The sequence below is a fragment of the Parus major genome, chromosome 1A (genome assembly GCF_001522545.3).
Source record: "Parus major isolate Abel chromosome 1A, Parus_major1.1, whole genome shotgun sequence".
In the NCBI taxonomy this organism is placed as follows: Eukaryota; Metazoa; Chordata; class Aves; order Passeriformes; family Paridae; genus Parus; species Parus major.
The window spans coordinates 51,648,160-51,775,434 of record NC_031773.1 but is presented as its reverse complement, the minus strand read 5'-3'; the positions used below and the strand labels follow the sequence as shown (position 1 = coordinate 51,775,434).

At 40.4% G+C, this 127,275-nt stretch overlaps 3 protein-coding genes across 13 annotated transcripts; 2 read left to right on the top strand and 1 right to left on the bottom strand.

Annotated features, from left to right (window-relative positions):
* Positions 1–19,266: 19,266 nt before the first annotated feature.
* Positions 19,267–26,971, bottom strand: CKAP4 (cytoskeleton associated protein 4). Its single transcript, XM_015629357.3, has 2 exons — positions 26,522–26,971; positions 19,267–22,318 (listed from the first exon to the last, which is right to left on the bottom strand). The coding sequence occupies exons 1-2, from the start codon at positions 26,861–26,863 to the stop codon at positions 20,987–20,989; spliced, it is 1,674 nt and encodes a 557-aa protein (XP_015484843.1). The 5' UTR covers positions 26,864–26,971; the 3' UTR covers positions 19,267–20,986.
* A 5,117-nt stretch (positions 26,972–32,088) lies between these two features.
* On the top strand, positions 32,089–47,918 carry TCP11L2 (t-complex 11 like 2). Of its 11 annotated transcripts, none has more exons than XM_019006760.2 (10): positions 32,089–32,401; positions 37,156–37,546; positions 38,558–38,693; positions 38,931–39,051; positions 39,768–39,988; positions 40,879–41,015; positions 42,002–42,189; positions 43,564–43,745; positions 44,490–44,659; positions 45,240–47,918. In XM_019006760.2, exons 2-10 carry the CDS (start codon positions 37,204–37,206, stop codon positions 45,482–45,484), a joined length of 1,743 nt encoding a protein of 580 aa, XP_018862305.1. In that variant the 5' UTR covers positions 32,089–32,401; positions 37,156–37,203; the 3' UTR covers positions 45,485–47,918. The 11 variants fall into 11 exon arrangements, with proteins under 11 accessions (XP_018862305.1, XP_018862304.1, XP_015484280.1 ...); XM_019006759.2 differs by having other exon boundaries at positions 32,091–32,401; positions 38,561–38,693; positions 44,487–44,659; XM_015628794.3 differs by having other exon boundaries at positions 32,091–32,401; positions 44,487–44,659.
* Positions 47,919–49,012: 1,094 nt separating this feature from the next.
* POLR3B (RNA polymerase III subunit B) lies at positions 49,013–121,748 on the top strand. Its single transcript, XM_015628557.2, has 28 exons — positions 49,013–49,078; positions 50,457–50,489; positions 51,020–51,076; positions 51,158–51,222; positions 51,579–51,654; positions 54,764–54,864; positions 57,064–57,155; positions 57,790–57,907; positions 58,936–59,044; positions 65,985–66,107; positions 67,600–67,716; positions 68,207–68,341; positions 73,333–73,494; positions 76,775–76,975; positions 78,011–78,173; positions 80,156–80,309; positions 81,582–81,656; positions 82,434–82,532; positions 86,085–86,212; positions 93,028–93,237; positions 95,040–95,198; positions 96,630–96,747; positions 97,192–97,334; positions 107,142–107,245; positions 108,101–108,267; positions 110,554–110,667; positions 115,719–115,892; positions 120,026–121,748. Exons 1-28 carry the CDS (start codon positions 49,013–49,015, stop codon positions 120,153–120,155), a joined length of 3,393 nt encoding a protein of 1,130 aa, XP_015484043.1. The 3' UTR covers positions 120,156–121,748.
* Positions 121,749–127,275: the final 5,527 nt, after the last annotated feature.

Below are 127,275 nucleotides of genomic sequence, written 5' to 3'. Positions count from 1 at the left end.
ACTGGCAGGTGAAACTGGAGGACATTCTCTCAGTGGAACTGTCTTTTCTGTGTTAAGTACCTGCTGAGAGACAGAAGCAGGTTTCAGATCTGATGAAGTGAAAGCATGTTAATGTATTCCACTCAAGGATAGGAATTGTCCTTTAGAAAGCAGTGCTGGCAGAGACAGCTGGCATCCATCTGGTTGCTGTGGCAGGTATCTGTATATTATCTACCCTGGCAGATCACATCCAATCCTAGTAATTGCATGCTTTATGACAATTGCAGTTATCAAGAAAGTTTAGGATTAAGACTGTAAAACTTCTGATTTTCTCTGTAGTGAGCCATATAAAAAAACTTTGCCTTGACAAGTAGTGGTCTTTTGAGGTGTGTCTTGTTTGCATCCAGAGATGTCCATTCACTATTAAAACTATACTTCAGTCAAGTAATGATCACTGACAGGGCCCACATTAGGAGGTCATAACGTCCATCTAAGTTCATGTGTCTCCTCTTGTTCTTTGATTGATGCTAGGACTCTCTGAGATGTCCATGCAGTAGGAAGAATAAAGACTTAGGTGAAATTAAGCCCTCTGAATCTGGATCCTGGACCCATTATAGAGCTTTATGAGCAGTGAAGAAACTGAGGAATACTTGTAATGCCCTTTTGGAGAGGACTCTGGAATTGAGACTGGGGTTCTTCATAAGACTATAAGACTTTGAATAGGAGAGGAGCTGTATGTCCATAAAATACCTTTTAAAATTCCATTTCCAAGCCTCAAGCTTTTGTTTTTCTGGCTTTCCCTGAGCACTTAGACAATTAATGTGTTATAATTTTTACCTGTTATACTGTTCCATTTCTTCTGCTGCTTGATATGTTTTATTGGGATATCCATAGCACATAGGATAGCAGTCACCTGCTCAATTTACATCTCCAGATTACATGTGCACATGTGTGCCTGTATGCTTATGTCACATGATTTTACCCATAAAAAAACTGCTTTTCTACACTCAACATTTCCTCAAAACTCCCCACTGTTATTGCTAAACTGGGGCCCTCAAAACCAGAGAAGTGAGAAGAAACAACCCAAACTGCACAGAAGACAAAACTGAAATGTAGTAGTTGAGGCTCAGCATCTTTTCTGTTGCACAGCTTTGAGAAGGATTGAGCACACACAATACTTTCTTCTGTTGCTTTCCTATTTCTCATTTAGTTTAAATGTTCTTTCAGTAAAACTCTGTGGTGCTGCTTTATATTAATTGTATTAAATATATTAGCAATACAATCCAAATTAACAGCTCCCTCCCTCTCCCTGCACATTAATCCTTTCAGGATTAAAATTCACATACAAGTTGCAGCACTGGAGCAGAGAATTGCATTGGGTAATCGCCAGTGGATTGCACATTCCAACAACACAAACTGCAAAAAAAGACATTTAAAACATATCTTAGTCATTCAGCAGCACACTTCCCTCCTCTCATCACTTCCCTTCGTTGCCCTCAGTTCCATCCCTTCCGCTGTTTCTGGTTTTTTGCCCTTATTTTGAGAGACTGACTGAGGGCATCACTTTCCACCATCAGCCCTTTAGGCTGTGTGCAGGCAGCCAGATCTGCACCCAGCCTCTTTTGCCCACCACCAGCTCCCACACTGGGAACATCTGCTCTGGGCAAAGCTCGTACACACCAGCTGCTCCAAAGCATCACCACGAGTGGTCATTCCCAGCCACTATCACTCAATTCCTCCAGCCCCACCTCGCCCGATACAACGGTGCAGGCGGGTGAGGTGTCTTCCTGTTGGGTTTTGGGGGTGAAGCCACAGGCCCTTATCCTGTAAACATAGGTGGTGTTCGGTGGTGCTTGTGGGTTGTGGCGGAAAAGGGTGGAGCCGTGCAGTCACTGCTGGTTTGGGGTGGTTTGGGGCAGAGAGAGGGGAGGGAAATGCAGCCAAGGTGGTGATGGAATGGGTGTGATCCTGCTGGGGGCTGCGCCGGGGAGCTGCGTGCCTCAGGGCCTTCGCTCAGAGATGTTTGTGTGGGAACATAATGGGTAAGCATGAACTTTTGCCATTGTGACCCCTTCATCCTGGATGACTCATGGATGAGATGGGGCAGATACATCACTCCAGGACTCTGGGATTTCCTGCCCAGTCTGATTGAATGGAGATATCACAGCCACTGGGTAGCTCCTACAAGGAGAGAGGCATTAGCCTGAGTTGTGGCTTTTGTGTAGAAAACCAAGAGTATGTTTTGCACATGATTTTTGTTTTGATGTTGAGGTCTGTTGATCTGTGTCTAGATTGTATTGCTCTTTTCATGCTGCTATTTGATGCATAATCAGTTTTCTTGGAAACATAAGGTTATGGCTGCTCTAATAATATAGGAAATAAAAAAGACATAGATAAAAGTTGGGGGTTTTTTCTTAAATATACATCATTTTTTGAGCGAAGAAGATAAAGTGTGAGATGTTTTGCTAAAAGTCACTTTGGATATAACACCAGTGAGTTACTGGGTGTTCCTATATTTGGATACACCTGAACAAACCTTTCCATAAGACTATCACTGACTGGCAGATATCAGGGATAATGACAGCAAATGCTGCCCAGTTTCCAAAAACAGACCCCATGACATTAGCATGTTATGACATACAATGTACCCCATCAGACAGAACATCCTTTGTTATATTTAACTTATAACAGGCATCTTCCCTTGGCAGTGTGGGTGTGAGGTTCAAATCGAGTGGGCAAATGAGCGCTGTTTGTCACCCGAGTCCTGTTGGGAGACAAATCTGTAGGGAATAGACAGCAACATGGTTCTCTATACCCTCTTTGCCTACAGGTGCTACAGGTTGGCTGGTAACCTCCTTTTCCTTCACAGATCAAGGGGAGAAAGGACTGAATTATGCCTTCTCCAAAGGCAGTGCTTTCCCCCACTGGAGGTGTTCTAGAAGACAGGGGATAACTCCACACCCTTGCCACAGGCCCCATGCTAGGGATACAACCTGACATGGAGAAATCATCTCGTCCTCCCCACCTCCCTTTAAATTCCCACTGAAATACTGGAATTCATAGCTGTAAGATTGTCTGTATTTTTCCTTCACTGATCATTAATTTGTCAAAGTCAAAACAATACTAAATTAGAAAATAGATTCAGCACAGAGACTGCCAGCTTCCTTTAGCTTTATTTTGTTTACTTTTCATTTGTCTGCAGCCACTTCCTGGCTTTAGAAAATAGTGTTTTCTATGACTTGTAAAAAAAACTAGGTCAAATAATAAAAAAAAAATGTTAATGGCAAGATCATAATTTTATGGCAAGTGATTAGAAAGACGTAAACAGAATATTATGCCTTTAGGATGTGTACCAACCATCCAGAATGACTTTCACAGGAAAAAGACATACCCAGAATTCTCAGGCAGCAAACTACAAAGGATAGTTAAATGGAAAATGAATCTGTTTGTGTATAGTTGCCCAAGAACCAAATATAATTTTCTATTAGATCTTTTAAAAATCACATTTTTTCATGCCTGTTTGCTTGCAGAGAGGACTCTTTAAATCAGTAGCAAATTGGTTAAGTGACAAACTTGATCAAAGCCTCATTATGCATGAAAATTTCATTTTGCTGGCTAGGGAATTGTGACAGGGAAGGTTTTGTGACTCTCTGAGTTTTCTTTGTGCTTTTCATGCAGCATAAAGGGAATTGCAAATTTCTAAAACCCCCATAGTGGGTATAGGGGAGCAGAGGATGCCAGCACCCTCGTGCATTGTCATCCAAGAGTGACAGCCCCTCTGACTCCAGTACTGTCCTCATTGCTGGGCCCACAGCAGGGTGAGTGTCAGGCCTGGGGTGGAGGGCTTTAAGGGTGGGAGAACATGTTTTTGCTGTGCTGACAGGTCATTTTCTTTGGAGCTGATGCTAGCTGGTCCACATGACAGCCACCCCCTGGCTTCTCCAATCTGTACTGAAGCCAGAGAGAGTCACAGTTCAACAACCCCAAAAAGATAACACGTAAGCTTAAGATTCAGTCCCAACTCCCCAGGGAGAAGCAAGGCAACACATTGATGCCACCAGCTTTTCTGTGTCAATGCAAAGTGCACAACATTTTGGGCAATGTTAGCAGTAGGAAAGAGCCACCCTCCCCAGCAAATCCACAGAGCTTTGAGATGCCTCCATCTCCCCCTTGATCTATGGCCAATCAGAAAATCTGGCCCAGGGCCTAAAAACACTTTTAAACTTGTGTCTCCTTATCTCTCCTAAAGAACTAGAATACTCTTTCCTGCCTCCCAAGAATTATGCAGAAATAAATCTTCTTGGATCTGCAGAATGCTTTGCTGACACTAATTGTATTATAAGAAAGAAACATTTATTTTTAATGGAACAGGACAGTTATTTTCAAAGAGCATGTTTGAAGGTCTGTTACTAAGATGAAAAAAGTACTCAAATTCAGTAAGAGGAGCAACGTGACCTCTGCATACTTACCATTGCTTTAGCAAGACCAAATCCTTCTCACTTTACTTCAGCTCATGCTAATCTCTGTGAGGGCTGCCTTTGCCAGCACTGAAGCTTATGAAGATGAGACCAGTTACACTGCCTAGAATAAACCAGATGCTGCTGCAAAACAGCTGGAAATTACTCATCTTCTCCCTCCATATCCATCCCCCCTCATCATGATACTCTCTGATGTCTTCTGTCCCATCCTTCTGTTCCCTGCCCTCAGTCCCCAGCCCACTGTCACTTGTTGGGACAGATGCAGAAGAGGACATTTCCTCCCTTAGAACCTAGACACAAAGCTCAATACCTTTGTTCCATCGGGGTTTTCATCACCTGGCTTGATAAAAAATAAGGGTATCACCTTTCATCCCTGTGTACCAGCTGGCACCTACAAGTATGGCTGGGGTATTCCAAGGAGATGAAGGCATTGCCCAGCTCTCTCTGGTTTTACACCAAGTGACACACATCCTCTGCTCTGTGGCACTGTTGCACTGTGAGTTCTTGGACGTGCAATCTGCTTGATTCCTGCCAGCGTTCGTGACAGAGAAAAAGAAAAATTAGAACTGGATGATCAAGAAAAGCGAGCGTAGTGTGGGGCACATTCATTTTTAAATGGGTGAATTCTCCCAGGACACCAACTCTGCGCAATTTTCAGCTCCATTGGAAATACGTAGATCAAATGTCCAACAGAGGGAAATGAATTGGCTGAGGTTGTAACTTTACACACACATTCTCTAGAGAAATACAATAGCTAGATTTCTAAGATTTCAACCTGACCATTGCAATGACAGTACTCAAATGAGAAAACAGAAAGGAAGAAAGGTGCTTCTTGCCACAGCTTTATCTCATGTGATCTCTGGTTACTGCTGATGAAAGAGAAGAAACCTGCTTTGCTTTAGAAAGCAAAGCAGACCCTTTCTGTAGCACCACCAAGTGGTTGAGCATCACTGGAAAAAAATCTGTCTGCAAAACCAGCCTCAGCAGTGCCTCACAGCAACATTTTCCAACTACTTTACGGTCTTGTAAGTGGTAAATACTATTTTCTGTCTGTAAAGCTGGATGTAAACTGGGATTGGCATCACTGAAGCTAGCCAGAGTGTGTGTGAAGATGGTATTAGGTGTGTTGAACTCAAAGTTGTCAGAAGACTGAGAAAACCTTAATGCTTATCTGGTTTTTGTGTGAGTGAGCAGATGTCTTGAGCTGTGAAAACCAGGACTGGGATGTATTAGGAGTGCTACAGACACAGAGTGAGAGATGAGTCTTTCTTTGTGAGGTTTTTTTCCCACTGGGAAATGGTATCAGGAATCAGTGGTAGGCAAGATCGTGCAACATCTTTTTTTAGCAGAGTTTACTTTTCTTCTCCTGGGGGAAAAAAAAAAAATCTCTGTGAATTTATAAATCAGATTTGAACAATTATGAAGGGTGTGTGATCACAAATAAATATGGGGGCTGATTCCTGCTGCCATGAAAGACTCCTGATATAAAATTGCCCTTTGCCAGTGATAAGTTATCAGAGAAACTCTTTCGTATGTCATAAGCTGTTGCTGCTCTACCTTTAGGGTTGCTACTAAAGGAGGGTTCCTTTGCCTTGAGTCTTCTTATGATGGAAAGAGGCCTATAACAGCTTAGTTGCTCAGGCTCACCCCCACTACAAAGAGACTTCCAGGGAAAGGGGTTTCCTGGGATGTCCCTTGTAAAACCTGACTCCAAACACAGTCCTCAGGAGCAAAGCATTTGCCCTAGGAGCCCAAGCCACTGGCATTGTCCCGGTCACAATTTTTTTTTGAACCCACAAATCTGACTCATGGAAAGACTAAAAGTACTGCTCCTGGGTTTACAGATTATCAGGCTGTATCTGTGTAAAACAGATTTCAGCAGGTTTGAATGCAGGAGCAAAACCATTGTGTCTCTGGTGATTAGCCTTAGAAAGGCACATGGTGTAATTCTCCTATCAGCTATCATGTCCCCCTTTAATTGCTGTGTTCATCAGCTGTGGGTGTCAGTAGGTCTCAGTCCATGATCCCCACTCATTTTCTGGCCAGAAAGCAGGACACTGAGGCTTGTGTTCATCGCTGACCTTTTGCAGTGCCGCAGCAGCATTAGCTGCTTCTGTCTCCAGGAATGGCAGGGACCAAAGGTATCTCTGCCCTTCACAGGGACTGCCCAAGTGAAAAGAGCTCCAGGAGGAATAAAAAGCAACTTTCTTCTGTACCAGCTAATCCTTCTGTAATTAAAAAAGCAGGTGCTCAGTGGCCATTCAGTTTGCCTGCCTGCAAACTTGCAACACAGCCAGAGATGCCTGAGGTGCCGCTGTTTGGAAAAGCAGCAGAAGGACTCAGCATTCCTAATGACAGAGATATGTTTTCAAAAATACATTTCTTAGCATGACAGGATAAGATGAAAGGGACCTGAGGTGAAGCTTTGCACAGCTCCATTTCAGAAACAGCAGCTGCCAGTGGTATGTTATTGGACTCATCCTCCAGTACAATACTGCAGACAAATAATGGGAATATCTTTATTTGAAGAGAAGCACCAACAGACCAGGACCCATCATAAGCAGGCTTGTGAGAGCTCAGTATGGTTTTCAGAGGAGGTGATTATGCATGGCTGCCAGTGTTCAGGAGCAGTGGCTGTTCAGCACTCCTGAAAAGAAGGGCAGATTGATCCTGAGGGAAGATAGATAAATTGAGGCAAAACACATGGCAGAATCTAATTTCCGAGGGATTATTATAATCATTAATTACTCTTTGCATTTGTGCATGTGTGTCCATGATACACCTAACAGCAGCATTCATATAGGAATGTATATAAACAATATCTACATACCCATCTGTATGTACAAATGCATGCTCACATTGCTTTTACAGCTATAGTAGGGATCCTGTCAACACTAGCCATCAATATTAAAAGCCTTTTTATGTTTATCTTGATGCTTGAGGATTTAAAAGTCAAAGTTCACAAGGAGTTGAAATATTGTTCCCGTATAACTTTAAAAATATAATCACAGCAGAGCACAGCATTATGTTCAAGCTGAAGTCAAGCTGACAGTTTTAGTACAGAGCTGGACACCCCATTGTAGCTCAAGCCATCTGCATGCACACTACACTTAAAATGGAAAAAGGCCTCTGGGGAAAATGGACCAAATTCACTGTGTGTACAAGCAGGCATGATCCTTTGAGGTCTGTGGAATGCATTTGTTTACACCAGTAATGGATTTAATCCAGAGACTGTTGTTCCTTATGAGAGCTCACTTTTCTTTGTTTTTATGCCAGTGTAATTCCACTTTGGTAGGAATAATACTAATTTTTATACGTGGTGAAAATTTTTATTTTTGCTTTTCAGCACAGATGGTGGATGACAACTTTCACAGCCTGTTTCCTTTCCTAGCCTACTGTAATTTTTCTGCAGGTGCTGTTCCTCCAATTTTTTACATGTACTTCAGATTTGCATAGTCTCAAACAGAAGGCAACCAGGTGTTCAGTGCCCACATCCAGTACCTGCTGCTTAGAGTGATTGGTTTTCCCCAGTGTATATCCTGTTCCTGATGCTAATGATTGCCATGTTGCCCTCACCAGAATTTCCCTCCTGCCTCTGTCACAGCCACCACCATTCCAGACAGGAAGGGCTGCCTCCCCCAGAAGTTTATTAATGCTGCTTGTTAATTGCCTGAAGACTGGAGACAGAGGGGTTTCACATGCATGAGGCATCTCTTCCTTGTGGGTTGGCTGGATAACCTGATTTTCCCTGGAGAAACAGCTTGCAGTTAATAACGTGGGCCATGTCAATAAAACTAGGCACAAAACAAAAGAATGCAGGGAGCAGACAGCATTGTAGAGCATCAGAACCAAAGTAAAGGGCTTGATATTTAGCAGCCAGCAGTGTAGACCAGAATGAAAATAATCTGGACTCTCCCTATGATGCAGTTAGCAAAAGTACTCATCTCTCCCTGCCTCTTTTACTGTCAGACTTTGTGTCTCTGGACTTAACTTTGCACCAAGTGCCACCAAAAGCAATTTCCTCTTCTAAAGTTTTTTAGCTTTTGCATTCCTGAGGATCAGTGGCAGAATAGGTGAACAGATCTGCACTGTTTTCTTTATACAGGCTACTTTAAAGAGACCAGGGCAGAAAAGGCTACCTAAGCATCACACCGAGGGTGTGGTAGGAGAGGTTAAAGTACAAGCTGCCTTTCCTAAAAGCCTGTCCTGTCACCAACTGATGTAATTTCCCCTGATAGCTCGAGCATTAGCCCTCTCCTCGGTTTAAAAACGAGTCCCCGAGGAGCCTAAATGAAAGATGCCGGTACAAAAGTGCAGGGCCTGACCTCTCGCAGCTGCACCGGGGCTAATACTGATTCATTGTGCTGCTCCGTGTTACAGTCCAAGGGCAGAACAAGGGCCAGGGGAGGGCTACGGAGGCATTTCAGGCTCCTGCTTAGCTCATTCATAGACACCTGGTGTCCCGCCTCCTACTCACGCTTCGGTGCATCCCACCCCTATTGTGTAGAAAATCCACTCCTTTAGAGATCTGAGCTGCTTGGGCTGGACAAAGACCAAAATGAAATCCACAGCTGCCCAGGAAGAGGCTTTCTCTGTCAGGGGTTATTATCGAGGATATGTGATGAGAGAGCAGAGCGGGGAACTCCCTCCGCCTCTGTCAGTTCCAGTTACAGGTTTGGATGGGTGCGTTTGTACATGTTTTTCTTGCTTCACATAAACGACACAGGCCCCTCTGTAGCTGGTGTGGACTGTCGTGCCTCCACTGACCCAGTTTAGCTCCAGAGCTTTAGAAGAGGTGTGTGACCTGCTGCACTCACCACGTTTGGCTGGACAGCACTCCGTTTGCTGCCTGCAGGAAACACTCAGTGTCATGGAGCAGTGAGGCCAAAATACCCTCATGGCAGCTCCTTCACCCTCAATGAAGTTGCATCAAGGGTAAATTTGAATTGACAAAAGCCAGCTCCTATTCTCACTTACCCTAGACAGAACCTGGAATGGCACCATTAGTGCCCAGGGAGTTATTTTGAATCTACGAGGGCACAAGCATGAGCAGAATCTGGCACCGAGTTTAAAAGAGCAAAACAAAGAGAGGTTTGTGTCAAACAGGAATGGCAGCAGGTGGCACATATAGGCTATATAGTCCCAAGTTCTGGAATTAAAAGAAATATAATAAAAAACCTTTGTGGTTACTAAATATGTTTTATTCTTGAATCCCCTGTAGAAGTGATCCGTCCCACAGCTTATAAAAATAGATGCAACAGGTGTTAGTTTGAAGACTTCTGTGCTTCATATTAAGGGCACTCATGAAAAGTTTATGTTCAGTTTATGAAACTTGGAGGAGAATTACTGTGGAGGAGAATTACTGTGGAGGGGGATTACTGTGGAAAAAATTCTGCCCTGCTACACTGAGAACATCTGGAGCCGTTGACCAGGGGAATTTAAATCTACATCTCAAAAGCTTTGCATATCTGATCACCATTCCTGCTATCTCTGTCTAAATAGCCTCATGCTGGCAACCTGACCTATTTAGTTAGTGGCTGCTCCTTCTGTTTTCTCCATCTCATTTCCTTCTGTTCTCTGTCTCATTTCTTTCAGGGGATGGGGATGAGTGTTGCTACCTGATTTTTCTCCCAATTTCCCTCTTTAATCTGATGTGTTTCCTGTGTTTTCTCTGGGCACATCAACCTACATTGCAGACCTGTAAGACAACTAACGATAAGGTGCTGCCTTGGGACTGATTAGCTAGGCTGCAGCATGGGGCTGTGAACATTATGCAAAGAACAAGGTATGGAGCTGAGAGTGGGATTTCACAGCTGCTGTGAGGAATTGGGTGACTGAATCCCATTAAGGTTGCAGTGAGGTTGGGCAACCTTGCTCTTCCTGGCCACCTTTGAAGAAGGCTCAGCAGAAAGCTGAAGCCTAAATCTTGCATGAAGCAAGAGACAAGGTTACTCCCACAGGAGTTGTGTTCATTGCTATTGCAGTTGCTGAGCTGCATGCTGTGGAAGGATCCCCTGGCACAACTCTTGTTATCCTATATAAGGATATGAGGGAATGTAAGGAAAAATTAGAGCATTTTAGGCATTGTCAGAAGGTATTTTCAAAATGTTAAAGATCTGTCCAAATCTGTACAGGCAAATAGCTAGAAAGGTAACTGGACTTGGGAAGGCTAGTATCAATACAAGACTTTGTATTGACATTTATAGAGAAAGTTTGGTAGACAGAAGCTAGCTTCCCTATGTATTGCTAGGGCAGCAAACAGGAAATTCTACCCCACTTTGAGAATACTATGGCATTTAGGAAGCAAGAGGGAGTTAATCAATATGTCCAGCTCAAAGACAGGCACTGCCACACCTGTTCAACCCAACATCTTCAGCAATAGTTCTTGACTTATTATGGAATTGTTTTACCTTTAAAGTCCATTTACATGTCAGAGTGATGAGAGAGGGCTCTGATCTCAACAAAACAAGCTGCAGAATTAGGGGCTTCAGCGATATACATTGTCCTAAGGGTGCCAGAGTTTTCCTTTGCCATCTGCTGCAAAAGCAGTGCAGGAGGGTGAGCAGGCACTGATGAAGCTCTGCACTCTGCTGTAACCAAGGGCCCTGGGAAGGAGTCCCACACAGCTTTTTACTCACAGGCATTTAACATCCTGACACAATAACAGCATCGTAACAATGTGCTGCTTTCTTCTTGTTTGTAAGTATGCAAGAGTTGCTTTGGTTAGTAAAAACCCTACTTTAAAATGGTTTCATTTTGACTTTGAAAAGAGTAAGTGGAGTTGAACTGCCTTGAAATACAGAATTTCTTTTTGTCAAAAGCTCCTATTGAAAGGAGCGGGAGAAGGCTGGGAAAGAACAAACAGACCCCACAGATCCCTACCTGGAGTTATTACAAGGCAGAGCAGTATTAAGATTCCCCACAAGCCCAGGACTCATATTAAAGAAAACGTTTTAAATAAACTTACTGATAGAACCTACATTAAAGATACACCAAAACACCCAACCTTTTCCTTGATAACTGCACAGGAGACACAAAAATACAGCCAGACAGAGGTTTCATTGTCAGAAATGTGCAAATAAGATCAAAATGTACAGGAAGAATTTCAGCTACACCTAAAATGTTGCTGTTATTTTTGAAAGCAGGTTAATTGGTGGTCTTGAGCCTTTCACTGCACTTTGGATCTTTCCCCGGAGGGAATTTTCTTTAACTGCAAGGATTCACTCTACCACATATACTGGAAACAATGTGAGAAAAGGATTTATTCCAGCAGTAAAAACATTTCAGCAAGCACACTGATGAGGAATGTCTGGGATTCAAATACAGGGAAACCCATAGCTGATAGCCTGGAACTGAGGGAGATGTAACAAGGCAACTTAAAAAAAAAAAAAAAGAAAGAAAAAAGAAAGTTAATTACAAACATGTGTAAAGCATAAGGCAAGAAAAAGAAAACAGAGAAAGAATGGCAGGGATCCCATGGCAAAGTGACCGGTGGTGAGCTGTCATGCCCAAAGCCACAGGATGAGGCCCACAGCATTTATTGCTCACTGGAAGTAATTTTTCAAGTCAAGGAGCAATACTTCTCCAACATAAATGAAAAATTCCAGTCAGCAGAGGGTAACTGAAGCCCTCTTAAAACAAAAGTATCATTGAAGAGAGACTAATAAATCACCCAGTGACTAGATTTTTTCATTTGTACTGAAGACCTCCCCTCTCAAATCTGGTCCCTGTGTCAAGCCCTTCCCTGTGATATTAACAAAACACTTCAGGATGTGTTTATCTTTACTCAGTACAAACTTCAGAGGGACCTAAGCACTTTGAATTGAGAATCAGCACTTTGGCTAGGAGTTTTGACTTGCTGCTGGGAGACTTAGCTGCTAGCCTGAGCCCTCAAGCCTCCCTTTGCCTGTATGAACCCACAGTAATTCCCTGTTTCTGCTTTCTGAAATGCAGACTGGGAGAGAGGGAAAGAAAGAAAGAAGCTCCTCTGGGTTTATCTGCACAAATCTGTAGTTAACCTCACTCCTAAAGCACAGGCTTTTGCCCAAATGCTTTAGAGAATAAAGGAAGTTTGGGCTCACACTCAAGGTACAGTGTAGCTGCACCCTCCAAAATTCTCTTCCCTTTTGCAGGCAGCAGTACTGTGGTGAGCAGGATTCACCTGGTGATGGACATTTCCATGTTGTGCTCTTGATTCCTTTTTGCAGGAATCAAGTGCTGATCTCTAGATTCAGCCATCATCCCAATACAAATTTATCTCCAGATTTTGTCCAGGAAATGTTGAAATTAGTGCTGTCTTCAAATAGTTCAGGCAAAAATACAAACACTGAACTTCACTCACTACACTACATCTTTTCTCAATTCTCTTTTGCCAATGCAAGAAAGCACACTTAGTCCTGAATGTGGATTGTGCTGTGAAGTCTGTAAGAACTTAGATTTATTTCACTGCTCTTCAGGAGGAGGAGAACTTTTTGTTAAGGTGACATGAAAAAAAATTTGAAAGGAAAAATAAACAGCACTCCAAAAACTCTTTTTAATAGATGTGCTTCTTTTTATAGTTCAAATACTTTCACAAACAGGGATTTTGCTCTGTGCAACCATTTGAAACAGAAGCTCTGTTACTGAATTAATTTTATAGGTAAAGTAGTAAATTATACCAGTTCTAATGAATGTGAAACATTAAACCTAAGGAAACTGAAGACCTTTGTGAAGGCAAGTGAAAGCAAATCAGGATCTGAACAAAGGACAAAGTGGTAGGGCTCTTGGATAGATTCAGCCTTTACTCCATCTGTTTGAGGTTTGGGGCAGACCTGGCTCATAAGCAAGAGAATCAGTACATGTGCTGCAAGGGGCAGGTCCCAAAGATGTCATATGAGACCCATAATTCTCTGCTAAAAGTACTTGCAGATCATCCACAACAACAGCAAAATTACATGTCAGTAGTAATTGCCCAAACCAGAAGAGAATGCAGCTCCTCACCCTACCCTTGGTTGTTCCTGTGGACCTTGGGGAAAATACATTAATTCTAGGCAGTTCTAACATGGGATTCCTGTTTTGGATTTATGGAGCTACCAGCACTTCTGGAGCACTTAGTTGCAAAGCTTAAAGTCCTTGATCTTACTCCTTGACCTGAATCAAAAACTATTTTTGAGGGTTATATTTAACAAATAACACCACTATCTATTGCCAACTTCATTATAAGTATTCCTTACATACTAAAAGAATGCAGAGAAGAAAGAGAAGATTCTTTGCATTGGGAAGATTTATAAACTAATAAAGCTTCCCAAACACTGGAAAATATATAATGGGAGGCTGGAAAGCAGCAGGCATCTATTCTGTTTGGTACTTCTTCACCTTCTCCTCTCCCTGTGCCACACACACACTACTCCAATGACCACAGAAGTCAACAGAGAAGGATCTATCTATGTCCATTGGCCTTGAATCATGTCCCAGGAAAAATTCTACAAGAGACAGGAGAGGAAGCAGAAACACCTGAAAGTTATAAAAATGTCACAGGTGCCATGGTTGCCACCAGCCACGTGGACTGGTGTCTGTCTCTGCTGTGTGCCTCACTGCTTTAGCACACCTCCTCTGTCCCTCTCTGTTCTTTGGTTGCTCAGCTCCTTTGGTCAGTCTGCTGTCTGATTGCACAGTGGATGGAAGGAGCAGTGACACAAAGGACAACTGGAGCCTGCACCCTCACTTCCTACAGCACCACAGCTTCTTTTTACCCCCTGTTGTTACCAGCTAACCCAAATGTCCTTGTGTGATAATACACTCTGAAAGGTCTACAATGTCTCTCAGCCTGACTTAATCAAAGGAGGTTCTTCTGAACGCAAAGGAGGCCAGGAGGAGTCACCCTGCTATCTCTACAGCTGCTGTGGCTTTAAAACTACAGTGACTTAGGGGGTACCCGGCTTCCTCCAGTAGGGTCCCCAAACTGCAGTCACTGAGAGGCTGTGACATTCTTTTGGGATACTGTAATGCAGTTTGATCCATGAATGCATTCAGCTACAGAGGTATTTTGCATGCCTCTAAGAGGTTATTATCACCTCAGTTAATTATACACAAGGATTCAGACTCTGGCAAACCTTAATTATCCTTCCATCAATCTCAAGGTCACAAAAGCTTAGAAGGGCTATTATTAGCAGTACAAATATCTCCTTTCTGAATGGAAAAGCTGCTCTTTTTCATGCATATCTAATTTTAAAATGCTAAGCACATTGGATAGAACCAAGAAACCACCTTGGGGATGTGCAATACTCAATGGATGTGCTAAGACCAATACCATTTTTAGACGTGAATGTACAATATTAAAGATCTGGTATAGGGATGAGGCAAAAATTATCAGAATGGGGTGCTTGAAACCCGCATTTAATCCTAAAAAATATGCCCTTGGGAGAGTGGTTTGGTGCCTGGAGCATTCCAGTGGACAGGTGCCTAAATAAATCTTCTCATCCAGCACCTGTTTGAACCTCTGGGCCCTGGTGTTATATGCATGATGTAGAAATAACAACAGTTGCATTCACTCAGGGCACACATTCAGATCAATCAATGTCCCTTTTGTTTCTATCTGTGAGGGCTGTGATGGCATCTCTGAAGGCATCAGCTGAACATGTACCAGGTAGCTGCTCTGTCTGAAACTCCAGGCAGCTGGAAACAACAGCATGGAGAAGGCTGTCCCTCAGTGAAGAGCCTACTGGTGAGCATTGGGCCATCTGCATTGTTAATCTTTTTGAACAGAAATAGTTAATAAACATGCCCTGAGGCCCAGCCTGCTTGCCCAGCACCACAAACCATATTTCTTTAATCCATATACCACATAAGACAGTACTAGCTCCTCTGATAATGTTCCTACAGTGCTTTGTCTAGACTCTGAGAAGGAATCTTGAAAAAGGAGATCCTCGCTTCAGGATGGGAAGATTTGTTAGCTATTAGGTATTCTGGTAAGTAACTCTGATGCACTCATAGGAAAGATTTTTTTTAACTTGAGGTGCTGGAAATTATTGTTGGGCATATTACACATTTACAATGTGGCTTTGGGTGAAGTGTTTTGGCCTAAATCTTGTACCAGGAAAGAAAAGGGGAATGTAGCTACTGAGTAGGATCTGGATCAGGACCCTTGTCACTCTGTATAAGTTTTCCAGCGGGGTGGAAATTTTCTTTTGACCATACTGTTTCAATTTACAGACTTTGCACACTGGCTGAACAGACTAGAGGTAGTCTGCTGCCCTTCCCAGGTCTCTGGCTCACAGGCACACCACCTTGCAGTTGGATCTCACTCCCTTGCAAAAGCATTTTGAGTTTCCAGGGCAGGGAATTATTTGGTTCACTAAGGGTTTTTTTGGCCTGAGTGACACCAAAGCGTGAACTATTCAAACACACTCTGGGAACCGCAAAGTTTTTGTTTTACCTGCCACTGACAAGGATATAAATTCCTATGTTTAGATCATATCTCTTGCAGTGCTCTCTCTAAACAAGTAGCTCTTCAGTGGCTCTCATCTTAAGGCATGGTTTTGCTTGTGACTTCAGATTTTTACTGTAAATCAATTAAAATCTAAGCATAATAGTCTGTATCCCCCTACTATGTATATACAGTTGAGAAGTTTGGTGAAAAGGGAGAAATGAGAGCAAAAGAAAAAATTGTCAGAACTTCAGAAGTCAGAGCAACAAAAAAATTCAGAAGTTTCAAGGTAACCCTGATTATTTCTCCACTTGTTATGTTTTCCATCCTTACTCATAACTCTAGGATTCTATCCCAACCCCAACCTAAGCAGTATTGACAGGAAAGGATTATGCACTGGAATTTGACATATTTACATCTAGAGAGTGCCAAAGCAAAATCTTTCTGAGTGGAACAAAGCCGCTCTTATTTGAACTAGCTTCTTCCTCTAGAATTGCAGATGAACACCAGGGTGAAGCACAGGAGGAGTTAATTGTGTAATAAGTGTTTCCTCAAAACTATTTTTTTTTTCAAAACAGGATACACAGTAAAATGAGAAATTGTTTCTTTGGCTTTTATTTCTCTCACAGTGAAACAGGAATCACTTGAGAAGAGCTTTGCCCCCTTGATGCTAAGCAGACCATCTAGTAGCATCATCTTGGAAAAGATTTTGAGATGTACTATTTGCAAATTTGTGGCAACCAAGGGAACACCTGCTCCATAAGCAAAAAAAATCAGAGTTCAGGGATGTCTTTGTCTGAGGTCTAGCAGGCTACAACTGTGATGCTGTCTTAACTCTGAATAGCTCTGGGGTTTAGTATTTGCATTATAAATGCAGGAATTATTGAGCTCTGCTCACATAAAAAGATTTCCAAGTTCTTTCACTTTCCAAGTGCATGAGCAAGCACTGACTCTGGAGAAATTACATTATATTGGGAGCTTGCAATTGATTGTACACTAGAGACTCTGCTTTTGTGAGCAAGGACAAAATACACTTTTTGTTTGGGTGTCCAAGGCAGAATTTTCCTTTGAGCATCCTTGGTCAGCATTAGACTAAATGGGTTCTTGGCAAGGGAATCCCTTTTTTTGCTGTTTGACCTCGTGCCAAGATTTACAAATAGCTGTTCAAAAAGTCCTGAATGTAAATATTCTGAACAAGCATGTCTGACATTGGTGAATATCTGCACTTGGCTAGTGGAGGATGACAATGACCAAAATGCATGCAGGAAGGTCAGGGTAGCAGTAATGTACGAGTACTCAGAGGAGCAACAGGGATTAGCATCTCACAGTGCTAAGTATCACATAGCGCTGATATTAAACCCAAAAGAGCTACAGCTTCCCCCTCCCTAAACAGGTATAAACCAAGCAAGTGATGGCACGACAAATAGGCCAGGGACCAGTTATTAGCAAAATGACAAAACTGGGCAGAACAAGCGGCAGTTACTTCTCGAATCAGCTCCGCAGTGGATGAAGGATTTTTCGGGGCGGTGGAGAGCATTCAACAGGGCACACGGGCCGGGTGCCGCGGCGGGACCCGGGGAGGGGAAGCGGGGGAGGAACCTGGCGCCTGTCCTTTGCCAGCTGGATGTGCCAGCGCGGACATGTTCCCGGCCCCTGTCCCCGGAGGGAACCCCTGCGGGCAGGGCAGACGGACAGACAGACGGACGGACGGACGGGCTGGCGCAGAGCCCGTGCCGCTGCCGCGCCGCCGCCACCGGGGGGCGCCCGGCGCCGCCGCCCCGCTCCGCGCCCTCAGCCCCGGGGAGCGGGGAGCGCTCGTCCTTTCCTGCAGGGCTCCAAACTGCACAGAGAGCACCCTCGGCAAGCGCAAGGGCCTCGCTGGATGTTTTCTGCCTGCTGGGGTGTTTGTACATCTCAGACAGACTTTTTTCCCGCAGTCTAATCTCTCTGCAGCTTTGTTTAAGGTACCAGTTGAGCCATGTCAAAAAAAGGTAGTAAAAACACTAAATCACTAATCCATGCTTTAATGAAACTTCCAACACACACATTTAGACCACCAGATGCCCTTCTCAGTAATTTAGCTCAAGGCAGTGGTTGAATTCCCGCTGGGAGAAGTTCCTGCAGCAGCCCAAGATTTATCTCCATCACATTTGCCAGCGTGGCCCTTTCAAGAGTGATCAAGTCCACAGTGCCTCAGTGAAATGGTTTCTCCATTTATGAGAGCCGAAAATGAAAGCAAGAGTTAATGAACAGGCCCGATCAATACCACATCAATCAGGTAAGACAATTTATGTTGAAATTTGTTACTGTAACAGCATGTTACTGATGAACTCCCAGTAGTATAAAGGAACACTGGCAACACACTCAGTCTTGCTAAAGACCTTCTCCACTGCTTCATTACAAAGTTGAAGAATGACAGTAAAGAGCAGCATTAGGTCTGTGAGCATTTATGAGGAAATTAGGAAATGTTTTTATTGGATGAAAATGTCAAACAAGACATAAAAGCTGAGCCACCAGCCTGCCAAGGAATCCTTGTCTCTGTGCCTGCCTCCAGACATGTTATTATTTACAGAGAATTATTATTCTCATTTAGTGAAATAAATAATTTCAATAACTTGCCATAAAAATTCAGTTACTAGAAGTGTAATTAGTAATTCTTTGTTTAATTTTTGATATCAAATACAGCCCAGCTGCACTGCTGGCTTTAACAGCCCAAGTTCCAACATCATGCAGCTACTATAAAGTCACTGCATGCTGTCAGCCAGCTTGCTGCCAACAGGTTATCTCAAATATCTTTACACAGAAGAGCTTGGGTGCTCACCTGCTTTGTCAAGCACGTGTAGTTTAATTAAAGAGTTATGACCCATTTCTGTGACTTTGGCCTCAAGAATTGCCAGGATCTGATGATGCCCATATTCCTGAAATTACCCTTTCCCAAACTTCTGAAAGGCAGATATCCATCATGAGAATAAGTATCAGTTGATGGGCCTAACAATCCAGCATTCCAAGCTAAGCAAAAGGAGCAGCCACTGTGGAAATATCACACAGGTTCTTTCTGCACGTTATTTCTGTCCTACAAGCTTTGGGCACTGAGGAAGTCTTACAGAGGCCTTGCTGGCAGTGTCTGGCACAGAACTCACTCATGGCACAGACCAGGTATTTCACACTTTATGATCACCTTCTCGGGCTCCAGTCTGCTGGTCAACAGCAACACCTTGATGAGACTCAAACCCTGCTTCCAAGACTTGGTTTGTAACCACAGCAGGCTAAAATGCCTCGACATTTCCCCATGGAAACCGAGAACAAGTACAGGGCTGCAGCACATCTGCTGTGTTTCCCCAAGCCCTCCCCTGTACCTCACTGGAAGCACCCTGGGAAATACAATAAGCAAGCAGCAACCAAAAAAAAGGTGCAAAGAATATTCCAAATGTTTATTATGTATTAAAAATACTGCAAATAAGCCATACAGTTCATTTCACAGTAACCTAAACAACATTGTTCAAGAACTTGAGAAGTCAACAAAGAACAGTGCAGTTCCAACAGTGACAACAGTTACCTTAATGCCATGGCTCCCTCTTTCTCTGACAGCAATTCTTTCCCGTTTACAGCAGGAACAACACTGGATATGGTTCAGTATCCTATTTACCTAGGAGAACTCCTTTTCACTTGTGCTGTTCCCATTTCTGGGAGATGCTATTTCTAGGAATTTTTCATCTAACACAGTCAAGGATCTGTCTGGTCCAGGCTGAAGTGGGCATGATGCCCATGGCCTATTTCCAAGGTATCCGTGTGCAGACTTCTTTACCAATTATTTGGATAAAGTTGAAAAGTAAACTCGAAAAGGAGGGATATTAGAAATCCTTTCCAAAAAGACAGAAAACCAAAGAAGCTTCACAAGAAAGCAGGTTTTAGAAGACCATCTACAGAATTATGACACCTTTTCCTCACTCTCCTAGAAGGTTCCTTTGCTACCAATGCCCCAGCCAGACACCTGGTGACAAAAATAGTGACAAGAATCAGGTGCCAAGTCCTGAATACGTAACAAGAGTTCAGGTCACTGTCAGCTGTGTGAAAACTTGGAAATGTATATGCCATAGAAGCAATTCTGCTGATTTCATGGTGATTTTCCCTCTTGTGTGTTTTGGAGTGTATTATTGCTGTTGATAGCATGCTTGTTATACATGGAACACAACAGGTACAATTTTGGTCCTTCTCTTTCCTCAAATTTGTGGTGATTTTTACAGAAAAACCCCTTATCAAAGACCAAATTTTAGATCTTTCCAAGGAAGACACAGCCTAATCATGTAAACAGTCTAAAAATATGGCAAAAATATTACTGTACCCTCTTGAAATTAATCCAGTCCTTCAGATGTCCCTTCTAAGCACTGATCTTCTGCACCAGCAGCTGAAGAGGCTGGCAAAGAAGCATGTGATCATGAAGAATGAATCTCCTAGGCCTTAGCCCCAGGCAGTGCCACTTACCTCAGACCTTGTTAGTTCCTTGGTACAGATTAAGGTCTCAGAAATACACTACAGCTCAGCTGACCCTTGGTAAACTGACCACACATCTGAGTCCCAAACTGCAGAAACAGATGAGGTGCTCCACGCTTGCACCACTCAAGTTCACTGCAGCAAACAGTTTAAGATAGTTTGTTTCTTAAACCCAAATATACCAGTAAACTCCTCGGTGAGTGCAGCAGTATGCTTTGGGTACCAGAAGAGCTGTAGCCCTTCTCCCTTCTGTGTGGGATTTCTAGTGTCAGTGTGAAACACCTTCATGCCATTCAATATGTGCCCATGCTAACGAGGCTGTAGTGCCTCAGTTACACCACTACACTTAACAGTGGTACAACTTCATAGAGAAGATGAGCCCTTAACAAACTCAACCCCCAAAACTAAACTCGTGTTTTCTTAAAACAAAACTTAAGGGAAAGAAAAATCCAAACAACAAAAACTCCAAAAACACTACACGGAAATGAAATAAAGGAAATAAGCAGAACTGTCTCTATTATTAAAGTATTCTTATTCTCTTTGGAGGTATCAAATTGCTTTTAAAAAGAGTAAAAAACGGGGCATACAAAAGCTATTTTCCTTAACCCATTATTTGCCCAAGGAGCACCACTGCCTAAACTTTTTCATGTATTTTTTCTACTTTCACAAACAACCTTTCCAGATCATTCCTCAGGTCATCTATTGAGCTCTTCACAGACTCCAAGTTGTTCTCATTATTTTCAATTTTCACCGAATAGGCAACTAAACTATCCACTGCAGTTCTTATCATTTTCAAATCAGAATCAACCTGGCTAACAGAAGATCTCAGTTCATCTACAGAGCCTTCCATAGAAGAAAATTTTTCAAGGTAGCCTTGAGAATGTGCTTGACCTGCCTGATGATTGCCTTGATCCAACAAAGTACTAATTTGTTTCTGGATATCCTGGAGAGCACCAGAGGATGGCAAGCCACTGATGCTTCTCCTTAAGTTTTCCATGTCGTTGTACAGTGAAGTCTGTGCTTCACCTAGATTTTTCAGAGCATCTGTGACTGAAGTTACGTCTGTATTTGAGAGTCCCTGAAGAGTGGTAATGCTTTGTTCTAGGCTCTTGAGCTTATTCTCATACTCTGCCTCCTTAGAAAGGAAAGAGTCCAACTTTTCACTGTTTTGAGCAGCAACAGACGCTAGAGACTCTAGGCTGTCTTCTATGTGCCTCAATCGAGATTCCAGTCCTCCATTGCTCTTCCCAAAGGTTTCTAATGCTTTTCTGAAGAGTTCATTATCTTCCCATTTGTTGAGGTTGGCTTTAACTTGCAGTAAATCTTCATCAAGTCTTTTAATGTCACTAGGGAGCTGCATAATAGAACCCTCAGCTCTCAGAACTTTCTCTTGTAAAGCTTTTAATGAAAGGTGTTCAGTGTCTGCAGCCTCTTTGAACTTCTCATGTTCTTGTTTGAGGTTGACTAACTCTTTCACTTCAGTGTACACATCAGACTCCATGGAGTCTATTGTACTCTTCAAGGTCTCTATGTCCTTTTCTTTCATTTTCATGGATGCTTGCATTTCATCAAAAGCATCTTTTAGCACCTTAATTTCATGTTTATACACATCTGCCTGTTCTAGTGAACCAACCTTTGCTTTCATATTATTGATTTCATCTTGGCTCCTTTGCTGGACTTCAGTGAACACAGCAATGTTATCATTTATAGACTTGGTCAACTCTGTTAGTCTCTCTTCCACTGTGTTTTCCAGAGATGTGAAGTCTCGTTCCCTTGCATCCTTCACCATGTGAATGCCATCAGACAAGTCTTTCAAAATTTCATTTTGCAGCTTCTGAAGCACTTCACTGATCCGGTTTATTTCACTCTCCCCTTGTTTAACAGCCTTCTCGCTCACCTCCTGCTTCTGCTGAACAATTTTCATCATGGATTCAAATTCTCCAAATGTGGTTTGAAGAGAACGTACCTAGGCCAGAAACACACATGGTTAATACCAGTTATTTCATCCTTTTTTGTCCAAGATCCTTATAGCCCTTGTTACCAGACGAAACGATTACCTTGCAATCCTTCATGTCCCATACCTGAAGTGACACAGTGGCACACAGATATAGGAGGCACAAAAGCCCCAGCATCCTGAGCCTTTCAGCTCTATAGTACCTACACCTTCTGTTAAGGGTCCTTGGCCTCACTGACCTGCCACTCATGACCCAGGAAATCTGTGGCAGTGAAAAAGGATCCCTGGTCTCCAGAATTTGCATGCAGACCCCCAAACCATCCCTCCCCTACAGGATTCCTGGTTCTAAAGACCACAAGTCTTTAGAAAAAGGAGGGAGAGGGGAAAAAACCAAACCAAAAGAATATCTGGCATCAACTTCTGAATATAGAAAAGCTGGGATTAGATTTTATCAGTCAAGAATACCAAAGAGCAATTCCTGATGATGAAAAAGAAGTTTCACAGTAGACAACAAAGAGCAACAGGAAAAATTAGGGGGAGAGGAGAGCTGGGATGGGCCAAGGAATGGAAATAGTAATCATGACATTTTGCTGCTCCTAAGGACCAAGAGAAACACAAGAGATTCGGGTTTTTTTGTTAACTATTTTTTAAGATTAGAAAAAATTAGCAAGTCTTTAATGTTCTAAATAGTTAGCAGCTTGTGTTTTCCCACTCCTGCATACACCCACACAGTCGCAGTGAGCAGAGCGCATGTATGTACACACAGAGAACAAAAGCACAGCAGCTGCCAAGGGCCTGCCTTGCATCTAGCTCAGGTTAACAGAAAGTTCCTACCACTGCATCAGGTAGGCTATTAAACCTCCCAATTACAAAAACTATCTTTACAACTGGTTTTAGTAGTAGCCAGAGGGAAAAGGTCAAGGGGTGAGGGGCTGTCACGTTCATTTACTCTCACATTTATAGGTAAGATCCAAGCCAGGGAAGCACACATTACTTAATTTTGAGGCCAAGCAGAGCATCAGTCTTAAGACTGTGGAGAAATCTTTTTGTGCATGTGTGGGTTGTACTTTCTTAAACTTAGTAAAGCAATGTAAAAACTCCCACTGGCTGCAAGAGGAATCCATCAAACAGAAAATACCTCAAGGCTTTGGCAGGACGGCAAGTGCTGAGTAATGCATGTTGCCTTGCCTCACACTACTCCCTGTGTCTGAGGGGTACATTAATCAGCCATGCCACATGGGCTGCCATGTTTACTGATTAGATACACAGCTGGAGGGGTGGTTTTTTCTATAAATAGAAAGAAATATATTTTATATGGTTTTAGAAAGAAATGCACAGAGCTGCTTTTTTTTTTTATTCTTTTCAACTGAAGCAGGCCCCAGCAGTTCCCTGACTGACTCTGAACCTAGACATTATTTTCAAAATACCTAACAGACACCCTAATTAGAAATTAAGTTATTTCTATGCATTTTTGCAGATCCCTGGCCAATCCTCCTTAGTTTTGAAAGTATACACAGTACAAGGATTGTAGAGTTTGGCCATGAGACTTGCCCTTGCTTTGACAGATCCCTGCAGTTTGAAGAATACCCATTAAGATGACTTCTTTTCTTCCTCTTCAGCAAAAAGGTTTCTAATGTTTTTACTTTCCCTACACTTGTATTCTCTAGAGCTCCCATAGGAAATTAGGAATGACCTAAGGGGAAGGGGTGGAGAAGGTAATACTGCCATACACATTGCAGCTGGGCACCCATCATTAGACTGACTTACCAACCTCATTTTCATTACATCTTAGCTGTCATTCATTCTGATTATTTCCACAGAGAGCAGAGAGCTTTTTCTGTATCACTATAAATGGAGGTCAGAAATCTAACAGGATAACACAGGAAAATTCTCCTCCCCCTCCTTTTACAGTGACACATTTCAACCAAACCACCAAATTCATATTTGCAAGTAACTATCTTTTTAGTCTAAGCAATCAGAAATAGCCACAACTCTCCAGAGGGCTGAGCCTCTGCAACTGTATGACTCATAGAGATGGATCCCACCTCACTCCACTGCATTCAGGCAATGTTCATGGTGTAAGTTGAAGCTATTCCCCATCTGGGCCAGTCACTTGAAGATCGGAGAGCTCTGATATAATAAAATGGACTGGGGTCTTCAAATTATACCAGCTTCTAATCTGATTTGTCCTAACCAAAAGCCACCAGGACTCAAAGCACTACCCTTGCACAAATGACCTTGGCCTCTCTGAGAACGGTGCTATGTAAAAGACTAAACCTCCACATAATTTCCTTTCTCTTCAATGTGTAAAGCAGATGGGTTTATATAATGCTTACTCCTGACAGAAGCTCTCTGCAGTCAGACGAAGGGCAAAGCAACACAGCAGCCTCTGCTAAGAGCACAGCACAGGATCCTGCACCTTTGTAAAGCAATGAAATACAGCCTGCTCTCCTCTCTCTCAAGTACCTTTCTGTGCCACCAAACCAGAGCAACTGAAATTTCCAAGGGTTACATCGAAACCCTGTGATCTTTCCCCCGCCTTTAACAGCCATCTGCTATCACAGGCAAGTAAGTTTCAGTGGTCTTTGAAACCAATTATTTATAAACTTCTGTTATATACTCCTCTCCTAGAATACGTAACACATACTTCCGATTTTCTGCAATGACATGAGGATGGGAGGCAGTAAATTGTCCCCATCCTTTGATTAGAAGGGCTTATACATTGAATGTACATCTGAGTTCTATACTCATGTACTGTAGTTTTACATCTTGCCATTGCAATTTCTTCTTTCTTATAAGCAGTCTACAAAAATGGCTTAAAACCCAGTAAAAAGCAACAACTTTTGCTAGTTCAAATCACTGTCCTGTCATCAGTGAGTAAAGCCCTCAGGATTTAAAATTAGCTTCAGACACAGCCCTATAGCCCTGAAGTTTATAACTCTTCTCCCTCACTGACATGAATTTTCCTTTTCCTCCTTGTTGTATGGGACAGGAAACACCAAGAGTGACAATATAATCTCCACATGTTCAGGCCACTGTGTTTCTGGAAGCACCACTGAACAGCCAGGAGATCTCTGCCAGTGCCTGTCCCCCACCGCCAGCCCAGCTCCAAGCTCGCGGGGAATACAGGGAATCTGAATGGTCTGCCATGCAGAAAGCAGTCAAGCTGAGACAAGAATTTCCTTTTCTTTGATCTGACTCACTCTTAACTTTACATACTGTCTTCCAACCAATTAACCTACTCCTGGGAAACGAGTTTAATTGTATGTTGATGATATGCCATCACAGATGCCATTTTTAAAGGTTTCAGGCACCCTAGGACGTATCCAAGTGGATACTGCTATTTGTAAAACTATAGCTGGGAGGCTAATAAGGGTCAGAGTGAAAAAAAGAAATGAGAGAAATGAGCATTTATTTAATTTCATTTGAGCCACATTCTGTACCAGCAACTTCACAGTTTTTCCATGATCCTGGACTATCTTAGACACTGCCTTGGACACTGCGAGCCTCACTCCCTTGGCCAGAGACTGCGGCAGGAACGTGGGAGGCAGGGTACTGCAGCAGTGTTTCTGGCACAGGCACTGTTGTTCGGCGAAGCTCACATGGGTTTTGTTTTCTAGAGCGTGGGGACGCTGTGGCAGGATCCTGCCCCATTCCGACGGCGCTGCCACCCCATGTCCCTTGGCGTGCACACCTACTCAGGCAGCGACGAGCGGCTCGTTCGCCCCGCTAGGTTAAGTGATTTGAAGATGCAGAACCAGAGGCAGCAGCTCCTTCGGAACGGCACCGCTGCCGACACGGAACGCAGCGCTTCCCATAAAATGGCTTCAGGCACAGGCCCTGGAAAAGCCAGCTGGGGGCTGCGGCCACCGCCGCGGGGTCCCGGCCCGCCCCGTCCCGCCCAGCTCTGCGCTGCCTGGCAGGGATTTCTCGCAGCCCTGGGGCCACGTTTGCAGGCACGGGGAATACCGCGGCCCTGACTCCATCCGCCCCTATAATGCCATGGAAGCATCTTTGAGGGAGCGCGGAAGAGGAGGGGAAGCCAACGGGACACGTTCGCTTTTCCGCAAGCCAGGCCACCCGAGAGCTGCACAGCTCCTTATTTAAGGGGCGAACCCCCGCGCCCGCTCCCCTAGACGGGCGGCTGCTGCCCCCCGGCCCGCCGAGCAGCACCGAGCGCCCCGACGGTCCCCAACCCGCCCGGCGCCGCGCTACCTTCTGCACCACGGTGTCCAGGGTGGCGGCCAGCTCCTGCCGCTGCCGGCCCGAGGCCTCCACCTCCCGGACGCTCCGCCCGACCTCCTCCTGCAGCTGCAGCATGTACCAGCCGGCGGGCAGCGCGGCGCCCAGCACCACCGCGGCGCTCAGCAGCATCGCCCAGCTACGGCGGGGGCCGGCGCCGGAGCGGCCCCCCCCGCCGGCCCTGCCGCCCCGGCCGTGCCCCCCCGCCGCCGGCTTCTTTACCGGCAGCTCCTCGGCGCCGCCGGGCTGCGCGCCCTTCTCGTTGGCGGCGGGCGGGCTGCCCCCCTTAGTGCCCCGGTGCTTGGCGGCCGACATGGCGGGACGCCGCCGCCGTACGCAGAGCGGGAGCAGCGGGAGTAGGCGAAGGAGAGAGACAGAGAGGATGGAGGGAAGGCGGAGGCGCCGGCCTGGGCCGCGCCACGCTCCCCGCCCCGCCCCGGCGCCCGCCCCGGGGAGCCGCCACGCACACGGGGATGGGCCGCGTCCCTGCCGGGGGGCAGACGTGGCGCGCAGGGCCCAGCCCCATCCCCAGGGGAGCGATGGGACCGGGAAGCGGCGGGCGGGGCGGGGAGGGGAGGAAGCGTCGGCCCAGCTCCGCGATTAGAGACCTTGTCCCGACCCTGTGTGGGGGTCTCGGAGCGGGGAGCGCTCTCCAGCCTCCGGCGCAGGGCGTCCCCCGATCCAGACAAGTCCCTTTGCCAGCTTTTGGCCCCGCGCGTAAAGTTTTGGTTGTTTCTGGATTCTGCCTCACGCACCTTCTGTTTTGCTTGGTTGTGATTTAGGCTGGAATAGCTGCAGCAAGCTCCGGAATGAGTGAGAGAAAGGCGTGGAGAGAAAGTTATTTTCTCCATCCGCAACCCCTCTCCCCAACCCATTTCTAGTGCCTGCAGAGCAGAGACTTGGCATCGGGCTGGTCCCTGGGGACCCGGCAGCTGCTGCCCTGGCTGGCAGGAGCGCACCAGGCCCCAGGCAAGCTCCTCTGAGATCACGGACGGCTTTGTCCGAGATGGAGAGGCCAGGAGCTCAGCACCGAGTGTGCCCACAGAGCCTTTCCGCTCCGAGCATGCTTCTTTGCCTCCCCATGCCGACATGAGCCTGCTGCCTTCATCTTCCCCACGGAGCTGGCACAAGACGGGAAAGGAAAGGCTGTGGAGGCCTTCCTTCCCCTGTGCGGCGGGCTCCAGCTGGAGCTTGAGGCACTGAATGTATCTGTTTCTCTATTCGATTACAGCAAGAAATTTTGTCTTGGAAGACCTTGTCTTTTTGTCTTTCCTTTGGTTACAGTATATTCTTCCTTTACAAATATATATACATAAAAAATAAAGTTTATGTTGAGTATTACATAGAAACAGTGAATCGTAAAGTCAGCAGGATCACAGCCTCTGATGTCAGCCTGTCAAATACAGTTCCACCTCTGCCAAGGCTTAGGATGAACTGAACTGTTAAGTCTATACATGATGTTCTAGTAACTACTAGAATAGGTGATAAGAGGAGAATTTATAGTGAATTGTCTCAGGCATTTTGTTAGGACAATCCTATCAAACGCACAGACCTGAGAAGATGTTGGAGTGACTGCAGGTTATGGGCACCACAACAGAACTTACTGACCCTAGCAAGTAACAGAGAGCTTGCATAGGGTCAGGAGGTTGTCTTAAATATATCCCAGAGGTGGCTGAAGATGGTATGAGGGGGCTTGCACTAAAGCAGATGAGGAACTTGCAGAATAATATGTTTTTCTCAATACAATGAGAGTAGAAATCTTCAGCAGCAAACAAAGCACCCTGGGAAAGCTACAACAGCAGTTTCCACTGTGAGCATCTAGCCACAGCCTCACACTTGATGAGAAGGGGATATCAGGTTTCCATTTAGGAAGGGCCTAGAAAGGCTAGGATTTGTAGCAGTACCCTAAGACCCAGGATTTTAGCTCTGAAGCTGTTTATTTCAGAGTTTACTATAAGAACTGAGCCATATGGACTTCACCAGAGAGAATAATCAAGAGGATCATTAATGTTAAGTATCAAGGGATGTAAATCTGTTTCAGGGGGTAAGGCAGTAAGGTAACTGTCACTATTTCTCCTTCTCTCGCTTGGTACTGACAAGGAAAATGTTAGCAATGTACTACCTAAAGATATTTCTCACCATGGAACCAATTCAAGATATTTCTGACCAAGAATACCATTCTACAAATAGCTTTTTGTTGTATTTGACACTGGTGGGTCAAACTCTATTTCCTTTGTAAAGGAAAGGAAAGACCAGCTACTAGTGCTGAGGAGACTAATTAGGAATTTGCTGAGGTGGTAAAGTTGCTAGACAATGCAGACTGGTGTGTTGGGGAAGCTACTGATGTATCCTTTTCTCTCAGAAGTGTCAATATCCTGCTTTGCCTTTGTGTGAATTTGAAGACAAATACTTCAGTGGGGAGAAGTAGCAACCCTGTTTACCTCTCACAAGACTTATTTCCCCTTGGAACACAGGAAACTCCACAGAAGAACAAGCTGAGAAAGCATCCTTACACCTGCATTGTAGTCTTTCTGTCTTGACCTTGAGCCTATTATCAAATCTGGGCCTGATGATCTCAGTCAACCCAGAGTCTTAACATCCATCTGCTAGCACTAAAGCCAGTCTGCCTCAGTTATTAGGATTAGGGAAAAATGTCTTGTGACTTTATGTTCTCAACTGAGTTGTCATGGGCCCTGGCATAAACTATGGCATGCCTTGCCCTTTCCCTCTCCTCCCACGCTAACCATGAGTAAGCCACATACTGGGACATTTCTGATCTGTGGGGCCAAATGCAGCTGCAATCCTATCCATTCCATAGCTGCTCTGCTGTTTGCTGGATAAAGCAGAGCACTAATTGAAGGCTTTACTGTCTTTGACAGTTTTACTGGTAACAGTAAGGAAGGTTATGAGCCAACTTGCTGCAATGAGTGAGCACAAACTAGTCCTTCATTTCAATTAACAGTGCTTCTGTAGTGAAAGGCCAAGAGTTAAAGTCAATTAGAGACACTAGTCAAAATTCCAAATGTGTACCTTTATTGTGGTTTAACTCCATCCAGGAAATAAGCACCACAGTTGCTCTCTCTCACCCCACATGTCCCCAGTGGGATGAGGGAGAGAATCAAAAGGGTAAAAGTAAGAAACCTTGTGGGTTGAGATAAAAGAAGTTCAATAATTGAAAAAAAATTAAAATAATATTAAATTGTAATAAAAATGAAAATAACAAAGAGGTAAATAAAAGCCAATAAAGACAAGTGATGCAAATGAAAACAATTTCTCACCAGCAACTGGCTGGTGACCAGTCAGTCCCCAGGCTGTGCCCTGCGCCAACCTTTCCACAGTTTTATTGCTGTCCACGATGCCATATGGTATGGAATATCCCTTGGGTCAGTGTGCTCAGCTGTCCTGGCTGTGTCCTCTCCCAACTTCTTGTGCACCCTCCTTCTGGCTGCTGAGGTGGGGTGAGAGGCAGAAAAGGCCTTGACCCAGAGTAAGCACCTAAAGTATCCCAGTGTTATCAACACTGTTTTCAAAACAAATCCAAAATACAGCCCTTGGAAGCTACTAGGAAGAAAATTAACTCTATCCCTGGCAAATCCAGGACATACATGCATGTGCTTTATAGGGCACAAGGATATTGATCTTGTTAATTGAGCAGAACAAATGTAAAGGCTCTACAATTATTTTTCTGGCTGACATTGGGGACACCAGAAAATGAGAAATGAGCAGCATTTCTCTGGGGAGAAGATCTCTCTAGTAAGTAATCTACTTCAAGATCCATATAGTGGCCTGCATCTTCAGTGCCTCTGGATCAGAAAGAATTGATACCACAAAGAAGGTGAAGTTCTGAGTACTGCAGTGTCTTATTCTTGGCTTTTGGACCAAAATCTCAAAGCATGTCCTTGGTGCCTCAGCTATACATACAGATGTACATCTCTGATATGGTAGATAGATAGATAGATAGATAGATAGATAGATAGAGCAAGCTATTCACTTAAGAATGGGCTCCAAAACAGCTGGTGTGCTTATGAGAGATGGACATTGCTATAACTTGGGGGGGAAAAATTGTTTTAAAGCCATCCCTTTCTGGAATCCCATCCCTTACTCCATGATTTAGGTGGCATCCCTAAGATATTTTTCCCCCTGGAGTTATCTTTCATACCAGTATTTAGAAGGTACTTCACTTGGTGAGGCTGACCCCTTTCCCTCCCTGTGCAAGCTAAGCCACTGAGCAGCACAGGTTTCCACAGCCACCAGTCCACAGAGACATAAAATGGACCCTGAATCACTGGCCCTGGTGTTTTTGCAACCTTTGTGCAGTTTTAGTGTGTTAATAAAAAGTGCCAGCAGTGATCACAGCAAAAACTTGTGTTTTCCCCATATTTCAGATTGTGTCTAAGCAAAAATGGATGCAAAAAAAATAATAATAAATGATGACCTCGGAAGTTGCAACAGTTCTGTACAAAGCAGTCCATTTGCATACCATCACAGTCTTCTCCGAAATCCTTTGGAGCCTCTTTCAGACTTGTCATTGCCATGTGACATGCACAAAGTGGGGCAAAGTAGTGCAAATACAATTATTTAAAACATCGTCTTCTTTGTAGAAGCTATCGGATTAGACTGTTGGACTTAATCCCATTTAATGTCTCTGAAGGCCGGGCTGACAGGTGCTCTGCATCGCTGCAAGCAAGCGCTCCCTCTCCAGCCGAGCACTCGGCACTTGCATAGCCAAACTCGGTTCCCTGCTTCGAGACCCTCATTTTATAGCAGAGGTTACTGGGACCTACAGAGGGCTTTGGTCTACCCGAATACAACACCTATTCTGTGTAGTTCACCACGTGTGCGAAAGGTTATCAGCAGAAGGGGAGCTCTGTCTTCATGATCGGCAAGGCTGGCGTTAGCGAGCTCTTGCCTCAGAGATGACTGCCGGTGTTTTGCCCTCCGTGCTTCCTGGTGGGTGAGGCACTGGTGGCACGTAGCTCCTGTGACAGAAGTGGTGATGACCCTGACAGGTACTGCTGGCCCAGCGGGTGCGTGAAGCTGCCAATGCATGAGGTCAATACAGCAATAAGCAAAGCATTTATAATGATAGTGCTGTACGGCCCCATGCTGCGTTCCTCAGTGGGCGCTCAGCTGGCCTCCGGACACCACAGCCATGAGCGAGACGGGTGATTAAACTCAGCAAGGTCCCGAGTGGCTGCCCTGAAGCTGCGGTGGCAGGGGTGGCGGTGGAGGGCCAAGATGGCGCGTGGAGGGGCGCCTCACTACCCCCACCATCGACAGAGTAAGGAAACCAGAGCAGGAACAGTTAAAGCTCCCTTTGCAGCGCAGTGCACAGATGAGGGCACACACGGCCTGAGGTGCTACCCCGTCCCCTGTGGAACACAGCCCCTTTCCCCCCCCAACACCCGGGCTCTGCGGGGTCGGTGTTCCCGTCCCTGAGGCAGCCCGGGGGCGGGGCGGGGGCGGTGCCGGCCCGGACGGACGGGCCCTTCCGTAAACACCACCCGGCCCGGCCCCCGGCCTACCCCCGGCACGCCGGCACGGCCCATTGCCAACGCGGGGGAGTCCGCCGAAATATTTTCCCGTGTCGCCTCATATTTTTCCACGCTTAGTACCCGGTCGCGGGCAGAATGAAGAGATACGGGCAGTTTCTACGGACATAAGCGGAGGCTGGCCCAAGCGCCTCGGATAACTCGCCGCTGGCAGGCAGGAAGGGATGACGCACCTCCCCCCTTCCATCGCCAGAGATGGACGTGCCCGAGGAAGACACTAATAGTCCGGGCTGGGTCTTTAAATCTGAGGGGGGGCTGTATTAGCCCTGGCGAGCGCCGCGCAGGACGCCCAGGGGCAGCGGTGAGTGACCGGCTGGCGACAGCGGGGTAGGGCAGGGCTGCTCTGGCCGGCCGGCGGAGCTGACACGCGGCGGGGTGTCCGGGCACACTAGGCAATGAGCCGCGGGGTGAGTCCGGGTCAGCGCTGGCTCGGGGGCTGCCACCCTCCTGTGCGGTGTGGGTGGCAGGGAGGTGGTGGACTGGCCCGTCGCTCTGCTGCCCCGGTGGGGCACTCGCTGCAGCAGGTGGGTTTCGCAGTTCCTGCGCTGAGTCTGTAGTTTTCCCCTTGCCTTGTGTCTCTTGGGCTTTCGCCATCCCTTCGTGTCCGCCGGGATGATCCCCCCCGACAGCCGCAGCCCCTGGTCCCCCCCTGCAGCCCCGGTCAGCAGGGCGGGGGCACCCCGCGACCTCTCCGGGGCACGGGGGCTGGGGCCCTTAGGGGCGGGTGCCCGGACTCGCCTTCTGTGGGGCTAACGGGGAGCGTTCCTTCCTTGCTTCTCCCCCGGACTCCCTCCCCCCGGGCCTGTCCTTGGAAACGCTGTTTGTTTTGGTCGGCGAGTGCCAAACTCCTGCCTTTGCTAACTGTTAAAAACATGGGGCCGGGGGTGGAGACAGGCAGCGAAACAGATGGAGGAAGAGGAGGAGCCGCCGGCTCCCCTCGCTGTCGCTCCCCCTGCGGGGGAGGGGAGCGGGCAGGACGTCCCCGGGCTCCCCTCGGGAGCCGCGGTCCCTCGTCCCATCACCGACCTGTCCGGGCGGAGGTAACTCCCGCGGGCAACGCTCGGGACACTCGGCCACATCTCACTCTGGCCGGTAGAGTTTTTTAAGCCTTCACGAAGTGTCTCTTCAAAGGGAAGAGCTGTGGAAGTAGAAAGCTAAAGGGGAGAAGTGACGGCTGTAAACTGTGAAAAATGAGGCGGGAGGAAATGCAAGTAACTCTTAACAAAGGCTCTTTTCTGCTCTCGTGTCTTGGGTGCTGACAGAGGTGGAGTCAGTGAAAGGGAAACTCGAGACCAAATGAGATTCAGTCGGTGCCAGCTTGAAGATAGTAAGAATGTGAGCCCAGCAGAATAAACAAAGTTAAGACCTTCATAGTGGTAGAACTGGACAGAGCACTCATAAGTTTCTGTGTCCATGTGCACTTCGGCTGAACAAAGCAGGGCTGTGGAAAACCTTTCCTTCAAGATGGTATCTGAGGAAGAAACCCAACGAATGGTGAAACCATCTTCCTCCTTCCTCCCCCCAGGTGTTTCATAAAACAACTTCTAAAGCAAACCTTCCTGAATAAAAAGTGTGTTTGTGTCTTCTAAAACTAACCTGATATTGCAGTCTTGATAAGTTCTAAATGAAGAATCGAGTTGGGTGATGCAGTAACCAATTAGGAGCAAGATGCCTCTAAGCATTTTGTATTCCTTTTCTTTTTACTAAAAAGAATTTATTTATTCATTGTTAAATTAGCTAGAATCTCGGTACATGTAGAACTTGGGGTTGGTACACGTAGGTACTTTTAGCTTGGTCTCCCAAAGAGTTTAGTCCTTAAAAAACCTTACAGTATGGTACTGATTGAAAGAAAGCAAATGGTGTGATGAAGCCCACTGTGAAGGTGTCTAACCTGATATAAATATAAAGGTAGGTAGTCTTTAATGCAGCAGAATAAAGCAGGTTGTAAGCTCAGGCTGACCCTTCAATAGAATAGGTGGGTTATTAACATGTATATTAAAACAACAGCCTAATTATGTAATAATTAATGAACAAAAAATATAACAAGATGGTGTTGTTTATCCAAGATGGTGAATTACAAAGAGAACTTGCAAGGCTGAAGGGCTTTCTGAAATATTTTTATGTGACCATTATGCTAATTGAAACTTAAAGTTCCAAATTAACTTGGCCATTAGTTATTAATGAGAACTTCTGTGCTATCTACAAAAACGTAAGGAAAATCAGCTCTTCCAGTGTATGCTATAAAGCAAAGACTAAGTGACTCAGTTGTCTATTGTTGTAACTAATTAGAAATGCCATTTTTGGTTTGAACTTACCTTTCATATGCTCAATGACTGTATTTTTGCCTAAGTGTTTTAGATGGCCCTGAGGTTCTGCTTGTATATTCATGTATGTTCAGTTTGATCTGTTTGTCTCTTAAACTTAGAATTTAGCAATAATGTTCTGAATCTGCAGAGTACACCCATTCTTGCTTCCTGCTGTGTTTGAAGCATTCTACTAGGAGATGTATTTAGTGTGGCAAAAGATTGCAGTGGTTTTTTGTGTATCACCTTCTGTTGCAGTGTTGAAACTTCTTACTTAAATTAATCCGTCTGAAGCACTCCGCTGACAACTCTGCTGTCTGTATGTGTGCATATATTGTAGGAGTAGGTCTTGATTCATCAAAATGCCATGGGCCTCTTTGAAATGCAACTATTTGTTGCCAAAAGATCCTTTGCTAGGACTAGTGCTTAAGGACTTAATGTAGACTTCCAGTTCTACCTTAACTACTTGATCTTCTTGGAAATCAAGATGGGGTGGAAAATGGCAGTGCTGACTCTTCTTCATGGCTGATGTAGTGCTTCTCTCAAAAGCACCTTGCAAAGCTGAATTTTTATTAACACTGTCATACCTAGAGGTAAGAGGAAGTTCATGAAATGATGATGTGTAAATTGTGTGAGAGTATTTGGGGTTTTAATGGTCATTTACCTTCTTCCATGTTCTTTACACCTGAACTGCACTGAAGTGCTCATACTTGGCAAGTGATTTTGAAGACTTTGGGCCCCTACACTGCAAATGACATTAATCAAATATTTTGATGAACCACGTGCTTCAACATTAATCTTTCGGAGTTTAGTTATTTGTATGGAAATAAAGGGGTGTTATATAAGATTAAATCTTGGAAATGGTGTTCTTAATTGATCAAAAAATTAGTTGGAAGGTAGTAAAAGCTCTGCAGGCTCTGTACAGTGTTACTGTATTTAAGTGAGAAGTTCAACATGAAGAACCTCAAGTATGTTCTGTTGTTTGTCACAACTGGTTTGTGGTCAGCACTAACTTTGAGTTAGTAACACAGATTTTAACTGAAGAAATAATTTGTTTCTTCTCTAGCATTAATTAGTGACCCATTTCTTAACTTGTAACTAAAATACAATTTCCAAGCCAAAATATCTCTGCGTTTTGGGATTTTCGGGTTCTCTTGCAGCTCTGTCTTGCTTAGCCAATATTGTTTTAAATATTTGCTTGTTAGAAGTGACAAAATTGCTATTCTAATAAGAGTTTTGATGATTAGGATCACAGGTAATGCTGCAAGTTCTGAATGCATGACCTCTATGTTCTAGTCAAGTGTCTCTTACTGGCTCCTCCAGTACAATGCTAAATGGATTGATGTGTTCTTGCTAATGAGACCAGTTCTTTTCACAAAAAATCCCAGCGCAAAGTATGACATAAATAAGGTGCTCAAGTGCATCCTCTTTCCTCTTGGGAGAGGAAGAAGAGTAAACATACACTTAAGAAATGTTAATCATCTTAATTAACAGAGGGGTGCTCATTGGTGTAGTAGCTCATCAAGTTATAAAGGCCTATTCAGGATGAGTTGGTACCCAAGCTGTAACTAGGTGCCAGCATTAAGAAATATTCATTTTCACTACCTTCTGTCTATCCTAGGACCCCGCAATATGTTGATTCAATAAGTGCTCACCGACCAAAACAAGACAAAGATCATCCTTTTATTGCCAAAAGTGTCTTTTTTTCCAAGTTCAACAGTTGCAAAGTGTGGTATCCCCTGCCTACTGAAGTTGATGTGGTTTAATAATAAATGAAATTATATATTAGTTAAATTTGCTGATGGAAACCATTGCTGGTTATGCCTCTTCAGAAAGTCCACTACAGAATGCTTCATGGCCATAATCAGAGATGGACAGCTGCTTTTGGTATCTGGGCCAAATTCCTTTGGTAGTAATTACAGCTGACTTCCAGCTCCTCATTTTAATATTATTAACATATTTTTCACTTCCTGTCATGCAGTTGTTAATCATCTGTATCACACTGTGCAGCTGTCCACATTTTCTGCAACTGCAGATTATCTGCCTGGGAGGCAGTTTCTTTACATAGGCGGAAAGACTATGAAGCACAACACTTCTCAGAGGAGGTTGTCTGTGCTAAATAGAATGTTAGAGGCTCAGAGTTGACATTTGACTTAAACTAGAAAACCTATCCACCTCTACTCCTAGGAACAGTGTTTTTTGGGTCTGGGCCATTGTTGATCTGAGTACAGACCCACCTAAAGCAGCAGGCCAGACTTTCAGCTACACCCTGTTAGAAATGTTACATTCTGAATTACTTGCTTGTTCTTCCCCTGCAGCTTCTGTGTTTGCATCACAGTCCTTACACTCAGTACAGCTTGTTAGTGGAAGGAAACTCATTGCTAAACACCTCTTCATAATGAAGTCAGATGGGGGATGGTAACATCACAAGATGCTTTTATGTACATTGAAAACTACCAGAAGTCTTGCAGCAAGCAGCTTCAGGGGTTCCTGTGGGTAGTCTTTCATTTTTTAAAATATAAGCAGTTTAGGAATATCTCCAACATAATTGCTAAAGTATGAAACAGCTGAAGTTACAAAGCTCATTGATAACTACATAATTCTGCATGTCAAGCCAGACAATTTCCTTTACTTTTCCTGTTTAGGAAAGGCAACCACTTGATCTTCATTCACAATATAATGATCAGTAGCATGTTTGAGAAGCAAACAAAAGTAACTGCTGGTTTCATGGGAATTGCGTTTGTCTTCCCAGGTCTTGTTTACTGTGTAGATAAGGTAAAGGGAATCAGAATGCCTCTCAATGATGACCAGAACAGTGACTCAGATTCTTCACGCCTCTCAGAAAGCACAGCCTCTTCCAGCGACTCGGAATATTCCAGGCAGAGCTTTAACAGTGATTCTTCAAGCAAACCCAGCTCCCCAGCGTGTAAGCCTATTTCAGCCTTACCTGCCTTGTGCATGGACCAATAAGGCTAACTTACCTTGTTTCTCTTTGCTGTCGTGGGTAGAACCTGGGATTCTGAATCTGTTTAAGAGTATTATGAGAGAGGCATGGCTTTCTCTCTGCTGTGAAGCAGTGCATCTCCTGTGTGTGGAACACCACCAGCAGCTGTATCCATGGGCACTCCTTCCCTTCAGAAAGTGTAAGAAAAGTGTGTCACCATGGTCTTCCTAACCTTGACATTGGTAACAGTCTCCCACTCAATCAGATATGCCTTGTGCAAAGGGTGGGTTTCTTCTGTTTGATCCCTGCACTTAAAAATTAATGCTGTAGCTTTCAGGTCTGTAATACCATATCAAGTTACATGTAATTAATCTTGAATTCACATTTTTCTTTCATAAATATTAGAATCAAACAGAAAACACGCATTTGCACAAGGAAGATAATTTGGGTAATAGTAAAGAAAGCCTTGGTTAAGATGTGGTTCATGTCAGCATTTGCAGACCGTGCTCTATACATCTACGTAAATAGTCTTACATTATAACAAGCTTGTTAGTGGAGCTGCAGTTGGCACCTGGCTCTTTATCTTTCTTTGTTACCAGTCTTCCAAATACTAAATTAAATTACAGAATTTGAGGATTTAAAAATTTGGGGAATTTGCTCTTGTTTTCCAATGTAGAGTTTGTTTTGTCATTGCTGCTAACTCCTGAAAAAATGAATGTAACTTACGGTCCACAGCAGATAAAAAATGCTGATCTTAAGTGGGGGTGTTTGCAAATCAATAACTTCAGAACCTTTTCAACAGGCCATATAGCTATCATGTGCTCATAATTATAGTGGACATCTGGTATCTCTCACTGCCCATGCTTTTGGTTGGGTGGCTTTGACAGAACAGTTAGTAGGAAATCTGTGGAATGCCAGATCCCATCTTAAAGGAAAGAAGATATCTTAGTTCAGATGTGGAAATACGAAAATGCTCCTCAAAATGTTTTGAGGCTTGTGTGGTATTTCCCCACAAACACACACACCCCTGATAAGCTGGGAGTTTCCTGAGTTAGTGTTTTAGGAAGATATAAAGACTTGGTAATCTTGGGTTGCTTCTTCCAGAGTACTGAAGTCCAACTAGCAAGCAGTAAAATTTCTAGGTTTTAGTATATTCCATTGCACTTACCAGCTATAGCTATTTGGCTTGAATTGATCTCATTTGTTCCAGCAGCAAGCCCTCCCAAGGTTATCACATTTGATGAACTGATGGCAGCTACAAGAAATCTGTCAAACTGGACTCTAGCTCATGAAATTGCTGTAAATGCAAATTTTTGCATAAAACATGAAGACTACCCACAAAACAGGTAAGAGCCTGAATTTTGCAAAAAGCAGTGCTGGTGTTGGAAAGAGAGGAGAAATGAATGGAGCAGTCCAAACCATGTTTTGCGAGCTGATGATCCACCACCCAAGAATGATGTGGTTGCAGGGCATAATATCTGGGGAGGTGTGTTTCCCAACAAGTGATCAGTTCCATCTAAAACTGTTACAAGGATGAAAGCTAGTTGGGAGTTTTTTCCATAACTAATTGACTTATTCCACAGCTTTGCAGGCACAGTGAAACAAATTGTACACAAGGCATTTTGGGATCATTTGGAATCAGAACTGAATGAAGATCCTCCAGAATATGAACATGCTATCAAGCTCTTTGAGGAAATTAAGGAGGTAATGTTCTTCCTTCTTTGTATTGTTTTGTCATCTTAGCTCCCTTAGTTCACTGAAGGGTCTCCTTAACTTAGTTGAACCAACATCTTCTGGTTCTTCCTTTTATAGTATGAAGCCATGACTATTCAGAACTGAAAATAGATGTCTCTTTGTAGTATATTTATATCAACCAGGAATATGGCCACAAACAAACAGGGGCATGTTCACTCAACTTTCACTGCACAGTTACTGGATGAAAGTCATCTCTTTTCCCTTAGCTTGACATCTCTACTAGCCTGTTTCCAGAATCATAGTATGAGCTTAGGGCATGAACAAGAGCATAAACATGACTGCACATGCCCACTTAGACCTCATTGTTTGATTATCGCACAGGTGAGCATACAAACCTTCAATCCTGGCACAATACTAAGTCTTTCAAAATTTTAAGTTAGTAAATGTTTGTTTTACAGGGTAGCCTCCCAGCTTTTGAACAAGTCTAGTTGTTGACTTGCTTTTTGTTTTATTAGCTTTGAGAATTTTTGCAGAACTGTACTGTTTTTTTTCAAACAGTCCTTTTTTCTCCACTACCTTTGATAATGTTCAGTCTTAAAATGTCTGCTTATAATCTGTCAGCTACATGCACCTGTCATGAATATTAAAATTTCACTGAAATGTGTTTACTAAATGCTTTGGTTTTTTATTAATAAGCTTTTCCTGTTTTTCCCCCTCTAATTTAGATTCTTCTTTCCTTCCTGACTCCTGGAGCAAACAGGATTCACAATCAAATTTGTGAAGTTCTAGATACGGATCTTATAAGACAGCAGGCAGAACACAATGCTGTTGATATTCCTGGCCTAGCTAACTATATCATCAACACTATGGGAAAGTTATGTGCTCCAATAAGAGACAACGACATAAAACAGTTAAAAGCAACTGACAATATTGTAGAGTTACTGAGGTTGGTATTTGAGTGTCGTTTTTGGAGGAAAAAAACTCCTCTCTGAAAGGGTAGTAAACAGTGGAAGGCAGGGTGGTTGGGTAAAGGAAGTCTAAAATTGTCAGTTTGCATAACACCTGTTCTCAAACTATAGGAAAACTTCCTGAAGTGTTAAAGGGGAAGAGCTCTGACACATTGACCAGATTGTCTATCTTACTTTGTAATGAAATGGGTAGGATACCTACATGAAACCAGGCAGTTCCGAATATCTAAGCTAACAACTCTTGCAATAATCTGTTTCAGAAACTCTATTTTTGTTCAGTCTTAAAAAAATGTAAGCAGCGCGCTTGTACTGTTTCTCCTTGAAGTGTTAATTGCATGCTTCTTCTGGAAGGCCAAACTTTGGATTTAAAAGCTCTTTAGTTAAGATTTTATTAATTGAACTTTAGTAAAACATTTGCATAACAGGGCAGAAAACAGTGCCCCTTAGGTACACTGAAATATTAAGAGTAAATGGTAATGTAATATATACACATTCCACTGTGTATATATAGGGATCAAAGCAACTGGGTCAGAAGGTTTGTTTCTCTTAATGCAATCAGAGACCAAAACGTTAAAATCTGTTAATTTAGGCTACAATACACCAATTAATGTAGTTTTTGAAAAACTTACAGGGCTGTAGCATTTAGTGATGCTACATTAGTCCTGTTCTCCTTAACTTAGACCAAGCCTTAAATATACTACTTCTTCAAGAATTCCAGATGATAGGTAACAATATCCGTTACTCTGAAATGCCAATGAAGGAGTTCACTTCTCCCAGGATTGAAATTAAAGTGATAATGTACATGTGCTTAGATGTGCTGCTGAAAATCAATAGACTAAAGTGTGAAAATTTAAATTCCTCTTTTCAGACAAATATTCCGTGTTTTGGACCTGATGAAAATGGATATGGCAAATTACACAATTAAAAGCCTTAGACCATACCTCTGGCATAACTTGGTGGACTACGAAAGAACAAAATTCCAGGAAATTCTTGAAGAAACACCAAGTATGTATCATGCTATATTTAAACTTTTCTTTGAAAAGAAGATTATTTAAATATATGCTGTGAAAACTCTATAAGTTGCAGTTAACGTAGAGGAAAACTTCAATTTCTTGTCTGTATCTGCATAATGGGAAAAATTTTTCATAAGGGAGCTAACACTGGATGATTGCTTAACTTGCTGTCAAGTTTGTCTGTCTGCAACCTGGGGCAGTTACTGACAAGCTTACATTTGCCAAATCAGTTGGTATCTGAAAAATAAGTGGTGACTCTTGCTGTCTAGATGCAAAAGCCCTACATAAGATGAGACTTCTGTCTTTTGTGTGCAAAGTTCTGTTAGTATGAAGTAAACATGTAAAACCAGTTTGTGTGCCTGAAAGCTGGAAGGGGTAAGATCAATTTTTTAATAAACAAAAGGCAGGCTCTGAACAAAATTTCTTAGATGATGCAAAGTCAACTTGATCCACTATTACATGTTTTGTGCAATTTGGTTAAACAGTGTTCAGAAATATATCCTCCAAGAAGAGTAAGTAAGCTTGCTAACATCTGGAGCTGGGCCTCCTAAAATGGGAGCCCTGAGCCACTGGTAGGACCTGCAGTCTGAGAAAATCTCTACCACAACAAATCAAATGTTTTAATCTTCCTTCACCTCTACTTCTCTCCTTATGCCCTATCTGATAAGTGGCCTCTGTGAAAAAGGGAAAGCAATCCTTTTTGGGAACTCCAACTTTTGAGTTCTCAAATAGAGACTTCTGTTAAGTAAAAATCTTGACTGAAGTCTTAACAAGCTGTGGCTGGGTTTGTACAAACCAGGTAAAAAGGTGACCAGTGGAAGAGAGTGAGAGAATTATCATGTATGAAGACTGAACTGTCCGCTATGTTTAAGTCTTCAGAAGTTGAATTCTCTTATATATACAGCTCATGTTTTTCTCAAGGTAGTGCTTTATTTTGATGAAGGCATGCAGTAAATATGTGCTATTTGCAATGCTTAGGTGCCCTGAATCTCACAACAGAATGGATAAAGGAATCAATAGAAGATGAATTGTCATCTATTTCTGATGGGTCTTCATCATCCCCTGGTGCTGATTGTAGTTCAAAACCAATTATTAGTCCTACACTGGTGCTAAACAATGGCTACTTGAAATTGTTACAGTGGGATTATTGCAAAACAATTCCGGAGGTAAGAAATATATTTCGATGTTTTCAGATTACCAGCTATATGAAATCATTGGTGTGATATAATAATCCTGCTACTGATAACAGTAAGTGAATATTGTCTTGCACTCCTTAAATTTCTGCACAGTAAATTTGAAATTTGGAGATTATATTCTAGGCCAGTTTTTGAAATTCAAGATGGGCAAGTCTTCAACCAGAAAAGAACAAGGTAAAGGTTGTTCTCCCTCTTTCCAATCATAGCTCACCAGCTCCACCCCAAGAGCAATCTTTACAGTGGTCAGGTACAAGGCTGGCCCTTGTATTGACAGTACTTGGCTTTCTCTATCTTTAAAAGAACTGACTGTAGCACCCTGTTTTCCTAACAGCACCAGGAATTGGTGGGATCGCTCTGTAGAACAGAATCAGTAAAAACTTGAGGCCTCTAAAGTAGGTATTTACCCTTTCTCAGTGCATGTAAACTATTAGTTCAAGACTCAATGTTCAGTTTTTCCTTCAAGTTCCTGATTACTGACCTCTGCAACTTCCCATAAAGCCAGTGTGAAATTTGCCATCTGTCAGGGCTAAAATTTGCATTTCAAGGGAGGGCCTTAGCTACATGTAGGGTGGCCTGGCAGAGAACTTGCTAAATACATGGGGATGCTCTTGGTGTTCTCAGTCAGTGGACAGAAGTGAAACCACTTTCTTACTTTGCTGTGAACAGTTTTGAGTAAGAACTACATACAGATGTCCTCTGGTGGATCTTGCTTGCCATACTATTAAATTTGAAATTGCTACCAAGTACAATTGGATGTTAATGCCCCTGTGCTGCTCAGGATGAACTCTTTGTAACCTAAAATTAACTCCAGCTACATCTTGCTGTAGGGATTACTTATGTTCTTGGTATGATCAGCTGGCTTTTTGCCTGGAATAGGTTATGTATCACTTGTAGAACCTGCTCTGGTGGTTGAATTGGTGGTTGTCAAGCACAGTTATCCATTATTATCCATCAGTTACAAATCTTGGCAATTTTTCAAAAGACACCCGAATACAGAAGACTATTACGTCTGTAACTTGGTTATTACAATGTCCTCTGGATCCTCTGAGCATTCCATGTCATGGGCTGGATTGGTTGCAGATTTGTCAGCAGTGATGAGGAATAAGGTGCTATGTCCTCATTTGCCTCATTACTTTTCTTCCCACCACAGGTTTACTTCTGGTACTTGTACATAATGCCACTTCATGCTATACTACATATTTAGGGTATTTCAGTTGCTGTATCCTCTGGGTTTATGTATTTGTGATTAAAAATAGCAGTGCTTCATGACTATATCCTGGATCTGTCCTTCTCCTGTCTCTCTCCCTCCTTATTCCTAAATTAGTATTGTTGTTTCAATTCTAGACTCTAATAACAGATGAAGTTCGTCTTCAGGAGTTGAGAGAAAAGCTCAATCAATTAAAAGTCATAGCTTGTGTTTCTCTCATAACAAACAACATGGTGGGTGCAGCAATTGTAGATGTGCCTGATTTTGCTGACCAGCTGAAAAGGATCTCCTTTCCTCTTCTTGAAGGCATGAACAAGAAGTAAGGCCTTTTCTTTGCTCCTTTTTTAACTTCTATTTTTTTTACAGGAAACAATTGGAAAAAATTCTGCTGTCATAACTGGTGCTTGTTATTAATAAGAAGATACCAAATTTTAAATTTTAATCATTTATATATTCCCTTTATGATACAAGGCCACTATATGTTAGACACATGTTTTCAAAGGTAGATTTTAATGAAATCCTGGTTTTGATGTTAATGTACAGATTTTGGAACCTAGTAGTAAAGTTCATTCATATACTCCTAATACTGGAGAGACTGTGGCAATGCATTCATTAAATCTTCTTGGGAGTTGTTTCAAACTTGTTGTAGGTAGTTCAAGTTACTTGGCTGCCTATGTCTTTGTCTGCTTGTACTACAATCAAGTCTGATGTATGTGACTGTCTTTTTAAAGAGTTTTCCACTCTGTTTTCTCATTAAATGCTATGTACATGATCCAGAAAAACACCTAGCCACAATGATAAAGTGAAGAAGTGGTGTCACTGCTGAGCACTTGAAATTACTTTTTCCATTTGAATCACATCTAGGTTCTTATTTTATCTTCCACACAGAGATTTTCCTGTATATCTAGATTTACATAAATCTGCAGCAAAAGATGAAAGCTTTTCAAAATTCTCATTGCAGAGACCAGGTTGAAAATAAAAGGGAAAGGAGACAAATGAGGACTCTTTACAACGTATGGTATAGAAACTGCAGAATTTAATGCTTTTCTGTTTCTTCCAGAAGTTTTGACCTGAAGGAGGCTCTGAATGCTATTGGTGTCCAGATTTGCAGCACAGTGAATAAGTCTCTAAGTGAAAGAGGTCTTCCCACTCTTAGTGAAGAAATGCAGAGTAATTTAATGGGTCAAATTGCTCATATTGTTGAGAAGAATAATCCTGTCTGTTCCTTGATTGGTTAGTAAGATACTACCTAATAGTCATGTTGTATGTGTCTGTTTATAAACTTACCCCAGCAAGCTTAATCAGCTGTCTAATTATCTTCTAAAAGCATTTTCTTGCTGCAGTAAAATACTGGCTCAACTAAGACTACAGAAATGTTGTTTACTTAGAGATGGCGTTCTTGGTATGCTGCAGAGCGTGATTAGTCACAGCTAGAAAGAATTGTAAAAGTGCATGTAGGGACAAGCCTAGGCAGCCTAGTATTCTGGAGAAGAATTGAGAAAAAATGAGTGTTATTTAGTCTTCTTTCTGTCCATTCTGGGTTAAAATCTAGTGGGTTTGTTCTTTTTCCTTTGTGTCTACTTCATGTTAATTAATGTAACTTGTTGCAGTAGGTTTATGCTGTGTCCACCTTGCAGTAGCTAAATGTAAGAAGCTTTACAGTATTGCTCCCCACCCCAACATGATCCTGGGAAAGACTTGTTGCTTAGACTGTTGGATTTTTAGCTGTGCTGATGTGCAGGGTGCTTACAAAGTGACTAAGCATCATCTTGGGTTTACATTTGTTCTGAGCATACTTTACATTCCATTTCAGACAAACGAATCCAGCTCTTCATGAGAAGCTTGCTTGCTCTTCCGAGTTTTCAGAAGTGTATGCCTACGATGCCAGGAGGCCTTTCTGTGATTCAGACAGAGATGGAGTTCCTGGGATCTCAGTATGCAAGCATTGTAAACTTCAATAAAAAGGTGTATGGACCATTCTATGCAAACATACTTAGAAAACTGCTTTTTCCTGAGGCAGCAATGGAGAAAACAGAAGCAGAAACACCTAGCAATTAAAACGTGGACCCTTTTTTTTAATCTTCCAAGACAGTGGAGAAGTCACATCTCTAAGAACAGCCTACTCTAGTGACTGTTGATGGGAAAAAGTCTTGTAAAATGTATACAGATAGTTTCTGAAATTCACTGTAAAGAAAGTCAAGGTCATATATATATATATATATTTTAATAGAAAAATATTTGTTTAATGGATTGCCACTTGTAATAGCCAGTGAATTATTAATTTCCATAGCAAGCATTTATTATGACTCACTGTGGGAAAGAGCTGGCAATGTACTTACTGTTTTGCCACCATCAAAACAATGTTTCAGCTGAAATACATTTACATACAATGCATATTAGGAAATGATGAAACAACTGTAAATAAAATGTACTATGCTTACAGTGTATTTTTGTAGAGTAACATCTCAGATGACAATTATGTTTTTGACAATACTTTGAAGAAGAAAGTTACGGCATAACTGATTTAGTAACCAAACCCAGGTTCATACTAGGCCAAGTTCAGGTACTGCTGCAGTTACTGGACCCAGAACTTTGCCTCTGTTACATTAAGGAATGCCAGTGTTACAAGCTGTTTGAAGGATAGCAGTTACAGAAGCGGCATTCACTGCTTACAAGCAAGAATCATTCAGAACTTCTCAACTCTTAATTAAGATTAATGATAAACACCTAAGAAACATGATTTGGGGGGGGTAAATTTCTGTATATAGTCTTTATAAGCATTTTGTTTATTCAGTGGAGGTCATACAGATGTTTAATACATGTATGTACTGATCTTTGATCTTAATGAATGGGTATTAAGTATTTTTAAGTTAGGTCCTCCTAACCTTTATTCCCAAAACCACTTAAGACTGACCTTACAGTGCACCACAGAAGAACTACCCCTTTCATGCCCTTATCCAACAGAATGTAAGTTTTTCACAAGATATTCTTAGGCTTGAAAGCAAGAACCCAAGTAATTAGTAATTTTAAAAAATATTATTAGATTCACTTCTTTATGGGGTGTGTGAGAAATGCTCTGATTTTCCTCAAATTTCTTTGGACTGGGCTGCAATACTTAGTTCCCATTTAAGGCATTGGGAGTCCTGCATACAGAAAATGAAATGGACTGAAATTGAGAAATGTGGAAGTGAACTTGTTTAAATTTACACAGGCTTTATTTTGCATATTTCAGATTACTGGGATTAGGTAGTGCTGGAATACATATTATGGACATGTTCTTGTCTATAAAATTGAATAATTTTACTTGAAAATTATATTTTAATATATTACCATATAATACTCCTTCTAAGATGTCATATATGGAAGACCTCAGTGTGGTACAAGTTAGAGTTTGTTTTTAATATTTTATATTATAATCTATTTTTTATGAAGAGACAAAACCTGTAAAAGTGTAATGTCTCACACTAATTGTTTATGCATATTGTGTCTATTATAAAGGTCTGAAAAAACCTGGGCATTTATTAGCACTGTGGTTTTGTAGTCCATTTCTACAGGAATGTATACTCTTTATAGCAAAGGAAATTACTTCTATTCAGTTGCTCTTCAGTGTCCAAGGACTTTGGTCACATGTACATTTAGGGTACATGTATGTGTTACTTTGGTTCATGTACATGTTACTTTATTCAAAATGCCTTTTTAGGGTAATTCTCTAGTGCACTTCTGTTCTATCCCTTGTAAAAACATTGCACAAAAAAAAGATGAACACATATTTTAAAGGGAACTGTTTTCTGGAAAACCTGAGAGAAAGGAACTCTTAGACTATAACTGTGCCACTAGGTAAGCCAGGCTTGCTCAGATGAATACAAAATTTTGGTAGGCAATTCAAAATCATTAAGAGAATGCATTTCAGAAGCAGCTAGGGGGAATGAATCTTAGTGATTTGCTACAACTTTAGAAATACCTACATGATTTTGAGCTTCAGCCAAAAGAGGATTTTATGAACATGTGAAGGTGATTGCTAATATGATTATGAACTTTTTATTTTAATATTTTGTATGCATTCTATTTTACAAACAAGTATCAAACTATAGCTCTTTAATGAACTGGGGAAACTGTCATACTAGTTTTTACCAGTAAGTACTCAAAAGATAGCATTTATTGGGGGGTTTGGTAATTAAGGTGACTTGTAAAGGGCATTTTATAGCATGGCCTGTGTTTCCAGTGATTGTTTAATGTGTTTTAATTTAATGTTTCAAACATGGACATTGCATCTGGTTAATGTCATGTGTTGCATGCTGTTTATGCTACTGTGGCTGCAAAGAACTTGCCTCTACTCTAAAGTTGTCCTTGTGAAACAAGATGCCATTCTGTAGTAGCTTTGTTTAAAAAACAAGTATTTCAGGGTTTGTATGCATTAAATTTTGTTTGTGATACCATCAGTTGTGAAAAGTCATTTATACAAACGTTATTAAATGCAACAGATTGTTAAATGCCAAAGATAAATGACTCCACTAATATTCTGTTGTGACCATTTTTTCTGTTACTTCTCAGGAGCAGCTCCAGTGTAGACTAGTGACTTTAACCCAGCTGTACAAATACTATTCAAAACAGTTGCCTGCTTAAATCTGACTCCTTGGACCACGATGTATTGGGTTTGCACGGTGGAGTTGGAGGTGGAGTGGACTTCAGGGGTGGCTTCTGTGAGAAGCTGCTCCAAGCTTCCCCCCGTGTCCGACAGAGGCCTTGCATGGATTAAACATGGATTGCCACGTATTAAACCAAGTCTCCACTGACTGTGCGCTTTAGGCAGGAAACCAAATGGAAGGAGTTTGAAATGTTACTCCTCTTCAGGGTAGGGGCCTTAATGCTCAGGATGGGTGGAGCCCGGACGCAACCCCATGAACGCTACTCATGTGGAACCCGAGCCAGAGCAGACGTGTATGTGTGCTATTTTCACTCCCTGCTCTTACAACTTGTTTACCAGTTATTACATTTACATATATATATATATATATATATTTATATATATGTGTTTCTTCAAACCTTACTACCAGAGGAATCTGCAGAGATCACTAGTGCTTTTTGTTTCATCTTGAACCGGGCCAGATGAGTAGCTCTGCATTTGACTGCAATTTTGGTGTCTCCATAGCACAGGCCCTTCCAAAGGAGAACAAGTAAATTTGTAAGTGATTCAGCAAGAGGATGAAAGAAGAATAAACGCTACAAGCTGATGCCTTACGTTGCTTTACATGCTAAAAACTACAGGAAAGACGTTTCAAGCCCAACTCCTCTTGGCCGCCTCCCGGGATTCAGGCGGGACCCCCAGGCGCTGCCAGGTCCGCAGTGCCTCGGGAGGGGCCCGGCACCGTGAGGGGCGGGCTGCAGTGCCCCGGGAGGGGCCCGGCACCGTGAGGGGCGGGCTGCAGTGCCTCGGGAGGGGCCCGGCACCGTGAGGGGCGGGCTGCAGGGCCGTGGCCGTGCTCAGCGCTCGGCGGCGCCCCGGCTGCGCGGGGCCGGAACCTTCGGGCGCCGCGCCGGAGCGCGGGGGGACGCGCTGCGCTGCAGCGCCGCGGTGCGCGGGTGGCGATGGAGGCGCTGGGTCTGGGTGCTCTCACCCCGGAGCAGGCGGCGGCCCCGGTCAACACGGTGGAGGTCAGCGGGGCAAGGGGCGAGCGGCCGGGCGCGCCTCGGGCTTTCCCGGAACGCGGCCGGGCTGAGCTGGGCTGGGCTGGGCTGGAAGGAGTCGCCTGCCGGCGCACACGTGGAGTCCCCCGGCCCGTGCTGCACCGCTCGGTGTGCGGGGGGAGGGTTTGTGTGTTCTGAGCTGCCCCCCCGCAGCTCCTCAGGAACCCGGGCTCGGCCTCCTGAGGTGCCGGCCTGTCCCCAGTCTGTGCCCGACCTGTGTCCCTCCCGCACGCAGTCACAGGGCGGTCTGGGGTGGAAGGGATCTTACAGCTCTTGTCCTTACACCAGGCTGCCCAGTGCCCCTTCCAGCCTGGCCTTGAAATATTTATTTAAGATTAAAATCATTAGTCTCATCCCTAGGTCATCAGTTTAATTGCGTTACTATTTAACAGATTAAACCCCTTTTTTTAGACATGACATTTAAATCATGAAAGCATGAAATCAACTGCATATAGACCACAAGGGACTAGTAGTAAAAGCCAAACCATACTGCATGTGTCTCTTTTTACTGCATTAGTTTTGCCATTATCAGATGTTAAAATGGAATCACAAGCAAGATTAGTAGATTAACAAACAACAGGCTGAAAGCCAAGAGCACCATCAGCGTTTCTGTGGATATAAGAAAGCTAACAACTTTCTACGGCGTTTTTTTTGTTATTAATTTTGTAGTATTTTTAAATAGTAGTAGATGGAGAAGCATATGGGGTCTGGGAACACTCCTAAATAAAAGGATTTTGTCTCCTGCCATGGTGGGAAAAAAGTGGGGCTGATGGAAAGAGATCTTCCCTGTGATCATCAAAGATTAGAAATTGGGGAAAGTTTGTAGGAACCTTGATATACTTAGCACTTGTCAGTACTTTTGCTAAATCTTTGTAGGATTTAGGGTCCTGGTAAGTGTTACAGAGACTTGTTTCTACAAGTGCTGGTCCTAGGTCTGAGGTTTTTTGTGTGTATTTTGTAAAGTAAAAGTTGTAGGAAATCTTCCCTTTCTAGGAATATAATCTAGAGTGTTAACAGAACAAAACCAAAAAAAGGTTAGTAGATCTTAAATGAGGACATGGTGCTAAGGAATTTCTAAGAAAAATATATTTTCACATCAGTTGCTGTTAGGAAAGACACTGTGTCATTGCATCCTGAGTAAATACTGTATAAACATGTGGTTTACTCAAATGATCCAGCTCATTTTTATCCATCTCTATTTGCTTTAGAGAGTATTTTTTTTCTTTTTTTCTCTAAATAGATCTGATTTTAAATAATATTACTGATCAAAAAATAACAAACATGCAGACAAAAAGGCTCAGGCATGTTCCTTGGAAAGATGTTTCAAACTGTTTTTTGTTTTCAGGAAAAATGGAGACTTCTTCCAGCATTTCTGAAGGTTAGTGCTGCACGCTCATTTCATGGTGTGAATACTTCATCTTCTTTCTCTACATTCCCTTCTCTAGCTTTTACTGTTTCCCAGAATACCTGTCCTCACTTTCCTGTGGATTTTGCCTTTCTTTTTAATTCCTTGCAGTTATAAATAGACTCATTCCCTAGATTGTTTTCTTGATTATTCTTGTTATTTCTTGATTCAGATTATTTTGTGGAGACATCCTCCTAGAGGTTTGCATTTTGGTGTGGCTATTCTCAATCCATACTGTATATATGTAAGGTTTTCAGATGATTTTCCTGTTTTACTGGCTCTCAGAGACCCTGTCCATGCTCTTTATATGACAGCTCCAGTGTAAGCTTGGAATTGTGTAGAACCAGAGAGTGAGCATCCAGCCACTTCCCAGGAGTTTGTCAGACGAAAGAATTTAGCACAGTTATCCAAAACGAATTATAATTGCTTATATCTTAATTTCCGCCTTGTGTGATTAACGTTATTGAAGCTGATTTTACTTGCTGTGTCCATGTATTTTTCAGGTGAAAGGACTGGTGAAGCAGCACATAGACTCATTCAACTATTTCATCAATGTTGAGGTTGGTTCTCCTGGTGGGTGGGGAGTGGCTCTTAGTACTCAGGAAAGGCTGTGGTTCCATTTTGTTCTTTTTCTCCTCCAGATAAAGAAAATCATGAAGGCCAATGAAAAAGTGACAAGTGATGCTGACCCAATGTGGTACCTGAAGTAAGCATGAGATGATTTCCATATTGGTATAGCAGCATGAGTGCTATCTCATATGTTTGTTATCAGCTAGAAATGTTTATAAGCCCTTGTGCAGGTCTAAATCAAGAGGATGTTTTCCATGACTTATCTCTTACTTTATGCAATAAAAGATGGGAAGATTAAAAGGTTTACTGCACATGCAGGCTAAATTTTAACTAATTTGACCACAACTCAAATTAGTTACTTTGGGCAGAATCATTGCTTATTATTAACCAACTTGTGTTCATCAAAGTAATTTCATTTTTCATTGTGTGTAAAATTTTGCTTCCTTCAGGTTGCATGAAAAATATTTACCTCATTTTGAAACTGTATTACAGGTACCTCAATATCTATGTGGGTACTCCAGATGTGGAAGAAAGCTTCAATGTGACACGACCTGTATCACCTCATGAGGTATTAATGTTTGCATCTGTTCTATTTGGGTTTTTTTTTATCTTAGGAATATCTTGGATAATAGCTGTGTGTAATTTTGAGTACATGCATGCTACATTAGGTAGTGCAATGCATTGCACTCTCTGTAAAAAGAAGCCTCAGAGCTTTAAGCATCATGGAATAAAGCTTTTTAATTTTATTTTAATTTTATTTTTTTTCTCTATTCAGTGTTTTTTGCTAGCTGAATTTGAGTAGGTTTCCTTGAAAGTAGTGAAAGTTCTTCTCTTGCTTAATCTTGTGGCTCTCCGTATGACAGAGCTGAACCTCATGCTATAATGCATAAAGTTCTTTCATATTTTTATTAACTTCTTTTTAATATTAGCCTTGCTACTGTCTGTGCCATACATCATTTCAGTCTCATTTTCCCTTCCAGTCTTTGGGAACTTGTATTTGATTTTTTGTTCATATTTTTAAAGTCTGATTCAGAAAGCAAACATGGAAACTTTAAGCAGAAACAGCCAGAAACTGTTTAAATTAGAAGAAGCTGCAGAAGAACATCAGCCTTCTGAAGAGTATATTTAATTTCATGGTAGTGCTGTAGGCATGTAGCTTAACGGATGGACTGTGTACTTCTGGAATAAAGATGCATGTTGGAGGACATGCTGCTGTGACTGAAATCAGAAGGTCTCTTGGTTTTGACCAGCAGGATGTAAGGTGGCTTCCATATGTATGAGAAAGCCATAAGCTGACATATCTTTGAACTTTATAGGATTGCTTTCATGTATCTAGAGCCATTCAGTTCTCTTCAAAGTGCTCAAGAACACAGTATTTCTCTCCTGCTACCCTACTTTGAGATTTATACCACTGCAACAGAGGGAGCGACCTCTTTTTGGTCTCTGAAGGGGGAACTGAACTTGGAACTTGTAGTCATTTACCTACATGCAGCCTGTTGTCAACCTCATAACTCAGTTCATGTATCAGATGCTTTCTTCCTTGCTTATCCATTTGATATTGAAATGTATTTTTTATCATCTAATCTAGGCAATAATGAAATGCATTATATGCTTTGGAAAAATACTGTAAGAATCAGCCATCCAGTGACTGCCACTTGGACGTAGCCACTTTCTGTCTTGAGTGACCTGACTCAAATCTCATTTGGTTGGATGGAAAGCTTTGAAATAAAGCAAATAACTTAGCCAGATGTAATACATGATAGTTGCTGCACCTCACAAATGTGTAGATAATACTCAATCAGTAGATGTGAACATGCACAAAATGCAAAAGGAAGCATTTCTTTCTTATGAATGAAATAATGAAATTGCATGCAAAAAATTGTTTGTGGCAAACAACTCATACTCAAGAATTCAGGTATTAATATGCTTGCTTACTGTATAATTCAAGTGACTATACATGCAGAAGGCAGCAAAATAAATGCTTATAGACCATACTGACCTTGAGTTTAGAATAAGATACTCTTATATCTTGAGTATATTCTCATTGATGCTTAATGTTATTGCATTATTTCTCTTTGTTTTCAGTGTGTTGTACACACATGGAGGCCACAGTTATTCCCTTAAATAGGATGGTGCTCAGGTCAAGCCTGGGTGCCTTGAGGAAAAAAAAAATGGTTGGATAGTTAGGAGTCTGCTGTTATATTTCTCTGTTGAAGGCTTATAAAATTCCTTCCCAAAATCACCTAAAATCATTAGATTTTTATGAGGGTCTGAGTGTAGATCAAGTCATGCCTTTCTTTTACTTTCAGGTGTTTATAGTAAGAAGTTAACTCAAGGAAGGTGATAAAAAATTACACATGCTGGAATATTACACTGTAATTTGTATTTTTTATCTGTGTCTTGTGTTAAAAAAAGCACACACAGAGAATCCCAAGGCATTTTTTTCCCGAAGTAGTATTAAAGAAGCCATCTAACTCCCTTTTTCCTCCAGTCCTTATGGGAGTTTATTGAACTCTTACAGATGATGATATTCATACAGAAGAATTTAAAGTAATTAGAATATGGAAATATTCTCAGTTACTTTTAAATTGGATGTAGTCTCTGGGAGCAGAATGGCACCTAGTTTCTTGCAAAGCATGGCTTGAAAGCTGCTGGTGTATATCAGTATTTTATTATTACAGAATAGGTTTACTTTGTAGTGTGGAGAGGAGAAGCATCCAGTTTGTGATGATTCTTGAGGCATATTTTTCCATAGAGCTGCATCTTCAATACACAGTATAATCTTAATTGCCTTTCATTTGCACATAAGCAATACACTGAAAGACTGCAGAATCATAGATGTGCAAGTCTGACTACTGTTAAACCTGTAATCCTGGAGCTGAAAGGTAAAAGCATGCACAGTGAGGTCACGAATGACCTGCTGTGAGTTGCTCTCTTGTGTTCAGCAGATGCAGTAAGGCCTGTCTTGCATGAAAAGGCACAGTACCTCGAGGGCTGGCAACATCTTAGAGTGAGGCTGGGGAGAGCAGACTAGAAAGATTGGATTAGAAATGTTTGAACCTTGAGGTATCTAATGTCCTAGTTATGTTTATTTTGCTTCTCTCCATCTCCAAGCAATTTGCAGAAAAATTCAGGGAATCTTTGCAAGAAGTGATTTTCTAGTGAGCCTTCTGTAAGTCATCTTTAGAAATGGTACCATACATGAGGTTTGCTCATTCTGCTGATAAGGTAGCATGGTGTCTCTCTTAATCTTCTGCCTTTCCATGCTGTCAGACTTCATATGGCAGCACAGGTCTTCAGCTGTTGAGAGTCTGCATATAGAAATGTCCCTGAGCTGAGCACTGCTCAGACACTGTGGTCTTTATGCCAGCTCTGCTGATTAGAACTGTTTGTTTAATTAGAGATTTTAGAAGCTAAGCTCTGCAGTGCTGTCTTCTGAAGGCACAGATCTGCTGTCTGCTTTTGAAAATCAGAGCAATTGTGTTTGGATTTTCTTGGATTTTATTTTAAGCAGGAGAGTCTGTCCAACATACTTCACTATCATGAAGATGTTGCTGAAGCTTTGCTTTGCTTGATTTCTTTGTGAGGATTTACAGGACAGGGCAAATACAGGCTGTTTTAAGAGAGATTCTTCAGCTTGAAGTCAACAGCTGACCGTGTGCCTGTTGTCCTTTCAGTGCCGCCTGAGGGACATGACCTATTCTGCGCCGATTACCGTGGATATTGAATATACGCGGGGCAGCCAGAGGATCATCCGCAATGCGTTACCCATTGGCAGGTGAGACACCACGTGCTGAGCTTCTGCTGTCATTTTTCCTTTGCTGCCATGTTGGGAAGAGTTTTTACTGCAAAACACATGTAGGCCAACCTTGCTTCCTTGTTAAAAGAAACAATGAGCAGGCAAATCTTCATGAACAGCTGTACATGATTTTTAGGGTCTAAGATACTGTTTTGCAAAAGCTTCTGATAATGTCTCCTTCCAGAGAAGGATACATATAAGGATGAATGTTGTCTCTGATTCTGTTGGTATAAAACCACAGAAGTAAATGCATGCATGGAGCTGCAAGTTGCATTATTGTAAAATTAAATCAGGCATATTTGCTTTGTAGCCAAATTACTCAGTCTTTCATACATTGTATGTAGAGTAGCATCTGTGGAAGGTGCATGGTAAAACCAGTAAAGCAAGGATTAGTTCTGCTGCACAAGGTAAGGTTTCATTTAAAATTACTTGAATTACATTTTTAGACTAGCTTTAAAAGCATACGTGCAAAAAGTTTTTTGCTGTTAAAAACTGTTCATATCCAGTTATGATTTCCATTGGAAATAATTTTCCTCATCTGTCTGTATTATATGTGTTTCCTTTGGCCAGTGCTCTTATTTGACATGCAGTTTGGACTGGGACAGGTGTTTCACTGGAGTTTGCAGTAATGGCATTGAAGTATTCCATTTTACCTTATGCCAGCTGCTTCCTGTTTCTGATATAAACAGCCAATGCATTAAGCTTATATTATATAACCCTAAAAGATTTTACTTGTCATATGAAGCTTCTTGTCTCTAGAAAGCACTTTCTCAGTGAAATATAGTGACAAGATAGCTTTTTTTTAATCTGCAGAAGTACAGAATGTGAGTTCATCAGTTTTCTTTTAAGATACATGAATATGAGAACAGCAGAGAAATAAAAATAATTTATAATATTTGAATACAGGAAATATAGTCTAATCTTGTTTTTTATTGAAGTGAAATTGAATGAATAGTCTTAGAGGTTGAAAATATTTATGTAATAGAACTCATAAATAATTACTGTTAACGTGTGTTTTAGAAAACACTTGGAACACAGTTCTTACAAAGGCTGTCCACCAAGGAGTGGAATTCTATAAGCTGGATCAAAAATCAACTTTTTGGTGGAAGAGGCTAAAGGACATGGAGGTCTTTTGGTAGATGTAGTGGTAAACTTTTTGTGTTTCGTGAAATACAGCTTTCTCTTTGGAAGCAATCTGTGCTCTCTTTCCAAAGTTTTAATGAGAAATCTGTGAGTGAAAAGGTATGTTATGAAGCTGACTATAAAATACACTTTTCAATAATAACTGCAAAATCATTGCTGGTTTGTTGTTGAATATTGAAATTGTAGAAGTGACTATTCCATGATTTATCATGGGGCGACAGAATAATTCAGGTTGAAAGAGTACAGTCTCCTGCTCAGCCTCTTGCACAGCCTCCTGCTCAAAATGGGTCAGCTCAGTGCTTCATCCTGTCAGGTCCTGAAGACCTCCGTGAGTGGAGACTGCCCAACTTCCCTGTGTAGCTCTTCCACTGTTTGACTGTCCTCATGGTGAAGAAGTTTTGCCTTATATGCAGTCTGTGAATCTTTAGTTTCTCTTTTATTTACTTAATTAAGCACTGAATTTGTTTTTAATTTCTTGGAATATCTTTCCACCACATGTTGCTTCACAAAATGTTTGCTTGCAGGCTTCTCTGCTAGGACACCAGGGAAATCAGAGCTACTACTGGGGCAGCTTCTTGCTTAGGTTATGAATTAGAGGCACTATCTCTCTGCAGCCAGAAGGTGTCATTCCTGTGTGGGAAATGAGATAGGAACTAACTTTATCTAAGGAAAACTGGTAACAGTGGATCTGCAGTGACATGTCCTTCTCTGCAGACTGTTTTGGGGACCAGGAGTCTCTGCACTAATCACTGGCCTTGGTGACCCTGCTTGTCACGATCCCTGATAGCTGCATAACAATTTATTAGGAAGTTTTTGGTTTCTGCTTGTAGGTGTCCAGTTTCAGGTCTCTTTTCAGTTACATGTTCAATGAAATAAGGTGGGCTTAAATGAAAACTTGTTGGTTACAGCATGTATGAGTTCTGATCACCTTAAATGTGTATCTCCAGTTTGTTCAGCATGGTTTTTGTTCTGAATTTGACTATTCATATTTTTCTCTCTGAGTCTGAAGTAAAATTGTAACTGGTTTTCTTGCAGAATGCCTATAATGCTGCGTAGCTCCAATTGTGTACTTACTGGGAAAACTCCTGCAGAATTTGCCAAACTAAATGAGTGTCCATTAGATCCAGGTACATTTTCACTCATGTTCTTTTATTTTTCCCTATCTGTGCTTTGAGTTTTAAGTCTTTTTCAGCAAAGAAATACCCCTTTGGTGTGTTTTCTGCCACCATTAAGTCTTTGTGGGAACTTCTGAAGTGTGTGCTTGCAACTAAAAGAAATTGTCAGGCTTTTGGATGAGATCATGAGTAGCTGGTATTTGCAGACTAAGTTTTCAACCACAAAAAACAACACACGAAAATTTTGAATATTTTATTTTGAATTTTGTATATAGTGTTATACAGTGATGTGTTGTATGAGAAAAAAACCTGAGTTCATTCATTGAAAATTAAATAGATTAGGGAAGAGTGGAGCATGATGTCTTCCAGGGTGGGAACTCTCATTTGTCATTGCCCTTTGTAAAGCAAGAATAAAGTGTTAAAAATTACATGGTATTATTTGATATGTAGGGAGGAGTTGGAGGGTTATAACAAGCAACTTCTTTGATTTTTGTCTGTCAAGTCTGTTCATTACTCTTTTAAGGGAGAATTTACTCTCCCATTGTGTACTTATGATTTACTTTCTAATAAGTTATATTCAAAGGCATATTGGATGAGACAAGGTGCAAGGGTACTGACATACAAAATATTTTTTTCTGTTAACTAGGTGGCTATTTCATTGTTAAAGGTGTAGAGAAAGTCATTCTTATTCAAGAGCAGTTATCCAAAAACAGAATTATTGTTGAAGCTGACAGAAAAGGCACAGTTGGCGCTTCTGTTACCAGGTATAGTAAATTCCTAGCATTACATAAAGGAGATAAACCCAAAGCTTTAGAACTTCATTGCTGTGGTTGAAATGGCTGTGGAGGTTTCTTCCTAGTATAGTTTAACCAGAAAAAGCTGTAGACATTCAGTGCTCCTGTTTTGCTACTGTCATTTTGTATGCTAAAACTTCAGTCCCTAAATAGTGTAGTATTCCCACAAAAATTAGTGAGAGTGGCTCATATATTTCAGGATTCATCCTGAAATATAGGAAGAGCAAGCTCTAATGTAACAAAATGCACTTCCTAATTGATGGTGCTTGATCTCAGTTTGCAGCAAGTAACATGAAGTTACTGCAGTGGAAATTTGATGAAACCTTTTTTCTGCCTCTCTATATAAAATTGGCATAAAACCTTTTAAAGGTAAAGGCAGCTGAGGAGGAAAGAAATATTTTTGTGCAATGCAAATTACTGAAAATGGTAAAGTAGTCTAAATTTGGCCTTTCCTCCTTGATCAAGTTTTGTTTCAATTTTGTTCAGCTTTTGGTTGGTTGTTTTTTATTTTTTTAAGCTGCATGCTGGTCTGCTTTATGGTGCTTGTGACTGTTCAGTGTGAGGGCTGCTTTTTCTTCTCCAGAGGTCTCTCATGTCTCTCCTAGCTACTCTGTGGTCCCTCAGTAAGTCTGGATGAGGTTAATGTGCCACCAAGTACTGTTATGTTGTTACCACTGTTGCTGCAGTACTGGTTCACAGTTTGACCTTGCTGGTTATATCAAAATTGATTATCAAAGCATGTAAAGATGATTTTAAAAAATACCGACTTTTTTTTGCTTAAGTCAAATATTCCAAGTAGTCCCCAGCACAGGTGATAATTCCCTATTACCTTGAAGTTACAGGCTGATCCCTGACTGGTTTGATGAAATCTTTAAAAGAGGAGAAAATGGGATTAATTCAGCTGAAAGATTGTTCAAGCTTGCTAAATCCTATATAAAAGATTCTAGGAGTCAGTGCAAACACTGTTGGACATGATATTCTTTTTATTTTAACTTCAGTTCCACTCATGAGAAGAAGAGCAGAACAAATATAGTTGTGAAACAAGGAAGATTTTACCTGAGGCACAACACTTTGTCAGAAGATATTCCCATTGCTATTATATTTAAGGTAATACAGCTGTTTGTTCGGGGAAGAAGAAAAAAAGGGGGAAAATGCTCTGCTGTAGCTCCAGAATGAAGATCGACAGCAGCTCTCAAGTTCATATGTAGAGAAGGACTTGGCAGGGCTCAGAAACTGTGAGCTTTTTTCCCTTGGGAAGTTATCTTTATTGTACAGCAAAAAGGAGAATAAGTGCTGTATTTTTCTTCAAGGAGAGCATTGCTGGGCCAAGAGAAATATCTGCTGCCCCCTTACTCTGCCCTCTGAGGTTGCTACAGTTCAGAAGAATTTTGGTTTGTTACGAGCTGTGTTACAAGTTGTGTTAAGGGTCATTGTTTCTGGTTTTCTGTCTGTGGAATCAAATGCATGGACTAAAGCCAGGAAAGATGGTGGGTGGACATGCTCTGTCCAGCTGCTGGAAACGACAGTAGGGCATGGCCAGGCCTTAGGGTGGGACCTGTCCTGCCAACAGCTGGGAGTTCCTTCCTGTCCTGTAATGCTTTGCTGCTGCCTGTGAATTTACAGACTGTTACGCTGTGTGTGCAGAAGGAAGTTGGGCTGCATTCTTGGAGGCACAAAAAAGCCTCTGACTGGATGGATCTAGGCAAAACTCTGTTTTTGTGTTCTCTGTAGCAGGTTACAGCACGGAAGGTTTGGAGAGGTGGTCACAGGAAATGATGTGCCAGGAGAGGGCAGCACGAGGTTGCAGCATCCGAGCTGGTCGTGCCTGAAGCGCAAATGTTATTTATGGTTTTTCCGTATTACCGCACTGCTTGGTGTGCCTTGGTACTAGAAAATAGTTTCATCATTGGGTTTAGAGTTGAGAGGTAAATAAATGGATATTAGCTCTGATTAAGAAAATCTCTTCAAATAAGGGAGGAGATCATCTGTTTTTAGTGAGCAGGGTTAACAGAGTTTGAGAAGGTATTTATGGACAGAAATGCACATAAAAGTGCCAGGATTAAGTTCACAATTCTTGTGTTGCAGGAAAGTGTAATATGGTTCTTAATCCATTTGCTCTAGTACCAAACTGCTGGATTCCACCTTGCCTTATAGACTTTTATTACTTTTTGTCACCCTGTGCTGGTACAGATAAATACCTGCTCATGTAAACTAACTGCTCTGGGTTGTTGTCTGAGGAGATGGTTGTTGGCTTGTTGTTCTAAGTAAAGTTGTACTGACTATTTTATTACCTTCTGACAATGCTATAGTTATATCCCTTGTCATAAGTATCTTTTATATTTTAGATAATATTTCTTAATTTTTCATTAATTAATTGAATAAGGGGTTGCAGCTGTTAGAAGTTCTAGGCTGTAGTGCTTTTCAATTATTCATTTTGATTTAATACGGTAGAAAATTAGCTACGCCCACTTTAACTATTGTGAATGTTCCATTCTAGCAGTTCTCATGAGTGGTCATTTCCTATAATGACATGAAGTTCAGGGATCTTCTGCCTGCTTCTGACGAGTCTCCAGCTGGAAATGAAAGCAGTCACCAGTCTGCTATTTTCCTTTCTTGGGCATTGCTCTAATGTGCTATTGCTTTGTTCTGTTTAACTGCTGGGAGCAAGATTACAAATGCAATAGCCCTCAGCCTGGACAATCCCAAACTCAGGAATGCCTGTCTAACTTCAGCTCTCTCATACAGCAGTATTATACACAGGAAATTTGTTGGAAAAGCAAGGAGAATAATTCCGTTCTGCCAACACTCAGGCTTTGGGCATGAAGTATGTGTCTTCCTTGTTACTAGCAGCTGTTCTGCTTCTTGTGGTGTAGAGATCCACATAGTAAATAAAGCTGTATAGACAATCTGAGGTCTGAAGTTTTGACTGCCTTTGAATCCTTCACTTGTACTGAAACAGCCTCATGTATAATTTCTAATTAAAAACTAAAATGAGAAAGCAATGGCAAAAATCCATTGCTCTGCATTTCGTCTCAGACTGGCATCCAGGCTACAACCAAGTTCCAAAGACCTCTGTGTTTTGACTAAGAAACAAAAAAAATAGGAATTGGTAGAAGGCTGCCATTCAGTGCATTGGCCAGCTAGAGGGGGCAGTTTGTCAGGGACTATATGAGAGACGGGGAGCAATTTTGGATTGTCTTTCTAGTCTCAATAGCTTTAATTGACCTGGCATTTTGTATGTGACTTAAGAAATAGATCAGGTGCAGAAAACCATTGTAGTGTTATAGAAGAGAAAGCAAGTATTGCAGATCTATAATCTAATGTGTATTTAAAGCTAATGCATCTGTAAGGTGGAGGTGTACTAATATATCCTCTAGACATCTTTGTCAAAAGCAAGGACTATGAAATTGAGAACATTACAAACACCACCAACTGACAGAGCTGAGGTCACCCTTATGTTTCAGGTATAAAGTCATGGACAGAGCTGCATGCTGGGGGAAGACCCGAACACAGAGTTCTCCATCCTTGCTTTTGGTGAGGAGTGAAGCCCAGGCACCTGGGCTTTGGGGAACCATGGGAATAAAGTAGATCTAAAGGTTAACCAGATCTAACCTTGATCTGGTTAGATTAGATAGGGATTGGATTGTGTGGGGTCACCCTAAAGGAGGCATCTGCATTCAGTTCATCCTTCTCCATAACTGCAAGCCAGAATCACCTTGTCCTGTTGCTTTGTTTTTTCTGCCATCCAGACCTGTAGGGATCTTTGGGATAAGCGTGCTCTGATGTTTTACAAACAGTTGTGCCAAACACATGCAAGTTGTGGTTTTGTGAAATTTAGCACGTTGACCACAACTAACTGCAATTTGATAGGCTACAAAAGGCATGTGCCTGGCACTATTCTAGGGCAGACTTGGGGTATCTGCTCTTTAGATGTGGGGGAGCTTGAGCTTTGTAGCTGTGCTAGCTGAAATAGTTTTTCCTGACCTTTTTCTTATGAGTGACAGAGCATTTGTGCCGTCCCTATATAGGGAAATGCAACTTGACTTTTGAAGAAGTGACATAAAACACAATCTTGCCCCTTAAGTATGTGTTTGTTGCAGTTTTTAAAGGGCTGTTAACTGCCTTGTAATGGGAAACAAACACAGCTAATTTTCTTCTTGCTTACTTTGTAACACTTCTTCGTTAGCTAATACACATATGCAGCCACAGGGGTGTTTATAGTGTCTTGAGCTGCCTTGCAGCCCCAAGAGACCTTTGTTTTAGCTGTGTCGGCTGTGGGCATCTCATAGGGCTGTGTGAACTGTGCACAGTGCTCTTGAATATGTCAGGCTAGGAAGTGCACATGCTTTACCTGGGGGGCTTGGACAGTTAGAGGTAGCAGTGAGCATTGGAGGAGGTGTGGGATATTGGTGTGGTATGTCAGGGTGTTTCTATCCTGAGAATCATCTGAGTTGGAGGTAAGATGGTGCTGCTGCTTTTGCAGGATGCTCCCTACATTGCAGGGAGTTAGAGCTGCTCAAAGGTAAGGGCTCTTTTTCTTTTGAGTCTGTGATCTCAGTTTGGTAGGTATGAATGAGCCCTGGGAGCTGAAGTAAGTGAAGGTTGTATGCTACATCAAAACTGGTTAGGGAAGGAAGAGGATTATAAGTAACCTACAGGGACTTAGAAGTTGAATTTTATGACCTGAATCACTAGATGAAGTATCTTTAGTTTTTGTGGGAGCTATAAGAAACTGTTCTAGGACCAAAAAGATTTGAACAGCAAGCTGAATTTCATTTTTACAAACCTGGTTTAGCCTTGGAGCTGCTAAGGTGCAGCTCCAGAGGAACAGCTGGATGGTGGTCTGACTGGATCTGCAGGATTATGGGTTCCCTTGGCTGTTGTTTCATAGCTCGTATCTTTTGAATTATGAAAGCTCTAGACCAATTCTGTCTGTGATGTCAACCTTGAACTACCCTGACATCTTTTTAATCCAGTCATCTGCTTGTCTCTGTGCTGTAATTTGGCCTGATGGACTGCAGAACTACATTCTAGGGAAGTGCCATGGAAACGCCTAGACATCATCATTAAGACGTGAGCTGGGGGAGGAAGAGCTGGGCTCACACTCTCATCTGTACATGTGTGTGTGCTCACACAAAGATGAACACAAACACATTTGGGCAGAGGGAAGTTCCCCAGTCCTAAGAAGGAGTTGATTCCACTTGGACCGCTTTCTCCCACTTGGACTCAGGATGATCTGGATATTCTGAATGCTTGCTTTGTCTTGTGTGTTTTATATCCATTGACTGCTACCCTTCAACTGTGGTCTTCAGCAGCCTGCTACTGCCTCCTTCCTCATCCTTTCACTGCCACTGTTCAACTATGCTTTTACAAAGTCTCCTTTCCCCCTCCCCATAAAATTATCCCTTTGTGACATTGCCTTCCAATCAAAAAGAAACAAGACATCTTGCTATTGCTTTGCTTTTTAAGCGTTGGGCCCATTCCTGTATGGCACGTCCTCCCTGTTTCTGTAACACAAGTAACAACCAAGGGATATTTTGTTACTGTCCTAATGATTATTCAGGCTAACTCTGGAGTACTTTTCTTGTTTGGTTTGGTTTATTAGTTGTTTGTTTGACTTTTCTTGGAAGGATAACATCAGGGCCAAATTTACTGGAAACCAAAGTGTTAAGATTACAAATCTGCTTGATCGCAGCATGGGCCTGCTGCTTGTCCTCTCAGTGTTGCATGTAGGTGGATTTCTGTATGCAACTCTGATCAGGATTGTTGAGAGTATAGAGGAGAATAAATAGGTTTACTTTTAGGCTGTTGTATTAGCACATCTTTTTCAGTCATTTGCCTGAATTTTAGTCATTACCCATAAATTAATTTCCTTCAATTTGCACATATTTAACAACACAACATATGTTGTTTGGTGACAGAGCTTAGCCTTTCCCACTCAGAAATTGAGAATTCTCAAGTGATTTTGCTGGTACTAACTCCAGCTAGAAAATCTATGCAGGCATAGATTTGTTTTACTCTCATCCTTTTGCTGTAACACTTTTGATTAAAGAATTTGTCAAGGCAGAAGAAATCATCAACCCTCTTTAATTTACTATGGCTTTCAGTTTTTAATGGATTAAAAAAACATAATAATATTCAGGTTGAATTTTTTCCCACCCAGTTTTTATATGACACTTAAGATTTGGTTGCCATCCTTGAATTAACTTGACAAGCAGAAATGGGGTGATATCAGCTTGCAGCTGATGTGCTTTAGATAAATATATTTGTGGTATACATGCCTAGAATGGCACAACAATTTTATTCTTCTAAAAAGTTCTAGATTAAGTGCAATAGTTGTATGAGTCTAATTGTTCCTAAACTAGTTTCCTGGTCAGCTATTAAATCCTAGACACATTAAATTAAATTAATTTATTAATTTATATATTTAATTTATATATTTTGTTTATATATTGAATAAATAGTCCAGCTATTAAATCCTGGAAACTTACTATTGTGAAGCTTTCATGCTTTTGCAGACTTACCTTGTGAGTCTGGCTCTTAGGTCAGGAGGGGTTTTGTTAACTTCTCTGCTGAGGTGTTTTTAACTACTGTGTGACCTTATTTAAAAGGGTGAGGAAGTGTAATAATATTTGAGAAACAGAGATCTCAACCACAATATCATATGGCTAACTTCTGGTTCTGAAAAGAGCCTTGAGATCAGTGGGGTGACTACTTAATGGGATCAAACTATGATGAAACACTCTTACCTGGTGAAGTAACTGTATCTTGAGTTGGCACTCAAGTTTGTCTGTGATGGTGAAATTGAGATCTGGGCTTTGCATTATTGACAGAGGAGAGTCCTCGCACTGTTCCGGGTGTGTGATGTTTTTCAGCACTTTTAATTTCTAATAAACCACAAGGTGAAAAGACAAGAGTTTGAGTTTAAAGGAACTTCAACCACTACTTTGTTCAAAAAGAAAGAAATGAAAGAAAAAAAGAAACTGAATACTTCACAATTAGAGCAACAGTTTTACAAGGGAATGGCGTTAGCTAGGTGTTAAGCAAAGTGACACTCCATGAAGGCAATAAGAAGGGAAGGTATTTCTGCATTTTTGAGGAAAATGTGACTTTTTGGGGTACTGCCAGTTTTTAATGAGAACCAGAATACTAGAGTCTACATAGGCCATTATTTACAATGGTCTTTGTGGCAGGCACTTTGGAGAATAATGTGAATGCAAACGTAACTTCCTCACAAAGTTCTGAGAAACATATTATAACTCAGCCAGAAGAGGTTTAGTGAGATTATTCCATTTCTTGATATGGCAGAGCTCCAGGCAAATGTGTGAAGGGGGGGAGCTTTAGCACCATCTGGAATCCACAAAAGCCTTCACTGCTGGGTGCCACCTTGAAACACTTACTGATACAGAGATTTTTCTAAACCTGTTAAGCGCTTTCTTAGTTTATTAAGCTTTTTCTGCGGTATAAAGTCTAACAAGGTGTCCATGGATCAGTGAAATAATAGAATGTCTTTCAAGTGGAATTGTGTAGTGAAGTCATCTTCTAAATGCAGAGAGCTGCAAAGGGGGTAAATTGTAAACATTTCTCAAATATGATGGGCAACATCACAGTCAACGAAGTTTGCAAAATTGCTTGGGGTAAGAGACTGTGAGTACTTTATCAGAAATTTCACCTTCCTTTCTTTATTGTAGAATCTGACTTGATTTTCATTGTTAAACATTTTGATTTGTTTTTACTCAGGTTTTTTTTTTTTTTCCATAAGGAAAAACCCCACAGAATTTAACTCCTGTCAGTGAAGAAAAGGAAAAAAAAAACCCAAAACGGCTCTCCAAAAAGTGTTGTGTGTTCCTGCTGCTTATCAAGATTTCCATTTAACTTTCTTCCATAGCTGGAATATGTGCTGCCAGTGCCAGATGGCACAGTTTCTTAGAGAAGAACTAGCTCTTGCTTAGTAGTAATGCAGACAAACAATACCAAATTAGCATAAGCAAATGTCAGTGAGTTAACATAAAGCCTGTGTTATTTCTGTCTTTTCTTCTCTTCCTAGGCCATGGGTGTTGAGAGTGACCAGGAGATTGTACAGATGATTGGCACAGAGGAACATGTGATGGCTGCATTTGCTCCTAGCCTGGAAGAATGCCAAAAAGCTCAGATTTTTACACAGATGCAGGTGTGTCTTTTCACATGACCAGAGACCATAAAAATCAAGACAGTGGGAATTGACCACTTTGCTGTGTCAGCAGTGGACATAGACTTTGTGTTTTAAGGTTTGTTTTGGGGGTTTATTTCAAGCTGGGGCTTTTTAAAGCATCAGGACTTGTCAAACGTGAGACTTTTTCTCGTAACCTAACTGGAGAATAAAAAATCAAAGTCAAGCAATGCTTTGTTTTCAGAAGCCCAAGGTTGTGTTTTAATGACATAATCCTGTATATAAAAAGTAGCAATGTCCATAAAATCAGGGATTGAAGACTTTTTTTGAAAAGGAGTTGCATGCCCCATTTTGCAGATGCCCTGTTGATGTGGGTATGACCATTTCACCAGGAGTAGATGTGCTCCTATTCTAATCTCTGGTATGAAGCCTACAGTAGCAGCTACCCTCTGCCCTGCTAAAGACTCTGCAGAATTCTCTTAGCTCATGTACTTTTTTTAGTTAGCCACAACTTAGGCAGTTTTGCTGTGAGGAAATGAGAATATATTAATCTGCTAGAAGAAGCCTTTGGAGATTAATCTTATTTCTGCTATTTCATTGTAAACTTTGTCAAATCATTCTGTGTGTGATGTTTAGTGGTTTAAAGTGAATACCTTTCTGGTTTTCATATTTGGAGGATTTTGAGGGTTCCAGCTAGCTTAAAGATCTCCTAATTCAGAGTCAGATGAGTAAGACGGTGAGCTGGAGCAACACAGAGGAATGTGAAGTATCCAGGAAGTTAGAAAAACAGAAATGCAGAAGTTATTCTGTGCAAGAAATGTCAAATGAAGTTAATAGAGAGAGAGCTCTTTGTGGAAAAGGGTAGCAGATGGAAAGGATAACCTGTCATTTAGTGGAGAGGGTGATTCTTTCACATACCTTCATGGCTTCATTTCCAGGCAGGAACTTCTTGTGTGGACTTGGATAGGTTCTTGACTAATCTAGCTAGGAATTCTGCAGATTGATTGACAACTGGTAGGAGAGTAAGAGTCCACTGCAAGGCACTCCTGGAGACAGACATGGATGCCACACAGTAGCTTTTGGGGATATTAAACAGTGAGTGTCACCTCATGGTTTAATATCTGAATGAAATATAGCAAGTACACAAAAGAACTGAAGGTGAAAATTCTAAATAAAGAACTAGGTATCTTTGGAATTTATTGAATCATTTTTTCTATATATCTGCCATATCCTTTCTTTCAGTATCATAGTAAAGAATTTTCACCCCTTTCCGTTCCAAATGTTACCAACCTGTGATAAACATGTTGTATGCATAGTCAATTGTGTCAATTTTCAGGGTTTTTTTTCTTAGTATCACTTACATCTTTGTTATTTTGCAGTTTCTTTGGTGTTTGTATCATCCATAGCTGGTGAGATTGCACTGGTTGAGGAATACACACATAACTCCACATGTATGTATATTTGTATGGGTTACAACTCTGATATTAACTCAGGTTAATTCCCTCCTTCACAGGCACTGAAGTACATTGGAAACAAAGTACGGAGGCAAAGGATGTGGGGAGGCCCAAAGAAAACAAAGATGGAAGAAGCCCGAGAGCTGCTGGCATCAACCATTCTGACCCATGTGCTTGTATGTGACGTTCTGGGAGTTTATTAAACAGGAATAATCTTGTATGGTTATTTATGGTGTGAGCTTTGTTGGCAGGGAAAAATGTCTTTGATGGCTTTGTAGCTGAGATAAAGTAAATCAACCTCAAAATAAAGGGGAAGACTTGGATTGAGTCAAAAGAAATCTTTGTGAAATACTGTACCGTTGAACTAATCAAACTATACTTTTCTGCATAGCCAGGCAGTATCAGCTGTTAATTCAGAACTTTCATCTCATGACCTATACCTTTATTCTGATTTACTTTCATTTGCTATCTGCTTCAAAGTAACTAATATATATTTTTTTACATTTTTAAAGAAAGTAAAACACTGAAACCCCTTTTGTAGCTCAGTCAGCCCAGATTACTGGTGATTTAAATGGATGTGTTTGTCTGAATGAGAACTAAGTTGCTGATCCTGAAACATTGGTGTGTTTTTGTTTTGATTAGTTTTTTGGGGTTTTTTGTTCACAGGTGAAGGAATTCAATTTTCGTGCTAAGTGCATATACACAGCAGTGATGGTACGCAGAGTGATTTTGGCTCAAGGAGAAAATAAAGTAGATGACAGAGACTATTATGGAAATAAACGTTTGGAGCTGGCAGGGCAGGTGAGTTTTTACTTCAGAGCCAAATGTTTCTGTGTTTTGTAACTGTCTCCTATGAAAAAATGTAGAATAAGGAGTATCCTGTCTTCTCAACTGAAGTGTTTTCCCTCTCATTTTATTTTTGTTGGCTTTTCTGTGTTGACTCATAGATCTCTTCCATGATTGAGATTAATACATTATATCCTCACTTCTGTATTGCCTCTTTATACCAGACAAAGGGACAGAGCAGTGCATATACAGCATCAGTTCTAGTTGTGGCATAATACTATTAATGTCGAGAAGGCAGCAGTAAGAGCTGTCCCCCAGTGTTCCCCTCTAAGCAGCTGGCTAAAGGAATAAACTGGGACAAAGGAGGTGCCTGCATGTCAGGTTCAGGCTGTCCCACTGTGAAGAATCCAGCTTGTGTAACAGCTCACAGAACAGCCACTCAAACCTCCCATAATTTGTTGTCATCTGCCTGTCTGGCCTCTAGAGTAGCATGAGTTAACAAAATGAGTGTCTCAAAGTTAACTTGAGCAACTAATGCAAGTTGATTTGTGGAGTTCTCTGCTTGCAGAATCTTGACACTGGAGGCAGAAGCAATATCAAAGGGCTGTAAAAGAGGGAATGGTTTGAGGTATCTGCCTGGAAGCATCCTTTTGCAGAGAGGGTGGCAGTTCACAGCTATTGGCCAAACTGCATCCTCCTAAGGCAAGAGGAATTGGCCTGTCAGGTGAAAGAACTGCTTGGCTAATATGGATTGAGTTTTATCTTGCCTTGTGTGCTTATTTGGTTAAACAGTTTATATTAAAATGGCTTTCCTGTGTTCAGTACTAATGTAAGTTGGAGTTTCAGTAGTTGGTGTCACTTGTGGTTATTGGTCATGCGTCAGAAATTCAGACAAGTACACAAAATACACTGGATGGCAGAAACTGCATCTCTGCTGCTCACAGCATTTGTATTGGGATTTCTGTTTCCACACACATAACAGTATTTGTTCCTTTTTGTTCCTATCCAGTGGACATTCTCATTTTATTACACTTTTTAAGATGTGTGCTTGCATATTGTTTCATACTCCTCCTTTCAGCCCTGCCCTCTATGTACATATGTGAACACATATACACACAGTGCTATTATTTTAGAGTAAAAACCACATGCTTTGCTTCCTAGTTTCTGAAGTTTAGTCTAGTCCTTAGTTTCTGAAGAAACTCAGATGGTACTCTTGAACACATCTGAGGCACAAATGCAATGAAAAAAATGTTTTTAACTTGTTAGGATAAGAAAATTCTTTCTTCAAATTAATATCTTCACTGTTCATCAGATTTTTACCCTGGTGCTGAGACAGAATATGTTTCTAAAGTGTAAGGAGTAGTAAATGTACAGTAGTGCAACGCTCTAATGGGATAAATATTTTAAGCTGTGATTGATTTCTGCTGTAATATTGCTGTAGTTCAGTATGGATTGTAATCAGTAAAATTAGTTTTTGCTTGGTCATCAGATTGTTCTTATTTAACTTTGAAGGAGTAGGTTTTTTTTTTCCCAGTACTTCTAGAAGCAGAAAGTAGAACAGGTCAAGAATTTTCTACAAGCTGTAAGAGTAAGGCCTCTGCTCACACAGATGTTAACAACCAAAGTTGTTTTAAATTATGTGGGAAAAGGTTTTAAATGTAGAGGATCATCACAACAAAGCCAATGCATATTTTTTCTACATCAAGGAGAACTAGGTATGGGGGTTTTAACGCTTGTTTAAGAATAGTTCTTTCTCTCTTGTGGTATTTTAAATGGTCATTTCAAGCTGAATGGTTGAATTCCCCTCTGCCATTTTTTTGGTGAAATACTATTTTTGTTGGATTGCAGACTAAATAGTGTAGAGTTTTTCCAGTTTCTAGATATTTGTGTTTAGCTAAAATTTGTGTGGATAAAGTGGTTGGTGGTAGTTTGTTTTCATTTTTGTTTTTTTAATGCCAGCATGTTCCTGGAATAAAAATCCTGTTGATTTAAAATCTGAATAAATGGAAAAAAAAAAAAAAAAGAAAAAGATTCCCATGTGAGGAGAAAAACACAGTGGTCTAAACAGTGTAAAGACATAAATGGCATTGTGTTTATAAAAATGTGTGAAAACAATAGCTGCTAATTTCACACCCCATGGGACAAGAGAGTACGAAATGTGCTTTAGCTTTAGATAACAGAGTTGTATCCACTAGCCAAGCTGGTTTACAGAGCTTTCTCTTAGTCTGTCTGCCACTAGAGGCTCGGTAGGCCAGGTGCCAGCTGAGGTGTTAGCAAAACCTACCGATTTCAGGCTTAATCTTTTCACCTACCTTTTCTCTTCCCTTAATGTGTTCATTATTTGCTAAGCATTACTCCGTTCTTTGTCCTCAATTTTTTTATTTTTTTTTTGTTTCTAATGCAGCTTGCTTTGTATGGGTGAGATATGGAACAGCACCAAAATCCGGCACCCTGGAAAGCAAGGGATTTCTACCCTGTGACAAAAGAATACCGCCTTGACTTCAGAGATTGCCTAATCCCAGCTGTTCTGATAATATAATTAAGGCTGCCTAATGTCTTTAATTTTGCAACCAGTTTGTGTGAAAGGGAGAATTTGGCACTCTAAAGGCTTAAACGCTAAATAGCAATCTCAAGGCGCCTAATTAGAATTCTCTGACATTAAGCTAATTGCTGAAACTGTATTTCAGCAGCTTAACTTCTTTATTAATTTTTCTTAGGATTTTCAATGAAAATCAATTGATGAGCTGTCAGTATATTTTTTTCCTTAAATATAATTTGCTCCTTAGTGCTCCTCTCTGAAGAAGGCTGAAAGGCTCTGGACTAACTATGAAATCCATTGAATATTATCAGTGGCATTCCATCCTTTTTCTTTAATCTCTTGCTCTTGACCTAAATAATGTGGTTATTGTGAGATTCTTCTTTGCCAGATAGTCAGAGCTCTTAGAGTCTGTGAGTGAAATTAGCAAAGTCTGAGGCTTTCCAGACTGGCAAATAGTAACAAGTTGGTGTACTTGGGGTGTAACCGACTTTATTAGTTAGAGAAGAGGAAGGATGGTGTGGCTTTACAAACCCCATGGCATATGGAATTCAGAGATTCTTGCAGCTTTTTGATCAAGGAATCAAATATGAAAATGTGTTCTGAGTGATCTTTTCAAGTGTTTAGTTAAGTGTTTAAATCCTGCTCAAAGCTCTTGAGATCAAATGTTTACTGTAGTTAATTTCATAAAAGTTTAGTTCTTAACATGATTGTCATATCAGCCATCTTAAAATGACACATTTCCTCCACTTAACTTTTCCCCTACTTTTGAAATTCTTCCCTTCTAATCTTATTTTTGTGGGCTCCAGTGGGTTCTCCTTCCTAAGACGATGCTTCATAGAAGTTCCTTTTATTTCTTGTGGAAATCTAATTTCAACTAATGGTGAAGTCATGGGTGAGTTGGAGGTGACTTGCAGATGACTGGATTTCTTGTGACAGTGGCGAGAGGGTATAATTTTGTGTCTGTTAATGGTATTACAAACATCAGGTAGGGAAAGAGGGTCTGCAGCACCCTCCTCTCATTCCAAGGTCAGGTCTAAAAAGCCTGTCTGTCCAGACTGGCAATAGGATTCCACTTTTGTCAAGGGTTAGCATAAAGTGCGTGTGGTCACCAGCTTTACAGTGTCATTTGCCAAATGCTTTGGTCAGCCCAGCTGGAACACAGAGGTAGAGGAAAGCAGATGAAAGCTAGCGGTCCATCCTAGGAGAGAAGAATGAGAGTGGTTTACTTTCTTCTTTCCAGAAGGTGCGGAAAGGTGGGGACTATGTCTCATGGAGACAGTTAAAATACAGTTTAATTCTGCATATACAAAAATTGTATGGTACAAATTACTCCAGAATGTCTTAGCTTGTGATGGATGAGCACATAGCTTGTTCTACAATGAGTGCTTTGTAGACTGGGAACTACCATTTCTAGCAGCTGCATTTTTGGTTCTTCTGAAACTTGGAGCTGTTTTAGACTCAAGTCCCAGAACTGGATTGTGAGGCTTTAGAGTTTATATTGCTTACTTGCAAAGCTACTCATTGTGAGCATGAGGTGCAGGTTTAAATGTTTTGGAAAACTATTGCTGTTGCAAGAAGAGGCTGAGCACACTGCAGAAACAAAGCAGATTTGGAGAAAAAATCAGATTACATCTTTGGTAGATGTTTCTTTTTATGGCTATTTTAAGAAATAATTAATATACAAGAAATTATTGTCTTAAAATGCAACACTTTTGACCAGTTCTGTTACTGGGTTCATTTTGGGTTGATTGTTTGGGGTTTTTTTTCGTATTCAGCTGAGTTATGTAGCTTTATTGCCTAAACTGAAGACTTTTTGGGTTGTTGGTTTTTATTTTTTAAGGGAGAGATTTGAAGAGTATTGCACTTTCCAGATAGTAGCAGTTCTAGAAAACAGTGACAGATGTTGAACCAGGTGACCTCTGTGGGTGTAATTAGTTTTCCACAGATTGTGATTAGCAGAAAGTAGCAGGATAAAACTGTGTATGAGTAAGGAAGCTGCCTATGAAACCTGATGTATGTATTAGAGTAAAAACCAGTGTTGCCTCCAAATCTTGTGTGTAATTCAGGGTTGTACATTTAGGGTATTATATCTCTAAAAGAGTTTGTAACTTTAGGGAGGAAGAAGTAAATTAGCTGCATTATAATGTAGCAGATTAGGGAAAATAGTTGGATAGCATAGAGAAATATGGCTGCACTAAAATACTGTGAAGGAAAAGCAAAGCAAAAAGGAGTAAGTGCATAAATGTAGACCATTGTACTTAATTTCTATTATGAAATAAGTTCTCAAATATTGTAACAAGGCAAAAAACTTGGGATAAAATTATCATTTGTGAAACAGAAAAGTTATTTCTACCTGTTAACTGACAAGTAGAAAAGTAGAAATATTAAACTTGTGTCTCCCCTCTCCTTCCCCATTTCCTAGACTTGAAGAAGTATAATTTTTCCCTTAACTGTTTTGCATTTCCAGCTTCTTTCTCTTCTGTTTGAGGATTTGTTCAAAAAATTTAACTCAGAGCTGAAGAAGATTGCTGACCAGGTCATCCCCAAGCAGCGTGCAGCTCAGTTTGATGTCGTGAAGCACATGCGGCAGGACCAGATCACCAATGGCATGGTCAATGCCATCTCCACAGTAAGTATTTCTGTTCTCATTCTAGGATGCAAAGCTTTTCCACCACAGTGAATGATGGAAGTGCATACATTTATTTTTGGTGAACCTTCTGGTTTTGGTTTAAAAAGCAGATCTATTGCATGTTTTTTTATAGATTAAAATTGCAAAATTGCGTCACGGGCAGGGTGTTTGGAATTCACTGAAGAATCAATAATGATCAAGCATCTTTTATTTCAAACTGATGTTTTGGTTTTTGAGAAGGAATGGAAGAAACAGGCAAATTTAAAATAAAAGTGGTCATGGTTGTATTTATCCAACTGACTGTCTTCTAGGTTCTACTTGACTCTGTGTTTTTTTATTATCTGGATTTAGCTGGGGTCAGGTTACATCATTTGTACAAAAGGTTTTTGAAAAACAGCAGGAAAACATCATGAACAAGAGGGGAAGAAAATCCCCTCAACCTCAATTTTGAGCTCTTTGAGGGCAATGCCTTTTTATTTTGAAGCTGCTGGAATGAAAAAATTTGCAGCATAGAAGTTAGTACTTCTGTGCTAATGGTGCTGATCTGTCTAACAGGGAAATCTGCTGCATGCCATAATATCCATGCCATATTATCCTTTAAAAAAAAAAACACCTTATAATTGCCCTTTAAATTTTGTCTTGGTCGGATTTTAGTCTGTTTCCACCTTCTGCTGGAACAGATACTCTCATTCACACCAGTGGACAAGAACAATAATAGATACTAACTTTTTCTTTAACCTCAGACATCTGCAAGAGCAATTTGTGAGTTTGCTCCTGAAATCCAGCTAGTAGCTTGTAAAAGACTTTGAAATGCATGATTGTTAAAAGAAATTAGATTAGACTTAAGTATTGTAGGAGCTGGTAAAAATTGTGGAACTTAATTTTTAATCTTTGGTACTCTTGAGAGGGCTTTTCTGCCTAGCATGAAACTGAGGTTTTTCTTTGGATGTTGTAAACAAATTAACTCCACATACTGCATCCAAAACCACCAACAGCCTGTAACTTACAAATCCCAGTGTTAAAGCTTATCACTGTTTAATTTTATGAGTGCCCCAAATGTAGTTAAATCTCTACAGTGCACATAACCAAAACAATTGACAGATTTGTTGCTCTAAATGCTAGTGCTTTCTTCTAGCTTGTGCCAGTTTTTCCATTTGGACTGACAGAGATAAATCTGCAAATATTCAGTCCATATTCAGTAAAGTCTTCGTTCTTCCTCTATCTTTGGACTTTTTTTTTACTGCCACATAAGCAGTTAAACACCATCTGCTCTTAAGCATTGAAAAATAATTTCTCAGGAACAATGCCCAGTGCACACCATTCAAGAGATTAAGCAAATACCATAAAAACCATTCTTGGAAATGACAATCTCCAATTTCACCAGAATGCTTCAATGGTAGTCTCAAAGAGCATGAAATAACTGAGCAGATTCATAATTACACCAGGAGCATGCAAAAGAATTCATAGCCCTACTGCATCAGCTGTACAGTGGTACTCAGTGATATTTGCTACAGGTCCTCTCCTTACCCTGGAAAAGCCCAGGAAAGAAGGTAGGACAGGCAGTAGTGCCACAAGTCTCATGGACATTCCAGCATCCTAAGAACCACCTGATGCCACTGCGGGGGAAAATTCCCATTCATAAGAGTTCTCAATAGGATGTTCTCAATGGGGATGGTTTCACAACTGCCCTGGCCCCTTTTGGTTTTCTTTTTTTGTGGACAACTTTTGAAAGATGTAGTCTATCCCTTCCAAAGCATAAAGAATATTTTGTATGACTTCCTCAGGCAGTATTTTTATTTTTTCCTAGTCTTTTTGATTTTAGACTCTTCTGGGCAGCAAAGGAGAAACCACATATTTATTTAGCATACAGATGCAATGCTTTCTAGTGTGAAGGAAAACTACTGATTTATTGTATTGTTCCACTTACAGTCTCATAACTCCCAGTCTTTAAAGAATGAAATGGTCAGTGAGAGAACCCTTCCAAAGATGCTGAACAAATGAACAGATTTCTTTTGACTGACTTGCCATTGGGCATAATGTCTTCCCATTTGCTATTACAAATTCGAGATATTTGATAGTCTCCAGTGGAAGCAAATAACAAAGTCATTCGTATGGGTGGTGTTTTCTTCCTGTTGATTACTGAATGGGATTGTGCTGTTAAAAGTGTAAAATAAAAAACCCAAGCAAATCACCCTCTAAAAGGGCTTTGGTGTAGTACAGCAAGCGAGCTTCAAATTATTTGTTATTACTGGTGAGCTGAATTTGGCCAAAATGGTTCAAGAATTAGCAGAATTCTTAGCAGTTCTTGGGACAATGTTATCTTTGGACTGACCAGTAACATGGTGCCTGGAGTAAATAGTATTTCAGACAGAAACTTTCTGTATCCATTGACTCAAGTTCAGAGAACTGGATATGGAATAAATGTCACAAAGGCAAAAATTGTAAAACCAAATTTCAAGATAGCAGTAGAGATTATTAATCTGCTCAGCATAGAATATGTGTCCTGAAATATGCTCTGAGCTCCTCTGTTCTCTTAATTAAAACCACATGTCATGGTGCCAGTGCCAGTCCTGAAACACAAACACTCTGAGATGTGCATGGATCTTGCATTTCATATTTGGTGTAATCCATACAGAGGTTGGGTAGACCTACTCCTCCCACATCTACACACCCACACAGCCACCCACCCACCCACCCACACACACTCTCTTTTCTGGGAAAACACATCAATGAGTCTTTTTCCTCTGGATTCCAAAAACAAAAGGCTTCAAAAAAGTAGAGGGCTTTGATGTCAGACTTCTCCAGCATAAATGTCTGTGTTTTCTACGAAAGTAACTAATCATGGAAAAGGCAAAACTGAAAGCTCGTGGGATCTATTGTAAAAGTGTTAATATCACTCCAAAGACCTTCCTTTCTATTTTAAATACTAAAAAAAAAATCTATAAAAGAAAACCAAAATAATTTGATTTGGCTAAATTTGAGCATTGATTTACCTGTGAGGGACAGATGAAAAAGAATATTTGTGTGAATGAATATGTAATAGCAAAAGTATCCTCTCATGTGAAAGAGCAGTTCTTTTGTTTCAACTTCTATTTAATACTTAGCACAGAAATTCTATAATTAGGAGTTTATAGGCAGATAGTTAAAAACTTTATTTCTATAAATGGGCAACATTTGTTTTGCAAAGCTCCTCAGATAACCATTCTGTCTAGACACTGGACAAAGTTAAGACAAGGACAAGCTGCACAAATTCTTTTGAAACATTAATTTTATTCTACAGGGAAATTGGTCTCTAAAGAGATTCAAGATGGACCGCCAAGGTGTGACACAAGTCTTGTCCCGCTTGTCTTACATATCTGCTCTGGGAATGATGACCAGGATCTCTTCTCAGTTTGAAAAGACAAGGAAAGTGAGTGGTCCTCGATCACTGCAGCCATCTCAGTGGGGGATGCTCTGCCCTTCTGACACTCCTGAAGGAGAGGTAAGGAGTTTCTATTTTGCTTTCTGTGTTTCTTGTCCTGAGGAATGGAGACACTTGAATTTGAAGCAAGTAGTCCTCATCAGAGGAATAGTTCTGATGAGGAGGTTTCTGGAGAGATAAATTATCCTCAGCCTGAAAACACAACTTACTTCTTACATCCCACCTGTTTACATCCTGGTCCTCCTTAATATATTGCCTTTTTTCTCCTGCATAGACTGTCTGGAAGCAGCTCTGAAAGTATTTGGCTATATGAGAATGACATGAACAGGTCACATTTTTGCAGTGGAGCTACTTGTTCTCTTCTGATGAGAGCAGAAAGAGAGGAGTCCTAAACCCCTCTCCCTTTGTTCTGTAACAAACATTCTGTTTTGAAGTTGCAGCATCAACCTGCAATGTTTCTGGAAATATGTACCAGTATTTCTTTAGCCATTAGCTTGAGGAAGAAAACCATCTCTCTACATATTTAAACCAAAAAAGTGATTCTGACAGTTTTTTGTTTTGATTTGCTTTCCTTTTATTTCTTTTTTTTTTTTTTTCTGAATAGAAGATACTCTTGGGGGAGGAACTCTGAACAATTCAATATGAGCTCGTCTCATTAAGTAGTTGAAATAAAGTTACACTGTATAAGAAGATACTTTTTCTTTTAAAAATGTCAATGTGTGTGTTACACAGGATATGTGGAAAATTGATAAATGGACTGATTTTATATTTCCATTATGTTGCTGAGAAGCTGAGGAGAGAAATATAGGGTTATACATGATTGGTTAATTTAAAATATATTTCAGTGCCTGTATTTTTTATTAGCTTGTAAATGCTAAAACATTACATTTCAATGTGATATAGAAAAGCTAACAATTTTTTTCCTCCAAAATTTCAGGGTCATTAATTTGTTTAATTTCTTTCACTTTGTACTTTTATCATCTTTTTGTTTTTGTCAGTCATAAGTACAGTTTGGAGAGGAAAATGCAAGTACGGTAATAACACATAGAAAGAGAAGGAATAAAATTAGTGGGTTTTGGTTTTGTTTTTTCCTAGGCCTGTGGTTTGGTTAAAAATCTTGCCCTCATGACTCATATTACTACGGATATGGAGGATGGCCCAATTATTAGATTAGCCAGTAATCTTGGAGTTGAAGATGTCAACTTGCTCTGCGGTGAAGAACTTTCATACCCAAACGTGTTCCTGGTTTTTCTTAATGGTACGTTACTTTTCAGCAGTCTTGACTCTGATTTGTTGCTGATGGAGAGTTAGGCTTCAGAAACCCTCCAGTAGTTCTTGGAGCACAGTCAACTGCAGATGCTGCTTTCCATGTGCAAATAATTTCCTCTGTAAATATTTTGATAGGGTTGGGCAAAGTAGATGGGCCAGATGATGACACTTAGTTGCATGAAGTTGTCTTCAGAACTCTGACTGCAGATGTGTGTAGCTGGGAAATTGAAGCTTTCTCAAATTTCAGCCCTGTTTTTAAGCCCAGTTGCATAAAGAGGCACAAAAATGTGCACATTCAACTAGAGGTCTGTTTATTTTTGCAGATATTGCCCAAAGGAGGTACCACTCGTAAAGTACTTCTAAAAGAAAATAACTTGAATTTGTAATATTGTAATAAATTTACAAATTCAGATCTTCCTTTACAGGAATTATTTCATTTTCTGTAATCTTTATATGTTTATATATATATATATATTTTCATGCATTTTAAAGTGCCTTTAAAAACAAAAAGGAAACATCAAAATATTGTTTGGGAAGTTCAGCAGTGCTATTCTCTTTAAAACTACCTTTGAAGGAGCATCTTGCTTTGTGTGTGATTAGAAAAATTAGGCCATGGAAAACAGGCCTCTCTTGTTAAAGGGATGGATTGGCACACGTGCTTTGCATCTGCACGTTCATATTTCTTTTACAACTGATCTGTTAACATTTCTAAAACAACAGGTACTATGGTGTCAGATTTCAAAATACTGACATTTTTATAACTATAACTCTGACTTCAAAGTAGCCTTTTGTCAGCAGCATCCGCTTCCAGGGACCAGTGTGTAATGTCTGCCACCATGAATAAGTTCTTCATTTACCCTTGAATTAAAGAGCAGTTGTTCTTCAACCCTGTCTTTTCCCAATAACATTAGAGCAACACTAGACTGAACTGCATTCCTTTGCTTTGCTTTTCTGTAGCAGTGTGTTGAAGATAAGGTTCAGTGAAACCACATGCACTCTCTTCTGTCTTGTTTTATGGTCCGAAGACGAGTGCAGTGCCAAAATATTGGACTGTTCCTTCACAAGCTCGGTTTGCAATACGGAACAAGATAGTACTTACCCAAATGTAGATGAATTAGTACTAAGTGAGGCAAGCCAAGTTGCTGTTCAGTCCAGTGGCTTGTGGGTTTAATCCATAAAAAATTCAAACTTGTGGACTTAGTCCTGATTTAAACTTATGACTTAAGAAGGCAGATAATCTGTTAAGTACAAGTTCTTTAAGCTGTAAAAACCTTTCTGTTGTCTTATAAATTCCTTAAATATCATCCTTTGTCTTCTCCTTTAAAATTTTTAAAATATGACTCTTTAAATGTTTATTTTATATATTAAGATTGCTTTGGGCAGGTGACTCTTTAAATGAATTTTGCTCTCTTGTTTGTTCATTATGCATCAGAAGATAAAAGTATGAGCTGAAGTGCCCTGCCAAGATAGCTGAGTTGAGCTAAGTACCTGAAAGAGAAATTCTGGTGCTGATGTGAGTGATCACATATATCAAAATATCAGGACTTTAAAATTTCTGACAAGGCAGGAGGGCCGTTCCTTAGTCTGTTCTTGGAAACTTTGAATCCATTTCAGTACAGTTGAAATTGCAGACTTCAGAGTTGCTAACTTGTGCAGCAACTGATGAATGGGCACCTGAGCAGAAACATACTTGAAGAAAGATGGAAGAAACACATCATTTGGTTTCTCAGGCTCTTTGGAAGCATGCAGGTAGATGACTTGTGAAATTCTGACCATTTTGAATCGAAAGGGAAAAAGAGCCAATTCTTATTCACCTTAGAGAAGGGAGATCAAATTAACCACCCTAAACTAGGCACATTCAGATTATTTGCAAGAAGCAGGAAGTACTATGCATGCCACACATGATCAGAATTTGTAAATTGTTTTGGATGTGCTAAGGATGCACCAGGTATTTATTCTCTCTCTGAACAGGTAACATCCTTGGAGTCATACGTGATCACCAGAAATTAGTCAACACCTTTCGGATCTTGCGTCGAGCGGGTTATATCAATGAATTCGTTTCCATCTCTACAAATCTGTCTGACAGATGTGTCTACATTTCCTCTGATGGAGGAAGATTGTGCAGGTAAACTTCTTATCAGAATTACCTCACTACTGAACTGGCTATAAACACTGTTCTATGCTGGGCTAAGACTTTCATGGGAGCAGATTTAAACAAATTTAAACAAGTTCAGTAAGACTTGAGCATCTCTTTTCTCCTTAAATAGCCGTCATTCAAAACAGGCAGGGGTTGGAAGAGGCAGAATGGGTTAATGAATATATACATATTTTAGCATTAACTGGCTGTGTGCATATTCTGTGTGCACTCAAACAAAGCAGCAGTCACAACTACTGGTGGTATTCCGCTTTATTCATTATTTGAATCTCAGAGCATGTTGAATGCAGACTGTGGCATGTCAGAGGCTCCAAAATAGTAAATGTACAAACCATCAGTAAATCATACCTGGTCAAGGGATCCAGAGTAGTGGCATATTCAGTGGCAGAGAAATCACTTTTCCAGTCAGGGCTAATATGTATAGTTTGAGAGATGTGAGTAAAGCTTTAAATTTTTAAAATAAAAGCAAGGGAAATCATGTGGATTTGCAAGGCTTTACCAAGTTTGCTTTGTAGCACCCCTCACCCTGCAATTGTTCAGATATCCCTATTAACCATTTAAAAGTGCTTATTAGTCTTCTAACAGTTATTTAGACTTCAGAGGGGACTCCACAAGTATCTTGTAGCTATTTGCTGCTGTTTATCAAAGCAACTTGTCCAAATAGCAACAGCCCTTGACGTTGCCTTCTTACATGCCATCCTTTGTGTCAGTGTTTTTGTGTGGTAGGGAAGCCTTCAGAGATCCATGTGCTGTTGAAATTTATGGATTCATCAGAGATCACCCACAGTAAATGCCTGTACTTTACAGCATGTAGGCAATTGCAAAATGCAACTTTGCATGTGGACACATGAGCACAAACTGTTCACTTAGTGTCCTGTAAAATCCCTGCAGTAACCAAGGTACTAAATGCTGTTCTTAGCTTTGTAGTTGGGGAAATCTCAAATCTTTTCAAGCCAACATCAAAATCTGTAGGAAAAACTTAAAAAATTTTAGTTGAATGATTTAAATGGGAAAGAATGGCTTTCACCTCAAAATGTAAATCTTGATTTTTCTGATACACATTTTAAATAAATAGTTACTGATTTTATTTATGTGGTTTTATCAGTTAAAGGCCAATAAATTTTAGTAACAGTTTACAGAATAGGTTGTGCATAGGCAGCGTTCTTAGTGTAAGTATAAATTAAGTTACCTGTTTAAGTATTTGCTATGGCAATCTTTTTTTTTGATATATATCTATTTCAGGCCTTACATAATTGTCAAGAAGCAGAAACCTGCAGTTACAAACAAGCATATGGAAGAACTGGCTCAGGGATGCAGGTACACAATTCAAGTAGACCATACTAATTTTCACCAATTAAATACTGTGTGAAGGTGCTTCAGTCAGTCAATATTTCACAATCTCGGGGTTAGCTAATTAGAGAAGTCTGCTCTCCTGTATAAATTCATAATCTCTCTACTGGAGATTTTCTGTTTAAAGTCAAATTAAGGCTTGTGTTCTTATTTTGTTACTGCTGTGAGATTTGGTGAGTATACAGAATAAATACATCTCACAGCTTCATCTTTCTGCAAGTGGAAGGTTTGAGGCAGTATCATCCTTCTCCTGATTGAAAAATCAAATAGCTCACAGGAGTATCAACTTAACCACCCTAAACTAGGCACATTCAGAGTTTTTTTAAAAGTTTTCAAAGTTTCTGCAAATTCTTAGTTTATATATTTTTTTTTAAAAAATGCCACACTTACACAAAGGCATTTAAATTTAGCTCTAATTAAATTTCACAAAACTATCACAAAAACGTACATGATTATCCTTATATTTGCCTACATTTACAGTGATGATGAGGACATATGGGAAGATTTTATTTAGTTGTTCAAGTAAGTAACATTCATCTGTGAGACTGAAGCAGTGAGTGGGCAACAGGATTAATTAAAAAACCACATTTTTTATCAATATGTAATATGCACAGAACTTTACATGTAGAAGTATTTATCTGGCTTAACTTTACATATTACAGTCCTTTAATATAGATACTAAGTACTTTATGTTTGCAGAAATATAAGACAGTACTTCTAGTGTAATTTTTAATTTATCTTTAGGAATTTTGAAGACTTCTTGCATGAAGGCCTTGTTGAGTATTTGGATGTGAATGAAGAAAATGACTGTAACATTGCCCTGTATGAAAATACAATCAATAAGTAAGTATGCATTCAGTAACTGGTATGGGAAAATCTTTCATAGGGTGACTCTCTGAAATGGAAATATATAAATAATGTTACTATTTTCACATGTACACACTGCTCCCTTGCTAATGGTTGAAACTACTCCAAATGAAAGCTAGAAAAAAATGAAATGAAAAATGAAAGAAAGAAATCTGTCTGCACACATCCTAAATTATCCATGGGAAGTTACTAAAAATTGTTTAGATTTTGGGAGATTTGTTCTTGCTACTGACTCTCAAAAATACTAAATACTTAAAGGTATATCCTTTCTTTCTCTGGATGTGGCTTTTTTTTTTTTTTTTTGTTCTGATCATTGGGCTGCTCATCATAAATAATTTTACCCAACAGATGTCCAGAAGACAAATGGTTCCACGTGTTGTTTGATTAACTTAGCATATCATGATTATTTAGAAATTTATTTTCTGGCTATACAGGGACTCTAGACACCCACCTTACAGTAAATGGAGTGCTGGGATGAAACCTTCCCTTTGACTTTTGGATGTATAATAGGTCCTGGTAAAAATGTCTGTATCATTATGTGTATTTTTTACCACACATCTTAAAAGCATTTTTGATATGTGATTTTAATTCAGAAATATTTCCAGATCTGTTATGTTTTCCACATATTTGAAGGACCTGCTGCAATTTTTTTTACCCTTGTCTTCTGACTGTGATTAAAGAGCCCACATTAAAGGAAGGATTCTTTTAAATTTTTAAGTCCTCCTATCTTTTTACTGGTTTTTAATGTTTCTCTGACAATATCCTGTGAACTGAAGGCTGAATATGAAATGCTAGAAGTTATCTCTGTGAAATGTTTGATCAGTAGATTTATGCAGAAAATTCTTTTTCCAAATAATCTCTCGTGCTCAAGTATTCCTGCAAGCTAATAGAAATACATCATTGATTTCAGTGGAGCTGGGTGAGCCCTTCAATTATCTTTAACCTTTGCTAAATGTAATGCATTAACTCTGCTAATTAAATTGCATTGCTCCTACCCAGGCTTTTGAAGACTTTATCACTTTAAGAAATTACTCTTGCATGCTCTTGACTGAGTTCTGTATACATGAGCAAAGAAGAGCACACACAATTGCTGTCATTTGTGCCAAAATTAAATAACTTCCACAAAGCAACGGAGCTGAAAATTTAAGTTACAGGACAACTGACTCAGCTAGGAAGGTTAATGGGAATGTATCACATGAAATCATTGTTTAGTCCAAAAGAGGAGGAGAAAGTGACCTTCCAATGGACCAGTGTGAGGAAAGGACACCACAACAACTGCCAGGAAGCTCAGAAGATTCTTATATTGTCCATCAATTGTTCTGAGTTTGGCTTCAATGCTAACAGTGGCTAACAGTGCCATAAGTATCTGAGCTTGCATTCTATGAGCACATTGCTCCTTGTGTTTGGTAATGGTACTCCCTACATCCTGAATAGTTGATTTGTGTAACCCCTTTCCCCAGATGATCATCTTTCATTTTAAATGGTGTGACTATGTTGGTACAGCTTATTCTGGTAGTTCAACTGATACAACCCACTATCTGAAATATCCCACTAACATTCCTACTTTTGTAATATAAATTCTTCTTTTAGCTACAGTATCCTCTCTTTATCTTTCCAATCCTATTAGAGGGGTTTTTTTTGGAGCATTTGCCTCTAATGTGTTCAGTTTCTTCCTTAAACATTTGTAACTCTGCTTTTAAAACTCACAAGGTTGCTTTTCCTTTCTTGGGCCTGGTTCTGGCAGTGGCATTTTTGACCTGCAGAAACTGTAAGGTTTGAAGGTCTCCCATTAGCACTCTGGAATACTTCATAAGGTAGTAGAACCTGTGTAGGTTGCATCATCTTTGTTTGAAATAGGATTCACCTCACTGGAAGAAGACATTTTGTTGAACACCCTATATGCAAACGTTTATCTACTTCTAAGCACTTGTACCCTCTGAAGAAATTTGCAGACTTCACTATCAGTAAGTCTCAAGCCTCTGGTTTTATTGTTTGAAAAGTGTCAGCAGTTCTGTGAAGCTCTGCAGAATGGAGGAGGAGTCTCTGCTTTAAGTTTGATTCTGGCTCTTGAGACCATTTTGCAATTACTTGACTGCAGTTTGGATTCACCTATTAGTATTTTCTTAAGACAGGCTTTAGACAATATTGCTGCTTTTTTATCAAGTGGAGAAAAATAGTGGCTGTGCTTTGGTCAGCAGGTAATTTTTAGGTTGTTCAGGTGTATTTGTGATTTATAAAGATTTCTAGGACTGATAGATAGCTTCATTGGCTTAATCCTCAGGATTTCCAGGTCTGGTTTTTTTTTCAGATTTCATTATTCTTCCAGTAGTACATATATTGTTTATCTAAGTTTCTGCTGGCACTTGTCTTCAGTCTGTTTGTGCTTGTGGGTAATTCCTTAGCCTTTTTTAACTTATGGTGCTTGGCTGTCTTTTGAGTGTTGCCATAATAAAGACTTTTCTGTCACTTCCTTGGCAAGATCCTAAAGTTTAGTAATCAAATTAATTTATTTCAATAATTAAAGTCTTCCAAAAGACTTCCAAGAGAAGTCAAACATGAGATGAGATTTTCAGAATGCATTGGGTTTAGATGTCTGGGAGAAGCAATATATGCATAAACCCAAGCTCTATGTAATAAATCCAGGAAAGATAGGCTTTGAATAGGTTTAGTTATAATCATCTGTATTTCATAATTCCCCACTTCCTAATTACTTATCTTGATTTAAATTCCTATCTGCTCCAGCCAAGCATTATTGTACACTTCATTCTTAGTTATTAGTCTCTCCACTTGCATCCCAAAATGTGCTATGATTTGTCTTTGTTGAGCATAGACTTTCTCTTCTGAAGCTCATGCCAGATAGAACAAATTGTCTCTGTCTTTACTCCTTTTCCCTGGCTTTTTACTTCTCATGAGTATTGTCTTTTAACAACATAATCACTTCCAAAATATTTGCAGAGCTTTTCAAAATAGTGTTGTATTATGTCATGTACCTATGGCATTGGATCTGGTTTGGAGACAGATGTTTTCTCTTTAACTGATACAGCTGACCCTGGAAAACTAAAACAGTTTTTTTAATACCTGAATCTGTTGTGCTCTTCCTTCTTCCATCTCCCCAGTGGATTTCTGGATCTCTGAGATTAGTGATTTGATGAGGAGGGCTCTCATTACATGAGAAGACTTTCCTTAAGGCATTTTGGGTCTTACTGTATAAACTGATGTTTTATTGTCTTACTGAGCTCCCTCAGGTTGTCATTATCTGGAGGCTATTCCTCCGTTACGGAATTTCATAAACCCTGATTTATTTCTCCTTTGTTTCTTTTCATGTGGAAACAAAGCCAAAATAAAGTTGTTGGGTTTTAGTAATAAAAATAAAAATCCTGTAGTGAATCAATGTTTTGAGGTCCTACTGACTTACATTCTCCTGAACAGAATTGAATTTAAAGTGTTATGAGATACTGCTAAATTAAAAAAATTCTACTGATGTTGTTTGTTCACAAGCCTGCCATAATTTGTACTCTTTCTTTTAAGAGATACAACCCATTTGGAGATAGAACCTTTCACGCTTCTGGGTGTCTGTGCTGGGCTGATTCCATATCCTCACCACAACCAGTCCCCAAGAAACACTTACCAGTGTGCCATGGGGAAACAAGCCATGGGTAAGACTTCACTTTTTATTCCTCTTTGAAGTGTTATTTGTTTTTGAAGCTGTGTAGCAAAAGTGACAAAGAAAAAATCTTTCTTTCCTGGTTCACATAAAAGCTTTGCTAGGAAATGTTACAGAGCACTTCTTTTTGCTTTGAGAAAAAAAAGAATTTACCTCTGAAACTTGGAAAGATTAATGTGAAAAAAATACCAGTTTTATTTAAGACTATATCTGCAGTTCTTAACACTTAAAAGAAAATTTCAATAAACTGGGACATTTTCACATTTTATATTGTGTTTTATTGGAAATCATCATAACTTTCAAATTTTCAGCATATCTGCAGGATTGGCAGAGGGGCTTTTTTTCTCTGTATGCTGCCATGTGTGTGTTTCCAGACAAAAAAGAGTTAAAAAGTGTTCTCACAAAGAGAGACAGAGCACAGATTGAGGAGCATTTCCTTGACTGGTTGAGTAATTGTCATAAAAATAAATATATCAATAGTTAACATTTACATGAGAGAGCAAGAAGAATCAAGTGTGAAAGAGAGTGGTTAGTTATTTGAACACTTTCCACAGCCATGGTTTAGATTTTGTGCTTTTGTTGTTTTGGATGAAGAGGGTGAGTACTGAAACAAAATCAATTTTCTAATTACTTACTATTTCATTTGACAGTGTCATATCTGGTCATTAAAACCCAACTGTTTTGTAAATTTGCTGCTGGGGGTAATTGACAGCAGTGAAGTTCTAATCCTTTCTTTAATACTCAGAGAAACCAGCATTAAAGTGTCCAAGTCTATGGCCTGTGATTGAGGCAGAGGAGCCTGAGCAGTCATACATCAATTCAGACAGCTGCATTCAGACTGGTGCTTTACCGGCTGGTTTCATGGCTTGTATTGATGGCTTGCTTGCAAGTTGGGAGCTACAGTAGCACAACTCTGTCTCATGAAGAAACTGCCACTTCAGTTAGGTTTACCAAACCATTTATTTTGTGCTGTGTGTTCAAAGCTGAAACACTGCACCTTTTGTGAGACTTCTCCAGCAGAATTAATAGCAAAGTAACTGCCTTATGCTGAACTGTCATGTTGAGCACATGAAAACAGAAAATAGCAAGATGCATGTTCTCTATTTAAATTTTAAAAAAGAGAAAGGGTGGGTGGGTGGAAAGAGGAGCAATGCAATCTTTTTCCTTACAGTTCTCCCCCATCCCATTATCTTTCCCCCACCCCTGAGTCTCTATTTTATGACTATTAGTCTCAGAAGGTTTGGTTAGTTACCACACACAGTTAAGCAGGATCAGTGTGTACAGAAAGCCAATTCAGTATCTGTGGAGTTCTTTTGTAGTTTTCTGTGTGAAGGTTTTTTTCCCCGTTTTGTTTTGAGTGTCATTTGCAATTCATTGTCTGTGTTTTCTGAGGTTGGTGTATTCAGCTGCTTTGACCCTAGGTCTTGCACATTTAGCTCCTTGGATACAATCCTCTGACGTTCCTGCTGACGCTAGGAACACAAAAGCCATTGAATATCTCGAGCAATAAAAAAAAGCCTTTGTTTCAGTTTGTTATGACAAAACACCTGACTCAAAGAAAAAGCAGCTAGATAAAAGTAAATTTTAAAAGTTGGCACATGACTTGAGCTATATTTTGCTCTTCTGAAGTACCTGCAAACACCTGAAGCTTTTTGTAATAACTGCTTAAAAAGAAGCCACCATAAGTGGCAATATGTGGAGCAGAGATGTTTCTCTACGTTTATTGATCAGATGAGACCTAGAGGGTATTCCCCCCATTACATTCCATTGCACATACTTTGTTCTGTTTATTTTTGTGAAGAGATGTGATATAGTGCTTCAAACCCCAACCTTTAAGTAACCAGCCACCTTTAGTGCTTTCTTTCTCCATGCTGAAATTGCAGAGCAGCTTCTCATCCAGCACTGCCATGTGGAAAGTCTCATGTCCAAGTTCCCTGTGTCACTCCCTTGACTGTCAAAACCTGGGGCAGTGAAGGGAGCTCAGGGTTCAGACTGGGAGAGGAGAGCCTTGTGCTTGTCAACACTGACCCACCCCCTCTGACCACATCACAGCTGCTGTGCCACAGCTTTGGACAATCTTCTCTTTTTTAAGTCTCTTTTTTAAGCAACATCAAGCTGAGGAAAGGCATGAAAGCACAAGTAAGCGGAGAGTGGACATCAGAGATTGCAGTGAGGTCTGTAATCCAGTGTCCCTGACAAGTCTTAGGTCCTAAAATAGTAATGTTTCTTCTGGAGAGCATTACATGCCCTGAAAAATACCTCCCTTTCAGGGGTTGATGAGTCATCTTGTTGGAGGACTAGAGCTGCACTTAATGACCAAACTGGATTTCAGTAAAATGAAATTGAAATTAAGCCACTCACTTTCAGCACAGATTATTTACCATATGTTGCAGGTTGAACTGTAAGACTGAAAGGAAGTTAGGTGGTAAATACAACAGCGGCTGCAAAGACCTCAGTTGAATGTTGACACTTCAGTGCAAGGTTAACAGTTGTACCTTAAAATCTCAGAAGTACTTAAGATGAAAATACAAGAGTCTGTACTGTTTGCATTTCATATGTTGGTAAAATGATGCTTAAGAGGATCAAAGGCTTCTACAGTTACAGAAATAGCTCTAAACCGGACTTTTTAATTCCATTAAGATGTAAAAAACCAGTCAGTTTTACACATTGTACATCTGTGACTGTGTAAAAGCCTAATAAGAAGAATGAAAACATACAGTTTTCCTGCCAGTAATCCCCATATTGCACATGCCCATGTGCTACTGTGTAAGTGATGGTGTGGGTACACAAAGCAAGCTGTACAATCACAGCCCAACTGTGCACTGCAGTTTCAACCCAAATGAACTCAAGTGCTGAGTAAGGAAATGAAGGTTTGGGTGTTGACTGTTACTTTAACCTCTGAAAGAAAAGGAAGGGCACAGATGTTGGTGGGTGAGAGCTTTGATGTAGAAGCTTATCATGAAGCAAAAACTTTTATATTACAAAAAAAGCTTCTTACTGTATGATGTACTTTCTGCTTTGCTTCTGTGAAGTAGCAAAGTCCTTTATCTACTGCTCTGCCTTGTACTATAGCCACCTGAACGTGTTAAAATTGAGTTAAGAGGATAAATATGCTTCAAGGAACTGAGTGCTGGGGGGTTTAGACAGTTGTGAAAGCTCTTCGGTGGACTGAGAGTTGGAGTCCTCCCAAATTTTGTACAGCTAGCCCAGGGGCACAGAATCTAAACAAACCTCAAAGCAAAACCAGCTTTTGCTGGTCATCACAGCTGGATCTGGATGTGCTGTGGCTGCAGCTCTGTTCTGCCACTGCTCTTTGAGGAGTGTTTGTGCTCTGTGACACAACCTCATTTTGACACCTCTCCTCTCGTTAGTTGTAGGCACAGAAGTGCTGAGGCAGAAATGAGCTCTCCCCCCCGACACCCCCCCACAATTTACTCATAATCTTTTAACCCACTCCTTAATCTTTCTACTGTGAAAAGAGTATTTCTAATACTTAACATCCAGATCACTTAATGTGCATACGGTGACAATCTGTCTGAGTTGGAGCCCCCTCCGCAAGGCTTATCACAGCTTTTAAAAAATATACTTCTTGCTCTCTTGCTTTGTGCTCACATAAAAGGACAGAATCATAGAAAATCCATGGTGAAAACAGGGGAAATAGAGAATTACAGCAATTCTTTTCTTGGCATGTGCAATAATAGCCCTTTTGACTCAAGCAGATTGATTTCTGTATCCTTGTTAATTTTGATTGTACAGTTTAATGTTGTTGTAAGTGATACACCAGAGAATTGGATTAATGCTTATTTTAGCTGGCTGTGTGTTCTGGTGAATTCTCAAAATTTTCAGCATCAGAATAACAATGCCTCATTTATGCTAAATATCAGTAGGTAGTGTTTTTATAGTGATTATTTCACACTAAAGGATACTCAAATGATACTTAAAAAGAAAAAAACAAACCTGTCAGGAAACAGAAAAAAAAAAAAAAGAAGGAATGCACACGTGCATTCACAATATATCAAGTACTGAGAAAAGCAAGAAAATGATCTTTGTTGTATCCAGGTCAACCTTGTGTGTTTTGCTTTAACCAGGGCTAATTACCAATGAAAAAAATCGGTTCTTGCTGTTGGGGTAATTATAAATGCAAGTCATTGTGAGCAGGGTTTGTTATGGTGAACTTTAATTATACTTTACTTTTGCTTGGTTGTTTGGCTAGAGCAAACAAGGGCTCTGTTCTTTCAGAGAGAAAACAGAAATAAAGCTAGTGACTTCTTTCATTTCAGCACCCACACAGAGGGCACGTCCCAACACACCAGTCCTCTGCAGAGAGCTGCTGCTTTATTTTAAATAAGCAGATTGTGGTTTCAGGCTGTGGTTTGTTAGCCCAGTTTAGAGAAAGCATTATTTGTATAACCCTTAATTCCTAGCAATTAGGAATAATATTGCTGATATTATGGCATGTTTTTTGGCTAATTTATTTCATTTGTGCTCTGCAATCACTCTCTAGTCAGTTTCTTCCCTGCCCTATAGCATATATGTCATTGATATATATGTATATGTTTTCAATTTGATACAGCATTCATCTCCTGAAGAATAGCCTGAATATAGTTTATTACTGAGGCTCAGAATCTCAGTAATGTCAGTTGCTTCTGGCTCCCAGGCAGTAGCAGTTCTGTTAGGCATATCTGAACCTCTGATAAAACTTCCAGTTTTGGAATACGTGAAACATCTGAAGAGAAATCATTTGCATTACCTGAAATAAGTAAAAATGTCATCTGAAATCCTTGATATATAGAGGACTTCCACAGATTGTCACTGGGGTGTAAAGGACACCCTTACAGTGTGAAAGATAAAATTGGTGCTCCAGACTTCATCCTGTCTAACCAGTGAACCATAGCAGGTATAGCATATAAAGATATCAGTGAAGAAGAAAATTGCAAGCAGTTTGAAAGTTAAGTTTGGCATGATTTTCCCTTGGAAAAGTTTCTCTCAACGTCAGGAAAATGTACCTAAAACATTTAAACTGTGCTTCACTGCAGCCTATTCTGAAAGCACACAAATTCTAGATGCAGAGGGGAATAATGGTCTAAACCTCTTAAGTTTTTAATTTGGAAATATATTTTCCTATCTGTAGACTGGGAAAACCAGGGGGGTTGAGTCAAAAGTACAATGGGAACAATGTATAACTAAATTCTCAGAGTATGTCAGGAATATTTAGGTATGGACAAGTAGGGCTTTGCAGGGTGGGACTGCAAAGGTCTTCAGTCTTGAGGAATCCAGGCCCTACCAGTTTGTGTCTTACAGGAGGCAAAAAATTCTTTTCAGAGATGATTCATTTCATTATATAAGAAAAAGACAGAAAAAGAGCTGCTTAAAAGCAAGAGACAAGTTAAGCCTGTCAACTGTACCAGATTTTTCTTGTCATTTGAGAAGAAAATCTACTTTGTAGAACCTGGGAAAGTCCAGACCAGCTGTAACAGTTCATTTTCAGATAGTAGCTGTTGGGCTCTCTCCATTCTTGTCCATGGGAAGGGTAGACCTGTTGTGGTTTAGGAAAGTAAACCTAGTGCCAAGGACAGGATAGGTCTTTGGAAATGCCTGATTTTGGAGTTTGATTTTCTAGACTTTTAATGTAAATGGGAATTGCAAGTAGATGCATGTAAAATGTGAAGCTGACCTCCCCAGTGAGCAGGTTTACGTTCAGATATCCTTCCTGGCCATGTGAAATCTTCCTGATACACTGACTGCCTTGATATTTCCAAGAAAGCAGCCAGACACTGAAACTGCAGGAGAAAATGCAAAGGTTTTGGAAGACTTATACCCTAAGGACAAAGTACTGCAGAATATTTAACACTTAAAACTTTAAAATGTTAACTTTTCAGACTGTAATTTCTTAATTACTTAGAGACATAGCATAGTCCTGGTACAGCAAACTCCAATAACATATGATTGTCTTAACCTTTGTTCTGCTACACAACGGTTTATGTTTCCCTGCTGGGTGTTAATTATTTTTTCCTCAGATTTCAGGAGACGCTTTGGCATTCTGATGGGACAGGGCCAAAAATTTCAGTCTCAAGCTGGGAGGTGTATACAAAGGGTTGAATTCTGAACTGTAAATTTAAAATTAATTTCATGTAAAAAGACAAATATAGAAGTGGACTTCTACTGTAGTCTTTCTATCAATGCTGCTTCTAATTTCAGAAAGTAAATCACTCTTGGCTGCTGCTAGTGGTGTGCTTTGTTAATACTTTGTCCCACTCTAACACAGGCTGCTGTTGAACTAATTATTGCCCAAAAAAGGAAGGAAATATGAGGTTGAAGATGAAGAGCTTGATCCACAGTTTCTCTTGGACTCAGTGATAGTCTTTTCTGTTGATTCTCCTGAAATTTTGGATCAGGTCTCTGACACACAAGTTGAACTCCAGAAAAAAACCCAAACCCAGTAGCTATGAGAACAATAAAAGCAAACTTCATACTTGCAGGATTCAGTGTTGTGATTAAAAAAGAACATCTTATCTGTATTTAGTCAAATGGCTTTTATTTCTTTTGTTGTTGTTCTTTTTATATTGATGCTTAGGTTTTCTCTGTTCAAAAGAAAAGAATTCTTTCTGGGAGCTTAAGTTAAGAAACTACTTACATATTTATTTTAATATAATAAGGTAAAATTGTTTTGGCTTGGATTATTTTTTTCCTCTTTTTTTGAAGAATTTCTGTATGATTTTAATTAATTTTCATTTTGGTAATTTTCTAGCCAAACATTTCTAGAAAACTCACTAATGTTCAGTGCTTTTGTTTTTCTTTTGCATGCAGGTACAATTGGATACAATCAAAGAAACAGGATAGATACTCTGATGTATCTCCTTGCTTATCCACAAAAGCCAATGGTCAAAACAAAAACAATAGAACTGATAGATTTTGAGAAACTCCCTGCTGGACAGAATGCCACAGTTGCTGTGATGAGCTACAGTGGCTATGATATTGAAGATGCTCTTGTCTTAAATAAGGCTTCTTTGGACAGAGGTAAGATCCATCAGCTCTTTCCCACTTCTCCAGTGTGTCTTCCAATATATATTCTAATAAACTTGTTTTGTCATAGTTGTATCCTGTAATAACTTTTATTGCAGTTATGAGCATTAGATTTCCAGTTAAGAAATTGAATTCCCAAGCTGCTTTGAATGCTTTTGTTGGTTTTCTGTATGATTAGTGATTGTAGCTCCATGCATACAATAGTGTGGTGAAGCTGCCAACATGCATATAAACTTCTGAGTCTGAATATTATAAGAAAAAATTGGCTAACTTCTGACCTCAAATAAAAAAGTGGAAATACTTGGTTTACAGAAAACATAAGGCATGAGTTAATCTGTTCTGTTGGGCTTGCTTTTTAGATGTTTACCTGAACCTTTGTTCATTACTAACAGAGAGGTCTCATTATTTCCACCAGTAACAAAAGCAGTAGATGAAATTAGATTTGTGAATGTATTAAAGGAATTAATAGAACCTGAGGCAGTCTGTGTCTTTGTAAACTTGGTGTTCTGAGGGAGCAGTAGCAGTACTGCCTACTTTGCAGGACAAAATAATAGTATTGTCTAAAGCAAAGTAATTTAGTGTTCATTAAGGGCTAAATTAATTATCTGCTTCCTTAAAAATAAATACCAAATCTGTGGTGGAGTGTATTTTGAGTAAAAGTACATAAACACCAAAGGGAAGGTTGACTAACAGAGACCCATGTTTGTGCAGGTCTAGCCTGTCTCATTCTCTCCACACTTCTTCAGCACTTCATGTTAATGCTGCTGAGGGCTGGAGGAGAGTTGCCTGATAACTTAGTCACTCTTCTCTCCCTTTTCTAAATAAATTCCTTTGAGAGCAGGCATAGTGTAGTGATCAAATTGGTTTTAGTTTTAGGTGGCCAAAATCAGATTTGTCCATCACTTTATTCCCGCCCCCCAACTCCCTTCCTCCTAGTTGCTAGGCAGCAATAATAGTATTCCTAGACATGTATCTTTGGCATTAATGTCTGCTGCATTTAATTTATGCCTCCTTTTCTAAAACAACAACAGGCGTGATTTAAAACTGAATGTTTTCTTTTCTGGTAGACTGGTAACATTTAGAGGGAGAGCTGTGGTGCCTGTCAGGAATTACTTGACATAATCTGAAGATATAGATGTACTGTATGTGGCCACAGCCATCTTTCAAACAAACTAAAGTAATGCAAGATTATTAGCAAGCCTTGCTCTTGGCTCTCCGTAATTCTAAATGTGATTAAAGTCTTTAGTATCATGATTGGTTGCTGTACTTGGAGGGAAATTCCACAGACTGTACTTTTCTCATCCAAAACTCACTTGTTTTATAACAGTACATATAATTTCAGGTGAGGGGAAAAAAGAATAATGGGTTGATCATACTAAACACTCAGTACTTTCCTGGTAGACTAGCTTATGCCAGCCACAAACATCAGTAAAGTTCAGGTTTCTTAGAAGTCATGAAAAGAGTAAGTGCTCCTCTCACCCTATTACAGTCTCTTCTCCCATGTTACATCTTCCTGGAAATCACCAAAATCTTTCAAAAGACTCAGTGATTTCAAGAGAAATTATATGTGTGTGTGTGCAGAGATACAGAAGCAGATCAGCACAGTTCAGAATTGGACTGTAGCCCAGTGTCTAAAAAAAAGTAGCGTACATGATCTCACGTTTAAGTTGTGCACCCCTAGGCATCCGTGTACAATGTTATGTGTGTTCAAGCCAATGAATAATCTAACAAAAAATATTTTGTATTCCATAGCTCAGATTTTATTCCTAGGCAGATGAGTTTGTGTTCCATTTTAGGTTTTGGAAGGTGTCTTGTGTACAAGAATGCCAAGTGTACACTGAAGCGTTACACAAATCAGACATTTGATAAAGTGATGGGGCCGATGCTGGATGCAGCTACCCGTAAACCAATCTGGCGCCATGAGATTTTAGATGCTGATGGTATCTGTTCTCCAGGTAGGTCAAACTGCATGTTCACTCATGGCATATTCATAGCCAAAGTGGAAATTAATGTTCTGTTAGTATTTTTTGCACACCTTGTTTTATACCTAGTGTTTTGGGAGTTTTTTTGTCTTGAAGTCAACAGTAATGTGATAGGAAATTTTAAAAAGTTAGTTCCTGAAAGCAGCATGTTCCCAGTCACTGGGGGGACTTCTGTACTTGAAATGAGTAGTTTTATATTTAAGTAGAAAAGTGAGGTTTTTAATAAGGTGAATCTACTGAAGCATTATAATTTGTATTCTTATGTTCCCAAACTAGCAAGCTTTTAATACTGTAGTTTTTCCCTGTTTGTCTGTCATGTACTGTTGTTTTCTTAAGGATAGAGATAGACTCCTTATTATTTTGATTTCATGCATCAAAATCCCCTAGCAAGATGTCAGTTAATGCAGTTTGAGGAAATAAAACCTTATGGTTTTAACACTTTAGAAAGATGTTTGCAGAGAGATAAATAAATAGAAACATAAAGAGAGGTGTATAACTTTCCAATGGTAATAGATTTGAGAAAGAATCCTCCCATACTGTCATACTTCAGTTAGAAAATGTCTTCATAGATCTGCTAGGATCTAGTAAGAAAGGTGTTTTAAAGGGCACCAAACTTAATTCCATTCTAGTAACGCAGTTGGGCCAGTTTTGCTCTTTAACACATCACAATGGAGCTTTCAAAGTTAATTAAGGAAAAAAAAGGCAAGAATCTTCTGAAGTATTAGGATAGATAGGGCTAGGCTGGACTCCAGAGTGAGACTGTTCTCAGCATGTAGGTAAAAACCCATTTGAGATAGTTCATGTGGACAGAAGAGACACAGGCTGAAGTCCAGTGTAATTTAGTGGAGGAGGTGGGAGGTAGATACTTGGTGTGCAGTTGTATCACTTGGAATCCTCCTGATCTGGTTTTCAATGTAAAGGGCAGGATAAGGGAATGGAGCAGGGAAAAGCTATATGTGACATCAGTGTCAATAGAAATATCTAAATACAAGGTGAGATTGACAGTAATCTTGCACAGCTCATTGTGGAATGATGGGCTGTCCCAAATTTAGGTGTGAATTTTTAAATTTTGTCAGTTTAATCATGGCAAAGTGTTCTATGTTAATTTTCTCCATGCTTAGAGCAGATGACTTCAGATGCTTTTGTGCAGACTTCTGACACAGGGTATATTGAATAGCTGTTCTCAAAGTGCACCCAGCACTATGTTCTGCTGTAGTTTACCAAAGAAAACTGGTTTAGTGATTCCCTTAACATTCAATATTTAGTGAAACAACAGAGAATACTTCTTGGGCATGTTCCTCCCAGTTTGTCTTCCACTTTACTCTTTTTTTTGAAAAGCTTAAAATGTGTTTCTAACACAGGCAGATAGATTTTCATGGTGCTTTTTATTCTTTCTCTCTGTAGGTGAAAAAGTAGAAAATAAGCAAGTTCTTGTGAACAAATCTATGCCAACTGTGACCCAGACACCTCTGGAAGGAAGCAGTGTGCCTCAGCAGCCACAGTACAAAGATGTGCCAGTAACGTATGTTGCTATATAACTTCAGAGCTGGGCAAATTACATGAAGGAAAGGTGTTTGAGAAAATACTGAATTCTAGAAAATTCCCTTCTTCAACTAGAACTATATTTGGGTGTTGCTTGTTTAAGTGAAGATCAAGAAATTGGCAATATATGATAAAGCTTTTGCTGTCAAGAAGAGCCTGTGTGAAAAAAATCCATACCTTGTCTTCTACAAGTTCAGCTTAATTCTCCCTTAGTTTCTGTTGCAGCTCTGGAAACTCTTTCAGAAACATGCTGTATTCTGCAACTTGTATGTAAATATGTATTTAAATATAAAATCCTTTTTCCTCATATACAAGTTCCATAAAGATTATAGTTTGGTCAGGAGCTTACCAAGACAGAGATAGTTGTCTGTAACTTGTGTTTGGTTCACAGAAGTAAAACCAATGTTTTGGCTTCTTTTGCTAGCTACAAAGGTGCCACTGATTCATACATTGAAAAAGTAATGATTTCATCAAATGCAGAGGATGCTTTCTTGATTAAAATGTTGCTGAGGCAAACCAGACGTCCAGAAATTGGAGATAAGTTTAGCAGTCGTCATGGACAGAAAGGTAAAGGACACATTTAATAAAAATAAATTCTTCTTGTATATGCCTTCTATATGTACATAATGTATGTTTCCATTGATTGGTTACGATATTTTATGAATACGGTAATAGAAGGCCATGTCAGGTTTTTTTTTGTTAAGTTCACCTAATTTAGGAGTGATCAACAACTCTCAGTTGATACATGACTCTGGAAAATTCAGTAATTGCCCATTTTAAACAGGTACAGTGTTTTTGAGGTTTGGTTGGGTCTTTTTTTTAAGTTACAGTTTGGATTTAGGTGACAGATTTGTCAGTGGGTTGTCAATAGAGAGATTGGAGAGGTTCTGAACGCACAGAAAAGATGAGAGATGAAATGTGATGTTTGCAGGTTTGTGCAGACATTCTGCTCTAAAGACAAGACTGCAGGTAGATAACTTAGAACCATGGTGTAAAAGGGAAGCAAATCAGGAGCACAACTAGGAGTGTACCAGCAGAGAGCAGAAAGAAAGGGAATGTTTTTAAAAAGACACCTGGGACATGATCTGGGAACACCTCTGGATCTTAAGACCAAAACCTGAAAATGAGTACCTACTAGGAAACTGCTTGGTGGCATATAGTTCTCAAGTTTTAATGTTACTAGGAAAATGAAAATTTTGAACCTTTTTCCATGTCTCCTGAAAAACAGCAGTGAACTCCCTTGACCTGAATGTGAAAAAATACAAATCTCAGGTCATCCTCTGAATCTCAGAGTTGGAAGGTGCGGAAAAAAGGGTATTAAGAAAGAAGTGACCAAAAACAGTCTGACTGTACCAACTTAAAGGCACGTTTTGTTCCCATTGGTGTCAGCGTGGGACAGGTTTTGACATGTTCTGGTCATCCTGTACACTTGGGAGATGGAGATTTGTAATATTTAAAGCATGACCTTCTATGTTACTATATGTGATGTGCTATTACCTGAATGTTGTAATCTTGTTACATTTTAAAGTCTTCTTATTTTGGCTTGAGAGCATTACTTGGTCTCTTGCCAGATGTGATGGAAAGATGAAGAGGTTGATATTACCAAATCCTTCCCATTGCAGCCCATACCCCCCTTGTGATCCTGTCCTAATAAGTACTGGCCAGGTGTAAAGGCTGTGTCCCTGTCGTGAGATGCAGAGCTAACCACAGTAATCCACCTTGCTGTGGTGTCCAGGTTAGGGCATCAGGACATCTACCTACAGCAGCCCTGTCAATCAGAAGAGGTGAAATGGATGCAGAAGGCAGTAGTTGATCACAGTGACAGCTGTTTTCAGACACTGCCTCAAGTTTGTGTGTTATCTGTAAGAATAGTCTACACAGCCTTTCCCAGTACATCCAGCTCTCTGCAAGATCACCTGTAATTCCACAGTGTCTCTCCACACACCCACAAAACTGCCTTTTGATTTCCTCTGTATTCTCAGGAAATATTTCCATTGTTTTTATTGTTATTAAGGAAGAGAAACTCTTGTGATAAGAATTGAAATGTTTTTCCTGATTATATTTTCAAGATGGTTTTTGATCTAAAAATACAAAGCTGTTTCCACTGAGTTCCCCAATGATTTGGGAATTGGTATTGTTGAAGGTTTCAAAAAAGTAAAGAAGCAGCATTACCTACTTGACTGTCCTTAAAAAACTGAGTCTAGTTCTTGTGCTGCAGCTTTATAGGATAGTTAAGGTACATGAGGGGAGGAAGACTGTTAGCTTCAGAGGCAACCCAAAGGAGCTGAGCAATTGGAATGTTTAACTGCCCCATTCTTCCTTTTCCCAGGGGGAATCCTCCTTCAGGAAGATTTTGTGTAGATTCTCTTTCAAATATTTTTCCAGTCTCATACACAATGCAGTTGTGCACTGCTTAAAAAGTCAGGAGCACTGTTAGAGCAAAGCCTACTTCTTGAAACAGTTTCAGCTTTGTCTAGTTAAACCCTTCTCCTTATAAGTGGTATGCAGTATTTTAGCAGCAAGTTATTGTATAACAATACAATCAGTATTGTGCAAGACAAATTTTCTTATTAGAATTAAAAAAAAAAACCCTCCAAATTATATTAAAGAAGCTTCTTTTTTAATCGTGATGAATATTTATAGGGATTTGCCTGAAAGATTAATGTAGGTTAGTTTTTTCTCCTAGTTTGGGCTATTAATGTGTACCTATGAGAATAGTTGAACAGAATGTAAATTAACTTTTTTTTTTTTTTCATATCCCTCCAAACATTAAATAAAAAGAGAGCCCCACAAATATAGAACCATGAGTGGAAGTGGAAGAACGACAGAAAGAAACAGAATTTTGTCAGGCAGGCTGTAGTATGGCTTTAGGGTGCTAAGGACCTTCCATATGACAAAATGCACCTAAGACATCTCACAATGTAGAGCAAGCAACCACCTGTGGAAATCCCATGGTAATGAAAAGCAATATTCAGAATTATTCAGAATGCTGTAGGAAACTTTGAGAGCACCCATAATTATACCTTGCATTACATCAGGTTAACAATGCCTGATCACCCTGTATCTGTGCTTGGGATACTACTACTACTACTACTACTGCTAATAATAATAATAATAAAAACCCAAGCCCATCAGTTGCTTAGAATGTGACTTTCAACTTGATTTTGGAGATATGAGTGGAAACATTGCAACAGTTGTGCTACAGAGTTTGCAGGCATGTGCCTGTTGCTGTCACATACATCAATCTATAGTAATCCCTTGTGATCAGGGGAGTGATCATATTCCAAATTGTTACATCTTTCTAGGACTCATAGCCTTCCTGGCAGGAAACCTCTCAGTTCATTATAGAAAAAGATGTTACAGTAAACAGGAGAAAGGAGGAATATGGAGAAGATACATTTGATAGATACTAAGAAAAAAAATACTGAGAACAGTGCAGTTCGCTGTTTTGCAATTTAATTATACAGTGAAGCAGCCAATACTGTCAACAACAGAACTGGAGAAAAGACATGAAAAGGAAAATCTCCTTTGATAGCTTTTTAAAGTTACATGTGGTATCGTTCTCTGATATCAAACTGGGGAAGGATCAGTTATATCAGAAGAATATAGACAATTGTGAAGCAGAAATCATAGTACTGACTGTTTAATTTTTTCTGTTGAGAGCATTTTTAATTAGCTTTGAATTTTTTCTCTCATCTTGGTCTGAATGTAGGCAATTATGACTTCAAGTTTAATTTGTGACTGTTAGCTTTAAACCTGCCATAGGGACATTTAAACATATAATGAGCTTAAACTACCAAGTACCTTGGTTCAGTGAGAAGGAGAAAAAGCATATGTCTGTCTCCATTGTCAGTCTTTTTTGTGAAATAGTTATTTTCAAGAAGGGACACATGAACATGAGATTTGATTCCATGGAATCACTGTAGTAGTGGGTTTTAAATAATTAAATATGTGTAAAATAAGAGAGTGCACAAACCATGTCTCAAACTTTTTGATGGTCTTTTTCCTGTATTCCAAATTGATTTGTATTTCAAAGCTGTGCTTTGTCACTGGAGCAGAAGGAAGCAGAGTAAGGGAATTAGAAAGTGTCTGGGATACAACAGATTAAATCTCACAAACCAGCTTTAGCCTTTTGTTACAGAAAAGCCTTTCGTTAAATATGTAGGTAGATTTTGTAGGCCTCTGTAATAATACAGATCTATGTCACTGCCTCTGTATTTGCTGCCTTCTTTGTGTCCTCTCACATGTCAACATGGTATTGGCAAGGGTCACCACTTCTGACCACCACACCCTCTTTTCACGCGAGTCCATGTTTTAAGTACACTCCTTCCAAGCTGCCTGTAAAAGGTTGCCTGTCCTTCAAGGCATCTCAAAAAGAAATATATGGGGAGAAGGAAAAAAAACCCAAACAAACGAGGCCACCATGTTGTGTTCTGAAATGCAAATATTTTGCTTTATTTTAATATTCATCTTCAAACTGCGTGTTGCAGTAAGATCTTTGGGTCTGGCATTGTCTCTATAGTCTGTAATGTCATTAAGCTCCTAGTGACTCACAAATAAATCCTCTCTGGTAGTTATATGTTTATCCTGAACTGCAGAACTTTGTTTTCACTGTATTGCATCATATATTTTCCAGAAGGATAAAAAAAATAATCTTTTTTTGGGGTAATTATTTTGTTGTTTTAATCTTGTATTCTTCAAGCAAAGTCACTTTTCAAAGCACAGAAGGCAAAGGGATTGTTAAGCTAAAGAAGCTTCATCTGAGTTCCATACAAAGTAAATTATTATATTTCCAGATTTCCTCTTGCTTTGCTACAAGTCACAATGAGGAAAAAGTTGGGCTCCTTTGATGTGAAAAAAAGCAATATAACACTTCTCTGAAAGAACATTTCTCAGTCTCTCATGTGAAAAAGGATTAACACCTCCAACAAAGGTCCTGTAGATCACAGAACTAAGCAGCAATACTGAACAGTATTCCTGAGGAGTGGAAAAACTGTATTTAAGCAAGAGATTGTTTGAACTGGCAAACAGAAGCTTTTTAATAGCTGAAGATCTAAGATAAAGGATTAAACCTTTCTGAAGTATCTGCACTTAAACAACTCTAAAGACAAGGAAGCAAGTTTAAATTCATGAAAGATCGTCTTTGTTTTCCTAAATGAACCGTGTTCTCTAGTGTCAAAACAAAATCCATTCACTGCATTATCAACTACATAAACTTCATGACAATACCACTCATCTACCTAAGCCTGACCTTGCTTACTTTTTTGAAATTTTTATTAGTTTGAGCATCTGCCATCTGCTTTCCTAACTTCATAGTGAGATCAACTTATCTTTTTCCTTTTAATGGGCTCTTGTACAGTACAGATAAGCAGAACATTTAAAATAAAATGCTGGTTTTAAATGGCTACTTGTGTAATTTCCCCCCATGTTACAAGTCAGAATTAGTACTTTATCTCTAATAGAACATCAGTGGGTTTATAGTAATTAAATGGTTGAAGTGGCATTAAAAAGAATTCACTCTTAATCGACTGCAGGAATGTGGGATGATTAGTAGTTATTAGGCATCAGGGAAGGTAGGGATTTCTTGCCATATTTTTATCTTCAGAAGTTGTATTTGAGAAAATGTCAGAATGCCATTAAAACTTCCCATTCTGTTTTTTCTATTTATTTTTAACAAAACTGCTGCTTAGCTCGCTGTCTTAAGAAGAAAATTACAGCATTTTTTATCTCAAGCAGCAAACAGGTAACCTTCTGACCTTTTCAGTAAATCCTCAACTGAACCTCTGAAATTAGGGTGATTTAGCATTTTATGGCACAGAATAAAAATCTCTAATTCTGTTTCCAAATAGTGTATCCTGAACACACATTTTATTAAGCTCTTGACTCATTCAGCCATGTGTATTTTGTAAAGTTCCTATGGTTATTGTTTTACAATAGCTGCTTCCAGAAGCATTGTAAGGGTTTCAATTAATCAGCTCTTTGTGTGCTTCAGACTATGCAAATTTATCACATCAGACCATTCAGCAGCTCATGGGAAAGCAGTGTACAAACTGTATTGTCTTCTAGCACCTCCTCTCATTTAGAGTGATGTTTTTAATAAGAAAACTAATCAAGTTTACTTATGCATTATTTATCTGTTAATTTTAATTCTGTTCTTTACCTCTTATGTCAAATGGGATGTAGCGAGTGATATGATAGATCAGTGAATGATTCAATATTGAACAAAGCTTATGTGATGCAGCACTTTTTTCTTCTAGACTTCTTTTATGCTTAGTTAGCCAACACAGTATGTAATTAGAGAGTTTTGAAGCAGCTGTACATTTTTTGTTCAGCCTTACTAATTTTTGCAAATCTGTCACTTGCCCGTAAGATACAGCGATGTGTTACAGCTACAACTTTGCTTAATTATGTGATGTTGTCTTATTTCTCAAGAGTATTTCCAAATTCTGCTAAATCTGGCGAAGCTAAAATAGATGCCTTTCAAGTCAGTTTTAGCTCTTTTACCACCGTATCATTAGAATGAGTAAACAAGCTCGTTTAGTAATGTGCTTCTTTTTATCTTGCTGATAGAAACTGGTACTGCTGCTGCTTCTATTCACGTCGTCTCCTTTGCTCTCTAATGTCCCTCCTGCTGGTAGTAATTAGTTTTCTATATTAGGTTGTTTTGACTTATTTGATGATTTTTTTTTTTCTTTCCATTTGGCATGTGTGTGTATAGAAGGCACCTTATTGTAGCCCGGTGAAAAACTTTCCCATACTGTTGTGTTCTGTCCCTGCCCCCTCCCGGCCGCCCCCCTTCCCCCTCTCTGCACAGAACCGAGCTTTTACAAGTCTGGCTGTGCTTGTGTTTGTCAGCAAACTGTAAAAGCAACCACACGAAAGGTACCAGCTCTGGAAACCTGAGTTTCTCCTGATTAGGAAAAGAAACTCAGACAAAAGTAGAGGGGCAAGGGGCTCTTTATGCTGTCAGTGCCTTGTGGAGGTACATGGGTTTGAGATGCTGTCAGCATTGATGCTGATAGCGTGTGTGGGGCTGGGGGCTATTGTGCATAGTCAGGGGGCTGTCATTTATTGGCTGCCATACAATAGCATTGAAAAACACTGCCTATGGCTGTTTTATACTTGCATGTTAAACCACTGCGGATGTCTGATTTAAGGTTATTCTGATTTAAACTGTTATCCTTGCATTAAGCTTCCATGCTTATTAATCCACTTTTTCTTCTTTTCTGATATTGTAAAATAATTTCTTAGAATTTTCTCTGATTTTCCTTCTAAGGTGACATTGCAAAATTGATACACAGAAAGTTTTTTTCTAGAATTCAATTTGTTTTCAATGGAAAAGAAATTAGATGTAGCAAGTTACCAGATGCTTTCTTGCTCAAGCACATAACCATCTTGTTAATCCACGTTAAAAAACACATTTTGTTTTTTGTTTTGTCTGCAGCCTTTTCTGGTTGTTAATACTTGATTCTGGTTCCAGATGAGGCACCAGAATGCATAGGTGAAAGCCATTCAGGCCTACTGCAGTATGGAATTTAGTCTCAAGTCGAATTGCTCAATTCCAGATGCAGCATATAAAAATTGCGAGAGGAGGGGAAGTGGATGAAACCAAATTATTTCATGTGTCCTTTATGAATGCTGGGGATCAATTTTCATGTGATGTCTAAATCAGTCGAAATTAAGAAATACTAACTTCTAGTAAGAGCCACAGAGCAAAACAGCCTCCTAGTTTGAGTGTGCCTTATTTATGAATATTGTATGGGGTGCAGTTGCTCAGTTATGAGATGCAGTTCGTACTTGAACAGGGTTTGGAACTTGAGGCTGTTTTAAATCCAGCCTCCTTCACTGTTTTATTAGCCAGTTGCAAATGATAATTCCACTCACATTAATTAATTCAACTGGTCACTTTTTTTGCAGCTGTTGGCTTGGCTGGTACTGCTATGCTGCAAAAAAAAAAAAAAAAAGAGTAGCAAATTCAGGAGCTTAAAGTGTAGATCTGCAAGCATTTGTCTCCTAAAGAGCTTCTGAAAGCAAGCGATTGCAAAATGAAATCAAGTTTATATTTTGAATGAATTGCAGTTACTTTCTTTTAGAAATAGCATTGTATATAGGAAAAGTATCTTTCAGCTTTTTTAACAGTTGAATGAACTTTCTTAAAACATAGGGTAGGATAGCTCCTCTGTCCTCTTAAATGCACACAGACATGCTATAGATCTGCTACAGGCTCAGCAACTTCTTAAAATACAGAAGCTTAGAACTGAGGCTTTATAGCTTTCCCTTTTTCTTTTTTTTTTTTTTCCCTTTTTTCTTCCCCTCTGTAAAATAGAAACTTTATAAATGGCCTAGTGAGCTTCACATTTCTGGATTCTGTCTAAATATTTTGTTTTTAACTTCTAAGCTCATTATGCTGTCTTTGTGTTAACTTGTATTAAAATCTGTCAGCTATGACTGGTCTCATAACCACAGTCAGCGGACCAGAATAAGTTAATTATTTACTTGTGTCACTAGTGCTCTTCATCTAATGAAATGCACAGCTGTGTTAGATCTGCAGTTGGGTGTGTAGGTCCTATTGTTACACAAGTCAGCGGAGGGTAGAAGCCGCTATGATGGAGAGCCCTCAGTTCTTTCTGCTGTTCTGCCTTTCTGTGTCGATTTCATGGATCTTTTATCATTCACTTTCACACAAAACAAACAACACAGTGGCTGTCTGCTATGGGAACCAGCTTGGCATATAAAAGGTTTTCAGAGCCTAAAGTAATTTTAAGTTAGCTAAGATTTAATTCTTGGCTTACAGGTGCCGTGAAGTCCAGATGCAACCTAATGCTTTCTTAGATGTAAATGCAAATAAGGCAGATTGTATACATGATAGTACACATATAACAGAGTATTTATGTATAAAATTTTAGGACAAAAAAAAAGCTGTGCAAGGAAGAGATAGTGGGTTGGTTTGGTTTTTTTTTTTGTTTTTTTTTTATTTTCAGCAAATGATTTCTGCTTGGCAGGGAGGGCTAGAAGGATGTTATTGATTTATCACAGTAGAACAATGAAAATTAGTTTCAATAGGTTTAAAAACTAAATGCAACAACACACACCCCTTTGCCCCAGACAGTTTTTTTTCTGCTCCCTTCCCCCATACTTACCATTCTCATTCTATTAACTACTGTCCCATACACCTATCCCTGTCTTGCTTGGACAGTGGAAGAGGAGCTCCCTCCTGAGCAGACGCCGATATCCCCCTGTGAACTGGCTGGTCGGGGATGCCTTTTTAGGGATGTAACCAGTACCCTCAGTCTTCCAGGAGCCCCCTCCACTCCAGGACTGTTCCCAAAGCATGCTCTGGCACAGTTGCAGCAGGCTGATCTCAAATAGCTTGCAGACTTTTTCAGCTCTAAGGGCCTCTGGAAGAAATTGTCCAGCTGAAACAGTAGCTTTGGTTCAAAGGAGTATGGGCTTAAGCAGCTGCATTTTAGCACCTGAATTTGAATGTTAGATCTCTTGATCATTTATAGCTGAAGTATGTCGATTTGCAGAATTCACTATAGAAAATTGTAAGAGTTGGAAGGAAAACTTTGAGATGCATGATGGACATTTAAAATGAGTTTTCATGTTTCTGCTTATTCTTTCTGCAATATTTTTAGACTTTGGTGGGTTTTCTTTGTTTTCTATCTGTTACTGATAGAGACTGACAAAAGCTTCCAAAACTTTTAAAGGGACAGTTTGTGTTCATGGACTGACAAAGTTAAAGCAGTCTGTGGAGTGGATTGCACTTTTTAGTTCATTGATAGCAGTTTGCTGAGCAAACTGATGTTACCTGAAAAAAATCTTAGTTGTTTTTTATTTATTTTCCCCTACTTCTCTTTTCAGTCCCTGTCAAAGTCCAATTTGTTTTTGTTGACAGTATTTAGCAAAGATACATATGATAAATAAATTTCAAATCAATAATAATTCTGCATGTCCAAAGATACAAGCTAAGAGGCCAAATTTCTGAGTGTTTTTCTTTCAGGAAATTATAGCATCATCTTTAAAAACGGTGTCTCTCTTGAGATATTCCAGTCTGATTGGACAGAAGTTTCCAGTTGCTTCTGAAAATAGGATCCAAAGCTTTATCCCCTAATTTGCTAACACAAAAATCACTGGGAGCATTATGCTAATATATTAGCTATTGTATTAGTTATATGCTAATTTTGCCAGTCCTGTCACAAGGGCTGTCTTCTAGTGTGCAGGTTGGGAGTACTGGTCATGGTAATGAATCTGGGTGAAAAGTGATCCATGAGAAAGAGAGGAGGAGGGAAACACTAAAGAAAATCTGGCGATGAGCATTAGCCCTGCTGGTGGTTTACTCTTTTGTGAATTGAAATGTTTTCTCTTCTGCAGGGGTGTGTGGACTGATTGTTCCTCAGGAGGACATGCCATTTTGTGATACAGGGATCTGCCCAGATATCATAATGAACCCTCATGGCTTCCCGTCGCGTATGACGGTGAGTGGTGCTGCCCGATTCACAAGACACTGTCCCCCAAGAGGGAAAGAGAAGGGATCACCCACTAGAGACAATAAAAGCTTGAAGCATGATTTCACTGGGAATATTCTCCAGTCATCATGCTCTGCTCTGAGTAGCCAGCCCTCTGTTTCACTGTTTTGAAACATCCTACTGTAAAAGAAGTAAGGTTGCAGGCTCTTCGTGCATCACTCTTGTTTTCTTCTGTTTCAAGCTGAGAGGGATGCAACTGAATACTTCACTTGCACCCTTGGTGTTTGAAAATTTCTTGCTCTTCCTTCCCTATTGTGTGTGCCCATTAATCTGGCTGAGGCAGACTGTAAGGTGAAGGTTGAAGAGGAGCTTCAATTATAGATTCAGACCTATAAAACTTCTTAAATTATGCACACCTCATGGAACTGAGGTGAGTCTTGCAACTGTGCTGCAGGGTCACTGCCTGCTAAATACCTCACTGCCTGCCCTTTATATGGGACCTCAGTGCTTCCTTCACACAACCTCTGATCTTTCTTCCTTCGTTAACATCTTCCCTTCTGTTCCCCCGGCTGCAGAGCAGCGAGTCAATCTCCAAGGCTGTTTCCTCCAGCAGAAGGCCACACAGATCATGCCCATTTTTCAGACAACTGGAAGAAGTGGAACTGCCTTGGGACATTAAAGGTGTTCCCAGACCTTGCGAAGAGTCCAGTTTTCCCCCTTCACGCAGGAGCACTCTCAGTTGGTTCTTGGGCTTCTTCCACTCCTCCTGTTGCATGCAACAGGCTGCCATCTGCCTAGCTTGTGCTGTGACCAATCCAGCAATGTCCTAATGACCAGGCTGCTAACTCTGCTTTTCTTCCACAGGTAGGAAAGTTGATTGAACTCCTGGCTGGAAAGGCTGGGGTGCTCGATGGCAGATTTCACTATGGAACGGCTTTTGGCGGCAGTAAAGTTAAGGATGTGTGTGAAGATCTTATTCGCCATGGTTATAACTACCTCGGGAAGGACTATGTAACATCTGGGATCACTGGGTAAGAATCTGCTCTTTAGATTTAGGTGTTTCAGGAGAGTGGGGAAATCCTGTTGAGACACATCTGAAAAAATTTTCTCATGTCTCAGAGCTTGGGAACTTTCTCTTGTTTGCAAACTGCTGTGAGATTGAGAAACGAGGCTGAAGAGTAGTGTGCGTTTTTTATTTCTTAGAAGCGTTTTGTGGATCCACATTTTAAAAATTGCTGGTGTATGTGTGGCTGTAATGGGAATGGACCTTGTGGTACATATGAAAATTTCCCAAGTTTTACTGCCTGGAAAAAAAAGCTAAAGTCAAGACTTTCTTGCTGAGAGATAGAAAAAAATCAGATTTCTGTCAGCAGAAAGTCTTACATATGCTTGGAATCAGATAAGCATTTTCATGTTGACTTTAATGGTACTGTAAATATGGATTTGGAGGAAAGCGTCTGTTCCTTTGGAATATTCTGTGTGTGCTCTTTTTTCCTTTTTTTTTTTTTCTTTCGATTACACAATGTTTCAGTCTGGCATAATACTCTAATCTGCAAACTTCCTGCTGTGTTGATCAGACTGGCTTCTGAGACACGGAGTTCAAAGAACATAAGATAGTTTAGGAACAGGAAAAGGCCATATGGCTTCACATGCCTGCCCTTCCAAAATGTATCTTAATCCTACCTTCCTGCTATTTTTATTATCCTTCCAGTCCCCTTCTTCTCAAGGAGCAAGTTTAGGTCTCTTTTGCAAGTTTTTTTTATATACTTTTTATTTTAATTGCCTTTCCTACCAACTTATTCCATATGTTGCTTCTCTTTTTGTTTTAGAGATACAATTTTGTTTTCTTTATTCACTGCATATTCCATAAATTGTATATCAAGTATCCTGGTCCTTGAAACACTTCCTGTTGGTATGTTATGGTAGCTTTTAAAAAATCTGACTAATCATGTTTCCTAGGGAGAATATAATCATCTATCTAGCTCTAAAATCCCCCATCCTCAAACTTCAACTTTGTAGTGCCCTATTTAGGGACTTTGTTTAAGGACACTGATACTTTTTTTCAAGCAAATTACACAGGCTTAATCTGTTTGTTATGAAATTTGAAGGCAGATTTCATAAGAATGTGAAAGTTTGCAGATTTCTAATGTCTAATGAAGTTTTATTATTTTCTTCACTAGTCAACTTTTGGAATAACACTGCATAATGTCAGTAATGACTGAAGTATAACGCTTTCATCTCCTGCTTGTTTTATATTGCACATAACTTTTTTGTATTTTTTTCAAACGAATTAGTGGCCATGCTGAGTCTGTCAGTGTTAAATCTGGTCATTCTTAATGCTGAAGGTGGTAGCTGGGTGAAGGTGGCAGCTGGGAAATGACTGAGTGCTTTTCACCGGTTGCTTTCTGATCTTTAGGTGCTTACACTCTTCTTACAGTTGGGGGTGTTTTAAACACAGAAATCTTTAGCCATACTCCAGCTCATAGACTGGAGTAACGAGTAACACCCTCTGTATTGCTCACAGATGTTCTCAAGCTGATGAAAGTGCCTAAATACAGTTCTCAAGAGCCTTTTCCCAGCTCATCCTAGCCCCCAGTGCCAGCCAGGGCAGCAGTCTTGTCCCCTGGATGCAGCTGCTGGGCAGTGCTGCCAGGCAGCTGCGCTGATGCACAGCCACTCAAGGAGGGCTTTCACCCTTCTGGGCCTTGGTGTTGCCTCAGGGTGCTGTGCAGGGAGAATTAGTGGATGAGGACATTGTCAGGCTCATAGTGTTCCAGTGCTAAGTAGTTCTTGCAAATGAAAATTTCTTAAAGTGCTCCTACAAAAAGGATCTTCTGAGCATTTTTGCTATAGGTATTTGCTTATATATATGCTTATCTTTATGAAGGAATATAAAGAGAAGTACCTTAAGTCACTCTTCAGGGTCTGACATATTTACAGTCCTTCCTGGCTACTGATGACACTGTTGAAACGTTCCTGTAGATAGAGGAGTGACTTACCATGGTACAGCTGAAACAGGTACCTGCAGCTATAGGAGCATGTCTGCACAACGTGAGTGAGACCAGAGTTCAGGAGCTTGTTCCTTGCTGCAGTGGACACAGCAGCATGTGGTGCTGGCAGTGTACTGTCCCTGTGTTCAGAAGATTTCCCTGGAAAGGCTTTCAGACTGATTGCCCAGAAAGCCCAAACACATTTTTCTAGGACTCATCATTTCCAAATTAGTTCACATTTCTTCTGTACATGACACCTTTGCCTCTTTTAAGGTAGATGTGTGCTAACTGTGGATGTTGGTTTTGCTTTGTTTTTTATTCTTTCAGGGAGCCTTTGGAGGCATATATCTATTTTGGTCCTGTGTATTACCAGAAACTGAAGCACATGGTGCTGGATAAAATGCATGCAAGAGCTCGAGGACCCAGAGCAGTGCTCACCAGGTATTACAGGCTAAGCACAAAATTCTTGTGTACACACAGAAGTGTGCCCAGCTGACCCATTGCTATAAAACCAAGTTTTTTACCTTGTGATATTTGGTTCAAAGTGCTATGAACTGTTATTACATTGTTGCAAACTAAAAACTCTGGCAGTAGACTGTGGCAGGAGGTTGTTCTGTGGGTTCAGGTGTGCTCTGTGTGGTTCAAAACTTGAGTTTGCTTCTCAAACTTCTGCTAGCAGCTGGTAAAAACACCATGTCTGATTCACAGTACATGCTGTGGGCCCTTCATGTCGAATAGCTCATATCATAGGTATTTTAAGAGGTTTGTTTATTCTTTAGCATTTTTACTTTTACAAAATCAGTTCTCAGTAGAAGGAAAAAATTTTAAATTACGGTCTAATATTTCAACACTTTGAGAAACCCTTTAGGGAAATTGAAGCCTCCTGCTTTTACTGCTGCTACTTACTTTTTCTCCTTAAAGCCAAGGTCTGTGTCTGCTTGCACTCATGTTCAAAGTTTCTGATATTCCTTGCTCACAAAAAAGAGTTTAGTGGCACAGGCTTTGCTTTGGGGATGCTTCTGAGGGGTCATTTAGTTCACTTCTCTCCACCACAATAGGATTGTTTACTGAAACTTGCCAGAAAATTAAATTCCAGCTAATCTTGTATATTCTAGTGAAGATTATTCCAGACGTCCTTTTGCCAGTTTTTCTGGGTTATTATGTAGACTGTTATACCTCACCTCCTGCATGGTGGTACTCTTCTTTTTGACCAGTCAAACCTTGTACTGATTCTGACCATAGAAATCTTCGTACTGTTTTTAAGATGTAAGCACAGTCGTGTCTATCCCACCCTTCCTCTTCCCTATAACAAGCATGATTTGTATTCTTTAATTCTTCATTTCTTTTTAGGCCTCTGATCATGTGAGGATGCACCACTCTTGCTTTGCCTGGCTGCACAACAGCTCTTACTAAGTGCAGCTTCTACCTGTTGATGTGCTGTTAGAGAAAGGAGGGGCAGGTCTCTGCTGTACTTGGTACAGAGGTGTCTTCCTCTTTGGCTTTTCATTGCTTATTTCCTTTCCAACCTCACACTGGCTATAGGACAAACTTGTGCTTTCCATGGAAATAAATACCAGTGGTTGAACTGGGAAGGAAATCAAGAAAAGATTTTGTCACTTGACTGAACTTTTTCATCAACCACATTGATGGAGGTGTAGCACAGCCACAGCTGCTTGCCTATATGAACATAAATTATATTCCCAAATATGTTGTCTGCCCCATTTTCTGTTCTTCAGTGTGTTAAGCATTATATTGGTCCTTCATATGAAAGTGAAAACTCTCTGTTCTTAGCTAACGGTACACAGGATTTACTGGAACTCCTGGTTTACCTAAATCCCTTGATGTGCCTTTGTATTGCCTCCTCAACTTCTCAGCTGTTTAGAGATACTGAATTTAAATGAAGCCTAAATACCAAGTCAATGTAATGTTTATATGTAAAGGTGAAGGTTGTGTGATTTCTCCCATCCCTTACTTTCTGCAAATTCTTTGTTCAATCAGTAGCATCATACTGTGTAATTAGGGCTCCTTATTTGACTTTCAGGAAAGCTAGTGGATGTTCAATTTATGCTGCCTCTTGACTATTCTTTCAGGATTTTTTTTTGTCCTCAAATAATTAAACATTTGTTACTGCCATTGCCTCTGCTGAGAGAGTCGGCATTGCCAGCTTTCATATTTGCTATTGTTTTATCATCCATTGCACTTCCTGGAGAGTAGATTGCATCTAACATTCTTTTTTGATTTTAAAAGTAATCCTGTAACAGCTTCCAACGTGGAATTTGGCCGTCATTGTCTTGAAATGCATTTTATTATATATCAAATGTACCCTAAGTGACAGAGCAAAGCTGTATTTCCATCTGGAATAAGGCAGAATACTTGAGCTTCTTGATCATTACTGATTCTAGCTATTGTTCTGATTAAAACAAGACTTTGCAGAATTGCAAAGCAGCACTCTTTGTCAACATGGTCAAAAGCCACCAGGATGTTGCCCTCTGGAGTGGTACTCGAAATGAAATACAATCCTTAATTTCAATGCCATGGGTAGTTGACAATTAATCTGTAACACAGTTCTATATGTGGTGCTGCCCAGATACCAGTCCTGCTGAATCTTTTTAGTAGATAAGCTGCTTTTAATTGTCCTTATAAGTGAGCAATGTGAGCTTTCTGCATGTATATTTGTTTTGATGGACATGGTCAGAGCTGCCACCCGTGTGTCTTTGGACATGTCAGATGTGCCAGGTCCTGTTGTGCTGCAGGGGAGCAATGGGACAGACACCACTCAGGGCTCCCCTCTGTGCTCTGGGGCTCTGTGAGCATGGGATGCCCCCTCCTCCTCCTTCAGGCAGTGTTTTTTAGGTAATGTTCCACTTCTTGGAGATCAGTGCTACAGCAAACAACTCCATTCAAACTAATCACTAGTTTTCCTTATCAGGCACAAGGGAGATCTGCTGAGACCATGGAGGTAGACTCATTTCCCCCTCTGGCCAGTGAAACAAGGAATCACCCACTGTTCTTGCAGAAAATGCAGAATTAGTGCAAATAAATTCTTAATGTGCTTAAAAACACTGAAGTTGATTGGTTTATGATTTTTTTTTTCTAAAGACAACAGATAAATAGAATGAAGACATCTTATTTTTTATTATTATTTAAAGCATCACTGCATTTTATTTAGCATTTGAGGATTTTAAGAACTTAGGTTTTTCTTTAATATTAAAAATACCTTTTTTTAATGATATTCCCAATGTTATTTTCAAGAGTCTGCTTTGTTTTCTGATGTTATATTTAGAATAAAGAAAGAAATTAGTTGCCCAGGGCAACAGCTGCAGTGTACATGTGTATAGTGGGAAAGGGGAAGAACAAATGCTTTATAAGTACTGTTTTAACATTTTAAATAACTTTTTGTATGAGGACTTTTAAAACTCATGTGAGCTGGAAGAAGACTCTGATAATCTTAGGAAGCAGAAGATAGACTCCTTTCAAAGGTTCAATCTCAATATTGAAATTTTTGGCACTTTAGAAAACTACTTTTTAGGTAGGCAGGATTTTGATTTGATTTCTTTTAAGGAGATCATACTGACAGTGTGAGTGAAACTTAACAGCCAAATGTTCTAGTTGGTTTTTTTTTTTGTTTGGGGAGCTTTTTGTGTTTTTTTATAATGGAATTTCACCTGCCTTAAAAATCTTCACCCTGTATCTGTTGGAAGACCCATGGCATATCTATGCATGGAGTTGAGGTCCTGTACTATACTTTCTCCAGAGGTTTTATCCTGTCAGAATTGGGGTGAGACTATTTAGGCTCAAATTTGTAAAACTATTTTGTCATTTTGTCCTGTAGAACAGCACCAGGTCAAACTTCAGAAAGCAGTCTTGAGTATTAAATAGTATTATAGGAGTCAGTTCATAAAAACAGCTTTGGCACTGCAGCAAATGCCTGATTCCTTGGAGGTCCAAACTGCTTTTAAAATCTCTCTCCTGACACTTCAGAGGAGAAACTGCATTCACCACAGGGTTAGTCCTTTAAAACAGCAGTGGTGGTGCCATCATCTGGGGAGGGGGCCCTGGGGAGTTTAATCAGGATGTAAACAACTTCTATCCATTTTTCCAACACTGGGAAAACCAGAAGGTTATATGAATGAAAAGGACAATTTGAATTACAAGCAGATTAGTTTTAAGGTTCCAGTGTGGTCAGAGTAAGAGAAACTGCTTCTCCCTAAAAACAAATACAATTTGCATCTTTAGAAGATATTTTGGTCTGGTAATTAGGCTAAGTTTTTACATGTTACAAAGGATTATTAGCTGTTGAAGGCTTTTAGAAATTCTTTCCTGTGGTTTGCAGCAAGTTGGCAAAATCTCACTTTTTACTATCTTTAGTAAGCTTAACAAATTCAGTTCTTGGAAATAATAGAAACAAAGTATTCTCCAAAAGTAATGGTCCAGATCTGTCATTGAATATTTTAGGTGGATTACACTGCTACAAGTGTCAGAAACAGCAAATAAATGTGAGGTTTCAGGGAGCAATGAAGTTCAGTAACTTCTTTTAAATTCCTTCTCTTTGCTGTCATGTTTCAGGGAATATACTAAGATGTAAATATTCATTTAAATGCATGCAGTATATTAGTGCTGTAGGAATTCATGATTGTTTTTGCTTCATAGTTTGCTCTGATATTTGCAACCTAAGTACTACATCATTGTGCTGGTACATGAGAGTAGAACTGATACCATGAAATTGCAGAATGACAAATGAGGTTAAAAGTTTTGATTGTGTCCAACAAAAAAATTGGCTTAAGCAGTCTTAATGTTAACTAATATACAGTACCTTATTTTTTTACCTCAAAATCTTCAGTGTATACTTGATTGCTTTATTAAAATTTTCCTCTAGCATCATAAGGACAGGGAATCTCCCCAGACAATAAAATAAGAGTTTGACGTGTGTAGAGAAACCTGTAGAATGAGTCTATTAACCATCATACATGAAAAAAATAAACTAGATCAATGTTACTTAAAAAAAAATACCATTTCAATCATGAGTTAGCAATATGTGTACTACTTGTTTGCTGACTTATTTTGGTATTCTCTCACAGATCAAAACCATCTTTATTTTTGAAATCAGCTGTAGTTCAGCTGAAACATTAGCTTGATGATTGATTCATTAGCTGCTGAATATTGTTTTATTTTGTTAGCTACACATGATAATGTCTCATCAAGAAAGACTGCCAAATCTGTGTCCAGATTGTCTTGGATACTCTTTGAAATATTCTTTTTTTTTCACTTATTCAACTGCATTCTGTGAGGGAAAAAGCTGTGGCCTGATGCTGTAGTTGCCACTTACAGAACTGCATCATATTGTGGGTACAGGAGCAACACATGTGTGAGATCAGCAGCTCTGGTTCTGTAGGGTCAACCCCTGTGTTGTTCCTACAGTTTGAAGACAGGCTGGAGTCATAGAATGTATGTTTTGGAATACTTACTACATTTCCCAAATATTTATTTCAAAGGCAACCCACTGAAGGTCGATCCCGTGATGGTGGTTTACGTCTTGGAGAGATGGAACGGGATTGCTTGATAGGTTATGGAGCCAGCATGCTTTTATTGGAGAGACTGATGATTTCAAGTGATGCCTTCGAAGTGGATGTTTGTGGGCAGTGTGGCTTGCTGGGGTACTCTGGATGGTAAGTTGTCAAATGCTTCTGTAACAGAACTGCCCTTGGTTACAGTGCTTCTAGTTTTCAAGAGCTGACAGGCATCAATTAACAGTCCTATGCACTTCAATCAAAAAGTTAAAAATTGGTATTTGGAAAAATGGTGACAGGGGATGGTTCTTTATTGTGGTCTGATTGAAGTTAGGACTGAATTGAGTGTGTAGTCAATGAGCCAGGGATCTCTCCTGTTGTGGGAGCAGAGGTGTTCTCTTCCACAGCCAGGCTGTTCCATTCAATCTGTCTGCTGACCTTCCATCCCACTGCTGACCTTTCATCCCACCCTTGCAAGGAATTATCAAGCACCCAATCCCAGATATTGTCTGTATTTTGAAAGGGGAGAACAGCAGTGTCAATGTACTTGGTGCTTCTGCCAGCAGAAATGAGGATACTGGCTGGGCTAGTCACAGATACTCCTGCTACAATCCCATGTTGACCCTCACAAGGTTGAAAAGTGAAAGTGGGTACAGAAGAATAGGAGAAGAAAGCAATATCCCCTGCTTTCCTTTCTCTAGCTATGGGGTTTATAATCCCATGCATTTGGTTTTCTTTGACTGTGCCCCTCTATGCTGTTATCTTTGCAAGGCATTTTGCCTAAATTTTTTTTTTTTGCTTTTGCTCTGTAGTCTTGTAAAACAAGGAATTCCTCCTAAAAGCATTAGGCAAATGCACTGATCCCATGTTGGAGCTTTAGAGACAAGCAGCTGTCTGTTTGGAAATTCAGCTGGCTTCTGCCTGAATGCCTTGTCCCTAGGAAACTTCCCTCTAGACTGGCTAATGGTCTTGCTGTCTTACTCTGAGACCAGACTCTGAAACAGTACTGACTTGGTCTCCAGAAAACAAACTGGTTTTTCATGTAGGGGAAGCATAAAACTGGATGTCAAAGTTGTATGGAGCTCACCTCGTGTAACACACTGGGTTTTCTCTCCGGCAGTTTTGAGATGTTAGATTTAAATTTGTCCCGTAGAACGCTGAAAATGCACCGCTACTATTAAAAGATAAACAAAGTTCCGTTTATAGAAGGGACTATAGATAGTCTTAGAGGTGAGGGAGATGTTTTGCTTTGACCTGGCAAGCAGAAAACAGACATGTGAAACCAATAGGAATTTGAGATACAAGGTTATTGCAAGCTTTGCAAAAAACAGGCGACCTGGAATCCCATGACTAAGGGAAGAAAAAATAAATGGTGCACGTTCAAATTACAATTTACTCTAATATGTACATTGGGGAAAGATGGAGAGTTAAAAGGAGGAGGAGAAAGATTAATTTCTAAACCTCAAAAGACCACAGTTGGGAACTTGCTGCATCTTGGATATCAGCATCAATCTATTGTGAGAGGCAGGAAATTGGACTTTATTCACTTCAGTACCTCAAGGCTGATTTTTCCATGATACACTGAAGTAGGAAGGTATATTCTCAGTTTCTTGATGTGTAAAGGTGACAGCTACTGTTTTTGCCCCTGGTCAGACCTTTCTTCTGAAGTCTTTCTGGCCAGAAACCAAGTACCACCTTTGCTCACAGCAGCAGCAGCTCTGCTCCTGGGGGAGCAGATGTTCAGACAGAGGTGGGTTAACACATGTAATCCAGAGGAGAGATGAGCCCTTCTCTGAGCATCCTAATCTGATTGGTGATTTTCAGCTGAGCATGGTCCTGCTGGCTCTTATGCCATAACTCTTTCTGAGACTCCTGTTTTTCTTGAGGGTGTGTTCAGTGTATGTAAGAAGGGAAGCTTTTTTCTGACCCAGGTCTTAAAACTACTACAATGCAAATAACAATCGTAGGAAGTAGTGTGAAAGGAAGGACATGCCATAAGTCAAAGAACCAACCACTTCTAAATGTGTAAAGCACTGCCTTTAAAAAACCTCACATGCAGATGTAGCTCAATTATATTTTCAGTAAGACCATGACTTTCAGAGCAGTCCTTTAAGATTTTTCAGAATCCACAGGAAGTAAAAGGACCTTGAAGAAAATCAGGAATTTGAACTTTAGAAGTAATACTACATTTTATTTTTAAGGTGTTGCTAATACATTTCACTTTTTGAAGATCCTAGCGAAGTTTAGTAACTCCTTAAATAATTGTGAAAGAAACTACTGTCTCAGACAGAGCCAGACATTCTTGCAATCTGATTCTGTGAAAAGCTGTCTGATGTGTGAGAGTAATCAATAAGAGAGCTTCTACTAAATTTTATACTGAGTCTACCAGTACCTGAAGTAAGTGGCCCTGTAATGAGCATCACAGTAGAGACGAAGTCATTAAGAGAAACTTCCAAATGAGCCTTTTCAGTGACTCAGGCATTAATAAGACATTGCTGCAAGAAACCTTTTAGAAACATTGTTTGTGGCTAGCATTAAGGGCACTTGTCTTATGGAAGATGAGCCCTTCCTCTCAGACAAGGACTAGCCCCCTGGGTAAGTTGTCTGCAAGATAGTAACAGCAGATCAGTGTTGGGCCTGAACTGGTATTTTCACAGGGGAAAGGGGCTCCTGTGGCAATGACAGAATTAGTCCCTGTAAAAAATTTGGTTGAAACTTACTATGATTTACTGGGTTTATGCAGATTTTCAAACTTAGCTGTTGCACAGGTGCTTAGGAACAGAACACCACTGAATGTAATGAGCAAAATTTGGTCCTTTTTTGACAATAAGTTGAGTTAGTTTGATCTCTCTAGCCTTTCAAAATATACATGAAGAAAAATCTTGTTTCTGGTCCATCGATTCAGCCTTGGATGGTAAAAGTTGCCTTTTTTCTGACCTGTTTAATGTCAATTCTAATACCAAGTGGTCTTTCAAGTATTTGTTTCTGTGACCTCTGTGTGGTGCAGTTTTGTGCTTACTGCACCTTTCTGGGTGGTCCCCCTCAAGTACAAAGCAGGCCCAGAATGGTGTAGTTTTGAGGCTGGGTGCAGTGAGTGGTCTCTGCTCCTCAGTCCCTAGGAGATGTAATCAGATGCCAGACATGTGCTCACAGCAGAGAAGTTGTGTCTCATCAGGCTTCCAGGGCCTGCAAGGAATTCTATCTCTCCTATTGAGAGCAATTGCTTGCTTGCCATCACTGGAGAACAGCTCCCATTTAGGTCACTTCCTCCCACCATAAAATGTACCTATCCTTATAAATGCTGACTAGGGGAGTAGTTATAAACCTGCAATTGACTGTGAGCCTCATTCTGTACCACAGAAGCCTTCAGTTTTGCTAATTCTTCCTTAATTGGATCTTCAGACTGTTATGACTTTATGCCAGAAATATAAATTTGAAACACAGGAACAAAAAAAGGAGCTTTGTTAGACCATTATAAAGTGCTTAGTCACTCTGTGTTCCCAAAGGAGTGGCTTTCTCAACTCTCCAAAAACAGAAAACGGAATATGCAGGAGAATGAAGAAATAGGGAGGTTGGAAATGGATATTTATTAGAAGTATTTTCTACCAGCACTGAATTTGAGTCCCAATACAGCAAAGATGGCTGACTAGCCTATTATATATTATATAGTCAAGGCTATATCTATATGACAAAAAATCAGTTTCCTTCTGAATTTTAAGATCATTAGAGCAAAGAGCACAAAGAATGTGCTTAAAGCAGTTCTACTGAATTTCTATGCTGACTAATATTTAAAGATGTAAGATGAGAAGTGCCTCTTTTCTGGAAAGTGTAATGATTTGAGACATTATAGGGTGAAATTGCATATAAAAAACTTTCTTTCTTCCTGACTCTTCTTTTTGTGACATATATATAACACAGAAATTGGACCATTAACCATTTTTTCAGAAACACTTAGCTGTGTTCACCTCCTTTCTGTCATTATGCAGTGCTGAATTTGTTGACACTGTGAGTGCTGAAAAAGCAGAAGTCGGTGCTGTTAGCTCCTGAGCATTGTGATTGCCCTCCTACAAAAGTGCAGATTTAACATTAGGCTCCTATTGATTTCAGCCAGATTATTTAAAGACTTAAAGCTATGACTTAAGCACTAAAATGTGTCTCAAGCATTTGGTGCTTCTAGGACTGTGGCCAGTGTTTAAATGCAGATGGACAAAACAACAGTGACTAGTGGCAATTGGGTTTTTTCAGCAGAAGTTATGGACCAACTCTAACTTTCTTTTTGTTTGTTTCCCTAGGTGCCACTACTGCAAATCATCATGTCACGTGTCTTCTCTGCGCATACCTTATGCCTGTAAACTCTTATTCCAAGAACTGCAGTCCATGAACATCATACCTAGGCTAAAACTAGCTAAGTACAATGAATGAACAAGATTAAAAAGACCCAAAAAAAGTACCTTAAGGAATTGAAATCCAGCATATCTAACTCAGAGTTTTTTTGGTGAACAGGAATAAACTCTAAAACTGGAGTGAGGGGAGGTGCAAGACAGTAGGAATTTTTTCTTCCATATCCTCCTTGTTTTTAAGCTGACATGGAAGAGTCTGTCAGTGAAACACACTGGGAGCAGTTGTGAAGCCTTGATTAGTCATGAACGGGACACGTGGGAATTGTGGAATAAGACCTTGGTCCAGCAAAGCACTCGGATCACTTCAAAAAATCCCATGCCTGCGTTTGAAAAGGTCTTTGCTGGACTAGGTCTTAAGCAGAGCTAAATATGCATCTTATTCATAGAGGTTAAAAATGTTTTCCAAACCATTATAATAAATGTTTTAAGTAATACTGGCTGAATGTTGATAGTTGTGTAAGGATGGTAAGGCCTTATAATGCCAAAACCATTTTCTGTTCCTAAAGCAGTTTGCTAAAGCATTAAAGTTTTCTAAAGAAGTGTCAGTGTTAGAGAAATGAAATTTCTTTCTCAAGAGCTTGAGATCAGACATTATGAGTGCAATTTCAGCATGCAGATGCATTTGTGTGCCAGTGATGGTGTGCTTGTACAGGTAATATGCTCTCTACTGAATGTACACAGTTTCCATGAAGTTCAGGGGAGGAGGTGACTGCATATGTAGCAAATGCATGATACAGCACACAGACAGCCAGTATTCCATTCCTACTGAGGGTAGCAGGTCTGATAATACACTGGCTCAAAGTCCTGAAAAGACAGGCTGCAGACACTAGGTAGTGATCATTACCTGGTGTGCTGTCAAAGGGCTCTAAAACGTTTTTGAAATATGAAGACAGACAAAACATTTTAAGAACAAAACAAAACCAAGCCTATGAAGAAGAACAAATCCTTCACTGACAGTGAAGCAGGTTTGAGTAACCTGAAAGGATTTAGAAAGGGAACAGCTGGATTTTTTTCATGAGGTCTTAAGGCCTAGAATTAAAGCAGTGGATGAACTAAGAATCATTTAGTTCCCTAAACTAATGAGCCCTTACTCAGCAAAACATGCAGTTAACTTTTTAAGCAGAGGACATTGACGTGTACATGTTGCCGTTTGTTCGTTTTGTTCTGATTCTTAAGTTAAATGGTTTGTTCTTGATGTTATTCCCCCCATAAGTTGTAATGGTTTTACCCGGTTGTCAGTTCTGTAAACTCCTCCCCTTTTTCCTGAACCTTCCCTGCCGGTCACCCTGTTCCTGCCCCTGAGCCCCATCAATCTCTGTAAACCCCACCTTTTGTTCTAGCTCCTTCCCTGCCATTCATCCCTCCCTCGAGGCCCCATTGGCATTGTGACTGCCGCCCCTCCCACGTGTTGTTCCCATTGGTTCCCCACATTGTAAACCCTCCCTCCAACTCCTCCCCTGAGATGCCCTGATTGGTCCCTGTGTTTGTACCCTCCCCTCCTTAAATTGAGTTGCACAGAAGTGTTCGGTGCTCAGATTGTCCTACCCCTGACCTTTCCAGTCCTTCCCACATCCACTGCTCCTGACCCTAGAATAAACCTGGTTTCTGGAGAGAACCTGGGACTCTGAGCCTCCTCCTTGCCTTCATCGGGCACCCACGACGCACCTGAGACCGCAGGGCTTGGCGGCTTGCAGGCTCTGAAGGTTCGGTCTTGGGCAATTAACTCCCAGACCGTTCTCCACTCCCGGCGCTGCCAGCGGCTGTGGAGCCAGAGCTAGCCAGGGCGAGGAGAGCCGCGGCAAGAGGGGCAGCGTCATGTACAGACTTCATCTGTCCTTCAGTGAAAAGCAGCACTCTGGGTCAGCAAGGATACAGAACATTGCCTACGATGTAAAAGTCTTGAGATGTTCTTCTCATACAACTTTGTGTGCTGATCCTGACAATCCTGACACTGCTCATGCAGTCATGTTGTTGCTGTTCTCTTAGCTTTGAGCACAGATGAGTATCAGCCTGAGAAGATTTCTTTTTAGCCTTCCACAAAATGCTTAAAATATTACTTTTGTGTTTGGGCTTAAAAACCAAACCTGAAGAAACAGATTCTACTTTCCTTCTTTTTTTCCCTCCCACCCTTTTTCTTGCAGTTGGACTGGTGACAACACAGATATCAACACAGCACACCTCGATTGGAAAAGCTCTTGAAGCACCTTTTCCAGGATCCAAACAGCTCAGGGTTATTTACAAAAGAGTTTTAAGAGAGTGAGAGAGTGACATCCTCCACACTGGAGGAAGAGGTTAAGCAAAAGCCTCAACCAAATGAACATCCTCTGCTTTGGTGCCTGAGAAGGCCCAGCTGCAGCTCGGGAGCACCAGCAGAGGGAGTGAGCCTCTAAGGCTACGGCTGCTGGGGGGCATCACAGGAACCCGCTGAGGATAAGGGTCCTTGCTCCCTAGTCCTCTCCCAGCTGATCTCCTAGGTTGGGTGGTCAGTGGACATGAAAGACTAAGCAATGTGTAAATTGCACACATGGAAATTGAAGCATTACAGCAGAGATGGAGGAGGAACAAAGAATGTGCTCATGAGTAACCTCATTGAGAGAAAAGGTCTGTGTGCAGCCCTGAGGAGCAACCTTGCAGCTTGTTCACCTCAAGCTGATGAAAGCATGGAGATGAATGGGTTTTCGAGGTTGAAAGATATCCTGTAATAGCTGAGCTTTAGGAAGAAAAGAACAGCCTTAAGAATGATGGATCCTGTAAAGCATAGAAACTAGACACGTCTGGAAGTGAGAGTCACCCACTATCAGCTACTGTGCTGATGCCTACACCAGCTGCACTTACACATCACTGCTGCCTGACCTAAGCCTGTGCCTACACTGGAGGCTTATTTGAGTGCAGATCTGGGTTAAAACTCTGATGCTTACTTCTTACATCTCCCTAAGAGGCTGCTTATGTTCCATCATAATTGACACCTGCAAGTAATCTCTTGGGAATGGAATAAGCATTACAAAACCAGCAGCAGAAACAGAGCAAATGGCTATGGATTGCTGGAATATGGTTGATCAAAGTGGCAATTCATGGAAGGAATCTTACTGCAGTCAGGAAAAAATTGTTCTGCATGGACTGATGAGGTAAAATACAGAACCCCAGAGCTGTCAGATTACTTTCCTCTGGTGAGCCTCATCCTTGCAGCCATTTGAATTATCTTCCCAGACAACCTTCCCTCCCCCCTTTTTATACTATGAATGCCTTCAGAAAGAAGGTCTTATGTCAGCTCATGGCTGTACTGCTGGAGCTGGTCTTGCCCAGATCAACCCTCCCATCACTGTCTAACTGCTAAATTAGATACCATGTTCTCAACAACACCTGACAAAATCTGAAGGCTTTAGCGCTAGAAGCTGTGGCTAGAGAACTACCATAAGGTTTTCATTCCATTGCAACTTCTTTATTCCTTGTATATAGTGGCCAGGAGAAGCTTTCTAGAATTGCTGTTCTACTGGAAGATCTTGAGCATCAGTCCCAGCTGAAATGCCAGATGCAATCCATTTTCTGATAGGAGCTAGAGGTGTGTGCTGCTGTTGGAAAAGATACCTAACTCCATGTAGTATAAGCTGCCACTCTTTGCAGATAAAAGGTTAAATGCTATGATGTATCCTAGTGAATACTGGATATGTCCAGCCCTGCTGTTTGGTTGTGAGAAACAGAATGAAGCCAGGGCTGAGCTACAGAATGCTCTGAGGTGGTGCACAAGGCACAGGGCTTCTGGCCAGTTCTGGAGCTGAGAGAAACACAGGTCACTAGTTCAGAGTTCAGAAAAACAGCTTCAAATCATTTACATAACCCTTACAGGTATTTAATGTCTTTTTTTAAAAAAAAAGGTAAATTTATCTAAACATAGAAATAAGGAAAAAAAAAAAAACTATAAAGAAAAATGAAACCAGACTGGCCAATTTTGGCATTCAAAGAGGATGTATTATGAAATAAAGGCATACTGAGATGCAATAATTTTAAGATGAAAGTAAAGGAAGGGCTCCCACTAAGCACAATTGGTTTTGTTTGTAATGCCCATATCTCATTAAGAGTTTTCCTTACAAAGAAGCTTCAATGTGTAGCAAAAAGAGCTTTTTACTTTGTTGGACTCCTTATTTCTTGCTTAAAAAGGGAGGAAAACAAATGAAAAACATAGACTCATGATGATGAGAAATTACCGTGTCTTTTCTCATGTTTTCTAATGGTAAATAAAAAAGTATCTATGGTTTATAGCAAAATGGGAGTACGTCATAATTAAAAACCTATAAAGACTGAAGGATATTTCAATGGTTGGTGGTAACAAATGGCAAACTAATGAAAAATGCTGGCAAAGCATTTGCAAGCCCTACTCAGACCACCTGTAAAGCCTGACAGTAACTGGTGTCACACAGCTGCAAAACCAAACTAGAGGGGCTAAAAATGCGTCTGTACTTTGCCTCAAGGCTCTTGAGGATGAGGATGGCCCTAGTGAGAGGGAGCCTAAGCCTTGGGCTTGCAGCCCTCCCACAGTGACCCACAGGAGCCCTCCTCAGCTGTGTCTCAGCACAAGCACCTCTGGAGCTGTGGCAGGGAGCTGGCTTAGCGCTGCTGAAGCCCCTCCAGCCGGCCTCTCCTCCCATTGGAGCTGCAGATTGTTTTACAGCCCTTCGCCATTTCAGCAGGGCCGTGGGGCACTTGATGAATTCCCTCCTCTGAAGAGGACGTGACTTGCCCAGGGCCACAGAAAGACTGTGCCAGAACCGGGATCAGGGCTCCACAGTCCCCAGGTGCCAGACACGTGCTTGCCTTAAAACTGAGCACTTCATCAAACCGTAAAATCCAGCCAGATGGTGACTCTTTGCTATTATCTGGACCAGTGCTGGGAGGCTTAACGTGTGCAAGGCACGGTGAGGATCCGGATTCCAGTTTGTGTCTAAGGCTCAGAAGGCCAGAAATGGATCCATGTTTTAGACCTAAATTCTGCTAGAAACTTGAGCATATTTGAACAAAGATCTGACTTCAGTCCATCCTTGTCATGAAATATTTCCATCTCAGCATGGGCCCACCAATTTCAGTGGAGGAGTTCTTTCTTTGGGAGGGGGTAGAAAAGTGCAAGAGTAAGGACAGGTACTTCTGTCAATCTTACTCTGCCCTGGTTATGTAGCCGCAGTCAGACTTTGCTTTCAGGTAGCTCAGACTGCGTGAATTTGCCTTTCTGCAATCATTTAAGAGCTTTTAAGAACATGATCCTAGGAGTTCAAATACAGTCCCTCTGCCTTCCTTACATATGAACATAGATCCTAAAACAATGGAATTCTCATTTAAACTCTCCAAACACAGGTCAGAGCTAATAGAGAGAAATTTTGAAGTTGGCTTTTTTTTAAAAAAAAAAAGTCTATATGGCTTTATTCTCTTTCTGTCTCAAAATCAGCAGCAAAGATTTTTGTTCTCTACCCAGAACATGGTCTTAGGCCTTTGTTCCATCTTCCAAGGTCATGAGCTGCCCATTGCTCTTTGCATCTTGCTGCTGGAAAAAACAACCAAACCATCAACTGTGTATTTCTCCTAACTGCAGTTACTCCTTTATTTGTGTGGTTCCTGGGACAGGTAACTGAGGTGATTCCAGTGACCATGTATTTTTTCCAATAACTTTGTTGTGCATGTCCTTGTCCCCTCCTCCCAGTCAGTATATAAACAGCATGTTAGATCCAAATCAAAAGCAATTCCCTGCTGCTAACTGCAGCAGAGCCTTTGTCTTCCAGTAGCCTGAGTTTTGGGGAGCTCCTTGACCTATGCATATGCTTTACCATTCCAGACAGTGCATGGCAGTTATAGTCTACTTGACAATAAAACATTATAAACTGAGAAATAGCTCAAGAACAAAGAAAAAAAATGGTGTCCTTAACAGCAAAGTTCTAATTTCTTGCTAAAATTATATTCTAATAATGGAAACCGTTTTCCCTTGAACTCCTGGTGAATTGGAAATTTAAACTCTGCATTCAAGCCTCCCCCTGCCAGTCAGAGGCAGGCACTGAAGGTAATTCTCTGTGCTCCAGGCAGATCAAAAGAAGCTCATTATCAGTCGATCATCTAAAAGGATATGACAGCTTCACATCCAGTTGTTCGGCAGCTGAGATGCAGTCTGGAATGGATCTTTTCTGTGTCTGTTGTCTATAATAGCTTTTAGGGCTGGCTCTTCTTCCAACACACAGTACAAATCCTCTGGTAACTAGTACCAGCCACACACAACAAAAGCCAGCTAAATCTGGTGTAAGCTCGGAAATCGATGACTGCTTGCCCTTTTCTCAAACTCAAGTCAGCAAGTGTCTCCCAGGCTGAGTGTTCTGGGCAGCAGCCCTGGCTGCAGTGATTCTTCTCAACTCCTATGGATGCTGATACTATCCAGGAGAGTGAATTCCCTTCCTCCTTGCAGACTGACCAATGACCAGTGAGAACCAGATATTTCTACTGATCTCTTCTGGCAACACTGTCACTGTACTACTTTATAAACAGAAGACAGCTTGGGCTGAGCAAAATTCCTTTCACAGATGTTAATAAGAGAAGATAATCTAAGGCTGACTGTGGTCATCTTCAGCAGAACTTGGCTTCAGAAATGTCTACAGTTACAGAGTGCCAGCTGCAATTCATGTTACTTTTCTTTCCAGCTAAAAGGAAGGTGCCCCCTGCCCTGTGCATGTGCAATCCATCTTTTGCATGCCTCTGCTCTTCTGCTGTTTTCTGCCAGATACCTGCATATGTGCCTGCCCTAGCCACTTTCTCATGGTGCTTGTGTCAATTAAAGGCTTTTGAAGGAATTGGTGCACTTGTGTACCTAGGCAGCCTTTTGATGTTCCTTTCCCAGTTCCTGCATCTGTCAGCATCATGTTCCCCAAGCACAGACACAGAGTTGATTCCAGAAGTCATCTGTCAGCTTACTCCATATCCTGTCCTTCACCTATACGTATAGCTTCCTCAGGGGTGTTAATATATGTAAAATAAAGTTAACATTTCCTGTTCTGGTAATAAAGATGAGTAAGTGGGAAAGAGAAGCCAGTACAGAAACAAGATCCATCTCTGTTTCTTCCATGGGATTTGCCCAGTAGATGAAGATAGCAGAAACAGGAACAGAGCTGGGAAGG

Excerpts from the sequence above, each read along its gene's own strand:
- TCP11L2 (XM_015628794.3), top strand. The coding sequence starts at position 37,204 with ATGATGACCAGAACAGTGACTCAGATTCTTCACGCCTCTCAGAAAGCA. Across the intron at positions 39,052-39,767 it reads TCTTTGAGGAAATTAAGGAG|ATTCTTCTTTCCTTCCTGAC; the intron begins GTAATGTTCTTC and ends CCTCTAATTTAG. Across the intron at positions 39,989-40,878 it reads AATATTGTAGAGTTACTGAG|ACAAATATTCCGTGTTTTGG; the intron begins GTTGGTATTTGA and ends TCCTCTTTTCAG.
- POLR3B (XM_015628557.2), top strand. The coding sequence starts at position 49,013 with ATGGAGGCGCTGGGTCTGGGTGCTCTCACCCCGGAGCAGGCGGCGGCC. Across the intron at positions 76,976-78,010 it reads CTGACACTCCTGAAGGAGAG|GCCTGTGGTTTGGTTAAAAA; the intron begins GTAAGGAGTTTC and ends GTTTTTTCCTAG. Across the intron at positions 86,213-93,027 it reads CATGGGGAAACAAGCCATGG|GTACAATTGGATACAATCAA; the intron begins GTAAGACTTCAC and ends TTTTGCATGCAG.
- CKAP4 (XM_015629357.3), bottom strand. The coding sequence starts at position 26,863 with ATGTCGGCCGCCAAGCACCGGGGCACTAAGGGGGGCAGCCCGCCCGCC. Across the intron at positions 22,319-26,521 it reads TGGACACCGTGGTGCAGAAG|GTACGTTCTCTTCAAACCAC; the intron begins GTAGCGCGGCGC and ends TTTCTGGCCTAG.